This window comes from Myiozetetes cayanensis, unplaced genomic scaffold (assembly GCF_022539395.1).
Source record: "Myiozetetes cayanensis isolate MyiCay16 unplaced genomic scaffold, myiCay2020 scf9, whole genome shotgun sequence".
In the NCBI taxonomy this organism is placed as follows: domain Eukaryota; kingdom Metazoa; phylum Chordata; class Aves; order Passeriformes; family Tyrannidae; genus Myiozetetes; species Myiozetetes cayanensis.
The window spans coordinates 7,100,922-7,222,854 of record NW_026088185.1 but is presented as its reverse complement, the minus strand read 5'-3'; the positions used below and the strand labels follow the sequence as shown (position 1 = coordinate 7,222,854).

General features: G+C 39.8%; 3 protein-coding genes and 1 long non-coding RNA gene across 8 annotated transcripts; 2 read left to right on the top strand and 2 right to left on the bottom strand.

The window, feature by feature from the left end:
- The first annotated feature begins 13,671 nt into the window (after positions 1–13,671).
- On the top strand, positions 13,672–53,317 carry HIBCH (3-hydroxyisobutyryl-CoA hydrolase). 4 transcript variants are annotated; one of them, XM_050340066.1, is made up of 14 exons: positions 13,672–13,886; positions 14,912–14,954; positions 15,658–15,798; positions 16,429–16,513; positions 17,459–17,539; positions 19,565–19,617; positions 33,919–33,997; positions 38,118–38,263; positions 39,065–39,151; positions 41,375–41,433; positions 42,205–42,286; positions 45,105–45,224; positions 46,386–46,419; positions 51,330–53,317. In XM_050340066.1, exons 1-14 carry the CDS (start codon positions 13,687–13,689, stop codon positions 51,443–51,445), a joined length of 1,326 nt encoding a protein of 441 aa, XP_050196023.1. In that variant the 5' UTR covers positions 13,672–13,686; the 3' UTR covers positions 51,446–53,317. The 4 variants fall into 4 exon arrangements, with proteins under 4 accessions (XP_050196023.1, XP_050196024.1, XP_050196025.1 ...); XM_050340067.1 differs by lacking the exon at positions 51,330–53,317 and adding an exon at positions 49,112–51,317; XM_050340068.1 differs by lacking the exon at positions 13,672–13,886 and adding an exon at positions 14,018–14,077.
- Positions 53,316–66,631, bottom strand: CUNH2orf88 (chromosome unknown C2orf88 homolog). The gene is made up of 3 exons (XM_050340087.1): positions 66,469–66,631; positions 61,207–61,280; positions 53,316–57,191 (listed from the first exon to the last, which is right to left on the bottom strand). The coding sequence occupies exon 3, from the start codon at positions 57,031–57,033 to the stop codon at positions 56,770–56,772; it is 264 nt and encodes an 87-aa protein (XP_050196044.1). The 5' UTR covers positions 57,034–57,191; positions 61,207–61,280; positions 66,469–66,631; the 3' UTR covers positions 53,316–56,769.
- A 14,790-nt stretch (positions 66,632–81,421) lies between these two features.
- Positions 81,422–88,787, bottom strand: LOC126652887 (uncharacterized). Its single transcript, XR_007632068.1, has 3 exons — positions 88,626–88,787; positions 86,232–86,418; positions 81,422–81,649 (listed from the first exon to the last, which is right to left on the bottom strand). It is a non-coding gene; the product is annotated as an uncharacterized LOC126652887 (long non-coding RNA).
- A 3,322-nt stretch (positions 88,788–92,109) lies between these two features.
- Positions 92,110–97,251, top strand: MSTN (myostatin). Of its 2 annotated transcripts, none has more exons than XM_050340073.1 (3): positions 92,110–92,504; positions 94,336–94,709; positions 96,827–97,251. In XM_050340073.1, exons 1-3 carry the CDS (start codon positions 92,132–92,134, stop codon positions 97,205–97,207), a joined length of 1,128 nt encoding a protein of 375 aa, XP_050196030.1. In that variant the 5' UTR covers positions 92,110–92,131; the 3' UTR covers positions 97,208–97,251. The 2 variants fall into 2 exon arrangements, with proteins under 2 accessions (XP_050196030.1, XP_050196031.1); XM_050340074.1 differs by having other exon boundaries at positions 92,132–92,504; positions 94,633–94,709; positions 96,827–97,207.
- Positions 97,252–121,933: the final 24,682 nt, after the last annotated feature.

The following is a 121,933-nucleotide window of genomic DNA, read 5'->3' as shown; positions in this document are numbered from 1 at the left end:
AAGTAAATATAATGCCACTGCACAGCAAAATATTCCCTGGCCAAAACAAATTTTAATTGAGGCTCAGGATTCTACAGATTGAAAAATTATTGAAGAACATAACTTTACACAGCACTACATACTCTTCTCATTTAATACAAGGACTAGCTCTCACCATTTATATATCTAAAAAAATAGTGATAACTCAGAGTACTTTTTAGCTGAACTAGTTTTTATGTGGGTTTCTTTTTAAATTTTTTAATTTAAATCAGATTCCAGTGCAGTCATATAATCTTATCTCCCTGACTAAATGCAGGCCTTCTACAATGTAGCTTCGTAAACCTAGACCAAGACTAAGACAGGCATTTTTGTTTAGTACATGTAAATGTGATTTTTGATGAAAACTACTTATGTGACACAAGCAGTGAAAAAATCTTTTGTACTGAGGGACACATTGCCCCAAATTCAGACCAAGACTAGTTGCTGACTTCAGAGGCCTCACATCTAACTCGCTATAGAGCTGAGTTTGCCACATTATAAATAATAGCAGCAAATGCCACTTTTCATACAGAAGGGAGTCAGTGTTAATCAACCATCTGACCTCTTTCCCCCAAAAGCATACTGATCTTTTTATTCTATATTTCATCTCATGACCTCCAGCATAACTGATGGGTTAACCTTTTTTAATGTCTTGGTTAGTGAGAGGACATCCACATGATACTGCTACTTGAATTTAGTTTCAAGGTGAATTTCAAACAGTTTCCCCTCCTCAAAGTGGAAAAACAATGAGCAGCTTATTGATGCCCTTCTCAAGCTCTTGAGATGATATTCCTCTGTGTAAAGAACAAAGGACCTCAGTACTTAAGTGTCAGTAGGAGAATTGCCACAGACGTCAGTTCCACTGAGATTTAAAGCAGTATCTCTGATCAAAAGTGATTGTGAAATAAATAGAAGCTTTTTAGACAAACAGAAGCACTCAACTATTGAAAATGTGTTAAGGACAGGTAAACCATATTGTCAGTCATGCCATGCAACAGTAATAGCAGATTAAATGTTCTCAGATAACGTTAGAAAATAAAGGTTTGCGCTTTTTTCCATTTTTGTATTCAGATTTCTGTCTGGAAAGAAAAATCATTAATAACATACAAAAAATGTTTTAAATGTTTTTGCTTTCTTTTTGGCTATCAATGTAATGTGATATAAAGACTTCATGTAACAGTACAAATTGTTTCAGAAATATTTTATACAACTATTTACTTGTTTTCTACAATATCCAAATAATCTTAAGACAGCATACTGTAGTATTCTCAGTGGAAAGCTTCAGAACATCTGTTTACTTCAGAATCTGAAGTTGAAGATAAAAATAAGACAAACAAAATCTCAGAGGATATTAATAGTTCCATACTTACTGAGCTCATTAATAAATTCATTGGATTCCTCCCCAGCAATGTTTCTTTTCCAAACCTGGAAACAAAATTATTGACAGTGAAAAAAAAACAACATATGTTTAGTTTTCAACAGAATGCTAATTTAGGTTTGAAGAACCTGATTCTGCAGTGTGTATTGGCCTAAACTTCTATTAAAACCAGAGACAGTCAGAGACCAATTTAGGCAAGACCAGGCCCTACATTAGTGGTGTGACATTGTCTTTGGCAGAGATTTAGTATAGCTTATGTCAAGTGTGTTGCCATAATGTAGCTACTGTGAAACCCAGCCTGGTTTTAGGAAGCAGCTTCTCTTCAAAACAGAAAAAAAAAAAAAAATCTTAGAGGAAGTTTGTCCCTTCCATTTAATGTCTTATTTTACCCACACTCACCAAAGGATCTTTCTTAGTCTTTCTAACAGAATTATACAGTTGAAGATAAAAATATGGACTTCAGCTGTATGTATATGGCTGCAGGAATAGTACCACTCCCAGGTATCAGGTTTCAGTGCAGGGCAACTCCTTGATCTTCCAAAGTTTGTTTGGAAGCGTCAGCAGGATCTGAATGACCTTACAAAGGAAGTACTCAGAAAAAAAAGGATATTAAACTGTTTCCCAGTTTTTATTTTTTCACTGTCTTGTTGGACAAGGACAGGGTTTCAACCATATGCTATACACCACCTCACTAAAATTAAGATGTTTTGGAGACAGAGTGGAAAAAGGGAGCAAACTCGATGAATGCTACCAAATCAGAGTACACGAGTATTGCCATAGTGTAAAAAGTTCTGTGTTGTGACTCAGTGGCTCTGCAGTGTCTAAAAGAGTGACTGCCTCTTGTGTTTCAGCTGCGCAATGAGGAACAGCAAGGTGCCTCCCTCCCACGTCACGGAACTGTGAGCTCCCGGGAACGGGGCTGGACGGCGTTCTCTGCTTGGCACCGTGACCACGAGTGCCGCCTGACTCCACCTGGCTGTTCCCCACTGCTGCACACAGAACACGGGCTCCTCTGCCGTGCTTAATAAAGCATTTCAAACCGAGTGCTTCTGCTCCAGGAGACAGCCGAAATCTCAGTCCGCATCTAAATTTTTCAGCGAAGCTTTTACAGTATTTGCATTCTCTTTGTCTCCTGCAGATTGTGATCTATTTATAACAACTCAGCTATTTCTAAACCTCAAGCAGACAGAAAATTGATGCGTCATTCCAAGGATATGCCTTTGAAATGGTGGGGTGGGAAAAGAAAAAACCCCAAACACAGGAAGGTGACAAAAGCAGAAAAAAAATAGTCTTTGTCTATGTAACAGTATTAATGTTTCTTACCTTTTTTCAATGTCATACCTCCTGACTTCCTAAATCAGCACATCAACTATGAATTCTAAGTACCTATGCTTTTAAAAGTCATTTACTAATTCCTTTTCTTCTTTCCCTTCTCTTCCCCCTGTTCTAAAAATAATTGAAAAAATGTCTGTTGCCTGTAGGTTTGGACAATTTTATCTGCTTTTAGGATGTACAACCTAGCTCCCTGAGGATTTCTTGTCTTGCTATAACATGCTGTTAACTGTTTGTTACCAGGACGTTCGAAACTGTCAAAGCACTTCTGAGGGAGGAAAAAATAAATATGTGCAAAACCAATCACAAAGTAAGAAATAATTCTATTTTAGCATAATATGTGTTGGTTGTTTGTGGTTTTTTTCATATGCAGAAAAATTCAGGCATGGATCCCATGAGCATTACAGGGAAAAAAATCAGGAGGTTTTCCTCATTTCAAAAAAATACTATATTAGTGTTGGAAAAGGTACAGAGAAGGATGCTTAAAAGCTTGGACTGACTTCTCTGCCTGGAACAGTTGAGTAGCCTAGTATTCATCAGTCAGAAAAAGAGGCAAATTAGAAGGGATAAAGCAGATTTATACTGTCCTGAAACAGAGAAAGCAAATTCATTTACTCTTTCTTCTCATACATGGAATAGGAAAAATCAAATGAAGCTGGTAGGAGACCTGTCAAAAGCTTGGAAAGATACTATGGATGCTGAAAGCATGTCGGGCTCTGGGGGAGGCTGGACATATGTAGAGAAGAGAAGACCCAGGTTACTAGACTTTTTCTTTACTAAAACCTGTAGTCTTCTGGGGAACAATTAAAAGATTCTAGAATAACAATAAATTATTAGTTCTCAAATATTTTGTACCACAGTTTATTTTCCCTTCAGTTTTTTCAAAATATCATGCATTATAATTAAATGTTTCATGTAAACACTAGCTTTGGTTTTGCAGCTCACCTTCGGGCCACTACTGTGTCATGGGCCCTCCAGTTCTTTGGGCCACCATGTCATAACTGTTATTAATCCTCATACTTTGCCTTAAACGATAGTTTACAGGTGTGCCGAGTTGGGAAGGCATCTTTCCTATTCCTGAATGGCAGAGCCATTCTAATGTATTTAAAACAGTAGCATTTCCTACTAGTGCAGGTCCATTAGTATATGAGTGAGAAGGAGAAGCCAGAGCAAATTAACATCAGCTAGGCCCTTCTTGTCATCAGTTGTATCTAAGTCACAAAAACAGTCGTCAAATGTTCCTTGTGTCTTCCAAAGCCTTGACCACCAATAACAGCAACATCAGGGAATGTTAAGGAAAACCTAAGGTCTCAGTTCATTCTTTCTTTGGAGCATGTGTGCTGAATAATACCATTAAAGAGAGTGCAAATGTCATAAGCTCTGAACCACAGGGGGGTTTTGTTGTTCAGGTTGTAGTGGAATAAAAAAGTTAAACAATTAAACTAAACACCGTGGAGCACGATTGTGAATCAGCCCTCCTGATGGCTAAAAACCCTTCAGACAGCCCTCTGAGAAGTAAGACTTCTGATGTTGAAAATTCTGCAGTGAAGTGTGTTATTTATAATTTCTATTAGCAAAAATGAAAATGTGGATAGATATAAACGTACATAACACATAGGTTGTCTGTCTCCCTTGTACCTCTTACTTACTTTCTAAATTATTAATTTAAGCATAAACTACCATTCCAAATACTAGAGAACAATTCCAAAGACTTCAAACTGCAATATATTTTAAATTTTGACCCAACAGCACCAAATTTTAAGTCAATGCAATATCACCAAAATACAATGAAATAATTTGTTTACAAAACCTGTCTTATCATATTTATAAGCCAAACAGAACTGGTAAACCTTTGGACTTGAGCAGGGTGGGGGTGATCTTGCAACAGCACTGGCTGAACAAATATACGTGGTTTATATGGAAAAGGCAACAAAGGAGATGGGTATTGGAAGGTTGGCTACTAATTAACCCAGGCCTATTTGGGAAACGAGACTGAACTTGAACTACAGTTTCAATTCAGCTGTTTCCTCAGCTGAAACTCTTTAAAACCACATCTGAGCTATAGTTTTTTCTGAGATAAGTAAATATTGCCCACATCCTACCTACTAGACAGGTGTGAAAGATTGTCACGGATCTGCAAACAGTTCCCCTTCCTAAACAAGAAAGGTGAAGGTTAAACAGTGGGGGTCACTGTACTACTCTTTGGCAACAGGTTTCCGGGTATTTAAGATAAAGAGGCACCTTCTAGGGAGGATGTTTTCCTACAACTTCTAGAAATAACGCCACATATTCCTGAGAGATCTGCTTCTGGTTGTAATTATGCCGTGGCAAAATCACAGTCCATTGTTGCAGTCATTCTGTTGTAATTATGTTACCTACAAGCATTATGACTGCTGATTGTGAATAACTAACAAAAGCAAATGGTTCCTGTGTAACAAACAGCTGGCTGCTTCTGCAAATATGCTACGACCTCCTGAAACTGCACACTGGAGGATCTGGCAGAGTTTAGGACTTCTTACTTCTGTAAATACCAGGGGTTTTAAACTGAAAAAGGGAAGAAGGTGAGAAATTCTTAGGTGGGAATTCCTCTGAAAAAAAAGATAACTGAAGTACTCCCAAGGAAAGGAGTGTGGCTGAGTCAGTGCATTTTAATACGTTGTGTATTTGTTTGACCTGTGCTAATTTCCTTCAGCACAACTGATAGATAGCAGTGTTACAGGCTCACCTGTAAAGCCAGGGTCAAATTATCTGCTTAGAAAGGAAAAGCATGTGTCCCTTCTAACATATATAGAAGGCTTTGGTTGGATATCTGTTCATAACAGTTTACAGAGCAGCTTTTCTTTCTTAAAGAAGTGGAAAATATATTCCATGTCTTGATTTGTAACAGAAACTCAAAGCATCTGAATCCTTTTCCTCTGGATCCCATAATCCCAGGTCATTGTGCTATGTGTATTTTGTGTGGTCTATGCACCACAAACATACAGATAAACTATATTTATGCTCTAGCTCAATAATAGGAGCAATTACAAGATACCATTTGTTATCACCAGTGTATTGCATCTTTCTGTTTCAGCTATAAGTTTAATGTTGATATTACAATGAGACAGTCAAATATAGAAGCAAAAACTAAAGCAGAATAGAGAAAAGGCTACAAAGTTATTTCTCAATGTCTGCTTCTTCTGACTATTTGAAATATGTTCAAAATTGTACGTTGGCATTGTAATTGAGATGTCAGACAGCTGTACCTGCAAAACTCAGCTGTCTCTTATTAGGAAGGTAACTTGTCAGTGGTAAACGTTCCAAAGGGCTCACAAAAGCTACAGGGATGTTAGTGCTGTCACAGGAAAGGGAAACCACAGACCAAATATGTTTCATGATTCTCCTGCTCGGTCATGGGGAAAAAAAATTTCCATTAACATTTCAGGTTGAAAAAGGTTGTTTTTAAAAAAAAAAATAAAGTCTTTGTGTTCTTAGAAAATTATTTAAATTTAGAATAAAACAAACAAAAGATGTTTCTTCTTGGTGCTGGCCAGAACTTTCTCTTATTTTTTTTTTAGGCTACAAATGTCAATAAAATCCCTTTTCGAACTGTCTTAAATTTAAGAATAATGTCCCAGACTAATTCTACATGGTGTGACATCTCCTACGCAGAAGCACAGCCTTTAATTACATGCTTTAATTTCTTGGCAGGTCCCAGATTGAAACCCTGCTGTTAACTCCGGCAGTTAACCATACAATAAAGCACCTTCTTGCTCCTAGAGCCTGAAGAAGTGCACTTAGCAACAGTTCTATAAGGGAGTGCCTGCATTTTTCTTGGCAGACAGAGGTGTGTAAAAGTATGACTAAATCACATCGAGTTCCATGTTATTTCTGAAATAATTATATATATTCCCATATAGTGCTCTTAGGAAGATGCACCTCCATTCCAGCCTGTTGGTGCAGAGACACAGTGAGAGCTGGACAGACTGGGTCTCCACAGGAGAACCAGTGCCGTCATGAAATCCATGGGGCAGATCCCGAGATTACAGGGAGGATCTAATGATACTGCAGACCATGTATTTCCTTGTGAACAATTTCAGTGTATATTGTGCCCTGCCACAGCTGCCACTGCTGTTCTTCATTGGGCAATATATCCCTGGGGAACTATGTCCACTCAGTAAGTGCTCAAGGAACCAAGTACTTGTCCCTGTCCTTGCCATTGCAGGTTTTTTATGATCCAGGATAACTATATTTCTTGGGGAAAAAAAAAAAAAAAAAAAAAAAAAAAGACAAACAAACACTTTTCCTTCTGACTTGCTACACATCCTTTCCACCAGGTTAATCATTATACACAGAGCTGGTAAACTGAGTTGCATAAAAGCTCATTATTAGCCCATATTGGACACTTATAATTTATACATCTGCAGCAGTGAATGATATATGCTTATCTTTAATAGCTCAAAGGCCTCTATTTATTCTACTGACCTGTTTTTTTCCTCATTTCTAAGTTCTCCAATTTGTTTTGCTGTCCTTTGCATCATTTGTGGCAATAAATGAGATACCTTTCCCTAGGCAATGTTCTTCAATTCATTATTTTATGAACAGTTTTCATTGTACTCCAGAATGAAATAAAACATAAAGAAATTTTAAAAAATATTCTTAATGCTTACTTTTTAAATCACATGTAGATCTTTTCAAGGGAAAATTAATACCTGTGTGAGGTGTCAGATGGGAAACATGGAAAGGTTTGAATACACCACATCTATTTAATAAGATACTGTCACTCTGTCAGCCAAGCTGCCCTGCTGAAGAGCCTCACTTTAATTTAGAGTAACAAATTCTTGAAATAAACATCTGAGGTGCTCAAATTCCTGGTCTGTCAGAAAGCTACTAATTAGCATCAAATGCTTTTGTGCTTAATTCACTATGATTTTGACTGAAACAAAATAGGTAACTCAGCATTCACTACAACCCCTGAGAGGGAAGCAGATGGTTCAACACTGAATCATGTCACATTCCAGCTGAACAACAGACAAAATGGGGAGGCCAAGAGGAATCTTACATACAAGACTGATTTAGAATAATTTTTAATGATTCTAAATATTTAGGGTTTGGTCGGTTTTTTGTGTGTGTTTTTTTTTTTTTCTCTTCTTTTGGGGTGTTGCGCTTTTTTTTTAATGCTTCTTGAGTAATATAATTCCACCACAATAGATCATAGAAGGAAAATTTCAGGCTAATGGTAGTTGGCAAGATAAGCATATAATCTGCATTTAAAATATGATGTACATTCATTGATATTAAAGGTATGGAAAGCACTACCTTCAAAGTTAACTGAACCAATGCTAAATGCAAGGTAGAATTACAAGTGGGCCAATGGTGCTTCAAAATGCTACTGTCAAAGGAATTACTGCAATGCTTTAAAGTAAATCCGTCAAGTGACATGAACTCACTATTTGGAATATCGTTCCTCCTTAGGCTGGGTATGTAATTCCAGTAGATTATAATTATGAGTTACATAAGATTCAGTGGAAGGCAACAAAGATATATTAAAAATATTAATCACCGTTCATAAATAAGACTTTTCAAACACTAGGATAATTAGTTCCATTAAGGTTACATCTCCATTGATACTGCTGTAGCTCTTGCTAACATAAGTCCATCAGCTGATATGTTTTGTCACATGCAAATGTGTTAATTAGGCTTATTCATAACTTCCTTTGTTTCTGAGCTGATCAGCGGAACAAATTATGCCTACATTTTTCCTTCCAGCTCTAGGGTTAAAAATCCAGAGCTACAGGAGGTAGACTGGTGGGGGGGGACACTGAAGTCAGCCAGCCCCTTTCCCAGGCTTGAGGTTTCTACTCACTAGGAGAAAGTTACATGCCCTTTGTGGGTTTTTTTTGCAATATTGTGGGGTTTTTTTAAAAATCTCCCATATTTTCAGAGTCAAATTTCATTATTTGGCTGTTTTTGCATGTCTGAATCATTGAAGACCACATCCTGATGTAAGATTCTGCATCAGTAACGTATATGGAAAGTCTGATGCTGGTGTGAAATCTAGTCAAAATCAGTGTATGGGTAGAGTTTTGGGTTGAGATGAATGCATGCAACTAACTCAAGCTAGGACAACTATAACTAGGAATACATATTGTGAAACCTGTATTTCAGATAGATAAGTCAAAACAAGTCAGAATGTCAAAGCTGTAGAGGACCCTTAGCTCTTGCAGTCTATCAACAAACAGCACTACCACTTCGCACTCTATACCACGAGTCTTACAAGTTCTGCTTTCCTATACTAGTTCCACTGCTATTTTCATGTAATACCAACAAAGTACCTCAAATAACATCCTGTTAACACAGATAAGCCTGAATTTAATTTCTTTTAGAAGCACATATTTAGAGTAAATCTTGAATTAACTGATATTCTGGGACAGTGCTATTTCAAGAGGTCCAAGAGGGATGGTATTTTGGAATACAGACCCACACCGTGTGAAAACCACGTGCCTTTTTCTCTTCCTACATACAGGCAGCTCTGACTCTCAGAGAATCAAGCACACACATCGAGAGCACAACAGATATGATGACACAATGGGATGCAGTACAGATATCATTTGCTAAGCAGACTGCTGGAGTCTGGTAGGCAAGTCCCTGCCATCACTTGCATTACCAGGGAGAGAGAAACTCAGTTTCATTCTTCACAGACCTGGGAAACTCAACCTTAAGAACTAATTATATAGCCAAAGACACCCTCAGCAGTCAGATATCCTTGGGGGACTTTTTTGGTCCACTAGAAGTTAACTATCCCACCAAGAGAAAATTCACTTTCCTCTGGCCCCGTTCCCACACACACTCCCTACAGCTATTTCCACCCACGCCACAGCTCTTTTTAACCGTGTTTAAAAAGCTGAGAGCGAGAGAAATGTGCTGCTGCTGCTGCTGGTGCTCCTCCTCCTCAGGTGGGCGGGTTGGTAGCTGGTCAGTTTTCTGCAGTATTTCTGATTGCTGAATGCGTGGGAAGCCAAGAGCAGGGAGGGAAGGAAGCGGCCCTCGGAGGGAAGGAGGCATATTGGAGAAAGTGGGAAGCAAATAGCCCCTTCCCACCTGCACATGTCCAATTATGTGCAATTGAAAAACTAATACAATGGATCTGCAAGCAGAGGTTTCCAAGCTGTGGTCCTAAAAGGCATCAAACAGCTTGGGTCTTAAAGCCAAATTCGGGGGTGACCAGATCTCTGGGAAGACAGCATTTTTCACCCATGAAGAACAGGCTTGTGGGGAGGAAAAGGAGGAGGGAAGAGGGCGTTCCTCACAGTTATGGCTTCGTACGTGGGTGGAGGGTGGTTCGAGGAGAGGAATGACAGATTGCTTGTGGCAGCAGGGAAGAAAGATGTAGGAGGGTGTTTGCCCAGGGTCCCGTCTAACCCAGGGAGTACTGGCAGGGTGGATGCAGCACGAGTGGTATGTCTAAGCTGGGATGGTGGGAGGAGAGGAACTCGCTGGTGGATGGACCTCGCTTGGATCCTCCCTCCCTGTCTCATCAACACGGCAGCATCTGCAGCAGCACCCAGCCACCCCCATGCTTTCCCCCGGTGCCCTCTGAGGCCAAAGGAAAATGGAAAGTACTTCGCTCACACAGCTTCATTATGAATTTGCTTTCATCCTTTTCCAAACACTTCTAGTTCCCCACTGATAAGACGCAAATTAACTGTTGAAGAAAAAAGGGGGGAAAAAAAAGTTGATTTTTTTCCCCTCCTCCCTCACACACTTTCTTGTAACAGGAGAAATTCACTGCTGCATGCCATTTGCTGTGATCTCAGCCCAAACCTGTGATTTCAGATGTTGCATGGATGCATTATCTGAAAAATCTCTGACCAAAAGTGCCAGGGAAGGCACTCTGTACAAGGAGATTGCTCACGTTACAGACAAAAGCAAAAATTTCCTTCTCCATATTACATAGGTGTTTGTGGTGTTTCAGTCCTTCCCTGGGCTGGCCTATTGCTGGAGAGTGGAGGAACAGATTAGTTTACTGCTTATTTTAAGGCTACTTCTGCTCTTAATGACATTACTGGAAGACTCTCCACTGCAGACTTGAGCCTTTAGTATTTGGCATCCAAGTTGGCACAAGGAAATTTCCACCTGTGTCACCTGTGGAGGTGCTTTAGAGTGCTGCCAACTGAGACTGGACTGAGAAATAACAATGTGAGGATTGTTTGTCAGCACAGTAATAACGAGTTAGCAGGGATGAGCTGGAAATTTTCCCATTCTGTTCCTCAAGCCTTCACAGACTCGTTTTCCCTTACCTGCACATGCTGTAAGGATGCACTTGCTACCCACGCTCAGAGCAATTAGGTACCAGCTGTTAGACCATCAGAGGAAAAGATTAAATTTACAGCAAGCCTGGACACAGGAGCACGGGACACGATGAAGTACTTGTGCCATTTATTATCTGGTCTTGGTCAACTACACTGGGAGGTCTCAGAGGCAAGTCTGAGCCACAACTTAATGATTAACTAGGGATATGCAGATGGCACACAGAAAGCAGCTGAGCTGCTCTTGGAATCCTTCTAGGGAGCAAGAGTTCCCGCATTCTAAAGTTTGTTTTTTTTTTTTTTTTCTGGAAAAGAAACCAAAAAACCCAAGAAACAAAACCTGAAAACATCTGCTCAATTCCGAAGTCCTCCTACAGTCTGCAAGTTGTTTTCTCTTTCCAAACCTGCTGAATGCACTGCCAGGAAATTTTTCCAGGGGGAGGAATTACAACCTGCTTATCCTTCTGGCTATTGCACTTGTACTCCCTGAGTTCCTGGCTTGGTTACTAGGTGTGCTGCTCACCTCCAGTATATCCAGTCTCCTGCAGCTCTGTTTGCCAATATTAAATCATCCATAAACTCTCAGGTTAAAGGTCATCTCATTCCACTGATTCTCATGCAACTCCATTATTTTCAATCTTTTCCCTATTTCTACTTATAGAAGTCTTTTATTTACTTTTTAGAAAACATTGGCTTTCCACTCTGCAAAAAATGGGGCGTGCAGGAGATCTATGAAAAAGCAGAATGATATGTGAGTTACTTTTTGGACTGGACTGCAGTCAACTAAATGGTTGTCTGCGATAAAATCAAAATTTCCCAACACCTACCACCCCCCCTCCCCAAAAAAATATAGGAAAATTCAAGCCACCACCAGCATGTTTAAAAATGAAGAACACTAGGCTCAAAGAAGATGGCTCTTCTGTCACCACCTCTTCTTCCTGAAAGCAATTTATATTTAAAAAGAAAAAAAAAAAAGTAAGTATTTTTAAGAAAACATTGAGCATAAATTCAGTGTCACCACCATGGAAAGAAATCAGTAGCTGTTGCAAGACAATGCTTGCTGCTACCTCATTGTTTACAAATGAGTAGGCCCCACTCTTGCCCTAAATCAGACACAGCTGGAATACCACAAAGAAAGGGTCTACACCATTATTTACGCTGAACTCAGAGGGAGAGCACTTTAAAGTCAGCATAGGGAAAAGATGAATCAGATCACCAACTTCTATTTTGGACCCTTGAAACATAGACACCCTGTGTAATTGTGTCCTGATCACAGCCTTGCCCATGTACAAATGGAATTTGTTAAAGAGAATTCCAGGGGTTTCAGACAGCTCTTACCCAAGGTTAGCTTCCTCATGCCCATTTCTTCATTCCCACACCACCACTGGCGAAAAGATTATCTGACAGAAAGGTTCTATTTGGTTGTGAAATGTATAGACTTTAAGACATAGGATGTGAAGAACAAAAATATTACCTGCTCATCAAACTCCCTATTATTGGTTATGCCTGGATGAGAATGTAGAGCTATCCTTCAAAAAAAAAAAAAAACAAAAAAAAAAAGTATCTAATTCAGGATTCAGGTTTGGCAATAAGCTACATCAGTGAGCATCATATAATCTTTAGGTGAAAGTTTGAGTAGTCCGGATTGCCTAATGAATTCTGCAGTTCATTAATTTGCAGTAGTCTTCCAGTGACTGAAAAAGCATCTCATGTCCTGTTCTCAGTTATTTTTTGTTCACAGTGTACAAGACTGAAAACTGAGACTGCGTTAATACACAAATGTTCTGTATCTTTTTTTTTTAATGCCTATTTAGTTTGATTAAGACTTTTACAACCAAATTTAATACACCCTGAGAGTCATTGCAATGGAAATACCAACACAGATGATGCTGCTCTAAGCAGGGGCTGAATCATTTCTCGAAACGAAGAGCAAGGTTGCCCTCTGGGGACTTTTCTAGAAGTGCTTCTGAGAGCTGGGATTTTTTTGTTCCAGTAAAATATATTAGCTAAGAGATTTTAAGATTGTTTGGATTTGTAAAATACTAATGTGAATCAAGGCAGCTGGTGCTAAGAACTTGCTATACCGAGAGATGATGAAGTTACATTTCTACCTAGTGCACTTTATTGTCATTTACTCCATGTTTCATCACACTTTTCAGTATGAGTCTCATGCTGGTACATGTCAGCCTGAAAACCAAAATTCATTGAATGGTCTTAGTTATGGAAATCAAAGTGAATTTAGCACTGTGAACTCCTAGGATGATGGCCATAAATTCTCAAGTGCCTTTATATTCTGTTTGTTGTTGTTGTTGTTGTTGTTGTTTTTTAAAAATAATTTTTAAAAAGAGGCAATTTTCCCACTTGTAATTTCTGAGTCAATTTATGCTGAACACACACATACTGTGTTTGAGCTCACAGCTGTCTGCAGCTACTGTTGGGGCAGTAACCGTGCTAGTGCTTAATCCATGTATTCACCTTCACTTATAAGCAGCTCTCATTGCGAGGTCACATCAGAGCAGCTCCTTAATCCCACCTCACTCGCTTTCTGTGTGTCAATAGCTGGGGGTGTGGACAGCACAGGTTTGTCCACAGGGTGCAAAGCATGAAGAGAAACCAGGAGGTCAGAAATCAAGAAACCGGTTTCACTGCTGAAAATAACAAACCATTAGAATGAAGTTTCAGTCCGCGGGGCTGAACTCTGTGAAGGCGGTTTGGCAACGCCAGCTTGCCCCACTTTGGGCAGCAACAAGCACGGTTTGTTGTTGCTACACGCAGCATCGTTGCTTCACTGACAAAACGAAACCGCATCACCTCGCGCACTCACACCTCCCGGCCTCACTCGGGACGGGGAACTGGGAGAGAAATCCCAGGTAAGGAAGGGGATCCGAGGTTGGCGGCCGCTCCCCGGAGCCGGTCCCGGGACGGGAGCAACCGCTCCTCGTCAGGGTTCCGGCGGTGCCCCCTCAGCGCCCCGCGCATGCGCCCGTCCCGCCCCGGGGCCGCCCCGCGCCGGAGCCGGTGGGGCCGCCATGGCGGGGTGGGTGCTGCGCGCGCTGCCCAGGTAACGACGGGGCCGCCCCGGCGGGCGGGAAATGGCGCCGGCAGCGCCGGGGACGGGCGGGGCGGGACGGGCCGGGCCGGCGGCGGAACCCGGCCCCGCGGCTGCTGTACATCGCGGCTTGGGCCTGGAATAGCCAGGCCCCGGCGAAATTTCCCGTCCTAAAGAGATCATGATTTAAAAATAGGGTAGGATGCCGCGGTGTTAACGTGTAACACGTAGGTGACTGGGTTGGTACGCTTAAGTTCCTCGTTCCATCCGTCTGATGTCTGAGCAGCGCCACCGATAGCTGCCTTTCTCTGTGATAATTAAGAAATAACAGCCTCACTGCTTAAAACGGGCGACATGGTCACGGCATGCCCTGGTGTGGATCTCTGCTGTCACCCACAGAAACTCGAGCCCTGTGGGAGCTCTTACACAAACCCCGTGTAAATACATGTGCACATGGGGGCAGCTTTGTGCAATGGAACCTTTGGAAATACACAAGGTTTTGACAAGACCGTTTCTTCTTTTTTTTTAGTGCCATTATTTAAACATCCAGAAAAAGGCACTAAAATCTTTAAAGGACACACATTAACTATGACTTATAATCCCCAAACCCTCTGTCTTTCCAGGTTCTCCTAACTTGAAAACATTAGTAGTTGACATTGGTACCTGCTCTCTATTTACTAGTAAGCAAGGAATTTGCAACTGTTTGGATAACAAAATTGTACCCTAACTTGCTTGGTTTTAAAAAGGAGAATGTAAAATACTTGTGTTCAGAAATTTTTCTGCCACTGCTTTGGTTAACCCAGCTGGTTTATGGTTTTAGCTGTCTTTTTAATATTTCTGTTTTAGGCTGAAGGCAATCAACAGACTGCAAGTAATATTACAACATTTGGTGAGGACAGCATTTTGACTGAGTTGGAAGCTTTCAGGACTCCTCAACTCCCTCAAGATGGACAGCACATGCAGCTTCTCATGTGTCTGCTCACTGGTTCTGAAAGCTGTCATTTATTGCTTAGGCACAGCATTGTCCAAATCTTTGAGCACTTCGTAAATTCCGTGTTACCTTCGTAAATTCCTTAAATATTGTCCCACTGTGAGTTTGAAATCAATTGTGAAAATAGTTCAGTGATTTGTTCTCTACTATTAAAAGTTACTTACAGACAGAGCAATGTGTACATTTGGATTTGCAGTGTCAAACTGCCAATAGGTACACATGGCACTGTCTTTGTTCTAATTGTTGTAGGTATTTTCAGAATGTCAGTTTTAAGGAATTATGGTTTTATGTTGATGTTTGGGTGGTTTTTGTTTGTTTTTTCTTAATTTCATTTAAATGTCATTGCTAAAAATGTGTGGCCAAAAAAGTTACCTGAGATTTATTACTTCGAAGGCCTCAAACATGGAACAGTTTCAAAAGAACTTCAAATAAAACTTGAAGCACAGTGGGAAAGCATGTAATTAGTATACAGTTGCAAAATGCGTGTTTTATCATCTTAAATAATGCATTTTAAGAATATACTTCCATAAACACTCTTGTATGTTACTCAAGTTATCTAACTGATGACACTTGCTATATTTATTTGGTTTTGCATGTACAGAAAATGTCAAACCAAACAGATTCAACAGCTGAAGTGTTGCTGGAAAAGAGAGGAGGTGCAGGAATAATAACTTTGAATAGACCCAAGGCTCTCAATGCACTAAATCTTTCTATGATCAAAAAAATTTACCCACAATTAAAGGTTAGTATCTCAACTTCTCCTCGTCCGCTATACATGTGTTATTTGAAACCAATTTTAAAATGCAATTTGACACTTAGTGTACTGATTTAAAGAATGAAAGTCTGTGTGAGTGCAGTGGCCATTGAGCTCAGATTTATGGGATGAGAAGGGACAGACAGTTTCAAGCAAGTTAGAAAGAGAAAACGTCAAAGAAACAAGCTGTCAGACAAAGTTAAATTTACCATCTCCATAGATAAATGAACATTCGTATTAGTCCCAGAACTGAATTCAGAACAAGCATTTGTATGTTCCTTTTGGCAACACCCAGCTGGTCAGTTGGCATGCACAAATTTCAAGCTAAACAGTGGTGTTACCTCTTGATCAGATGCATGTTTTGTGGGGAGGCTGGCTGAGATAAAAAATACAAACCATTGGAAAGCAAGGTGCTGTCAGCATCATTCCTTAAATGAGGACTTGATGGATAAGGGCTCAGGGGTGGCAGAAATACAGTTGGCTCTCAAACTTCAAACTATTTTAAAGTATGGATTGATTTGCTTTTTGAAAAAGTAAAATAAGAATTATAGACTGTATACAGAGAAAGCCTTTTATTCCACACGTCAGTCTTACATGGAAACATTTACTTTTTTTTAGACGTGGGAGCAAGATCCTGAAACTTTTCTAATAATTATCAAGGGAACTGGGGGAAAAGCTTTTTGTGCTGGAGGTGACATCAGAGGTAAGGACTATAGTCACTTAAACATTTGACATATCTTTGTCGTTTGCTACTCTGCATTTATTTCTTTTGTTTACTGTGACTCGGGTAAACAGAGCCTTCCCAGACAACAGTAAGAGATTAGTTGTGCTGACTCCTTACGCAGACACTACTTAAGTGATTTCTCAGAAGAAAGCTGTTGGGATATTATATAAAAAAGTAAGAATTGTTATTCGTAAACATTTTTATAATAACTGGTAATAGCAGCCAGTCATTCCTGGGGAGAGAGGGTTCTTGTCTCTACCTTTCTCTTCCCAGATTTTCATTACTACTTTGCAAAGAATTTGAAGGGTCCTAGTAGGTAGCTCTGATAGCATTTGATAATTTGTGTCTGATGGTTTAGATGGCTAGATACAGAACGGACAGTGGTGATCAATGTATTTGATCATGTTTTAGCTATAAACTGTGGGAAATCTCCGAAGTGTGAAAATTAGCAGTTGTTCTAAACTTTAGGTAAACAAGCAGCACGGGTTATTGTTAAATTATGTCCTTCTCTAATTGGCTTCCCATTTTTAGTATTTAGAGTCTTAAGCAGTTTGAAGTGACTGTTCTATATATTGATACGGAAAATATCACAAACAAGAGTACTAGACATTAGGAGGAGTTCCATGGCATAGAAAATGGACCACACTCTCACAAATATGTAACAGAGTCTCCAGCAAAACACAGTTGACTCAAACTTGAGACTTAACATTCATATTTAAGTTTGAGCAGATTTTCTGAAATATAATAAAGCAGGATTAAATTCTGTTTAATTGCTGTAGGAAAAAAACCCACTTATGTGGCATTATTTTCTGTTAATGTTACTTATATTTTCTATTAATTATTATTTCTATTAGTCTATTCTATTAATTATGACTCATATTTATATTAAACTTCCTTCTCTTCCGAATTTTTATTTCTCTTAAGCCATCACAGAGGCAGGAAAAGTTGGAGATAAACTGTCACAAGAGTTCTTCCAAGGAGAATACAGGCTGAACAATGCCATTGGTATGTTTGATAGCAGCTTCTGAAGCAGTACAGTTTGCATAACACTGTCCTTGAATGTAAATTTACTCTCTCTCTTTGCTAATCTATTAAAGACTGTGATCATCATAGAAGTAGTAATTAATTTTTCTTTAACTGAGTTCAGTATCAGTAGTGAAACATCACATTTTTATACCTTGCATGCAGAATTTGTTTCTTTTGTCTGAGCTATTGTGACAGCTACTTTATCCCATCCCATTGTTCTGTATTTCCCCTATGGAAGAATTAAGCCTTGGCTGCAGACACTGCAGTTCTGCGCTAAGTATCATTGATCTGCTTCAAAGGAGACCTGAGCTAAAAATAGATACGTGGAAAATCATTAATATTCAGTCAGAAGATCAAATCATGTTAAGGCTTTCCATTTAAACAGACTGCATGAAAGACTAAGACTGCATAACTCAGGCCAGGAGTTACCTGCCTGAGCTTATTGCAAAGAACTGACAGCAGAGACACTGTGTGAAGTTTACTGGGGATGAGGGATAGTAAGAAAGGATATTAATTCTTCAGGGTAAAACTCAAGAGTTGAATGTTTTGGTGAGAAGAAACAATTGCAAACAAACTTTAATGTAATGCGTTTTGAGATTTTAAATATTATATCCAGCGTTAGTCCCTACAGGATGAGAGGTGAAGATGTTGCTTACATTGACAGAAGAGCACAGTTATTAGAGTAAGAGTAATTTTTACTTTGTAAAAAGTATTTTTGCTTTGACTTTGTTTGAGTTTCTAGGTTGAGCATGTTTGTTATGTACCTTACCTTCTCCAACAGGAGGCAAGAAAAATAGCTTAAGGTTTCACATACTTGGGGAAAATACAGTATTACTATGGCAGTTGGACTTGATTCTATTGCAAGGGTACATAATTTAAAAGTCTGGGGTTGTTTTGTTTTGTTGTTGGGTTTTTTTTTAATTATTATTAGAGTGTTCAATATATAGTGCATGTAATTACAAAACCTAGATTTTTGATAACTTTAGTATGATTTTATTCCTTTAAGGCTGAGATTTCTGCCTTATTTGTATCTTATATTTTACAACTTAAAAATGCACAGGGGAGCTGCTTTCACAGCATTACTGTGGAAGAGGAATGCTGCTGTAGTAAATTTAGTTCAAAGGCTAGCATCTACAGCCCATGCATTAGCTTGTATGTTCATGTAAGAACAAAGTTAAAAACACAATTCTGCTACATTTTCTAACTACTAATTTGAAGGACTGAACTGCCTTTTAAAATACCTTTTTTCTTAAACAATGATCTATAGTTGTTACAGAAAAACCAGCAACATGGATGCAGGGGACACCTGTATCAGCAATCTTTTTGAACTTCATCTGACCTGAAAACACTGAATACAAAGGCAGCTGTTTCATTCTCAGTGAATACCTGAATCTTTCCATGAATGGTAATTGAAAGCATCAGGGCTTTAGTTTTATGCCTCCTAAAGGCCCCAACAGATAAAGTTGGTCGCTAATACTGTGGTACTTTAGGACATTATCATCTCGACCTGCCTGCACCACATTCAAGGACTGTAACATCCAGCAGAGTTGGCAAGACAAAACATGATTGCATACTCACATTTTGACTGAAATCTGCCAATTCATCTGGCTTTGTAGTAAAGCACTGAAGGGCTGACACACACTGTGCTGTTAATCCAGGCTGTGAGAGGGGGTGAAAGGGCAGCTGTTGTGTCCCGCTGTCCTACCAAGCTATTTATAATAGCTAAATTGTCAGGTACTCACATAGCAATCAGACTGCTGTCAACTGATAGCCGTATAATTCTCTCTTACAACACTCACAATGCAGTAAGTCAGAAACTGGTGTTTCTTTAAGAGTTTTATGAACCACCTTCACTATCAGTTAATAATTGACTGTTTACATAACCCTTTATTTTCTGTTGCTCTTGCTGAAGTAAGACATGGGGAAACGTGTCATGTGGCAGGTAGTCACAGGTCCACTCTTTTGAAAAAGGTGTGCCATTGTTTTTCTTTACATTTCTTACAGGCACTTGCAAGAAGCCATATGTGGCACTTATTGATGGCATTACCATGGGAGGGGTAAGTTAAGTACCTTGGTGCAATACCTGGCATAATTTATTTAAAGTAACATAATATGCTCTACTTGAGTCGAACGAAGTGCCCACATGGCATTTCAAACACTGCAAGAATAAAGATCATAATCTGAAACTTCGTCTCTTGCTTGTCAGGGTGTGCTGCTGCCCTTCTTTGATAGCTAATACAAGTGCTTTCTCTGAGAATCTGTGCTGAGCAAAAGAGCAGAATCCCCTCACTGCAGGAGCCAACCCTCACAAATGTTTTCAAAGGACTAAAAGGGAGTTTTTAGATCATACAAGATGTATGTAGATCTTGTATGTAGATCATACAAGAGCTGAGAAGAACTTTCCACTCAAAGTGTATTAAAAAATAGAACTATATAAAAATACAGGTAAAGGACAACTCTTTAAAAAATTGGGAAAATATCATCCAAAGCTACACTTTAAAAGACATCCACGAGTTCCGTATTTTTCCAACAAATAATCTGGAAATACATCTACTTTCCCACCTCTGTAAAAAACCCATGAGTTATAGGATCCTGATTTCAACCCCCCCACCCTGTCCAAGGCCACACCTCATTATTAAATCAATATGGAGAAGACTCAATCACATTGTTAGTTATACTCGGTGTTAATAATTTTTTCAGCAATTGTTGGCTTTAAACACCACAAGTGTCTGCCATGCCATTGCTTACATTTGTATTGTTTTCTTGCATGTCAGTATGATAAGATTGTACAGTCTATTTAAATGAAGTCTGTCAAAGGTAGGATGTGAGAAGTGGAACAACTACATGATCCATGACCTGTCATGACTCTTCCCTTTCCATCTTGCCTTACACATTTCATTTGTCTAACTTGGTTGTGGTCTTTTCACCTGGTGATTTAAACACACCATACCTTTCTTCCCTTTGCTACCAAGCCCCAAAGATTTCGGCTAGAGAGCCATTCCTTCCAAACCTAGTGTACATACATCATTTCCAGCATAAGGGAGATTACTTTTGTAGCTCTTCTTGCAGAAAAAGTATTTTATTGACCATAGGAGACCTGAAGGTTTGTGAATAGAGATAGGGAGTCCATTTTTTTTATGGAGTTTTGAATAGTAGCATGGAAGGCTATGAGTGAGCCAAACTGCTCAACAGCCGATGTCTTTTCAGAGGTCCTGTAGATTGCTCATTATGATTGTGCCCTAAGCAAGAACAGAATTTTGTCATTTGAAAGGAAAGTATATTTTTGGACTGAGAAGAGCATGATGGAGTCAGATGAGTCCTGCATTACTGAGATCCTCTATTAGTTCTCTTTCCTTCAAAGAGCTTTTAAAAGACAGCAGTTAGTCTGAAACTTTAGTTGGACAACCAAATTGTAGTACAGGATACCCAGATTTCAGTGGGACTTTGACAGAGTAATTGTCATTAGGGTTTGAATGACAATTTACTTGCTTATCCTCATATAATAATAGCAACTGTCTTTGTTTATGGGTAGGAATCTAAGTTTTAATTGAGCAAGTTCCAGACTACTTTTAAACTTTTTTTTTTCTTTTGTTTATCCTTGAGTGCTGTTTGATTTGCACTTGTTAATACAGCTGCACTTTACTCTGAGATAAGGTACTTCCTGCAGGAGTGCACCATCAACACACTTTCCCCCACCCACTGGCAGTACATGGGAGCATCTACTGATAATTTAACAGAGGAGGTCAGCAATAGTATTTCTCAACACTGGCTAATTTTTATGTATGTGTTTTATGTTAATTTTGAGTTGTCTGCTACACTTTTTCCTTTCAACCACCTCTCCTGTCTGTCAGATCTGTTTTGGTTTCTCTCAATGGACCAATGCTTACATAAGAAAAGTGCATTAGCTCCCACCTTTTCCCCACCCTCTTCTCTCACCATTTTCAGCACTGGGAGCCCCATCACAACTGACATTAACCAAACTTAAAGCTTGCAGCAGCAGTTTTCTAGTGTGCTACAAATAGGTTCTCTGCAGTGGGTTTTTATAGATGAGAACTTCTAGAAAAGCCCTTGAACTTGTCCCTGTCATACTGTCACCTTGTTCTGCTTGCTGTACAGAACTGTCCTACTGTAATTCTTCATTAGAACTGCATTCTTACGAAGGAGTTACTTTGTTCATTACATAAGGAGGTGCTTTGTTTAAAATCACTCAGTCACTGGGTTCTGTATTTTTAACACGAGCAGGTCATATTTCACCTATTCCATATGCTCAAGATCTGGCTATCGTAGTCCCGACAAGTCAGTAGGAGCTCGGAACATTTGTCACTTACAAACTCCAGTAAATGCCTTTAAAAATCTACATTCAAGCCCTTGGCTTGAAAAGCAAGTCATGTTAGCATGGGCTTGTAAGTCAAGGGACACCCCTTAGACACTACAATTTCACTACATTTTCACTATTTCACAATTTCACTACCATTTATCTATGAATGAAAATGCAAGCAAGCCAGTCTCAACCTTGCTCAGAAAAGCAGCACTATGCACAGAGTGCTTTGCTGTTCTAATTAAAAAGAAGTTAAAAATCCCATAAGTGTGTTAGAAACTCAGTTATTATGTGCTCAGGAAGTAAAAGTTGCTGCTGGTGCACGGATACCTCAGATCTGTGATGGAACTATTCATCCAAAAAATTAATTGTTTCCCCTTCAGCATTGTTGGCTAGGGGCTGGTGGATGGTGTGAGCTTTGAGAGCTTTGTTAGCCAACAGATGGGGCTGTGGAGCTTGTTCTCTGCACCTGCTTGTCTGTGCTCCTGTAGTTCATCAAAAATTGATATTCAATATAAATGTATCTTTTCATCTTTTTGTACTTATTCAGAGCACTATGTTCCTTTTTGTACTTATTTAGAGCACTAAGTTCAAGTGACAGATTTGTTTGATGAAGCAAAGATGACTGCATTTTAATGAAAAACAGTGAAATGAGCTATAAATACCACATTTTCTGCAAAAGGGTGTATAGTATTGAAGGGGACATACTGGGCATGTACTCTCATGTTGCTAAAAACTACATAGTAAATATATTGTTAAAAACTACTGTTCAGATTATTTTAGTTGATTTATATCCATAGATTTTTTTATTTCCTTGAAATTGGATACCTGCACGGTAGACAAGAAAGGCAGAGTATTTTTTTTTAAATATATTATCTGCAAATGACATCCTACAAATGACAACTGACCAGAAATTATTGTTTTAGTTCTAGAAAAGTCCCAATCATACTGGGAGTTCTTTGGAGATGAATAGAAGTGTGCTTTATAAGCTCAGTCCAAAACTAGGGTTTTAAATAGGGGTTTGGCACAAAATATATTACAAAATATATTAACTCTCTAACAGACTCCAACAGACTCTGAAACCTGTTTCAGAGCCAAAAAAAAAGCACACCTGAGAGATTTGAGTGGTGGCTTTCCGATGATTTGGCTTAGTATTCAAGGTGAATATATGCTAGCCAAAAAAAGAGAGAAAATCAGGGCATGGGCTTTGGAAGTTGGTCAATGTGGTCAAGGTCACTGGAGTAACTTTTTGTGAAGTTAAAAACTGTGTAAAAACTTTACTAGCTTTGCAAAAGCAGAAGTACATTATTTTCAGGAGAAAAGGCCACTGCTTTTAGTTTAGAGAGGAATTTGCAACAGTGGGTGTGAAGTACCCTCTTCCTTAGTATCATTGTTTAGAAACTTCTTGAGCTAGGCTTTATTTCAGAAACACGGTGCTAAGTAGCCATCAGTAATCACACTCACCTCTATTCATCTAGTATTTTTTGACATGAAGTATGCTTGGTCTTCAGAAAGGCCTGTGGGAATCAGTTTCACAGTTGTATGTAGTGCTTTGTGAAAAGCAGTTTGTTGCTGTTTCAGGCCTATTGTCCAATATTAGTGAATGCTTATGTGTATAATTACTAATGAGGCCATTTTTAATGGATTTATCCTTTAGTGTGATGTCTAATGCAGCCTATTTGCTAAGTTTGTTTTAGCAAGTTACAGATTTCTAAAGGTTTTACCATTGTGTTACATTTGTAGCTTTAAAAATTTATGTTTCAAGTTTTAGGAGGGGAAAATATCTTCTTGTGGGGCAAAGTAGGTTTTAACTTCCATGGTAACATGCAACATTTTCAGCATAGAAATGGAATTTGGTAGAGTTGCTAGCTCCCTTAAATCCTTTGCAAAGCCCAGTGCTTTGAGTTATTCCAAGAATTTTATTTTCCAGTCTTCATGTTTAGGAAGAGTAATAGGAAGTTTCTACTTTAATATAGCTTGCAATTTAAAGAAATAAAGGTCATCTGACCTTATTTCCATCCCTGACTCCTCAAAATTCTAGGGCCCAGTTTGTGAGAGCAATAGCAGTACACAGTACTGACTGCTTTAATCTCTCCTCAGTAGAGAAAGACTGGGAGTATAAGAAGACAACCTGTTAACTGGGTTTTTGGGTTCATGAGTGGCTTTGCATTAGTTTTGTCAACAACTGGCAGTACAGGTGTTTTTAGGCAAGGTCTTTTACTTAAATCAAGAGTCTACATCTCAGTTACTCACACAGAATATCTTTAGGGTGACTGTTGGACCGTAGAATGTTTTTTTAAGAACTGTGTGTTAGTCTGTTGTGTAGTAATGTGAAATATGTTAAGGTTTAGACCACACAGGTGTGGAGAGCTGGGAGGAGCCTCAGGATTAGTCTTTTGCACTTGCACTAGGGTTAAGTACGGCTAGATGACTGCTGAGCTGATTTTCACCTAATGTGCTTAGAACTCTCCAACAGCAGCAATCCTGGTTTTTCTAGATGTCCCACCTGAGTGCTTTGTTATTCTTTCAAGTTAAGATTCTCCAGTGTATAATTTAAGTCTTTATTATGTGCAATCAATATATTCTGTCTTAGTCACAGCTCTCTGTGGACATTTTGAGATACTTACATTCCTTGCTCCTAGCCATCTCCCTTTCTCCCTTTAATAGGGATAAGGATAGTTACTCAGCCTTTACTATAGATAAAGTCTCTTGGTCTTCCTGCAATCCTCTAGAATCTCTCCCATTCATGTACTTTACCAGTTCATTGCCAGAGACCAGACAATATTTCAGCTGGAGGATTCATCAGCACCAAGTAGAGCAGAATAATTATCCTCCCTATATTACAGAGATATTCTGTCACAAATAGTCCACGTAAATAGCAGCTTCTGAAAGCATCCTGTGCTAGGAGGCCACCACTTCTAGTTATTATCAAAACTATTACTTCTTTCCTCTTTGCAGAACATAAACTTCCATCACAGTATGTTTCTCTGTTGCTTACCTTTTACCAGTTTTTAAATCTTCTTCCTTAAACTGAACTCACTTATCAAAGAATCTCTCTTGCAGAGCTACCCTTTTCCTCAGAGACTGCAAAAAGTACTTCTTTTTTCTGGATTTCAAGAAACCTGAGTGCCATATCAGGTGGCATTGGGCTGATTAGGCTGCCCAGGTGTACTGACTCTGGGCTGAGCAGATTCCCACCTCAGCCCTTGGCTGCCTGCTGGTGCAGACTCTGCTGTAGTGTGATACCTTCAGTAGTTTTCACAAGAGCATTGCATTATTTGTATTGATTTCATGGTTGCTGTAAACCCCTGAAAACTGTCTAGGGACATAGAAAACATGCTTGTCACCTCTGCATTTGATTTGGCTTTCTTAAGTGTCGTTCTTTTCGTTTTGTTAGTTTCTCCAAAGCGAGACTGTTTTGGACCTTACCCTTCGAAGGGTTTGCCTTACTCAAAAGTAAATTGTAAATTATAGAAATCTTTGTTATTTCATCATCCAGGCAGATAATGAAAACATCAAATAAAGTGTCATTCATGAGTAGCTTCTGCATGGCCTCAGCTGGGGTGCCCTCTCGGTTTGATGGCAAACTGCTGGTAACACTTAAGATTCTTTCCGAGGAAGGTGCCCTCCATTTCCCAGTGATATCATCCAGGCTATGCTTCCCTACCTTGTTAGTGAAAGGAACCTGTGCTGGGGATAGGGAAGCATCAGAAACACTGCAGTTCAAAGCACAAAGCTTTTTTGGAATGCTGCTCATTGAGTGACATCATTTTAATCAAGGGCTTCTGCAGGTGTTCCAGAGAAACAGGTGCAGCCAAATTCCTGAACCTACTCTATGGTTTGGAAATATTCATTCTGTTGTGCACCTACCTGTGCATCACTTCTGGAATACAGAACCAGAATTACTGCATCTGTCTGTGTTGCAGTAGAAGAGTGACTTAAGTGCCTAATATTTAGGTTTAGTTCTTTTTCACATTAGTGCTACTTGATTTTCAGCAAAACATTTGAGATGCTGAAATCGTTAGATTGTAAATCTGGTCTCAGGACTTGATATGAGGGACTTCGAGGCCTAAATTTGCTTAGCTGAAGTTCGCATTTTTTGTCTGTATTACTATTCTCTCTTGCATCATATAAAATCTTTTGTTTTGGTAATAATGTAAGAAGAATTTGAGTTTTAGGGAAGGATGACATTTTAACACTTCTTAGAAACCCTCTATGTAAAGTTCTGAGTCTTGTGGGGAAAGACTAGGTAGAGATTTACCTCATATATGTCATTTTTCTTGGTAGCAAAGTTTCTCAGTAGGCAAAAGCAAACGCCTGACATACAAAATATTAGATTAACTACAAGTGGTAGTGAAATCAATCAACAGGTATTGAAAGTGGTTAAAAAAAAGTTTATCCCCTGTGCTCTTACATGTATTTAGGAATGCTTACTCCCCCAAAAAGATTGTGTTGGCTTTACAATAGGAATGGGCCTACTTCCCATCACTGCCTTGTATGGAAAAAACCCTTGCTCGTTTCTTTAAATGTTTGATGTTCTTGAATGGAACAAATGGCCAAGAGCTGTGGAGGAGTTTGCTACACAGTATTATATGAAGTTGTCACATTTTTTCAGGAATCAGTATTTCTAACAAATCATTCTCAATCACAGAAATAAGAATTATGTGAAGAGAAGGCCAGTTTCTAAAGTAGAGGAACTTCTTAGAAGAAGAGATAAAGCCAATTTTCAGAAGTGTTTTAGAAGTACTTTTAACTTCAAACTGCTTGCATATAATTTGAGCTGTAACACTTTTTTCTAATACTTATTCTAGTAGAAAAAAAATCTAAAAAGTTTTACAATTCAGTATTTAGAATATCAGCTGCATCTGGCATTTTTCTAAACTACTAAACTGAAATGTTATTGAGGGGAAGATGTTCAGTCAGTATTTCGTTTGCGTAATATATTGGTTATATTTAATGTGTGAATGTTGCCTTACGCAACATATACAAGTGTTCTAAGAGATGTGGACCACATTCATCAACAAAAATGAATGTTACATATGCAGGACAAGTTGAAGACCTTTCTGAGTCTAGAAATGTAATTCACTGTGAACATCTTCCAACAGCTACGTTAATATGATGTTTTATTGAACAGTGTTGCTAGAGACTTGCTGTAGGTACCACAGGGCATCTATCAATAGTCACAAATGTCTGAAATTACACTTTAGGAGGATTTGGTCAACAATTCTTTTTACATTAATATTTCGTATCAAGTAAATTACTAGAGATGTCATAAGAAGATTTTTTGTCATCCATTTCAGTCAGTACATTTTAGTACACAAAGGAGATGGAGCTGACCAATAGCTGTCCTTATCCTGTCCCATTTTTAACCATATTGTGGCTATAGCTCTTTAGGAATGTTCCTTTCACTACCAGCATACATGTAAAATTTCTGACATGCATCTGCAAATAACATTTTTCTTGTTACTTCTAAAATATGTTTTAAGAAGTTGTTAAAAAGACATCAACTTTGTATTTAAATTACGTATTTGTAAAACGGAATGATTTTGTACTTTGACTGCCTGATGATCTGTAGTTAGGACCAAAGCAGCATATGGAAAAACACACCTTACACAAATAAAATTCTGTATGCTCAGGAATCACAAGTTAGACTCTGGGTTACAACTCGCTGGACTGCTGCAGGAAGTGGGAGGAGGAAAGGGAGGGAATGTCTCAAAGATTTCCTTGTTCTCAGCCTAAACCTGCCCAATCCCAGAAGCAGTTCCCAGTGATATAAGAGATGAGGAGGGTCTGCCCTCACCCTCTGTGCCATTTTTGGGTACAGACCTCGACCACACAGAATCTTTCCTTCTGAGCAAATTGCCTGACATGGCTATCTCTTCTTTCTGACTGGTGAAACGAAACCATTGTGAACATACGGTCACCTGCTCTTTTCCATAAAAAGTATTTAAATAAAAATTTTGAGCCTGTGTCTTAAACCAAACTTAAAATCTCGTAAACCACTGAATAATGGCACTTCAGTTTGTTTAGCTGAAGTGATTGAAGGCTGAAAGAAGGTAGGAAGCGTAAAGACAACAGACTGCTTTACTTCATCATGATCTCTCTTGGACTGTGAGCTGTTAATTGACAATCTGTAGAAAAAGAAGCCAGACAAATACAATACATAAATGCTTAAGTTAGGTGTCTTTTGATATTTCTCAGGTGTATACTATACGATGGAGGGGGGGAGCTCCCCATTTTACTTCACATTGTAGTATGTCTTTCCATCTATTGTTTGGTGTGGTTTTTTTTTGTTTGTTTGTTTGTTTGTTTTGGTGTTTTTTTTGGGGGGTGGGTTTTTTTTGTTTTGTTTTGTTTTTAATTTTATTTGCTTTTAGGATGTATCCTTTAAGTTGTATGTATATAGCCTTTACTCAGAACTGTAGAGAGCAGCATTTGAGATTAACATTCAAAAACTAGGAAACATTAGAATTAGCCATAAATAAAATAAATCTCACTTTTTTGCCCACTTGTGGTACAGTTTTTAATTAGAGGAATGTGCATTCACAAGTGGATATTGCCCACAAGAACAAAGCTGTTCATTTGTGGCTTAATTTGGGGTGCAAATTTTATTGCAAACTGTAGAAATTTTGCTTATTAGTTATTAACGTACATATCAATGGCTTGGGGTGACTAGCTGCAGCATATGAAAGTTCATGAAAAGTTCTTATCTTACATAGTACTTCTATACTGTGATAGACATTATTACCCCTTTAACCTTTTTTTTAGAGCTAGGAAACTGGAACCCTGAAATGTCAGTGCTTCTTGGGACTTCTCCCAATTCTTACTCTTTTTCTTCCTTTTTATAAATATGTCATGCCTCTTCTCAGCCATCATGCTCTGAAACTTGAACATCTTTGGATTTGATTTGATTTAATTTATGCTCTAAAATCTGCCCTGAAGTAAAAGTAATTCTCATACTAAACCGAGATAAGCTGCTTTCCAGTTTTCTGGCTCTCCCCTCTCCCCCTTCCTCTGGTAACTCATGCCCGTGTACCACACAGAAGCTGGTGGCCTGCTCTGTGCCAGAGCTTCAGAGCTGAAGGCAACTTTTACTGTGAAACAGAATACAGATTTTGCAAGTGCAAACAAATCATTGGGAGATTGTCTCATGCACCGCTTTAGCTATAGCTTTTGCAATGTAGGGATGTTGAAAACAACTCTGAGGCAACACTGACAGGACTGGCTGTGTGCTGCTGTTACAGTGTATTTACCATCTGGCGCTGGGTCTGGCTGCTGGGCCCTCCCCTCTGATCCCTGGGATAAAGGGTGCTCTTCATTTTGGAGGTAATCTGACTATAACAACAGCAGCTCTTGACATCAATGAAAAGTAACCACTGAAGGCTCAAGGATTTGCGCCTGCTGTTATTCCCCAAAGGGTTTATCAGGCACTGTCTTGAAAACAAGTATTTTATGTTATGGGTCAGTATTGGTACAGTAAGGAAAACCCTTCCCTCTTCCAGCTCTACAATAAGTGAGATTTTTGCTGGCTTCTAAACAGATTTGCTCTTTCCAGAAACAACCAGACTATTTCTTGCTAAAAATTCCACTATTTCTCTCTAATTCTAGACCTTCGTGTACATGCCTAGTCACATATTGAGAGTTATCTCATTATTTCCCTCTCCTTCCCTTTATTATAGATCCAGGAATAAAAGTTCTGAAGAGAATTATCTTTGCCTGCTTCTCCATCCTTTCATATTTCTGTTCATTTTTCTTAATTCCAGAAGAATTTGAATGCTCATTTTCTCCTTGAGTTAGTTTTAATCAGTCTTACACTTTTTCTAAGCACTTTCTCCAGAGAAATAGAGCATCATTACAAAATCCCCTCAGTTCACTCCTGTCATCCCAAATAACTGTGCCGCTGTTTAAACAAAGTTCTATTGCACGTGCCTGTCATTAAGAACAATAAATATTTCTTCATTTTTAAGATAAAACCTAAAAGCTCAGTTATGCACTGATGCAAGTTGCTGAAACAGGTTCCCTCCCACCTGTCTGCCCTTCCTGCAGACATTAGGATGTCATGAGTTGGACACAGAGATTTCTTGGCAATATTTACATTTTTTAGGTGGTACAGAAGAACAAAGGGATAGAGCTGTCTTTCAGAACTTTAGAAACAATAAAATCACCAAACTTACTGTCTTTTTCTGAACACACATGGCTAGTTACGCATAGGGAAACAACATTGAGATAGAAAGAATGTTTTCGAATTTAACAGTATAAAAAGTTGCACTTGCTAATAATGAATTATTTTTGTGATGGGCTTTTCAGATCTAGGTCTTATATCTTATGTTGTCTTTCTGTTGCAGCACAAGTCTTGTGTCCATAAAAGGTTGTGCAGATTATGATAACTACCCTAGTAAAACCAGTTTGAGATCACTGATAAATTCGGGCTGGTAGCAGAAAGTCAAACCAGGACTTTTAAAAATTCAGTATAAATTCTGTTGACAAAAGACATTCACTGTTGACAGCCTTGGTGCACAGAATGGCCTACGTATTTTTCCCCAAAATTTCACTTTAAGAAGAAGCTGACCTAAATGATTACTATTAAAGTAGTTGGATTAAGTTTGTTTAAATAATTAGGGGTCAGAAGAACAAGACTGAAACATCAGGTATTATTACAGATAATCTGTTTCCAGTCAACTCATTGTGCTTCTGTGTGTCTGTAGGAATTTGTACTCAGAATCTCTAATATGTAATCTGTATATGGAAATTAATATTTTATATTTAAATCATATTACACTAATATTTTATGTTTTAAAATACAACACCCAATGATAGAAAAGTTCACAAACCCCACTGGTTTTTAATGATTTTTTTTTAAATACTTGCACAGAATTGATTTACACGTCATCAGCCAAAGAAAATGATACTCTAGGTCCAGATTGATCTGTTACATTGCACTGCTCTGGTTCACTATGTTGTCTTGTCTGTTGGTATCTCCAAATAAAAATGGATTATACTCTTTGGAGTGGTCCATAACATTAATGATGAACGAAGATTAATTTTGATTCAGTTTAAGATTTGTTGTGTCCGGATGCAGAGTGTAATGCTCTTACATCCATAATTTTTGATCTAACATAGCTATAAGCTCCTGCTGCTTCCTAAATCAACTCCACTCAGTTACTGTGCCAACTAATGCTTTGGAAAACATTTCTACTGCACTTTGGCCATTCTGTCACATCTGTATGCAGATATATTTGCCCTTTGTTGTCTTATGCTCAGTTTGTTTGTCGATTGCCACATTTCCTTTGTGGCTCTGGCCCTACTAGGAACTGTATTCTCATGCAGTTAAAAATGAGTGTTGTCACTGGATGGAACTGTTACAACAGTACTTTTATTGCAGACAGTATCAATATTGGTATTATCAGAAAAGTGTTCTAGCTTGAACAGCTAAAAATTCTTTATCAGCCTAGTGAAGGTGATGCAAGCAACATTCCTTTTCTGTTTGTGTTTCTTTTATTCTGACACTTAAGCTTTCCTATGCAGTCTTTCCTTCACCGTCTGAGTTAGGTTATTTAGTAAGTAGACAAGTGTGATGTGTGGTTTTGCTGTGACACAGGTATATTTTTCTGTATGTGAACAGATGTTTACATATATAATTCAGGAAGAGAATATTTATTTTGCTCTGTACAATTCTCTGTTGTGATGGCCCTAAATTTCTTAACTTCCTTAATATGATGAATTCTCTGGTTTACTATTGTGGGGTCATTCTCAATTTAAGGTAATACAACCCTCTGGCCACAACTTAACTTGTAAGATTTATAGTGACTCTATTCCATTTCTCCATCTATCAGTATTTTGAACCTTGTTTTTCATTAGAAAAATACTTAGTATTAAGTTCTCTATTTGTCATGGGAAAAAAAAAGGAAATAAATGATAAATTTTCTACAGGCATAATATGCATAATATGCATAATAACTTTTGAAATGCAGCACTGAGTAGGCAATTGTGGGCATGGTAAGTAAAATTCAGATACTCAAAGTGCTTTTTCATAAGCTTGTTGAGAAATTCAGATTAAACTGCCTATAAAATTATGTGCCTCCTTGAGGTGTGCTGAGTCTAATAGCTGAGTTCCCTGACGTTTTTAAGATTAATATCTTAATATCCACGTAGTAATAAATCTGTAATTTGTAACCAAACCCCTTCATGGCTAATTTGTGTCCTGTAATACACTGTCAGACCACCATTTCTGCTCTTATCTATGTTTTTAATTCATTCATAGATAAACCCTACAGAAAGGTAGTTGTCATGGTTTAACCAGCTGGCAACTCAACCCCACAGAGCCTCTCGCTCACTCCCCCACCAGCAGGATTGGGAGAGAATGGGAAGGGTAAAAGTGAAAAACCTCATGGGTTGAGATAAAGGCAGTTTAACAGGTAAAGCAACAGCCACCCACACAAGCAAAGCAAAACAAGGAATTAATTCACTGCTTCCCAGTGTTCAGCCATCTCCAGCCATCACACATAATGATGACTTGGGAAGACAAACACCATCACTCCAAACATTCCCCCTTCCTCCTCTTTTCCCCCTGCTTTATGTGCTGAGCATGGTGCCATAGGGTGTGGAATATCTCTTGGGTCACTTGGGGTCAGCTGTCCCAGCTGTGTCCCCTCCCAACTTCTTGTACACGCCCAGCCCCCTTGCTGGTGAGGTGGGAATCAGAAAAGGCCTTGACCCTCGGCAAGTGCTGCTCGGTAATAACAAAACCATCTCCATATTATCAACACTGCTTTCAGCAGAATCCAAAACACAGCCCCATACTACGAAGGAGCTACTGTGAAGACAATCATCTCTATCCCAGCCAAAAGCAGCCCAGTACTTTGAATTGGTTGCTTGTCCATTTCTTAATTCACCTTAACCTCTAGTCTCATTCTTTGAGTATCCTTTACAAAGTTCAAACATTCAGCTGTCAGTGAAAAAAAAAAGAAGTTTCCAGCCAGTACAAGCCTGATTTGTATTGGGCCTTGCTGCTGTTCCCTGCCTAAATCAGAAAACATGTGATAGACAACACCAGAAACTCTTCTGCTTTTGAGGGAAGTGTCTCATCAGGACAGGCTGCTAGAGAAGAAGGCTGGATACTTAATAATGTGAATTCCATTTCTGATTTGATGAACACGAGTGCCCAGGTTAACCAGTGAGTTCCTAACCACATACTTTGAATTTTAATCAGTAATGCTAAAGGCTTTTCCTGCTTAATTCTGTATTTATAATACAGGTAATTATCACATTGGGAGCCCCTGGTGGTCTAGTGGTTAAGGGCACGGCGCTGTCACCGCCGAGGCCAGGGTTCGATTCCCGGTCAGGGACACTCCCCGGCAGATGGAGCTCGTTAGCCCTGTAGGCAATCCATCTACGTCCTGAGGACCTCGCTGCCACTGTCCAAGCTCGCTTGGCCCCGGCAGATGAACCTTAGGATTAAAGGGTGGGCTCAGTTCCGCGCACACTGTGTCTCACCTAAAAAATCCAGTGCGCAGGCTGGAAGGTGTAAAGACCTTCCCCGGATCTTCGCTCGCGAAGACTGGCCATTATTCATTATAATTATGACATTAGAAAAATAGTTAATTATTATTTCTTTTAGAAATATTAGAATGACAAATCTGTACAATTCATGTATTGGCTTTTTTTTTTTGTCGATGATTTGAGGTACGTGCAAAAACTACAGATGGAGTGACATCAGCAAAGGGATACCAGCTCCCATAGTAGTCTAATGGAGATAACAGGGTCACCCATTTCTGTTACTGTCACCCGAGGGTTTTTCAAGGTAATCTCTGTGTGAGTCATCAGTCTTTCAAAGCACAGAATGCTATTTCAGCCAAATCATAAAGGTAATACGATGCTTTGTTAGTGCTTCAACCGTGAAAGGCCTTTTAATGTTTTGTTGAGATGCACGTGCTCAATCTACTGTTATTTAAATTGTAGAGCAAAGTAAGAGCTGTGTTACATAGGGTTATGATTACTGGTAACAGTAGTTTTATAACTGTGTCCTTTGCTCCGTGCACAGGGAGTTGGCATCTCAGTTCATGGACATTTTCGAGTTGCTACAGAAAAGACACTTTTTGCAATGCCAGAAACAGCAATAGGTGAGTATTTTAACAGATTGTCACGTGTTAATACCTCTAATCAGGATGAAATGTCTTTGACTCAAAGCTGTGGTGGTCATGGAAGAATTTTAAAAGGGAATTGGAGATGACCATATATGGCAAGTATTTTCTATTAAATTAACAGAAACTTTCCTATGTTCTGGGCTTCGATCATTAAGGTTCCTACCTGTCTAGACTGATGCAAAGGCTGTCAGGATACAATATTTTAGAAGCAGATCCAAGTAACTAAGTCTTTGCTACAGATGTAGGCAGATAAAGTCTGAAGATCCCAGTGCAGCCGTTTCAGCTTTACCTTGGGGACTCTGTGAGTCAAACTGCCTGTACTACACAGCTGCTCTGCAGTGTTGATGAGACAGATTTTGGAATTCCAGCTTTTCTTGTAGATTATTAATGTAGACCCATTACAGTTGTGCAGAGGTTGTGTCTAGGTGAGATCACAGTGTCTTCAGTATTGTCTGGGTTTTTTTAACAGCAACGTGCACCTGTTGTGTTTTCTGATCTTTTGAGCCTACAGTTTTTTTGTCAGCTCTGAGATGTACAAAAGAAAATGTATCTCAGAGCTACATGAAGATGGAGGTATGGCTCAAGAAAAGTCAGTCAGATTAAAGTAAACCCTCCTGATGCAAGTGTCAAGGGAAATAAAGCATAATAAACCACCCAATATAAGGAAGCTCATTATCATTTTAACTCCTGAAAAAAAAGTACCAGAGCAATTCCTGCTGGCTGGTAAATCTAGTGTAATTTTTCTGAACAAGCAAATTTGGGATGAGAAAAGCAAAAGCTATTGTGGGCCTCCCAATGTTTTGTTATGCTGAAGGAAAACTCGGTAAACTAAATACCTTAAGCATTAATACAACATGAATTTGCTAAACTCTGAATTTCATAATCAGTTATTGTACATGAAAGCCATTTGAAGGAAACAGTTTGTATTCCTTTTTTTTAAAAAACTAAACAGAGTTCTTTGACACATAAAAATATGCTAATAATATAAGTACCTTCACTTTCTTCTTCAAAGGTAAAGATATGAGTAGTTTTATATTAACAAAAATTCTGTTCTTTACATACATTTCTTGTGTTGCCAAGGACTAATTTAAACAAAAATAAACTGTGAAGACATGTAAAGGAAAAGCTTAGAACTTGCTTAGGAAAGAAAGTAATTAACCCCCCTTTTAGGATAAATTAGAAGTAAACCCACTGAAATCTGTTTGGATTTAAAGGCTTAGCTCTTTTGATCACTGTGTGTACTCTTAAAATGTCTAGCTCTCTAGACACTGGATTAATTGATTGTTTCATGTGTTCACTTATTTCAGTAGGCATGACACCTTTGGTGTGAAATGAAAACAAAGCATTCATTCAGCTGCTACATTTTCACACAATTATTCTGCATTTATACACCACTGTAAATAAAAGGATAGAGATAAATATGCCACTTTGCAAACAGAAAGAAAAGGCAGTTGTAGATTGTAGGAGTTTGACACAGATAATACAAAGCAGCTTAGGTGTGGGAGGGTGTGGAAAAACTAATGGTGGGAAGAACAAAAGATGGAAGTACATTGTAAGAGGTGGGCTTTGAGATAATGTTATATTAATAATGGATACTTTTGTGTATGTCCCTCCTAAGTTTTTAGCTTTCTAGAAGTCATTTACTAATAAATTTCCAACCCCCTCTGCAGACAAGGTAAGAATGTAGTAGCCCTGCCTTTATTTCATGCTTGGCAAGTGCAGAGTTGCACCTCTGGGATTACAGCAAAGAGCACAGACTGCAGGTCAGCACCACAGGCATAGGCTTATAGCCTGGTCAGTCCAGCACTAGCACAGCTCTTATTTAAGTAGGAATTTGAGAAGTAATTGGTAAATACTATCCAAGGAAATGGAACACATTAAGGGAACCCCAGTAGCAAGGAGAAACATATGGGAAGCCTTGCTGAGAGGATTAAGAGAAATATGTAGAACATGGACAAGAGGAGTAAAATTATAAGAAAAATGGAAGACAGGGACATTGAAAAAGATACAGAAGCTGTAGCAGACTATGTTTATGCAACCAAGTAAGTTTAAAGTGTATTAGTTACATCTTCACTAATCCTGGTTGTAAATTCCTTAATAATTAAACCTTCATTCAATTTAGGTTTATTTGCCTCTAAAGCAACTTAAGTTAATCAACTTCACAGTTTATTTAGAATGGATACAGTCAAGTGGAAGGGCACTATGGATCCCAGTAGGAAGATGTCTTTTCCTCTAAAATTTTACTGGGGCATGGGGAGAACAGTGGTCTAGCATCGATATTATTCTAATTTAATTACAGCAAAACCAAGAAAGATTGTTGCTGTTGCAGTTCTGGTGAATGGAGAGAAGAATGTAATTGCCTTTTTACTCTGGAGGGCATTTTTAAGTCAGGTTTCACTTTGAAATGAGGAATTTTTTTTTCAGTAGTAGGCTACCCAAGGGGAGACAGATGAATAGAAACATAAAACTAAATAAAATCTTGGCATCAGTGTTTGATGGCTCAAAATGAGAATGTAAAATGTAGAGCAGACTATTGAGAATGGGAGTACAGATGAAAAAGAAGGTGAGTGATGAATTGGGGTTAATTGGGCTTTTAAAGTATGTCAGCAAGGCATTCAGCATTTCAGGAGAAGAGCTGTGTGTCTCAGCCTCTGGGATGAGGAATTAACCCATTAATGACAGCACACACATCAGTGGGAGTAGAATACTACAACTCTAACTGATAGGAAGTGACTCCTAAAACCATCTTTTCATTGTATGAGGAGCAGCAGAGCAAAGGGAGGGAATCAGAAGAGAAGCTGAGGGATGGGTTCAATATTAAGATCATTAAGAGGAAAACACTGAAGAGCAGCTGTCTGAAGGAAGCCTCCCCTTGATTCTATCCCAGGGGGAGGACTATTCCAGGATCACTGATTTCTCACATCTTAAAATACCTGTGATAGGGTCTTGTCCATAATACATACATTGATTCTTTTTGTGACTGAAAGCAATTACTTGTGAGGGAAAAATTACCACCTTCTATCAGAACCCCATTCAAACTCCTTAGATACATCTGCATTTTCCCAGTTAATATCTCTGCTTTGGCAAGTGTTCATGAGTTTCCTGTTGCTCATTTGTATTCTTTTTCATTTGTTTTCGTTTTTGTTTTTTCATTTTTCTCTCACAGTGAAAAAACACCACCACACCTTTCATTTCTTCAAAAGACTTTCAGTGTCATGAATGCACCATTGGTGATGATATCAAAGTAGTAACTGGACACTGCTTCTATCCATTCAGATTTCTGAAACTGATACAGTTAAGCTAAAATTTTCTCAAGTATGTTACAAAAAGTGTCTGAATTTGTTTTGGTGATGAATGTATATAAACAGAAGGTAGATATCTTTCAATTACAACTTTTAAAAATATTTAAAATTTTATTCATACTTTAAATTTAAAAAAAAAATCGTCCTAATTTGTTGATTTAAAAAATATATAAATGTAAGACAATCACTAAGTTGGAGAGTTTAATACTATTTTTTTACTTTCAGCTTAGTCATAGGCTTGTCAAAGAGCCAGGTATCACATTGTCTCTTGGGAGCCACCTTCAGGAAGACCCTGGCAATATTTTTGATCTATTATTGAATTCTCAGCCCCAAAAATTGTTCAAGCTAAGCTGTGCAAGAGGAACTTCATCGCTATTTGATATTTTTACCATAATAAATGATTTCAGAGAAAAAGCAGCATCCAGTTTGAGTTTGCACAAATTATTTCACAATTCTTTGTATCGCTTCTGTTTCTTTGCTGAGAACACACTTGATTTTTCAAGCACCTAAAAATATCTCAAGTTGTTGGCAAATAGAATAAATACTATTTTTTGGTAGATATTTGTAAAGTATGTGCTAGTATAAAGGAAAGGATGCAGTTTGGAAGGTGTTCAAGAGCTTGCTTTTAGGAAGGGATTTGATGACAGAGAAATGTCAAACCAAGTCAAGGAGAAACTTGAGCAAGGTTCTGTGCCTGTCAGGGAGATGAAAGTGAGACAAGAAGAGATACCTGCTAAGCAATGATTAGAACAAGTTGTTCTCCCGTCACTTTTGTTTTGTGTTGTCTGTTACAGGCCTGTTTCCTGATGTAGGTGGAGGGTATTTCTTGCCAAGGCTCTCAGGGAAGCTTGGCTATTACCTGGCACTGACAGGATGCAGGCTGAAAGGAAGAGACGTACTAAAAGCTGGCATCGCTACACATTTCTTGGAATCCGAAAAGGTAAGGTGCTGACAGTGCTGGCAGGGGCACAGCCCACAACCACAGTGACAGCTCTGAGGTTTTAGCACCCCAATATACTGTTACCAACTTGAGTGTCTGCAGCAGCACAGTTATATGAGCTGGCTGTGCCCTGTGAACAGGGGTGGGAAGATGCTCTCAAGCTGTCATTCTAACACTTGCCAGATAGTGACAGCTTTGCTTGGAAGAAGGAGCAAATGTTGCTGTCTTCACAGTTCTGCTGTTGGAAGGGCATGATCTACTCAGCATAATGGAAGTTGCCTACAAAATTGTACAGTTCAAGACAATAGAGATTTATACAACTGCTAAGTTTTCAGTCAAGGTAAAAACCCATTAAATGAATGTGTTTTTTATCAGTCTGCTTAACAGGCATTTGTTTCTTACAGTGCCTATAAGGAAGGGTAAAAATCAGTATGTTTCATAAAGTCAGAGTCAAAATGGTCCAGTAACTGGTGTGGACTTAAATGAAGGAGAAACAATGATTTGCTTTCCTTCTCTGCACGAAGACTCGTGACTGTCATTGTGGAGCTGGCAAAATACTGCTTTGAGGAGCATTGTTGCCACACTCCTTAAATCCAGATGGTTCAACACTGAAAAATGAACTCTGGCTCCTTGTATTGTTTGCTTTGTACCTCTTTAAGATCTGTCAGAAAGTTGGGGAGGGTGAGGGGAGTGTTTATGTACATACATACTGCTATTACCAGTAGTGTATTACCATAACAGTAATAATTCAAGTAGAAGATTTTGTTTTACTTACTTGTAATTAAATCTTATTTTTAATAGCTACCTGCCTTAGAAAAAGACCTGGTAGCACTGAAATCACCTTCAAAAGACAATATAGCAGACTTACTGAACTCCTACCACAAGAAGGTAATCTGATCAGTTATTGAAATCAAGCAAAATTGTTATATATATAAGGACATTCTGTTTTTATCTGTGCTACTGATAATTTTTTTTTTTTTTACGGTTGAAAATAATGGCTTTCCAAACTCTTTGACCTTTATAAAACACTAATTCGTAGCACTAGTGCCTACAGTGGTCAAAATCAGAATTGAAAAGTCTTTCTTCACCTTTTATTCATTTGGATACTCCAGAAATTCCTGCTGTGATCAGCTCCCTCTCTCTGTGTGTACTTCAGTTTCCAGCCAGTAGCATGATGAGGCAGAAAATACATTGCTGCTTAATTTTCACCCTGTTATTCTTGGACTTCTAGCACACTTTGCAGAAGGCAAAATAGATAGCCATGAGCAGACTGGAGGTGGTACATGATGACAGATGTGATCTGGGGAGTTACCCTGAAATTCAGGGATTCTGACAAATGGAAACGACAAGGGTAGAACTACTGGCCTAACCCAGAGGTTGCAGGAGTTATTCTGCCCATTAAATGCTGCACCGTTCACTTGGAAATGGATGCTATATTTCCATCCCAGAAAATTTCTCTACATCAACCTGAAAAATGTCTTGCTAGCTTGATGCACGTGGCATAAATTTTAGCATTATTTTGATGCAGACCATCTGCAGTCCAGATTTGAAGCCTTGAATTTAAAGGCTCAAGTTGTTCCTTTGACTTCTCAACTATTTTAGATGTTTGTAACCTTGAGACAACTGAAAGACTGAATAAGCACAGCAGTTATCAATAGGATAAGTATTGGCAGATACACCGTAGGAAAAGCACCTGAAAGCAGTATTTGCAGGGGGAGAAAGATGCTATTTTCCCAATGGACTAACCCATACATGGTGCTCTGTTGTGATTTTGAAGGTGATTATGACTGTATTAATACATAATTAGGAGCCCCTGGTGGTCTAGTGGTTAAGGGTGCGGCGCTTTCACTGCCGAGGCCCGGATTCGATTCCCGGTCAGGGCCACTCCCGGGCAGATGGAGCTCGTCAGCCCTTAAAAAGGCAACCCATCTGCGTCCTAAGGACCTCGCTGCCACCGTCCAAGCTCGCTTGGCCCCGGCAGATGAACCTTAGGATTAAAGGGTGGGCTCAGTTCCGCGCACACTGTGTCTCACCTAAAAAATCCAATGCGCAGGCTGGAAGGTGTAAAGACCTTCCCCGGATCTTCACTCGCGAAGACTGGCCATTATTATTATTATAATACATAATTAGTATTTGTGTTTGCCCTGTGTAAAAAGGAGCATAAAAATAAAAGTTTTTGGCTGTACAATCAGGGCCTATTTTAACTGCTTTGATGTGCATTGTAATTTTATTTCATTAGAAATAAAACTTCCTGTTTTAACTAGTTTTTAACTAGTTTGTTTGGCTTTAAAATGAGGAGTGTCTACTCTTGTTATTTTTATTTGGAATTACTAAGTTAATATATTAAGGTTAATTAGAAAAATAAATGGGATAAGCTAATTAACCTAGCAGTACTGATTATTCTGACAAAATAGAAAGCTATGAAATAGGAGTGATTATATGTTGCAGAATATGGAAAGGGAGGCTGTGTATTTTTAGTTATCAGAGCTGAAATGACAGGGAACCTTTCTCAGCTTCAGCTGCTGGTCCTGAAACATCTGCTTATGTCCTAAACCCCTTAATGTGAAGATGTGAAACATTTGACAGCCTTTCCACATAAGGCCAATGGATCTTTCACACACTGTAGCTGTCTAAATTAAACTTTGTAAAATGACATAGAAAAGATAAGGAAGAGAAATGCCTTTTTTTTTTTTTTTTCATTAAAAAAGCCTAAACATATACCTGAATATTTTTAGAGAAAATGAAGCTTTTTTTTTTAAACAATCTCAGGTTTTTGGGTAGATTTGTCTATACTGACTTTCTTAGTGTATTTTATAGAAATGTTTTGATAGAATAATCAGAATTACTTGTGTAAAAGATAACCACCCAGTCAAATATGCATACATAGTAGCTCAGAGCAAGCACTACTGCATTATGAGGCAACATCTTTAACATTCACAGGATAAAGTGACAATTTCATTTATGCACACTGCAAAACTGTAATTCATTAAAAATGTCACTGTCTTATGAATATTAACTGTTAATTTATGATAATTCTGTAACAGCATTGAAATTTTTCAGTACTGGTAACATTTTCAGTCTAAAATAACCAGGTATTTGCTTTTTAAATAGTGCACAGTTGATCAAGAAAAGAAGTTTGTACTCGATGAACACATGGAGAAGATTAACAGGTATTTAACAATCTTTCTTTCGTTTCTTATTATTGTGGATAGAGATAGTTAAATCAAGTAACAGTATTGTGCAGATAAGGTGAGAGAAACGACATCTAAGTTTAAATAACTGGTTTGTCTTTAGAGAGCTTTATCTGAAGCTCATTAAATATTTCACTTATCAGTGCATTAAGTACTTGAGCATATTTGCCTGAGTCATACACTGTTATATTAAGCAACCACCATATGGCATATTAAAATGAACATTTTCTATAGAAATTGGATGGGGATTTGTGAGAGAAATTGACAAGTTTAATGGGGAACATTACATAGCACATTTATACTCATTGGTTTAAGGCCATTTCTACCACTGCTTGGAACTTTTGAGTATCAGTAAAGGAAGGAGAAATAAGTGAGTGACAAGAAACAGCTGAAACTCTTGAAGAAGGATGGCAGTAACTCAGTTTAGAGACAAAAGATATTGACACCAAACCAGTAGAATGGAGCTAATGGCTAAGGACTTGATGTGCTATAAAAATACAGATAAGACTGATGGTAGTAACTGAAGTTTATAGATAAATAACAGTTTGTCAGTGAGGTTTATTGAAACACTAGAGATTGTAAAGGGAGAGGAGATGCCTGAAAAGCAAGTTACTTGAAAGGGAACAACATAGACCACATTGTTAAAAGCCAAATCAACTGGTTACACTGTTTCTAATGTCAGTGTTACTCACCCTTCATAGGTAAATAGAAGGCTGAGGCAGTTCATGGACTAATTTATTTTTCTTATAGTATTTTTTCAGCGAATAGTATGGAAGAAATTGTCAAAAAATTAAAGCAAGATGGCTCTCCTTTTGCCATTAAGCAGCTAGAGGTAATGTCTTCTATATTATTTTTGTTAAAAATTTTAAGTTTGGGTGTGTATTTTCTTATCGTGGGGCAGGCTTTATTCATCCTATTAAAATAAATACTGCATAACACCAATAGGACACTGGACTGAGATCCTCAGGTTCTCACATATTGTCCTGAGGGATTCTCAGTAGTGCTATTCAGATAAGAGTATTCTTCTGTAAAACCACACAGGACAAAACCACGTCATGTGTAACTGATTTTTTTTTAAATTCCTGAACAAAAAAAATGGCTGTTTTGTTGCTTCTTCAGAGGACTTTATAGCAGCTTTTTTCTTTCATGTGATTCATAAATGAATGTCCTTGGAGTTGACCAAAGCTTCTAAACAATTGTCTGTTGTGTTCAAGAAATAAGACTGTGTTAGTATTAATTGCTTTGCTCCATACAGAAATTTGTGGGAAAAAACCCCACAAAACAAATCCCCCATTTTCTAGCAGATCCAAGACTTATTAGTGTCAACAAATACATGTTTCAGACAAGTTTCAGACAGCATACATTCAGTGCTAAACAGTAGGATTAAGTGAGATTGTAGGATCAGATACTTAATTTCTTCTGTGAAAGATCTATAAAACCAAAAACTGAATTAAGAGATGGGTATCTTCATCTATTGTAAGGGAAGTGACATATTGAAAGAAAGTCACTATACCTGCTATTATTCTTGTAAGGGACTCCACTGAGCCAGTGCCACTTAATTCAGTCACCTTCTGATAGTATCTTATTGGCATTCAAGTCTATTGTAAATTCAGCCTGTAGCTTTTTGGATCATTATGACAAAACCAAGATGGTCTGAAAGAGACTGAATCAGATGTCAAATACTTCTATGAAGACTCTTTTGCATTTTAGTACTCCCCACTTCAGCCTATCCTGTCTCTTTTTCAGGCTTGTTCCTTAGCACCAATCCCCTCCTTTTTGTACAGAGAGTTTATTTATAGATACACTGGTGACTCATGTTTCTGCAATTACACCTACCCATTTTCTTGCCTTATTCCCCTTCCTTCAGCTTGATTTATACCAGCACCTCCTCCACCTTCAGCCTCATTGATATGCCAAGATAACTAGTCTAGTGCATCCAGCAGCTCCCTTAAGTGCTGGTTTCAGATCTTCCCCATTCCAGTGCTTTCTTTGACCAGAAAGAACTTGCCATTGCCATTTCACCCATGGAACCACCTGGCTGTACTGTGCATACCATTTTAGCCTGGTCTGAGCAAGGAGTTTCTAATTTAAGTGACAGAATGTGAAACTCAAAGGTAGAAAGGCCCAGTTGAAAGGTAAAACCAGCAAGAGCATATTACAGGAAATAAGGTGTCCAGTTAAGAGCTGCCACCCATCTGAGACCTACAGAGGGTGGAGCAGATTTCTTTATCTGCAGAAAGATATTGTTAGAGAGCTTGACCAAGACTGAGGAACTGTTGGCACTTGGAGCCAGCACTGGCTCTTTTCTTGATCAGCTTCTCTCCCAAGCACAGTGGTCAACATGCAACGAACAGAACCACAGAACCACTGCTTTTAAGGCAAAATTGCACAGCCTCCTGCTTGTGTAGCAGTTGCACATTTTCCAGCTTAACTAGGCAAAATGGGTCACTGCTGCATCAGCTGGTGTCTGGAGAGGGATGAAGAGTAATTGGGAGCCAGAAAAAAACATTACTGTTGATGACTGGAAACCTGCCATTTCAGTCTGTGGTAAGAAGCCTAGTGTCTGCAATGAAAATAATGTAAAGAGGCAAATCTTACCATCTGCTGCTTTTCAGTAGTGGCAAAAATGTCCTAATTATCAGGAAATGTCTGTTGTACTGTGAATGATAAAGAGCTATCAGTTGGGTTTAAAGGGAAGAAGAGTCTTGTTTAGAGTAAGAACAAAAGATGAGCAACAATAAGAATTACTCCTTTTCCCTACAACTCATAAAGCTTTAAAGGTCAGTTATTTTTTCTTAACTGGGTTTTTGTCTTTCTCCCCACTTCCCCCTACTGTTGACTGGCACGCTAGTAAGCGAAGGATAATCACGAGAACAAGATTTACAGCATTTGTTTGTGTGCCTTAAACACATCCTGTGTGTTGGGTGATATTTATAGCCTGTAGTTCTGTCAAAAGAAGGGAGGCAAGACCTCCAGGCTTCCTATCAGCAAAGCAACGTAGGGCTAAATTACTGCAGTATCTCTTGATGCCAGACAAGAAGCTTGGATAAATATGCATTTATATTTGATTTATTTTATTATTTTTCTTCCAAAATTTTCTTCTTTGAATATTGTCTAGTCTTTGCAGAGGTTCACAAAGCAACTACCTAAAGTTTGTTGCCAATCTCGCTACTATTACCTTACTATGCTATTTTGTACCAAATAAAACTGAAGTGCTGTGCAATACTAATGTCAGCTACACTATCAGTAACGTCTTAAGACCAATTTAGACTATAAATATGATATTCAAAAGTGAACTATAATTGCTTGTAACACCCATGTTCACTTGCCAAAAGACTGTTTGGAAATGGCTTTCAAACTGCATTAGATTCTCTGGTTAGTAGTAATTTGATAAAAAATGATGTGACCTCACTAGTTTTAGGCTTTCCACGAGTGATGGCACACATCCCAGAGATCTTGCTGATCAAAGTTTATGGAAGGTAGTTCATTTAGTGTAACAGCATGGTGGGAGGGAGGAGGAGGAATACGTGTCACACAAGTGAGCTTGGGGAAAAGAGTGCCATCATTTACTTCACAAGGTTTAAAATGTGGCAGACTTTAAGATGCATCTAAATCGAACAGAATAAAAATACCGTTAATGTCTTCCCCAGACTCTTAATAAGATGTCACCCACATCCTTGAAGTTGACTCTCAGACAGCTCAGAGAAGGAGCTTCCATGAGCTTGCAGGAGGTACTCAGGATGGAATACAGACTGAGCCAAGCATGCATGGTGAGCAAGCACCTGTGGCCTTTGTCCCTTGCCAGCCACAGGGTGGGGGGGAGCAGTTTATCAGAGGCTGAGTTTTATGTAGATTACATCAAGGCATCATAATTTATAGGTTTTAATTTTCAGTATCATCTTTGTGTGCTTTATATGCAGTTTGAAGGAGACTACATTAATGATGGTCAGATGGGAATGGTAGAGGGCTTCTGTTAAAAAGCTATGAGAATATAAATATATATGGATAGTTTTGTATTTGGACCATAATTTTAAAACTGGTGTTCTTGAACAGATTTTCTATCTAAATTACTTAGTGCTCAGTGCCTCAATTCCCAGCAGCAGCATGGGAGTAGTTGTTTATCACTGCCTTTCAGGAGCGCTGTGATAAATTTTTTATAAACAACAATAGATTTTAGTAGTATTTGTGCTAAGAACTGAGTACTTGGATAACACAAAATAAAGTGATCCCTTCAGTAAAACAGAGCTGCTAATGAATTACCCAAAAAAACACCTTACAAAGCTTCCCCCTGGCATCCTTCTTTTTAGTCTTGTCACATTTTAAAGTATGTACTACATGTCTGATTAAATGATTTGTGGTGATTAAAGTAAATGCTTAGAAGTAAAAATCTATCTAATTCTGATATGCTGTAATGCTTGACAGTATCCTTGCCATAGCTTTCCTGAAACTAGAATTGTTGCTCCACTGCTAGTGAGGCATCCTTAGGACTTTAAGTGTTACTTGTACCTTTACCAAAAAATAACTGCATGTTTTCAGGATTCCATTTAACTGCAAAGTGTTCCAAGTATGCAGAATACATCACAATTCCTGAAGAGGGGCTTTTCTCAGAGGATTTTCTGATCTGACACACCTTAGCCCCCATCACGCAAAGCTCTTTAGAAAAGAGATGCAACACAGAGAGAGGACTTGCACTGTGGGAACACTGGGTGATCAGCTACAGCTCAACAGGCTGATTTTAAGAGATGTGGCTGCATTTAATCAAGATGTAGAGCTCTTTAAGAAGTAAAGAGAAAACCTAGAAGAGATCAGTACAAGCAGGTTTTAACTGAATCTTGAGAAATTGCATTTCAAGCAGAAGCAGGGTAGGGGAAGATGGGATAAATTGAATCTATCATGTTACAAGTGTTTTGTTTTTTTAAATAATCTTTCAGAAAGGCCAAGACTTCTACGAAGGGGTTCGAGCAGGTAAGAATGCACACCAGAAACATTTCTCAGACTTAATAATATGCAAATTCACTATTGTGGTGCTTCTTTGGAGATTACTAGTTAAGTAGCAATCTCTAAACTAGATTAAGTGCATGCAGCAACACCCCAGAGAACGCTTTCCAGCTTGCCACAGTTTTTGCTTATTGGATTCCTGTATGGCCAAAATTTATTATTTGCTCAAAGGACGAGAGCTGTCTTGTTTCCTTTGTGTAATCTCAGTTTCCTAACATTATTTCTCCACCTGGTTTCACCACTTCATTGTGAAAGCTCAAAATATATTTAACATTGACAGTAGTGAGTAGCTGTATGTATCGTTTGTGCCCACAATAATGTTGCCACATTGCTGGTTCAGCCAGCTATGAGATGGTTTAAGACTCAAAGTCAAGAACAACTCTTTGCATAAAAAACTCTTTGCATTAGAACAGAGACTTACTTTCCCCCCCATGTCCAAAATATCTCAGTATAGCGGCGTCTTACGATTAAAAAAAGTATATTTGTAAACTTAATGCTAAATAATTCAGCATTTTAAGGCATTGGTCAAGGTAAGTAGAGGTAACGGTAGAGCAGTGGCTCAGCAAGTTCATCGGCGGGACAGACTCCGATTCTGTCCTTGATCCTACTGCTGATTCACTGTGCAGTTTGTCACACCCAAAGTCACATCTGTTAGGAACGGTAGCAATTATTTATGTACTATTCAGTACAAGATGAAATAAAGCACAGGATTTTCCAAGGAGCTTACAGTACAAGGCACTTGGACAGGTAACTTTTGGGTCAGACTTCTAATTCACAGAGATATATACTCACTCAAGTACGTATGATCACCTCCTCCTCATTTTTCATATGTATCTTTATAAGGTAGTTTAAAATCCACTTGAGAAATGGGTATTAGTGTTTGAGTGTTTGCTGTTGGTAACACTGTATTAAAGATAGCCTGAGGTGAGAGAAGCAAAGTTGGTTTGTGCAGCATGGAAAAAGTTTCTGATTTTAATTAATTAGTCTTTAGCACTTACTAGCAGAGACTTCTTTGAAGAATTTACCACACACATCAAGAAGTACGTGGTTTTCACAGTGTCGGTAATGGGGACAAGGAAATCTTATTCCTAGGATATTTTCTAAATCGGCATATCAGCTGCTGAAATGTAGTCATTCAGGAAGCGGCAAACTCAAAGTTTGAGAGTCAGAGGAACACCAAACTGAATTCCTTCTTGTAAGGCAGAAGGTCACGAAACCATCTGGGACTGTGGTACAGTACAAAAGCAAAAACCCTTTCAGTATGGCCAGGAAATACCCAAACTGCTTGTAAAGAAAGAAGCTGCAAGAGCAGCAGTTGGGAAACTTGTCTTTTGCATAGGATGATGTAGCAAAAGCGTAGGTGTCTCAGGGGAAGGGAAAAAAACAAAACCACCCACCAGAGATCAAGCTGCACTGAGGGGAATACCACTACTCCTGCTAATTCGTTCTTGAAGCACTTTTGTTCTCTGCTTACTGCATATATTCTCAGGTTTTCTGTCTTAGAATTGTTTCTCTTGTTTAAGAGGGTGTAGAATCTGACTCAAGATAATTTTTGTATTTGGGTCTGATTTCATAAAAATCATTATCCAACAACGTGCTGAGCATCCTTTTTAATAGGAAGTGAGATTATTAAATACTTCACAGGATCAACCATAGTGAACAAAAGTGATAAATTTGTTTTATAGTGGCTTTTTCTTTATTAAAGCATTACATTACAAGCATTTAAGAGCCAGCTGTTGACCCTGCCTACCACAAAAAGATCTACCACAAAATAATGAGTTAAAACAACCAAATTTTAGTTTAATACTGTTTTTCAGCAGCAATGGCCAAAGGTCAGGCTCTAATAATAGCTTTTATCTGCTTCAAACCATAATTTTAATAGGCATGCTAGGAAAGTAGTTTAAAAGCTTTTTAAACCTGCTTTGACCTGAGGTCAGAATTTCATTTTTCTTTCAGCCAGTTTTTGCAACCTAAAAATCTGCTGTGGCAAACAGTCCTTTCCTGTTTATGATGCTTGTGACTGGAGCTATTACAGAAAAGCTTATATGCCTTAAAGCATAAACCACATAAATCATATTTCAGCAGCATTTTTCTATATAATGGTAAATGTGGACTTTGAACATTATAGGTATCAGTTTTTTACCTTGATTTGTAGAATAAGAGGTAAACTAAGAAATGCATAGGTCTGTTTTTTAATTCTTACTGCCTAAGAAGAGGCCATTTCTGGTGTCTGAGCTCTAACACATCCAGGGAAAATACAAGCTTATCAGCAAATCTCAGGGACAGAAATCTGTTCAATTCCCCTCCTAAGTGTGCAGGAACGTGCACTTGAAATGGAGCTGTAAAGGTCTCCTACATATTGCTGATGCTGCAGAGATGTTATTTCTGTACAGCTTCTGCCTCCTCTCCTGCAGAGCTGGCAGATGTGAGCCCTACCCTGGGCACCCCAGGGCCCTGCAGTAGGCAGAAAGAACTTCAGGTGCTTAGAAATATCAGTGCTTTGACTGTGCTGAAGGAAGCTCAGCAACACAACACCAGCTGAAGTCTGACGAAGTCATGGCTACTGAACAGATTTTTATTAAAAAGGTAAAACACGAGAATAAAACCCTTAACACAATGTCTGTGCTCAGTTACTTTTATACTAATGAACTTCCCTTAGCCTACCTCAGAAGTCTTCAGAATTTTTGTTCCATTCCTGTGGTGATCCATCTCAAGCTGGAAAAATACGAACACAGAAGTTAATGCAGAAAGGGGATATTTTCATGATGTTACTAGAAGACAAATTTTTAACTTATAAGAACTAAAGACTTAAATGGAGAGACCATTATGAGCGTTCAATTTATCCACCAGAGTAAAACAAATGCAAAGAAAGATGAACTTGGTGGGACAGCAGTTCCCTGGAGGGCAGAACCAGCAGCAATTACTACAGCGTGGCAGAGGTGAAGCTGCAGTAACATTCACATGGACTTTTTTCCTCTAAGTGTTGGCTTTTGTGGATAACACTTTATTTTGGCCAGATTGTGAACTTCAACTAAAATTGAAGAAACTCAGTAGATAAGTACTACACCAGTGGGACAATTATGGCTTTTGACCCAAACCAATCAATGGTTTCACATCACCATGTTCAGAATTAACTTGGAGGATCACAGCTTTTCAAGTTACCCAGTTGAATAACATAGTAAAATCACTCTTCTGCAGGAAATTTCCTTTAAATATTTGCCCACATGCGTTCTGTTCTCTGGGAACTGCAGCTTCTATCTATATAATGGGTTACTTCTTAAAATTAGTGTTTATTTTTTGCTAGGGAGTCCTTAGTCCCCTATTAGTAAGTAAACAGGTGTAGGGCTCTGATTTGCTTTTCTCTTTGAAAATATAAACTAAAGAGTTATGATGCCTGTATGTCTTCAGCTACAAAAATAATAATCAGTGCAGTTGTCATCTGAATGGTATTTATTTTCTAAGTACTCTCAAGTGTTGGTTACAGATGGAAAAGTTAAAGAGAAGTTCTCAAGTCACATTTTTGACTTAAAACTGGTAAACAGGCCACATGTTTTGATAAGGCACAGTCTTTAGGTAGGCATTCTTTTCACTGAACTTAAAATCCCACCCCCTTACACATTTCTCATCAGGGTTATTTCTAGTTTACTCAGTAAGAACAAAGTTTGTTTAGAAAGACATGACAACTTACCAAAAAAAAAAAAAGCTGTTATTCTTCAAACTTGGGGGTCTCCATGAACATCATCTATTTACATGCCTTTAGAACCATCCTACTCTGAACTCTTTGTCAGAAAACAAACAAACAAAGTCTGTTCTCAGCAGAAGCACTTTAGAGGTGCTTCTTCTTCCAGCCCATCCTCTCTTGTGTGCTGTGGGCTGTGTTGGTCAGGAGGTCTCCCGGGACACAGGAGCATCTCCAAATCAGCTGCTGGTATCACTCACCTGAAGGCAATTTGTGTTGGGAGGGATGTTGAGCAGTTAGTGCATCCTAGAGAGCCACAGCTCCTGTAGCTGTTATTTTTTAAATTATAAAAATTTCACATTCTGAATAACATAGAATCTTTGTGGGTATCTTAAAGCCTGAAAGGTGATTGGAAGGATGTTCTGGAATTCCATTAATATTGATCATTTTTAGACACAAATTAGGGTAACTGTTCTTGCCGACATGTCTTCATTGTTCCTCTGATACAAGGAATGTTTTTTTGGAATTGATATTTTCTTGTTATACTTTTACATGTGATTCATTCACTGATCTATTTCCCAGGATACAGCATAAAGTCTATATAATCAGATTATTCAAATTGTCACAGTTAAATCTACACTGGTCTGCAGTATCTTATGGTATTTACAAATAAACATTCTTGGTTTTCCCACAAAGATACTCTGCTTTGCTCTTTTATCATGAATTATTTTATTACTAGTATATACAATGTGTTTAAATTAGCTTTAGGCATTTAACACCACTTTGAGGCATCTCCTGCACTCTCCAGAGTCAGATTTTGCATAGAGGTGTGAAAGGCCTTGTCCAAAAGGAGCATTGTAAATACAGTTCCCAGGTTCACATGGAAAAGCATCAGGGAAGAGTAGAAGGTCTAACAGACACCATGAATTTCAGCTCTGCTCCCTCAAAGCTTGGGATACGTCTGAAGTGATCCTTGTATCTTCAGGCAACACCCAGATATGCCTCTAGACAGGTCACAACTCAAGATTTTTTATAAGAGTAGAAATATATACGTTACAAAAACTCTGCCTTCTCCAGAGCACATTGATTTTTCTCCCCTCTGTGACCACTGCAGTGATCTGTCTTGATGCAATCTTAACTCATTTTAATTAGAGGAAGTTTACAGGTAACTTTGGTGTTTTTCTGTTCCACCTGACAGTGCTGATTGACAAAGACCAATCCCCAAAATGGAAGCCACCTGCTCTAGAAGAAGTCAGTGATGAATTTGTGGACAACTGTTTTAAGCCGTTGGGAAATGACGACCTCAAGTTGTAAAGATGAAGCCTACTGACATCTTATATATATCTGCTTAATTCTGTAATATAAAAATTAATAGTAGTGTGATAAATTTTGACAAGACTCTTTTTTAACTAGCCTGACATTCACAAGGCTAATTTTTTGCATTCAGGAACATTCTCTGTAATGAGGAAATAATTGTGTCTCTGGTTAGTAATGGGAAAAATCACTTCAAGGCAGATTGTTATTTTTACTGCTTTACACAATGATTAACATTTAATTTTTTTGCATCAACTCTTGGTTTAGGAGGAGCCCTTTGGGAAGAGAGTGCAGTTAAGGGGTGACCTAATAAGCAAGAAGTCAGGAGACCTCTTTTATACTTGGTTCTGTCACTGACCTGTTAAATTTGAGTTGTGCCTTAGGTTCTTCTCCATGCAATGAAAATAAAATATCCTTAAAGCTTTAAAACAGTCAGAGCTACAAAGGAAAGTGGAAGACAGAATTCATGGTGTTAAATAGCCTTTCAAATAAAAGCTCAGGCTGACATATTATTAGTCTGAGAACAAGAAATTGTTCTATTGATTTAACATCTGGTCATTATTCAGCCTTGCTATGTGCTCTAAACATTGTTTCAAATGTCATAATATTGCCAGAGCCTAGAGCACACTTCTGTTTGATTGTACAGCCCATTTTTTAAAATGCTATTAAGTCTGACTGAACTGCATAATTAGTTTTTCATGATTGCAAAAATTTGCAAGGTTCTCTTGGTCTTACAGTGCTGAAGAAACAACTGCCTCAGACCTTCCTGTGAACACCAAGCAGCACATTTCCTGTGCATTAAAGGTTGCTGGGTTCTGATACTAATACATGAGGTTATATGACGTAACCAGAGCCCCTTGCTAAAGTATAATCTTTATTTTTGGGGGGAGGGATTATTTTTTGTATTGTGTGTGCAACACACAGCTTCTAATCTTTCTTCAGCATTACTCCTACATGCCTTTGTAAGGTTCATCAAATCATATATCAGTATTTCTTCCTACTTGTTTCTACAATTACAGGCAGGTCACAAATAACAGATTTTGGCTTCTCTGATAATGAACCACTGAGACTGAAGGAAGAAAACTTCTGTTCAGATAACACAGTCAGTAACCAGCAATGGGGAAACAAAAAGGCAGAGCTACAGCTGAACCATAATGGAGTTTTCAACATTGGGCAGTTTTTATTACCAACAGTTATGGTCTGCAACGGCTTAAGGCTCCTTCCTTTCCAGGAGCTGTTGCCTGGAAACAAAGTCCAGGAAATTCAGGCAGCAAGGTGAACGACCAGAGTGACTTTCAAAAAATCAGAGGTGAGCAAAATCGAGAAAAAATGGCACCTTGCTTTGTTGCTATAATCTTTCAAGATAAAATTGTTAAAATTTCAGCTGTGAGTTAATGTTACCATGGACATATTTGTTATGTCCTTTTTTCCAAATGTACTTGAAAAATTTCATTAATACCCTTAGGGTAATTCCGAAAATATGACTTGAATTTCTACCTCAAGCTGGTTGTAAGAAGTATAAACCTCCCCCCTTATTTTTAAAAGTTTTTATATGTTTTACATTCTTAAACGATGGCTATTTTAAATTTATTTTTTAAAGATTGGTTAATTTCATTACTTTTGTACAAAAGGAGCGGTCTTCAATGACTACATTTAATGAGAAACACTAGTTCCCAGGGAGTAGGGGTCATTGCCTTCTCTGACTGTAAAGGACTTACAAGGTTTTAGCAAGAATATATTTCTCAATTCATAAACTTTGACTTGCATGTTCAGTTGCCTCCAAAATTTATGTGAACAGGACATACCCCAGGCTCATGGTAACAAGATTCTGTCCAATCTGTGCATTTTTATCAAATAAAAGGCATACAAGCAGATGGTAAGTTGAATTTTATTTGGTCCACAAGAAAATATTTTCCACAAAAAATATTGTAAAAATATATTGTAGTGTGTTTTATTTGGGAATACTGATGTGTCTTACTCCAGAAATGTCGATTTTACAAAGTTGTGCTGCAGTTAACGTGTTCTGAACCAGTATTAGAACATCAAGTCCGTCACATCACATCCACTCAGACTAATCTTAGGTTTCCTGGAGAAAATATAAAGCAAAAGTATTTTTTAACTCCTAAACAGAAGTAAATGGTTTTGCAGAGTTTGCCAGTCCTAAACTTGAGTGCCTTCATTTCACACCATCAAGTCAAAGAATCAGTGGCAACTTAGCTGGGAACCCACTGTACATGGGCTTATAAAAACTGTAGCACAGCATAGCACAATTTAATGGTAAGTAAACAGTTGTAGTATTATTTAGGTAAAGAAGTCTTCATTTTTATTATGCATTATTATTGCGCCTATTGAATGTACAGCAGGGCTCTGGAAAGGGATTTCCTTCGATGTCTCACCAGACTGTGGTACCGAACAGTTTTTATTTATTTTTTATTAAGGATAGGTGCATTATTTATAAGGACAGCATCTTGTAAAAGAGATGATTTTCCTGGTGAGAAGCTGCCTCCCTGTTGTTTGCAAGCTTGTTTGCTTTCCATTTGCTGCGTGCTTTCCCTGAAGTGCCAGTGTCATGGAAAGCAGCATAAACCAGCTGGAATTGCACTTCAGGCCACACTGAAGCTGCTGTAATCTTCAGGCGTTAATGAGGGAAGACGAGGTGTGGGGCTGCAGGTAAGTGGCTGGCTGGACCCACCAAACAGCACAGCCACCATCCCACACAGCAGCATCTCCAAATGGAAGCAGTCTATGGTGCATGTTTAATTCCACCTGGCTAACCTTCTCCTTTGGGGAAATTCTGAGTATTTATCAGGATGGATGCTGTGATCTAAGTTCAGGCTGGTTTATCATTCTGCCTGCTCTTGGACCGTGTGGCGGAGAAGCTGCTTTCAGAAGTGCATCTGATATTCCTGAAAAGTGTCAGATGCTAAGGCTACATCCAAAGGAAGGATTTGAGATGTGGCAACAGCGAGCACTGCAACACCCAACTCCCCATGGCAGCCACCAACCCTGTACCAGGGTCGAGGCAGATACACCTCATTGTGCTCTGAAAGGGAGTGCAGTTTTTATCTGCCGTTCACCTGCCTGGCCATGAATGGCTGTGGAGCTTGGGGGTTTATTGTTTTTTAATTACTGTGGGTAGCTGTGTTAACATTCTTGAGTCAAAACTCACATTGGAGTGGTTTGCCTTGTTTTGTAATAAAGCTTTGTTTTAGTTATAATAAGAGTAGGAATCTTTAATACTGTGGTTAAACAATGCACAACTGATATGTACTGACCTGGTCAGTGTTTTGGCTTTGCTTTCTAACTCACCCTAATACACAGAGGTTTTTTAGACAGAGCAAACATAGGGTATGATCTAATGTTTTCTATGCTGTAGAACTTCAAGGAACATCACTATTAGCAGTAGAATTTAAGTGAGCCATAATACCTTAGTCCCACTTTGCATATGGCTTTGAAGACAACAATGTTACTTCAAAGAGGACGTTACAGCATAAGCCGATTTTGTTCCCTTTTTCAGCAAAAGCCTGAGAACAGTCTTAATAGCAAGGTCCAGTCTGGTCATTGGGAATTAGTAGCAGTCCTGTGCTGTGTCACAAGCATTTTCCACCCTTTACTCTTGATAAAACCACTTCCCGATAGAGGTGAATTTGAAATGACTAAATTTGTGTCTCAGCATTTGCAAAACAGCTCAATTCATGGGCTGTCTTATGTCTGAGAATAAGCTAAAAATAACAGTTGACATGGTCCTCTCTCTGCTTGCTTCCCATTGCTTGAAAAATCATGCTTTGTATCATTCACTAGAACTACACGTACCTTTTAAAAATAGTAACAGCTTTTACCAGTATGGAAAGCATTTCTCTATAAAATGAAAACATAAAATGGAAACACTTTGATCTAGGAAAAAGAACTATGTCTTTTAAACTGGCCATCACAGAAAAAAAGGAACAAACAGGTGGTAAAACACCAAGCTGTTACAAGGCCTTCACTTCGGATAAAATGCCAGCAACAACGTCCCTTTAAGATTAATACAATCCATCCCATTCCTGATCTCTCAAATGCCAGTTGTGAGCACAGTGGGTCAGGCTGAGAGTCCTGGGGAAGCTGGGAGCAGTGTGTGGATAAAAGCCAGATAAAATGGGTGAAGAATGTAGCCCTTGAACTTTGGGCCTAAGGCTTCGTCACTAACTCAGTGCATGCAGGGCACTGCTCAGGGTCTGGGCTCCTGGGGCTTTTACTGGCACCACCACACACAGATTTACCAACAGATGAGCAAGAGCCTACAGAAGCTGAAGGAAGGTGTCCTGTCCCATGGGTGCTACTTTAGAGAGGAATCTTAGTGTGACACAGCCAGAGTTCCCATGAAATAAATTGTCCTAAAACACTGTCACACCTTTGAAGGTTCATTTCACTAGTTAGCATCAGTAGTTTTTGCACACCTATCTGGGTTACAGCAAAACAACAAAACCAAATCCCCCCCCAACCAGCACCCAAACAGGAAAATAAACCTAAACAAAACCCCAAACCCCCAAACCCAAAAAAACCGAACAGCTTTGGTCTGAACACAGTGATCAGATGTCATCAACCTATCTTACTGCAGGATTTCAGAGACTAGCTCTCATGCATTTACAGAAGCATCTGTTAATTATAATGCACTGTTTTGTCAATACTGCCATGTTTCTCACTGGCTCACCTCAGAGTGGAAGGTCATACGTCATCCATACGGTTCCCTGAATACTGCTTGGCTTTATGAAACGCTTGTCATTGCCTTCTTTATTTTGTGGTTATTACAGATTTAGCCAGGTCAAAGAATCAGAGTAAAACTTATGGCAGCAGTTACCTTTACTACATGCAGACCTTGGTTTCACTTTAGCAAAACGCAGACAAATGTACCAAGCACAGAGAGCTCTTCTCACCTGCTAACAGGCCACTGATCTTTTATGCAGTACATAGAAATAATCCACACTTTGTCACTCAGTGTCGCTGGGGCCTCTGTGGCACTGACTGTACAGCTGCAGGGCAGCCGCGCTCCTCTCATCTTCTTTTTAACCCTAACTTCTGGTCACATCCAACACATACAAAGACAGACATACTCAACATACAGCTGGTAACAAATGACACTTGATGAACAGATTCTACTGTGATCCAATTAGTTTGTTAGCAATACAGGTTAAAAGGCAAACTTTTTTTCTCAGCCTCTCCTTGCAAACCCATCCATTCAGTGGTAATATCCTCAAACCACAGCTGATTGTGCTTTATTCGCACCAGTACCACGTACAAACTGCTGCACAGACAGGCCAGGCCGCTCCCTGGGGCCAGGCTGGGGCTCAGGGCACGTCGCTCTCGATGAAGGGGATGTCACTGTACTTGCTCTCTGTCACTGCCCACTGCTTCACCGCCTGCTCCAGGATCTCCCGGGACAGGCGGTGCGCGTAGTCCAGCACGATGGTGCTTGAGGGACCCTTCTCGTCCACCTTCACTGCTATCAGAGAGGATTTCTCCCCAGCACATCCTTCGGTGCCTACCCCGATCTTCTCATCCTGGATAGCCTTTGAACCTTGACAGGCAGCCTTGGATTTGATGCATCCCATGGTACATTGGAAAACGCAGCTGCAAATTCAGTTCAACAGCATGTTTTGATAACCTGGAAATGCTTCCCTTGTTTAGTGCAGTGCTGCTGCTGCTTCTTGCCAGTGGCTCCAGTTATTTTCATAGAAGAGAACATCTCCTTTTGTGCTTCTGAAGAAATCTGTCAAAATAGTGTTTCACAGAAAGGCAATAAACAGTTTACCATTTTCAGTGAGCTCCAAGGAAAGCTAAATTCACTATAGACGCTTGTAGAAGCAGCTTAAATAAATCTCTGCACAGTGTGCATAAAATGTTTCTATCAGCAACATCCATCTACTACAAGCAGGGAAAGTTTGACCTGAATTCAAGCTGCCTTTGAATGCAACTCCCAGTACAGGATGGAAGCCATCTAGGAATGTAAAGGTCTTAAGAAATAAATAAAGTCTGTTTCTTCCAAGCTGACAACACATTGCTCTTTTCCTCAAATTGCAAACAAATACGTTTAACTCCGGGGACTGCTGCTGCTGCAGGACATAAACACCAAAACCAGCCCACTGAAGCACCACACAACCAGCATAACCAGAGCCTTGTGTCGTGGCCATCACACGCCCTTTGGGCAGGGTGACACTGATTCCCAGTGTCATTCTGCTGTTGCTCAAGGAGGCTCAAGCACACAGCCACCAGACGCTATTCACAAGGAACAAGAGCTGTTTTTGGTTTTTCCCTGGAGAGGTCAGGGAAAGCAGCAGCAGCCTGCTGAGATCAAGGCAGTTCCAACAGAGCCAGAGCAGCGTTCTCACTGAAGCAGGACAACTCTACATCTAGAGAAGGGAAAGTGACCAACAAAACACCTGACAGGGTTCTTTTGAACTCCTCAAGATCCAGAACTGGTCCACTCCAAATTCTGGTATATGTTTTTGTTTACTAGCCTACAAAGCTGTTTCTCAGGCTATTTTCTCTCCACAGGCAAAGGAGAATCTCACGATATGCCTGACTTTGCTTGGCATGCACTTACCCACTTATCAGAGTTAACAGACTGCCAGCCAAAATAAAGACTGTGCTGCACAGAAACCAACTGTTCCCCCACAGCTTCACCCAATGACGTCGTACTAAGGTCAGCCAAAGTTAAAGATTTTTTTGTAAATAGCCTTTGAAAATATAATCATGGCAAAGATGTTAAGCCTTACTTATTTCCTTTATACACTGGAGGAAACAGAGCCTCCAGTCCAGTAACCTGATCACAGGCAAGTATTTGCAGAGGAAATCAATCCCATTTGCAGGCAAATGGTGCTTCACATGTAGGATGGGACTTCCCTAGTGCAGTAGCTGACTCAGGGGAAGCAGCCTCCTTGGGACAAGCTCCTCTCCTCTTTTTGCTTGTTCATAAAAGCCTTCACTACCTGTCTGTAGGGCTGAAGTGACAGCACAGAGAAGGGGTGGATGGAATTCCTGGCAGAAGGTCAGACCTAAAGGGTTTCTGAAACCACAAAGCCCCTACAAATGCTCTAATACCTTTAGCTTTGTGTCAGAACATTTCAGTGTTGTAGAGGAACGTTTGTAAAACACTTCAGTAAAGTTCAATAAGTTTCTTTTGTGCCAGCTGAGATGCTGCAGCACATGCCAGTGTGTTTTAGAACAGGCTGTACAGTTAACAGGCCTGTAACACAAACCCTGCTGCCAGGACTCACAGTTTTACCCAAGACAGAGGAGAGCTAAGCTGTCAGTGAGATTTTTATTGTAATAACTTGCCATTAAATGAGTAAAAGGCAGGGTTAATAACAAGTAAAAGGCAGGATTCCCTTCACTGCACAAGAAACTCCATTTATCCCTATGGAGGCTTATAAAACCCCATGAGCTTTATACCCATGTCTCTCCACCACATACACTGATCAAACCAGAGGCCAAGGAGACTCTGAAAGCACTTCAGATACCTGAATAATTCAAAACTTGGTAATAGTAATATCTTGTGTATGTCTAATTTCAATATTTACCATTAATAAAACATTAATAAAAATAACTTCTACTTGCTCTTCTGGATAAATAGGTCACTAGAAGTCCACAACATGGCAAAGAATCATTACCAGCAGCTACAACCCAGCACTGCTGATACCTGACAGCTGCAGTCTTGACCCACCCAAGGTGATGCACAGCTTCCCTGGGAGGGACATGGGTGTTGCTGCCCAATTCCTTCTCACTACATTACTGGTAACAACGTATTTTTATCAGAGTTTATCCCTGACAGTTTACTTAAAATAGATTAAAAGATCCAATCTGAAGAAGCCAAGTTTGGAGTCGTAGTCTTTTATACGTTATTCTTTTTTTTTTTTTTTTTTTGGTGCTTTCTCAAGGAGGTCTGATAAACAGAAGCTAGCTGTACCTTATTGTTGCTCTAATGTTTCCCTCCTACAACGGGAGATCTCTGACACCAGCAGATGAGTTAGTGTCCAGAGGAAAGGAGGGAATGTGAAGTAAGGAGAAACTCCCTAGGGTCAGCATCTTCCTCTGCAGGATTTACCTCTGTTCCCACCCTCTTACCTCTGCCTTTTCCTTTGGGCTAAACCAAATGTTTGCGTGACTGTCCTACAGAGAGGAAAGGGTGGGCTATAAAGCTTGCAGTCAGCAAGGCATGCAATACAAATCAATTGTTCCAAATTGACTACTAGTTGAACTTAAAAGCAAAGTTATTGACCCTAGTTAAAATCCTTGCCTGTTGCTGATTCCATTATTTATAGAGCTCAGTTCTTTCCAAGTTGCTGCAGGAAGTTTTGTAGTTTGCCTGCTCTACTGGAGTTAATAATTGTTGGCACAGAAATGATTGCAAATGAAGCTGCCCTCAACCTTCTGACTGCTTCCTTGTTTTTCTGACAACCATTGCTTGCACACACATGGTAAAGAGCTGCTTAAATCCCCACTGCCTCAATCTCATCTCCAGGGTGTTCTGACAGGGATTTTAATGTCTCTACCATTCCTCACAAAGCTCACACCCTCGGAAGGAAAAACAATAAACCAAAGTAAACCAGTTCATTTTACTTCCGGCACGATGTTTCATTCAGTAACTGCACAAGGCAAAATTGTCTGATAGGAGCCTGTTTCTTTCAGCGTCCAAGCTTTAAGCTGTTGCCAGTTATGTCTCAGAAACTACTGGTTTGATGCTCAAGCCAAAATCTCTGCAGACACAGTTCTGCACGTGACAAGCTGAAGGCAGAGGTCAGGGAGCTCAGCCTGCTCTGCCACATTCTCAACTGGCACTTAGAGCAGCACAATCAAAAACCTTAACACATCTTCTCCTTTTAAAGACTGATTTTTCGGTAAGTGAAATGTTGATTTAATTTATCTGAAAAACACAGGCTCCTGATCGTGCTCGATTTCAGTTGGCACGCAGTCAAAATGTTTTCAAGTTCTTCAAACAACAAACATGGTGTATTTACTTTAAGGTCAGGTGTTGTTTCACCTATTATGTTATTTACTACATGAATACCCTGTGGTAATACAAGGAGAGAGAAAATATTGAGTAGCTGAACTCATCTGGCATGTGAGGGCTAAGCACTGTCTCTGCCAGCCTGGCCAAGTGCTTCCTGCCAAGGTAAGTTCATTTCTAACCTACTGAAGGAAACGAAACAATGGTGAAAGAATGCCTGCAATTCACTATTAGGTGATATAAAATACAAGAAAAAAAGCATTGATAGCAACTGCCATTTTATTGAAAAAATAAGACTTTTCAAGGTATTAAACTAATCAATAAAAATAATTACACAAGGTTAAACGTGAGCTATCAAAAAATAAGAGTTTCACCTGCCCTCTTCAATACAACTCCATAGGATGAAGGCAGGCAAAAGAGAAAGAGTTTTGCTGTTATGCAACATCTCTAGCTATCCCAGGCAAGCAAGTTCCTGCTACAATTTAAAGGTTTTCGATCCTTGAGAACCTTGGAAAAAATCTTGAAGTTCAACACTACACTGCAAGGAATTGCTTTCTGTAACACTTTCTGTTATAGCAGTCACCAGATTAAAAATCAGTCATACTTTTCAGAATAGCTTAGTGCAGCTTTGCCCAGCTGAAGACAGCAAGTAATCTCTGCTGGGACAGGGCCAAGCTCCTCGCTTCCCAAACCTTTACATCCTTGTAACCCTCCTCCAGGCAGTTCCCTCTCAGTTCTTCCCTCGGTATCCACAAGAGAAGCTCAGTGTGCTGCTTACCAAAACCACGTCTGCTTCTAAGGGGTTGTCCCCCTTGTCCCCAGTAGAGCACAGACACCTTCACTTCTGGGAATCTGCAAAGGGAACCCACAAACAGAACTCAGCACTCGCCAAGATGTCAGAGGTACATGTTATCATGCAGTTGTGAATCTGTAGTGCTGGACTTGCAGAGGTCTGTTTGCCTTTTCTCATACACAGAACTTGACTTTGACAAAGGTAAAAGGATGATACAGCACTTAATAAATTAGATTGAATGACAGGCTGCAACAATTTATGTACAGCACCTAATCCCGGGTGCAGAGTGGGGCCACTGCTCGGGCAAGTAGCTCCTCACCTTATACAGGATGCCAACCTCCTTCCACAGCAAATCCAGTTAAGGATGACTCCAGCAAGGATATAGGAAGGGTAATGTGCCCCATCTCCTGCCTAAGCCTAAAAGTTCTCTCCTGCATTCCCTCCTCCCTCTCAGGACTTCTGCTGAGACCTGGACCTTGACTGTCCAAGCACACAGGGAGGACATTCAGTTAATCCCAGTGCTGCCATTAGCATGGAGACAACAAACATTACTCTGTAACAGAGATATTCAAACTCTGAGTTTGGGCAGGTGACCCCCCCCAGCAGAGGTGAACCAAGCAGCACTTCAGCATCCACACCTCTGAACTGCACCCAATCTCATTCCTCCATGTGACAGTGCAGAGAAACAGAAGCCCAGAACACCCTATTGCTGCCTCTCCCTAACTCGGGAGCACACACGGTAACTGTGCCTTTGGATACTCTGCAGCTTTGAACAGAGCAGCGGCACACAAATGGCAGAGGGATGAATCACTCCCTCGGTGCACAGCATCGCCTCCATCGCTGCAGGACTCAGAGGCTCTCCATGCAGAGCAGCCCCAGGCAGGGGCTCCCAGGGCAGTCCAACCCACCAGCTTTCATTCCTGCCTCTCCTTAACACCCAGCTTCCTGCAAATCCCTGCACTGTATAACATTGACTGTAAGGACTCCTTCTAATCACAGGAAAATGAAGTTTAAAAAAGCTCCAGTTATTTTAAGACAAGCACAGTACTGAAGATCCAGCTAACTCAGGCAATCACTGAAATACCCAAATACCCCAGAACAACTCAGGCAATGAAAAGCAAAAATAGAGCCCTCATTCCTCACAGGGCTGTCCCCTCCCTCTCATGCTGCTTACTGCCAACAAGAGATAAGAGCTACAGATTGGAAAGGGCTGGATGCAGCAACCACAAACAATTGCTGTACAGGATTAGCATGTAAGTGAAAGTCTCCTGGTTATCTGTCTCAGGGTACATGCTGGAATTTCAAAGGCTTGGGTTTTTTCCCCTCCGTGTCCAGAACTGATAAAGGTTTTCCAGGCTTTCAAGTCACTTTGTAACTGAATGGAGAAATGACACACTTGCTTTTCAAAATCAGGCACTACCTCTAGTTTACTTTAAAAGGCTTTTCAATAAGAGCACAGTTGATCACAGAATCATTTTGGTTGGGAAAGACCTTTCAGTCAAGTCCATCCTTTAACCCAGCACTGCCACATCCACCACTAAAACATATCCTTAAGGGCCACATCTACATGACTTTTAAATACCTCCAGGAATGGTGACTCCACCACCTCCCTGGGCAGCCTGTTCCAATGCCTGACCACCCTTTCAGTGAAGAATCTTTCCTAATACCCAACTTGAACCTCTCCAAGCACAACTTGAGGTCATTTCCTCAGGACCTACTGCTTGTTACCTGGGAGAAGAGACCAACTCCCACCTGTCTACAAACTCCTTTCTCAGTCAGAACACTGAATTACTTAATGGAGGCAATTTCCATGTCACATTTCGTCTCTCAAGCACTTAAATAATGCATTTAAGGAACATGAAAATCTCAAAATTAGAAGGAAAAACAGGAGAGAGGAAAATCTTCTTTCTTCACTTTGTGATTTAAATGCACAGTGGGAATGGGTTTTTTTGCTGTTAAACAGTACAGCTGTGTTGATATGAGTCTTTATGCTGACAAACTCTGGAAGCCTAAAACCAGTACTGACTTTAAAAAAAAAGGCAATCCCCCCTCACAAAATCAAAAAAAAAAACCAAACCAAAACAAAAAAAAACAAAACCACCATCCCACCCAGCCTCCCCCACCAGACACACAATCACAGAAGGAACAAAAACAAGTCCTTTCTGTACTGTTCTGGCAATCTCACCCAAGCTTTGGGAAGTAGCAAGCAAAGATGAAGTACCAAAAGAAACCTTTGGGTGAAAATACCAACAGTTCAGAGAACAGCAATGCCAGCAGGTACAGCCCTCAGCAGCCACAATGTTATTTTTCATCCAGGAAAAAGAAGTCTTGTTAAAAGCAAAGAACACTGTGTGCTTGGTAGCTGTCTAATTTCATGAAAGTAAAACTGTACCCAGTCAGCCTGTCCTGAAATCCTCCCTCCTCCCTCCAGAGCGGCAGTTTATTCACCAGAACTGCACACAGCTCAGAGCAGCCTGAAGGCAAGAGGGGAAGAGGATGCTGAAAACTTCTTACAGGTTCTGCTCATATTTTAACTAAGCTGCTCATCCAAACAACTCTATATGCTACTATTATGTCCGAATTTGGACAGAAATACCTACAAAGTATTAATTCTGCTTGATTTTTCCATGTCGGGTGTTTTTTTTTCCCCAATGTCTCAGAATACCAGAAGGCAAATATTTACCACTACAGACTCTGCCAGACCACAGACAAGAGAGAACATTAACATAACCTACCCCTCTGTGAAGAAGAGCAGGACGCCTACTGTTGACAAAAGCCTGTTTTCTAGATGGGTAAGAGCAAACCAGTGGATTTCCTTTAGCAAGCACTGACCAAGGCTATAGAAGAAAGGGCATGAAGAAGATGCAGAGTTTCTCAGAAACCCCATCTGCAGGAAGTTTAGCCAAGACTTAAGGAACCCAACTACACAAACTATAAAGGAATGCCTATGGAAGGGAAAGCTACTAGTTATAGAGAAGATCCAAAACTCTCCAAGAACCCAAACACAAAATAATGCTCTAAACTGTAAGTGAACTAAGTGAACAAAAAAAAAAAACAGAAATGGACATGAAGTTTTTGATGTAGAGGCACAGCTGTTTCCTTGCCCTACATAACATTGAAGGTTCAACATACCCTTCAGCAAAGCCCACAGTTCTTATAACCCCCCCACCCCCATCTGTAGTAGCTGCAAATCCATAGCCTGAAGACCATCTCCACAAACATTTCCCCACAGCAGGGGAAAATGCAAGGGGTACCACCAAAGGTGTCCGAGACTCTGGCCAAGCCTCACACTGAGGTTAGACTGCTCTAAGGCAGGTCCAAACAAAGTGGCCTCTTGGTTTGTTACAACACTGTAACACTGTTTTGAGTCTGTTTGTTACAACACTGTCTGGAGTGGAAACTGAGATTTTCCTACATATGCACCGTAAAACTTCCATCCCAACAAGTCAGTCGTGGAGTCACAGCCTACCTATTAGCAGTCCCCTTCAGGAATACATTAAAACATCAAGCTACTTACACCCAAGCTAAAGCTTAGGATCTAGTCTTGTTTGTGAAGGTGCATTACTGTCCTCCACAGGTGCCAGGCAGAGACAGAGCGCTGCAGACGGCAAGGAGGGATGCACAAATCCTTACGAGCAAGAAAGCCCCTCCTGCTGCTATCACTGGCTGCTGCGCAGCCTGGGGATCCTGCCAGCAAGAGCTGATGAGCAGCAGCAGCAGCAGCAAAAACAGTGGATCGGTGTCTCAATCTGACAGGGTCGCGCTTTATTGTAGTAGCTGTCACAAGATTCAAATACGACCATATGGAGCTGCAGACCATGAGGTATGAATGAGGTACTCTGGCTTGCTTTGTGATGCCCTTAGGAAGGCAAAGGTTCTGCTGGATTAACACAAATGAAAGTCAGAAGGAAGGAGACAGCCAGGATGTGCCCAAGATCAGCCAGAGAAAAGCACAAGAGAAGCAGCACAGAACGCCATTCTGTTATTTAATCTCCAGAAGCCAGATGTAAAAAAGCAAATCAGACTTAGGAAAGTAACAGGAAAGCCATTTTTCCACATCTCCCATAGGGAGGTGCAGGAAAACACAGCTCCACGTTTTAAAATCCTAACTATTGATTGGCAGAAATCATCTGAGGACTAAGAGAACAAACTGACAAGTTAACAATCAGATGCTCCAGCTGTACAAAAGCTGCCCAGAATTGCAACAAAGAACTATGTCAGCCTTAAAAAAATCACTCTGTCTCACGGCTCTCCCCCGGTATCTGTTTCCTTGAATGTCATCCCTCCAAACGTGCCAGCTCCTACTTGTAGCAGTCGTCGCCTTCGCGCCTGGGATGCAGGGAGGCCGCCAGCCAGGCGAGGCAGTGGTGCCCCGCACAACCTGGCAGCGCGGCCGGCTCTTCCCCAGGGTCCTGCCCACAGAAACACCTTGTCCCCAGGGCCACGAGCATCACCAGGCTCTACCCAACCCCCTGTGCAACTTGTACAAACCAAGGTGATTTCAAAGCAAGAATGTGCTCAGCAGAACATAATGTTCAGAAGAAAACTAATTTGTATGTACCTGAAGGTTAAAAATGCCACTTTGTTAAGGCTACAGTATAAATCCCTGTTTTTTACCTTTTTCCTTTTTTTTTTTTTTTTTTTTTTTTTTTTTTTTAAATTCCTATATTTAGGAGCCTAATTTGGACTCCTACTTCCTGAACTGTGAGAAAGCATAAGACATTTCTAAATGCTTTACAATTTTTTGCCGTGGCAGATCTTACACTACTAAATTTGTATTTTATAACGTGTATTTTATAATTTTGTGTTGAAGCTTTATTAAAGGTACTCGTGGCAGAACCGGCAGGGGCTGACAAACCCTCACACCACCTCGGCCAGCAAACACACAAGTGTCACGTCTTCCCCGCAGCTTGGAGAGGACCTGCCACGCCGTTTACCTTCCCACTCTGCATCATCCCCACTGATGTCCACCTCACCCCAGGAATTCCCACAGGCGCCCCACCGGAGCTGCTCAGTTTCGAGCCACTCCGTGGCCGGCAGCCTCACCACGAGATGATGGGAGGAGTAAAGGCAGGACCGCCGCCTGTCCTGAAAAACCCCACCTCAGAGCCCGGCTCTCCTTCCTCTCCTGCGCAGCTCGGGAGGCTGCAGGCCAGTCGTGCCCACGGCCGCGGCTCGCCCCTCATGTGGGCGCATCCCTCCCCTCCGGCTCCCCCGGCTCCCGTAGGACCGCGGCCCCGCACCTACCGGCGCGTCGGGGCGGTGTCCGTGCGGGCAGCATGCTGCGAGCGGGGCCCCGCCGGCACGACCCCCGCCTGCCCCTTCCCCCGGAGCTGCCCGCGGGGTCCGGCCCTCGTCCCGCCGCCGCCGCCGCCGCCTCCTCCAGGCTCCTGTCCCTGAACGGCAAAGACGCAAACCCCACCGTCAGAGCCCATGCCGGCAGCACCCCCCGACCCCCGCCCGGCCCCGCGGCGTTCGCAGGGGTCGCGCCGGAAGGAGCCCCGCGTCCGCCCCGCTCACGCCGCTCCCGCCGCTCCGCCGGGCGCTCCCCGCCCTCCCCGGGCCGGCTGCGGCTCCGGGCGGGGCGCGCAGGGGCAGGAGCGCCGCCGAGCCCCGGCCCGGCACCTGCCGCGCCGCCCCCGCCCGCCCGCACGGGCCCGCTGTGCCCACCCCGGCCGCATCCCTCCGCCCCGGCACCGCCTCAGCGCCGCAATGGGCCCTGGCGTTTAAAATGAGGGGAAAAGGTTGGGGGACGGGGGGGGGAATCACCCTGGCAGGAAAGCCGCCTCTCATTGGCTTCGCCTTCTTTAAGTCCTCCTCCCCCTCCACTCGGCCCTAGTGAGGCACATCTGGAGCGCTGTGTCCAGCTCTGGGCTCCGCAGTACAAGAAAGACGAGGAGCTACTGGAGAGGGTCCAGTGGAGGCCACAAAGATGATGAAGGGTCTGAAGCATCTCTCTTGTGAGGAGAGACTGCAAGAGCTGAGCCTGTTCAGTCTAGAGAAGACTGAGAGGGGATCTCATTAAGGCATATAAATTTCTCAAAGTTGGTTGCCAAGAGGACGGTGCCAAGCTCTTTTTTGTGGTGCCCAGCAGCAGGATGAGGAGCAATGGCCATAAACTAAAACTGAAGTTTCACCTCAACATGAGGAAGAACTTCTGTAAATTGAGGGTGGTAGAGCAATGGAACAGGCTGCCCAGGGAGGGGCTGGAATCTCCCTTTCTGGAGACATTCAAAACCCACCTGGACATGTTCTGTGTCACCTGCTCCCGGTGACCTTGTCTTGGTAGGGAGGCTGGACTGGATGATCTCCAGAGGTCTCTTCCATTTCTAATGATTCTGTGGTTCTGTGAAATGTGGGGAAGCCTGTTCAAAGGATGGAGTTGCCATATAAGAGCTTAGGGCCATTGCAATCCCATGTTCCTCTCAGCCCTGTGCCAGCACTGAGGTGCCACAGTGTGGTGAGCATGTAAGGACCAGTGAGCATTAAAGTGAAGGAAACAGTGGGAAGGGCTGGGGGGTGAGGCCTGGGTGATGCTTCTCTGGTTTTATCCTGTCAGGTAGCATCAAATTATGTACAACCACAGAAAAATATTAATTACACCAAAGCTTTTTAAGAAACGTCTGTGCCCCAAAAGAAAGCTTCCAGAATGAAGGAGCTGAGCAAGCTAAAACAATATCCTACCTAAACCTCCCCTGGCACAACTTGAGGCCATTTCCTCTTGCCCTATTGCTGTTACTTGCGAGATCAACCCATCTTGCTACAAACATCTTTTCAGGCAGTCTCCCCTGAGCCTCCTTTTCTCCAGAGTAAACAACTCCAGCTCCCTCAGCCATTCCTCAGATGACTTACTTTCTAGACCCTTCAACAGTTCTGTTGTCCTTCTATGGGCATGTTTCAGCACCTCAGTGATTATTGCCAAGCAGGTTTGTAATTGTCAAGTAGGTTTCTAATGTATTTCCAGTTAGTCATTGGCCAGCCAAGGAATTTCTCATGGTGTTTTCCAAGCCAAAAAAATCCCCACTACACTGGTAACATCAGTCAAGAAACTATACAGGCACAGAACAACAGGGACCACATCCCTCCAGTCTCTAGTGCCCTGGCAAACCCCAAGCCCTCCTCCCCAGCCCAGAGAGCTGGGGGCAGGGAGGGGGTAGCCACCTTTGTACACCTCCCCAAAGAAAACCCAGTAGCTCCTTGTACAAAAGGAGCTTGTACACCACACGCTGCTTATAGCTGCTGTGATGACTTCTCAACAGCGCACAATATCACACTCAGTACTTGTAAACAGTCCACTGGTGAATAAAAAACCTGCACATTTTACTAATTGCTGCCTTTGGGGCCCGGAGAAAGCAGTCTGCTGACAAGTGCTGTGCACAGGGTTTGTACACACTGCATCATTTCATCCAGCTCTGATGGGAATCACACTCCCTTAGAGACCGATCTGGTCCTGGGGCGCAATAGGGGGACCAAAGTTGATCCTCCCCACCAGCAGCAGTTCCAAGGGCAGGCAACCTTGGCTGCTCATCAGCTCCAGTTCCTCACACATGGGATTTTTACATTGAGAGTTCCCCAGCCAGGATTAAACCCCTTGGGATCTAAGTACACGCGTGCAAGTGTTTGCAGGAGCAGGTCTGAGGAGCTTGACCCAAAGCCTATTAAAGCTGGTGGCACTATGCCCTTTGATTTCAAGGAGCTTTGACTTGGGACCTGCTGACCTGGGTAGAGTTTGGCCAGATGTTTTATCACTGTTTTAGTTCACCTGGAGGTGGCTGGAGGAGAAAGTCAAATGAACTCCTATTTAGCCCTAAAAATTAAAACAAGACAGAATATTGGAAAGGCACAGTTACCTTGCAGTAACACAGCGGTATGATTACAACAATGATTTTTAAACAAGTTTTTAAACAGTTTTTAAACTAGAATTTTGTAACTAAATTATGAATATCTTTGCAGTGGTTTATGGCTCTTTGTTATTCTAGCCTGGTTTCTAATGCAAGGCTCCACTTTTAACTTCAGCTCTTAAATGAGTGCAGCTCCCCACAAGCTACTTTAAGCTGTGGGGCAGATATTCCACAGGCTGCAAGCACACTGCTGGTGTTCAACTGGATCACTTCATTACATTCCAGCAGGGAATACTCTGGTACAGGTGCACCACTCTCCTGTGTCACAACCTGACAACAAGCCTTGTCTCTGAGCAGCAGCACCTCAGTGTAATGTGGGGATGGGGGACAGGGGGTTAGAGACAGGGAGATATATGTGGTGAGAATTTTGAGCCAGTATTTATTTCTGGGTGCCAAAACAGATTTAATATTTTATTAGTTGTGGAGTTTGTGAGACAGCTGATTATGTTGGGCTCCAGCAAAGCAGTCAGTCTTTTTTTAAATGCAGAGCATCCATTTGAAATGACTACTGCCAGGCACAGGCTAGGCAGGAGATGAAATATTTAGCTCATAAAGCATTTTAGTGTGCAGGGCTGGGGCCAGATGCGGGTGCTGTGATGTTGAAAACTACAGTACCCAAATCTGAGGTGCCTCAGCCCCAACTCAGAAGCCTCAGAGGTGCAGCAGTTGCCCAGAGAGTGGGGCTGTGGGGCCCTCAAGGTCCTCCACCCCCTGCCAGGGTGCAGGAACCTTTGCTGTGCATGGATTGGTTTGGGAGGAGACAACCATCACAGCCTTTCCTGGGACTCAACTTCCCAGATCATGCTGCCTCTTGCACCCTCTTTCCCCAATGTCAGTGGTCAAAAGCATTGTCCTATAGAGGTAAAGAAGGCACTGTCCCTCCATAGAAAATTGTTTTGGATCAAGTTTGACTCTTTGTTGTCATAAGATCTGATATTTATTCTATTAGCTCTTTTTATTATTTACTTTTTAGAGTCTGCTAGATCTTCCTATAATATAGTCCAAACCCTCTAAATACTTGGCATGCCCTGCTCTGTGTGCACATTTTCACCCTGCTGGGGACAACTGCTTGGGTATCCCCAGAGCGATAAAAGCACTTTCTGATAAGACAGATGCTGCATCAATACATTTGCAACGGGGGAAAATGGTGCAAGCTGAACGACAGGAATCACTGTATGGTGTTAGTATTGGCAATGCTGGAATGGTAACCAGACTGGACAATAGCTGTGCTCAAGCTTCAGAGGAGCTTGGGTAAGAAATTGCTAACATACTACTTTCAGGTTAAAATTTGCCACTTAACCTCTGTATCAGAAGACAAAGTTTTAATGAGTTTGTCTAAGGGTAACAGAATAAATGAAATCTGGTTTCTCCCTCCCTCTGATAGAATTTCACAGTTCCTATCCTCTTCCTTCCACCTGCTACCCTTCACAGTTCTTCCATGTCTTCAACCCCCCCTTCAAGCCTTCAGTTCCTCCTCTGTGTCCTATAAACACACAATATCCTACTTTCATTTCTGTACTACTCATATGCTCTTCTGCTTGGCAATGTCTCAGTTTCCTCCCATTTCACCTGTGCCCAGTTTATAGAAACTCCAGCTTCCTTCCGCATCTTCAGACCTGTGATGTGTGGCTGGCCAGGTGGGCAGCAGCAAGTAGCACATGATGTGGTTTAGACAAGGCGCTGCCCAAACAGCCAGTCCATCAGTCCTACGCACCCACAAACACTGGGTCAGATTCTCCCTGCCTTCCTTTCAGAAAGCAGAGAAAATATAATTACTTTTCCCAAGCACTTCTTAAGTTAATTTAAGAACCCATTGACATGGGATGTGGCATTTAAAAAAAAGGGCTCCAAAACTCCATGGATCTGTCCAAATCCAACTGACAACTCAGTCCCCAGTCAGTGGTCACTGGCTGAACCACTTCATCCTCACTCTGTTTCTCACTTAACTTTTTAACTATACATGCAGACACCAGTATTAGGGAGGGCTTTACTGAGTTATGTATTTCTAATTTGGCTGAAGAGGAAAAGGGAAGCCAGGAAAAATATCCTCTGCCCCAGTAGCTCCCGCCCAGCATGCCCATGATCACGTGGTGACTTTACAAAATCTATTTATATGAGCAGTAATCCACTAACTGTGTATGGGTTGGAAAAATGTTACGCAGCCCAAGAAGAATCAATATGGAGATGAAAGACTAGAAAGCCCCAAAGATTGTTGTTGTTGACTAAAATCTCCTGACAATCCAAAACCCTGACATGTCATGACCACCTTGCAATAGGGTATTTTGACAAAGTTTCATAATCAAATCCATGATGCGAAGGAGGTCGCAGTGTCACTGCAACAAACAGCTTTATAGACTAAGCAACAGCTGCTTAAATAAGGGCTCTATTTTCAAAAACTTCATTGATGGAAAAGATGTTCCTTTCCTCAGTTACGGATTTTTCTCCTTTTTACCTAATTCTTGTTTCATCGTGCACTGCTCTCGTATTCTGTGCACAACTGAGATTTACCAGAGCCTTTTCTCAGAGCTCGTATTTTCTTAAAATATTTCCTCAGTGTTTGCAACCAGGTTGATTAAAAGCAAGGACAAGTATGATTACAGTATGCCCAAGCACACGCCATGGAAGTCACTCAGGGCTGCCCTAGTTTTCATCTCTTTTGCTACCAGAAGTACATGACAGTGGGGATTGAATGACTGCTCCAAACCTTAGGGCACAACATTGATTTCTAGATCATGATTATTTTTGGAACATCTCATCTTCCTGCTCTCAAAAAAAGGGTTTGAGGGTTTTTAACTTTAAGTTTAGAATATAAATTTAATGCCTAATACTACTGTCTTGTATGAAGTGATCCTGAATGTTTAAAATATAACATTTAACCCATGGCTATTAGTTTGATTTTGTTGTTGTTGTCACTTGGATTGCATATACTGCTATACCTCAAAGGACAAACACAGAGTTAGTGTATTCACTGAACTCTGTACCCGTTAAAGAATCTCCAGCACTTTGTGATTATCACAGTGAGATATTTGAGGAAACACTTCTTTTTTTTTAAGAAAAAAAAAAGGTAAAATACGCCATTTAGCAGCAGAACTTGAAGAACATGCTCAGTTTCCCTCACGTACTTACGCTTCAGTGTGTCTGGAGTACTTCATTGGGTAGGGGCTGAGTTGCAGTAATTAAATGCATCCAGTCACCAACACTTGTGTAAACACATTGGGAACTACTTAAGCCACCACATTTGCAAAATTTTCCATAAAGAAATAGCATCATTTACTTGAATCTGTCTAGATGCTTAAAAATGTGCTAAAAAGATAATTATGGCAATGTTAGCTCTAAAGGCACTCTGCTCAAATAAATTATATGGAATACGTGGGTATCAATTCTTATCTCCCACAGAGCAACTATATTTACCAGCAAAATAAAAAAGAAGAAACTAGAATCATAGAATCATTTAGGTTGGAAAAGACCTCTAAGATCATAACCAAGAGAGGGAAAATAAATTCCCCATTTCTATACAGCACAAATCCCACTGAATGTAATAGCTGTTAGATGTTTTTGTTTCAATATGTATTAGCCATTAATTCAGAATTAATAGAAAGTTTGTAGTGGAAGTCTATTTGGGCAATTTTAGAAATATTTAAAACAAAATTTGTGCTCTTGGGTCTTTTCAGGTTTTGTGTCCTACAACGGGGGGTGGTGCTGATTCCCTGGAATCCTCTAAACTACCCCTGCTCCCCAAGGGCAGTGAGATCAGTGCCTCTGTGAGTAACCACAGAGCAAAGACACCCAAGGAATTCAGAAGCAGCCAAGAAATCTTTTAAAAGAATTCTGAGCATTAATTATCATTTGAGATGACTATTTTCCAGAAGAGTGGAATTTGACTTCCATCAGGAGGAGGTTGAACATTACAACTAAGGAAGTTTGGCTGAGCCCCAACCTGGGCTCTGTGCTAACAAAGGGGTACACCCTGATTCCCACACATTGGCCTCCGGTCCAGGGCTGATCTTGGTGCCACAGCAATGACTGGGGGTTTTTTGTTCTAAAGAAACCTTTCCAAACAGTGGCTCCCTCCACGGCGTTTACAGAGGTCGAGCACTAAATCGCCAAAGCAGCGCTGCATCTTCATCATGAAGGAAAACTGAAACGGCAGCAGTAAAATCTCCCCAGAGCTCTGGGGAAGAGGCAGCTCCAGCTTTTGCTTCAGTTTATACACGAAACTGACAAATGAGATTGGCAGAAGGGCAGCAGTGAGTCTGAACATGTGTTGGCTCTGAGAGGCCACATGGGCACATTTGGTTTCTGCCACCCCACGGCCCAGCAGCAGCCCTGGTATGGTTTGCACCAGCCTGTGCAGTCAGGCACTTACCTCTTTGTGAGCCAAGACTGTCCTTACCCCCTGTGCAGTTCTGAAACAACCAACCAACCAACCAAATTTTATTTCCTTTTTTTTTTTTCAAATAAGGCATATACCAGCCAGAGAAATATTCCTAATTTATATGCAAGCCCTCTTTTCTTTATTTTTTTATCAGTATCTACCAGCACTAAAGCACGACGCCTGGGCAGACATGAAATCCACAGCCCTGGAAACACCGGGAAGCAGCACAGCGAGGGGATTAACCAAACATGAGGCATTAGAATATTGCAAAGAGGATTGAGAGAGATTTGTGACTGAAAAGCCACCCACCAGAATTACAGTCAGCTGAGAAGCTGGACTGAGAAAAAGGGGATAAATGCTTTGCATTTAGATCTCTGCCAGAATAAACTTTGGGATGTGCACCGCAGACAACATCAGGCTTCCCTGAGACATGAGGCTGCAAACAAAGTAATCTTTCTGCACTGAAAATTATAGCTTTGTGACAGCCAAATATTATCTGGGAAAACAGCAAGAAATCACACTGAAATATGGTCACTGGCATGCCTAAAACAAAGTACCCTGAGGGCAGCACTAAAGCAGTAGCTGTACAAAAAATTCCACACAAAAGGAAATAATACCAAGAAACAAGAAGAACTTCAGGACCTAATCTTCCCATAACATTTCCTTCTCCAAAATAAAAATCACTCTCAGGATTTCCACTCCAAAAAAATATTGAAATTAATTACTGAACATGAAATTGCCTCCCAGCAGAGATAAAGACAGACATCACTGCAGATGAGGTTGTGGATTTGCAGAACAGTGACACACTAAGACCGTGCTCTTCCCAATCTTGTAATGTCTGTGGGACGTTAATGTGCATTATGGGGAGAAGTCACGTTTCAGAGAAATGTTGTAACAACGTTTGTACCTTCAAATTTTCACATTGAGATCAACATCATTATGAGCAAAAACTTCTCCCTTCTTATCCTCCCCTGCCTTGCTTTCACACTCAGCTTTGACTTCATGTGCTTTATTTCTATCTACAAGTCTTCTCTCCTTCCTCCTAGCAGGAGACAGGAGGGCATCTCAGCTTTGTTCAGAGTAAATCATCCTGCCTCTAAGAACTTGTATGTTCCCTGAAACGTGCCCTTCATGTGTCTTATGGACAACGCTAAGAATGGGTGTGAAATGGAGAGTTTTTCCCAATACCTGCAGGAACTCCCCAAACCACCTTTCTCTGTAAGATCAGTTTCTTCACTTGGAGAAGTAAAACAGTACAAAGATGTGACGGGGGAACTCCTGTTGCCACGAGAACAACAGTAATGGCTCTTGCTATTTTAAGAGCCTGGTCCACTTCTTTCAATCTTCCTTGAGGGCAGGCATGCACCCCCTCACTTTAGGGAGATTACAGGTAGCCCACAGAGAGACCACCAAAGCCTCTCCCTGTGCTGCAAGCTGAACTGGTCAGGGCACTAATGAGGTGAGCAATAAAACCGGCTCCCTCTGAGCACAAAGCAAATGGATTTTCAAAAAGGAAATGAGCCAGAAGATGCCTTAGAAGGAAGCTGGGGTAGTGACTCCCTCAGAGGCTACATTAAAGCAAAGACAGGGCACTGAAGGATACAGATGCTGAGGATACACATCCCTTGGGGAGATTTATGGGTGACTGAATCAGAGCCATTGCTGCTGCTGAAGAATTCCATTTCCCTAAATTGCCTTGCTGGCTGAGATCAAGCCCTCTGTACTTTTTCTCACACACCAACATCACTTTTTGCAGCAAAAATGGCAAATAAATTCTTTTATAAAGTCACAAAATTACTTCAGCTGTCACTGAAATGAGAAGATAAATTTGAAATTAATTTTCAGAAGAGCCTAATTTACCAACAATGTCATCATGATTATCTCAAATAATAAATATTTTGATACCCATAGACATTATTCAACACCCAAATGATCTAATTATTTTATCTGAGATACCATTCAACATTAGACATCCTTTCCACTGTATCATGAGATTTTCAGCTGCACCATCTTCAAATCAGAACTCTTGTACACAGTGAAATTTATGACAATATATGGATCAAACAGTAAGATGCAGTAACCTTTTCTGGAGGTCATACATAGAAATATTACCTATGACCGTATTATAGCAAAAAAGAAAATAATGAATTTCATTCATTGTATAGATAGACTCTTATACCCATGACTTCGCAATTTGATTTCAAGAGAAGAAAAATAACTTTTAACATTGAACAAGTACTTTATCCCGAGGGACAAAACTGTCTTGAGAACATCATCAACACTGCAGAACAATTCCACTGAAATAAATGTTAGTTCTGGGTGGTCTGTGTAACAGTGACTGTACACTGAGAGATTCAACAGAGCATGAGAGCACGTTTCAGGAGCCTTTTTGGACTAGAGTTCTGCTTTCAAGTCTCATTTTTCCCTATTTCTAATTAATTTTATTATATCCATTCCTACCTTAAACATAGCATTGGAAAGAATATTTCAGTTGGAAAATGGCATTAGCTTGCTACACATTTATTTCATTAAGGTGGGTCTTTGCAGAAAAACTATTTCTGAGCACACGTAGAAAAATTTTTATGACTAAAAAGACTCAAAGTATGTGATCTCATAATATGCATCGTTCTAAACAACCTATTGAAGCTTACAATCTACTGCTAAAAAAGTTAAAAATTGAGCTGGTACATCACTAGCATACGATTTGAACTAGTAGAGAGTTTGTGGAGTAAGTTTTGGAACAAGATAACACCAGGATTGATACCTTGGGTTTAGTGGTCATGTTAATTGAGAGATAGAGCTCACCTTTGACAGGTGGTGGGTGCACTTGTAGGTTTGGGGCAAGTCAGATGCTAGAGCAAAAATAAACACCCTGAAGTGCACTGCCAATATGCACTGAGAGGGGATGCCTGAGCATTGGGTTAGGCAAAGACAAACGAGATTTAGACTGCAAGAAAAATGGGATCTAAGGCAAAAACATTTTTATAGAAGCCTGCCAAAATAACCCAAAGCTACAAAATTCATCACTGGAAGTTTGATGGTAGTAGCTCCAATCTCCATCCATCTTCCAGTAAACTCTGGCTTACAGAAGAGCACATCTTGGTCGGTATTAACTGATGCTGTCTTTGTTTCAGGCAGAAATGCACATGAGAAAAAAGTCATAAACTAGTATGTAAGAATTAAACCACTCTGGACCAGCACATCCACCATGTAGCATCAGACATCCTGTATCTTTTCAGTTTGGAATACAGCCCCAAGCTTTGACAAGGACAGATACACACAGACATATATATGTATACACACACACAGAGTAGGTTATTAGAGTACAGAATTGTGATCCAATAGCTAATAAACCTGAAAGGTGCCTTGAAGGGAGTTTCAGCATGATGTTACGTGGTTATGTTTTGATAAAGTAGTTAACAGAAGAAAGGTAGTATAACATCTGAGAGACAACTGGAACACAAAAAAAAAAAAAAAAAAAAAAATATCCAGGAAGGTCATCCTATCCCAGGTGATCTGCCAACAACCCTAGAGCTTAATACTGGAACTTCACTCCTACTAATGTGAATAACTTGTCACTCTCTTTCTGGTTGTCCTTTCCTCCCCTTGCCCTCAAGTCAGAAGTCTGCTTTTCAATGTCTGAATCAAATACTGTTCATCTTGCACAGTTTGGAGTTCAAGATTGTCTCAATTTAAATGAGACAAGGGTCTTTTGCTGAGGATGGATTAGGAGGAAAAGACCCAAACTTCTCTTTCCAAGCAATTATAAATCCAAAATTAAGAGGTTTCGATTGAAGGAAAACAAATTATGGAAAAGGGAAAATAACAGCCCTTTATTAAAAGGTATGTGTGTATTAACAGGAACACGAAAAAAAACCAAGTAAAATAACTAAGTAATACTCCTATATCCACCAATAATCCCCTTAAAGAACAAAACCGATAAACCGGCAAAAGGAAAATAGTTCAATTTCTTGCACCCTTTCATGCAGTTCCAACCACAGTCAGCAGGGGGCGCCGTTGGGTCACTGGAGATGCAAAATTTGTAATGTCCTGTACCATTCACCAGGTGGCGCTGTTGGGTCACTGAAGGTGCAAAAACTTGTAGTGTCCTATTGTAGTCACCAGGTGGCGCTGTTGGATCACTGAAGGAGCAGAATTTGTAATGTCCAGTGCCTGTCACCAGGCGGCGCTGTGAGATCCTTGGCTGCCGCCAGGTGGGGGGGGGGGAAAGAAGGGGAAGGAAAAAAACAACAGCAATAAAACAGAAAGTTCTCCCAGTGGAAGAAAACTCACAAACTTCAGCTGACTAGGGTCCGTTGTAAGCAGGGCCTGCAGCCAGCCACAGCTGAGCCAAGAGCAGCAGCCAGAACTCCCCTCCGACAGGAAAGAGACAAAGGAACCCGGCAGTGTCTGCAGCCCACAGCAGGCTCCTCTCCAGGTAGAGAGACTGCGCTCTCCCCCCAGCCTCCACCCCCTTCCAGTCACACACCAGCCAATTCCCCCCCCTGTGTTGTCAAGGAAACTAATCTTGGCCATTAGTGGACTGGGGCCAATTCTTTTGTTCAACTAATGGCCCATATACAGAGCACACACACACACACACACACACACACACACGGCAGGGGGAAAGGAAAGAAAAATTCCTTGCTAAAAATCGGAACTATGACAAAGATCCTACTCGTATGTGGCATGACCTCTGACTAGCTGGAAAGATTTACTCAAATACAGGCTCTGTGATGAGAGGCCAACAACGGGATGCAGTTTTCACAGTAAAACTTGTGTCACTTAGCTTCAAAACAAGCCTGCATTTATTGAACTAAAGGAGTTCAGTGGTACAGCCAAGAGCTCAAAAACACACTGAGTCTGACAAATTCTTTTCAGCCAGCGTCAACAGTACCCACAGACAGACAGGCATTTCAAGCCTCAGCTCTTCTGAATCAGAGAGGATGAATCAAGATGAATCGTTTCAGCCAAACAAGAATATTCAGTGTTTTTGTCTATCTCATCTATGAACAGCATTGCATACTACCAGTAAATAAATAACTGCTTAATGCCTGCCACCTGTATCGCTTGCCACCTCCTTACCCATCTGCCTGCATGTGTACAGGGGAGTCTCTCAGAACCCCATACATTCTGTTCTCACAACTGTACCCCAAGTGGACAACTAGATTTACTTTTTAACCGTGGGGAACTGAGGGACAATGAGGAGGAATGGGTGTGGAAGTTTGGAAAACGTGTAGGCTCAATGTGTGTGTGCAATAAAAGGCGATGCAGAGCAAAGGGAGCTGGCTCTGCACAAGCAGGGGTTGCACTGGGCACATGTAATTATTCTGTGCCATATGGCTCTGCGTTGCAGGGATGTGTCACCTCCCTTGGAGTTGGCTCTGGTGCCTTAGCAGAGTGTGGCTTTGTGGGTGCAGGCATGGCCAACAACCAGGCAGGCAGAGCTGCTGGGATTGGGAGAAGGAATAAGGTCTCTGTTGTACAATAATTCCTCTCACTGCTATTGGTGTCAGGTGGGAAACATTGATTTGTCCAAGATCACCCAAGCAACTTAGAGAACAGAACCAGAAAACTTCCCCTTCAGTTTGTCCTAGTCATTTCACAGAGCACGATTTCATATAAAGAAGAGATGAATTTGCATTTGCATGACAGAATTATCAATTATTTCACTAGACCCATGACCCAAGTTTTAAGATTCTGAAACCAAATAACCTTTCTTCAGCGCCTGAACTTACCCTTTGAGCTTCATCAGTCACATTTTTCTATGCCAAAAGAAAGACCCTAGGGCACTACCTCTTGTTTATGGCTGTGAACAACCTGCTGCCCAATTTACTACTGGTTTGATTTTAATTAATAAAGAAGTTAATAAGGTTGTTTTTTAAAGTCTTTGGACAGAATTGATTTAAAGTATACTATATAGAGACCTACTGTAAGTAAAAATAACTTTGAATGAAGATGTATCTGTTGAATTTACTTCTGAGATTCCCTGCAAGCTCACAAAACAAGCTCTCTATTTCAAACATGACAATAAATTAAGGACTTGCATTTGTGGATATAACATATTATTTCATAGATAGCACACAAGGTTATCTTATCATACTGTCATGATATTTGTTTGATGTTCATATAAGGGCACAGTTAAGAAGAGAGCGTTCATCACCTTTTTATTAAGGTGACAAAAAAATGAGAACCATCTCTCCCTTGCAAGAAGTTTGTTTGGAAATAATTTGAAACACTAGCCCCCTTCTCAGGAGAGGCAGCAAAAATATCTCTTCTATCATCTTACAAGAGTAGCCTGCGAGCCACGTTAATCATCTTGGAGAGAAATTTATAACAACATATGGGAGACTTGCCTCACTATTATTAGAAGTTGCAAGTTTCATACGTGTTCGTCAACTAATTTAAGGGTTTGAACATTATACCCCAAGTAATAAGTGCTATAACAGGTCATTTGCATCCAGGAAATTATTTTTGGAAGAAGCTCCTGCTTAATGCAAAAGGGCAAAGGCCACTGGAACTTACAGTGAAGAGTTGACTTCTCTTGGGGCCTGAGCCACACAGCCTTTGTAAGTCCATTTGATCTTTTAATTCAGCTTCAAAGGATTTCCATAACACTGCCTTTGGAATATTATGTCTTTAGTGATATTTTGCCAGGTTTAAATGGTATTTGCTCATGGCTTTGTGTATGTGCTTGTTAAAGCTCAGAATTGCCCAAAAGATTTGATCTCTACAACCAGCACTGTGACTTTTCTGAACCTTCACTATACTTCAAATTTAGTACTGTTATTTCATCCCTTGAAAGAAGAAAGCCACTTTATGCTATAAAATCTCTGTGCTTGGCTCTGTCAGTATTATAGGTATGAATAAAGAATTTAGTGAAAAAACATTTGCATCTCTTTGGATATCCATACAGCTTCTCAGTCCTCCCTAGCAGAAAACTAGAAGCAAGATTTTGTGCTCCACCCCCACCCCTCCCCAGTGGATTTGATGGTGTTAGAAATGTTTACACAGGCACATTGATGATCATGCCATCACACTGCAATAGTATCCATACCCCACCCTCACCCCAAAATCAAGATCCCACAGACTCAGTGCTACAGCCAGGAAAGGACATTTTGGGAGGTTCTCAGCCACTTCTGAAAGTTGTCACTGAGTGCAAGCCAAGTGAAAAAATTCTATTTATTTAAGTTGCGAAACACTTTTTTTTTTTTCCCCTCTTTAGCTTTAAATATATTTATGCTGCTCCTACGTTCATGCACATAGGAGATGGAAAGTAAATTTATTCTAGTTTAGTTCCTGAAAGCTGAGCATGCAGCAGGCAATATCTCAGGTGGTGGTGTATGCACTGGGTGTATGCTACACCTCTGGGGAACAGTAAAGATAATGGCAGACTTTTCTTTCAACCTGTAAGGAAGGTAGATTTAAGACCTCATATAGAAAATCAAAGTTTCTGTGCCACAATCTCACCATTGAGAAACTTTGGGGATCTTATCTGCTGTTAAATTACACTTGAGGGATGTCACTGATGAAAGGTTTTAGTGTTCTAATTATCAGCCCAGTAAACTCAAATGCAGTATTTAAAACTATGACACGATTTAAAAACAGCTTAATAATGCATTGCTCAGGCAAATTTAACCTGTGCAAATGTCTTTTGAGATGCAAAAAACTGCCATGTCACAGAAGCAGCCAGAACCCCCCAAAGTGAAATAATTTAGTGTTGATTTTAAGAGCCACAGTTCTCCTGAGGTTTGGCCATAGCTAGACTGGAAATGCTTTGGGAAAAATGCTTTTATTCTGCCTTCCAGTCAGACAGATGTGTAGAGCAAACTGTTCAGCTGGGAGTACTGAACACACAGTCAGCCAGGAGGAACAACTGAATTACCTGAAAAGCTTACAGGGTTTTATGTTTCTTATTCTTTAAAAAAACTGTTACTGTTTAAAGAGAATGCCACTGTGAATAGCTGAACCAAAAGCTTCTCTTCAACGTGCAGGTGTTTTTGTAACTTCTGAACATGAGTAAATATATTACAACTATAGTTTCTCAACAGGTGTAAAATCAATATGTTGCCTTGCCTGAAATGTTGTAGACATTTGCAGAGTATTGTTGTTTATTCCATCTTCAGAGAAAGGAACTCCTCACAAAGCAACCCTAGAGAAGGGAAACAAAAATGGTACAGGGCTGAAGAACTGAAAAAGCAGAGAAAGAATATGATAAATTATCTAAAGTTATGCATGGAACAGAAGAAGCAAATGAGAAATCGCTGATTACTCATAAAAATAAAAAAAGTATAATAGACCATATAATGAAATGCAAAGGAAAGACATTCCATAGTGGTTAAAATTTTTGATCTCATGCTTTGACACTGAAGTTAGTCCTTAGTAGAGCTCAAGGTGGAGAGCTGAGGTGGCAGATTGTTTTGCAGGCTTGCTGAGATTTCTTATGGATTATGCAATTTCCTAGTACCCATGATTTTGGTAAAGAAAGGGAATTTTAGAGCAGACTTAAAGGACCTAGTTCTCTGATTCCACAGCCTCAACAAAAATGGGTTGATTACTAATGAAACAGAAAAGCACCTATTTGATAGAACACACAGCTTAAAGACAGTTCCACTGGAAAACAAAAGACACTGGTGAAAAACAGAGGCAAGAATGGACAGTTAAAAGAGGGAACAGCAGCTCAAGGAGCAGTTTGCACTCCCTGCAGGGGAGTATGTTCCTCTTCACACCTCTGGGTAAAACCATGTGAATCTGATGAAAAAGACGCCCATAAATAGTATGGCACCACCTATTAGTAAGCACAGAAATATAAATAAACTGAATGTTATTGCTTAAGACACTAAATGGCTAAACTAGATCCAAGAATTCAGCCCTGAGGGCCAGCAGTGAGATATTGAAAAGATATTTGCACGACATCTTTAAAAAAAGCAGAGAAAGCTCACCATGCTTGTTTGAATCGTAATGAAAGCCACCTGAACTCCTGGCTCATGATGGGTTTTGTCCTATGGATGCCAAGCCTGCTCTGGAGCCATGTGACTCCTCAGTCACTCCCCAGAACCGCCCCGAGCCCCACTAGCTCTCTTGTTGATTACTAATTCTTAGCCAGACTTGTGTTTTATTGTGGTTCTCTACTAAAACACCCACTCTGATCATTTGTAGAATGTCAAAAGAGGTTTTTCAGAAAAAAATCAAACCAAACCCACAATATTTTATAACGGCTGCTGCGGCTGCCATGGAAATTTGTGAACAGAGTATCTGGATGCGAACTGTGATGGATATTTCCCCTTTGCTGTGTTACCAGTTGTAAGTAACAATGAGCAAGCTTTTGAGCAGAAAACCTCTATTTTGGTTGAATATCTAACTAAAACACACACACACATATATATGTATGTGTACATCCCTCCTGCCCATTATTGGGAAATTAAAATTTACCACACTGCTTTATCAGAGTTATTACTAGAAATCATTAGATCCATCAATTAAAGTTTAGAATTAGCAAAGCAGCCAACTGCACAATTCAATAGTTAACAATTACTTTTCCTTTGTTCTAGAGGCTTTGGACAAAATGACAAAATGCTTCAATTTCTTAATGTTGAGCTACTTTGGTAAATTGTAGGAAGTATAACAAGGTAATTTGAAGTAGTCAATTTTATTTCCATTTTGCACTGCATTCTTCATAGTATTATCCATCTCTTTTAATCGATATGAACTACAAAGTTTGGTCACATTATTATATTTTTAATTGGTTGTAAGTTCAGTTTTTGTATGCAGCACGACTTTTTTCTTTATTTCTTAAAATTTCAGAAGCAGTTGTGAACTACTCCTTGAAGTACCTCAGATTTGTGTACTGAAAATATCCTGGTACAAAGTTCACTTGACATAAAAAAAGCTGTGTAGTTATCACAAAATCAGTAGTAAGCAAATAATTCTGTTTCTATTAATCTGGGTACCCATGGGATACTTTTTTTCTATTAACTCTTCCAGATCTACTCATTAAAAGCCATTCCCCAGCCTTCAATAATAAGATTATACCTATTCCAGCTGGTTCTGTGCTAGGACATCTTAAAACTAAACTCTGAAGCGACATCTCCTGTAATATTTCAGATTTTTTGTGTGAATTCTGTTTTTTAAGCATCCTTTCACTTATTTGCACTGTCAGTAGAGAGTAGGAAATCTTGACATCGTTTCCATGAGTGTAGGGCATATACCCATGGATACAGCAGTGACAGTCAGGCTCTTTGCTACAACCCAATGAAGAGTTAATTCCTAAATAGCTTTCTATCTCTGCAGAATGAGAGAGGGGGTTTGAAAGTCTGTTACTGAAGGAAAAAAAAAAAACACCAAATAGTCAATTCCTTTATGATTTATCCTTGTTTCTCATCAACCAGTTGGCTCATGCTGGGAATTAGCAGACTGATGGGAGAAGAAAACTTGCAAGTCCCAAGCAAACTTGTAAATTTTTAAAGTATCAGCCTTTAATCTCTAAGGAACTGTAAGAGTCTGCTATAGGAGCCAGAGACAATTCCCAAGAGGAAAGGGCACTAAAGCTAATCTTTTAGTCAGTATAGGCAGCTTTTCTTCAGCTGATGCTCTTATGTGATGCTTCATAATGGAACTCATAAACAGGAAACATCTTTACTACATCAACAGGGAGCAAACAACACATAAGGAAAGATATAAATAAAGGAAATGGAGTAAAATCTGGGTTTCTTCTTCCCTTGGATGCCTCAACACCTTTAAACAGTTGCACTAATTATGTGAAAACCCTCCAAAAGTACCTATTTTATTACAAAACTTAGCATTTATGTTCTTTTCCTCCAAATGAGAATCAAATACATAAAGAAGTTTTACTCAGTCTCAGATCTGTGCTTTTTTCTTCTAAAACCCTAAAGCAGATAACACGATTTCCTGCCTCTGCATTATTTTACAGGGTTATTTCACAGATACCACCTGATTTTTGGGGTCTTACTTTAAAAGAAGCAGTTTCCTCAGAAGCAGCTTCCTCCTTTTGTGCCTACTTTTTGTCATTACACATTTATGACATTAAATGACTTAGAAAGGTTTGATACCTTACGTTTCATCATAAGAAATTAGCTGATTAATTTTTTTCTCTATGGGGTTAATGAAAATTTACATTACCAGTATTTTTAACACCAGGATTAAAGCAGGTAGCCTAGCTCTCAGCTGTAAATGAAACAATTCTGCTGATGGATATGCCAGATTCAAAGGTTTTCTCGTGTGACTGCAGATCTGAATGTTGTTCTTTGATTTCTTTGCCACCACTTCTCACTCAATCATAGAGTCACTTGCTTTAAATTAACCTGTCCAAAGCTGACCGTAGATCAGCAGAGGGCAGAAAGGAAAGGAGAAGCTGCCCCATAATTTCATCTTATTGTTGGCATCAGATGGAATTCACCTTTCTCGAAGGAGGAAAATGGTCCTTATTGATGAGCCCCAGCAGGGCTGATTGACAGAGCTTTAAACTAGAGTTGAAGGGAGAGGGCATAATATCAGGATTGCCTGTGACAAGCTGTGGGACAACCCACAAAGGTTAGAGGGACAGGATGCAAGTGAGGGCCCCCAGTCGGTGGCTCCAAGACACACTGGCTATGCCAGAGCACACCTGAAATCTTACAGAGATGAGCCAGGGGCTCCTGAGGAACTGGAGCCAAGAGGGAAACACCAGTGAAATTCTTCAGATAGCCCAGGTGAGGTGCCTCTGCACCAGAGGAGCTGGAAGCTGCTGTGACCCGGTTGACATGACTAAACTTGGTGGGAGGAATGACATGACTGGGGTACAGTTATTGACAGCTGCAGGGGGGAGATAGGGAAGAAAGGAGAGGCCAAGGGGTTGCCCTCTACATGAGAAGATGGGTAGAGTGTGAAGAGCTGTCTCTAAAGAATGGCCATGAGCTGGTTGAAAGCTTAAAGGTAAGAATGAGAGACCAAGCCAAGGGACCTTGTGGTTGGTGCCTGCTATGGGCCCGATGAAGGGGAGCCCATTGACAAAGCCTGTTGCTCCAGCTACAGGAGGCATTGCACTCACAGGCTCTTGTCCTGCTGAGAGGCTTCTGCCTTGACATCAGCTGGGACAGCAGCAGGCAATCCAGGAGACTCCTGGAGTGCATGGAGGAAGGATAACTTCCTACACCAGGTAATAACAGCCCTACCAGAGGGGAGGTGATGGACCTGATGGTCACCTGTGTGGGTGGAAGAGGGAAAAAAAGGTTATTCTTACCTCTGTATACCACTGTACTGCTGTGATTCTGCTTATCCTTATAGACAATCAGGTACCAGGAGTTACAGGCTGTTCCCATTCAGCCTGGGTATTCAGGAGAGGAAAAACCACAGTGTGGGACCAAAGCAAAGGAAGCACACAGGCCATAGGAAAGGCATCAAAGGAATAGTTTGACAGCAGGAGCCAAATTTATCCCACATATAGATATCTCCTGATCAAAAAAGTTGATTAATTCAGTCCATGGCACTGGGGAATATTAAATGAGTCAAATTCACTGCAGTTTGCAAAGCTGTGTTTCCCTGTTCTTTCAAGAACATCTGCTAGCTTTTAACCTGTTATGTGTTGGAGGGAAAAAAAAAAAAAAAAAAAAAAAAAGGAAGGAAAAAGAAGCAGGAAGAGTAAAAAGAAAGAAAAAGAGCAGTGGCACTCCCTTCCCAGCAGATGCCATTCCAGAACACCCCAGCAGAGGACAGGGCACTCATATAAAATCACTGACCTCCTGGGATGAAAATTCCCTTCGAAGAGCTGTGCCTTGGTGAAAATACAAGCATTTTCATAGCTGGAGATGAAGTATTTTGGTATTTCAAGCACTTTCTGCAAATGCACGAGTGAAACCTCCTCAAGGACGGTAACGACTCCTTAGAGCAATTCAAGTTTTCCCATCAGAGATGGAGCTGACACAGCTATTTTAAAAGACATTGAAGATAAAAGTCAGGATGAATGTCAGGAATTTTTGGTAAAAGCATAAAAGCTAAAACTGTAAAGAAAAAATAGCATCCTTTAACAAGGGCAGAACCCTTAGAATTAAGTAGGTATTTAACAGGGCTCTTTTGTAAGATATAGAGACACCACAGCAAAGGCTGCAGAACAAAATCCTGAATACAAAAAAACTCAAAAAAACTGGAGGCTTTCACTATAACTGCATCCTTCCTTAAATGTTTTTAATGAGCCTAATAGGTTTTCCTATCTGTTTACAGAGTTCAATTGCACTGGTGTATCTGGTTGGTTCTGGAGCTACACGTATCGGAACATGCAAAAGAGGAAGAAGCAACAGGGCATTTTTGGCCCATTCCACAAGTACAGTTATGCACACAGAAGCTGCTGGAGGGAAGGAGATGGCCAGAAGCTGAAGGCAACCCCATATGACCTCCCCAAAGCTCACATTCAGCAGCATCTCTTGGGCAAGCTGGGAGATGCCTCACAGGCTGAAATGGCCATGGCAGCCTTCAGCCACCAGTTTTCCCTGCTTCCTTCATTTTATCCATTACACTCTTACATACCATGGCTTGTGAGACTCCTCTTAGCAGGCAGAACTCTCTGGTGTCTCCCAAAGCTCCCGAGTGGAGGAAATCATCTGCCAGACAGAGTGACACCTTGTCTTGGTACTCAAACTGCAGAGGCAGATTCAAGTATGCCTTGGGGGAGACTACTTAAAATCCCAAATTGCTGAACATCAGGGTTTTTCTGGGAAAACAACCTGACAGCAGGAGTTGAGAAGAAGCTGCAGCACACCCCACCCAGATGCAAAGGCATCCATACCCTGCACCATGTGTGCTCTTCTCCTGTGTGAAATAAGATACCTAAAACTCAGAACAGGGAAAACCAAGACGAACGTATTTATTTTTTGGTAAGTTTAAGGAATTAATTACTCATACCATTAACATGGATGAAGCTGACTTCCAGTAGCTGATTCAGCACAATGTTTAGAAGGTTGTATTTGACTACATTTTTAGAAATAACAAAAAAAAAAAAAAAAAGGGCATAGCAGAGGAAAAACTCAGGGCATTTGTTACAGAGCAAGAATTCACACTAGTTATAGGTTTCATATTTTACCTGATGGTAATAAGTTTAACTTTAGAAGTTCTTACTTTTGCCTTACAGTAGCTGCATTTATATAATGTGATTGGGCTGATGTTTTCATTGGCTTTCTGTCATTTTAAGAGTTCTTTCTAGGTGTTTTACATGCATGACCTTGTATCTGCTTTGAGGTTCAAAGTAAAGCATTTATCTTGTGATTCAGGTGGTATCTGGTGAGTTAACAAGGCTGGGATCATAATTATGCACCTAAAACACCTTAACTCAATTATATTTAATTATATATCTGCTGGGTTTTATTCAAATTTAACTGTTCCAATCAAAATAACTTCAGAAACATTATTTACAGCTTACAGAAGTTAAGAGAGAGATGAATCCAAAAAGAATTAAAAAGGAGTTTTCTATCCATTTTAACATGCTATTCTAGAAATTAGTCTTTGTGCTGACAAAAGTGAGAGAAAAGGTGACTCAAACAGTATCTTCCTCAGCAGCTCAGGAGGAATGTTCTTTCTTCCTTATAAGCAAACCAGGGAGAGAAGCCAACTGGTTCAGAGGTAGGACTTGACATCAAAGGAGAACAGCAATCACAGACTTACAGTGCATTTCAGAGCACCTTTTTTCCTAAAGTTCGACCTTCAGAGATGAATAAATTATGAAAACTCTTTAACTTAAACAACAGAATAAAGAAAAGTGAATTTCTGTTCCTGCAGACTATAAGAAAGTGTTTGAAAATCTAGCCTAGAGCAGGATGAAGCTGTCTGATTTCTGGCAAGCTTATAACCCATGTCCCTTTCCTCCCTCCCCGTCAGGAGAGCAGCTCCCTCATACTCCTGCAACTCTCCCTTTTCTCAGAAATGTCCTGGTTCCCTTCCATATCCTCTTGGTCCACCCCCAAAACAAGCTCAACTCCCAGCCTGCTCCCTCTCTGTGTTCTCTGGGTCGCTGGCCCGGCACAGGATGACAGGCTGTGAATGGTCCAGAGTGCTCAGTGTGCTGAGTGATGCCAGAGGAGCACAAGTTGATTGGCTGATGAGAGGTTGCCAAAAAGGATGGGTAATGGTTGGGCTCTGTTTACCTTCTCCTGAGGGAGGTCATTAGTAATCTCCTTTTGCTCTGCACAGTCACTGTTTTTCCATAAAACTCACAGTAACAGTGTCTTTTGAAACCTCTGTATCAGTCAAATCTTAGGGGGTGGGTTTGGTTTTTTTTTCTTTTTTTTTTTTCTTCTTTTTTTTTTGATTTTCCTGGGAGCATAAAAGCTCCTGGTAGAGAGTGGAGGGAGGAGAAAAGAGAGGAGAAGTTACCAGGTAGACAGACATGTGCCGTTTTCCTTTAGAAAGCAACATTCTTGCATTGCTTGATCTTGGGGGCCTGAGCCATGATCTTCGCACAGTCAGAATTGGGAATACTATTCACTATTGGCAGGTACAATGGGTAGAATGACACAAATCTCAAAGATAACATTAAAATGCCATAAAGTTCAGTAAAATGTGCATTTCATTTTTAACTCTTCTTTAGTTTTGCTGGAGCTAAGGTGTTGGAGTTTTCTGTTGTTGTTTTTATTATTTTTTTGCCAAATAAATTTTGGAACAACTTTTACCTGGTCGCTTTACCACTTGTTTTTCTCACCTCTGTCATCTACTTCTGCAGTCATCACTTTGCAGAAACACTACAATGAAAGTCAGATACAAAATCAAATTACATATTGTATTTTTATGATCCAAAAAATTTGATCCTTCAATCGCTCCTGATCAAGTGCAACTGTTAGTGCTCTTTTCCACACACTTGAAATTTCATAGAAAAAGCCAGCAACCACAAAAGATGAAGAGAAAGGTATTCTACTAATGGCCTAGAGTTATTCAGGGTACATGGATATGAAGTGAATTTTATGAGGGAAATGGGGGGAAAAAAAAAAAAATCGCTCTTTACAGAGACATTTTGAAGGGGAAAAGTAACACAGCTGCTTGGTGGCTGAGAGCAAGCTCAGCTCTTGCTCGGAGCTCATGGGGGTTCCCGACTTACAGGAGAGGGCTTTGGTTCCACAGTCATGGGCAAATGCTGCAGGGAGCAAAGGGGTCCTTGTTGCAGATTAAAGGAATCAATGCAGAATATTAATGGAATCATTACAGGGAAAAGAAGAGTGAAGCTCTGCATCCTCATGGTGAGCCAGTCAGAGTGGGAAGATCCTGGAGGAGAAGGAGCAGGTGAGGCACCAGCGTGGCTGTCGAGCATGTGCCAAGAGGAGTCTCTGTGCTGGAGACATCGCTTTGCTGAGCACGTCTCTTGTCCCTGTTTATTGATGGCTCATTGCTTTAAACTGTGTCTGGTGTGAAACCTGGTACCTATCAGGGTTTCTGCTTGATGGTAGATTGCCTTTTATAGCCACATGGTGAAGTCATTCTAGTTTAAATTAAAAAAAATAAAAATACTTTTATTATGACATTCACTGTCATGATAGTAAATAAACACCAACTTAAATCCCCCCCAAATTCCCCAATAGGTCAGTGCTTTTCAAAAAGATTCTTACTGTGAATCATCCTGTGCTTCTCCCATAAAAATACATTTCTAGCACTTGACACACACTAAGAGTCTGTTTAAAATATGTTACAGGCATGGCAGGCAGTGTCTCTCTTCTAATTCCAGTGAACCAAAAGCCCATTTATGTTACCTCGTGTTGAGAGTAGCTGCATTGGTATCCTGTGTAAAAAGCAAATCCTCAAGAGCTAGGGCAGCACACTGCTGGCTTTGAAGGTAGATTTTGGCTAAAATCAGAATATCAGGATGATGAATATGACCCCAAAACCATATGCCTGGAATGTGTGATTGTGATACATCTATTATTTGCATCAAATCTACACCAGGGCAGGGCAATCAATTTCAATTGAATACTTGTGATTTATGTCACTGCTCATGAGCTGAATATTAGGCTCAGTTTTGTGCTATATCATGAATTTACATGCCCTGGAGAGATGATACAAAAAGAATATGAATGACCAGGCAGAAAAAAAGTCTTTGAGAGTTCTGTCCCGCACCTTTCCCTGTACCAACATTTTTCCTATATGAACAAAAGCAAAACACCGTTTCACAAATTTTTAGTTGTACTCAGAATGGGAAAAGAAGAGAAGTTCAGTGAGAAACTGACAATTCAGTCCTAGCTTAGAGAAGCAAACTGTGGCATATTGCACAAAATCCCAGGATTTCCCTTTGCTCTAATACACAGATTCCAAATATACAAATACATATAATACATACCACTTCCAGGGTTTGTTTCCTGTGACATACAGCCTATGCTGACCAGTAACCCCCCCCACCTCCCCCCTAAGTGTGAATTCCATAATTCTTGCTAACAGCACATCAAATGTGAACTGCATTGTTCTAAGATTTTGTAAGCCAGAACCTACATGTATAAAATCACATCTGGAGGTATCTCTGTTATGCAGAAAGCATATTAAAACCGTATTTTTTAACATATAAGCAGGACTTAGAGAATTTCTAAGTATTTGAGTAGAAAGCAAAAGAAAGCACAGAAAGGTATCACTTAAGTTGGCACAATACAGAAACATTTTGAAGAGAAAGAAAAGCTTACCTGAAAAAAGAAGATAAATACACAGTAGAGATTTAAATGTGTTATGTCTTTTGGTGCTGTCACTAATAATGAAAAAAGTGAGATGGACTATTTCTGTATAATATTAGAATGAGTAGCTAAAGTTATTCCTCAAAAATACCTTTGCTACTAAAGATATCTTGATACCTAATTTACTGCCCAGGACTCTGGTGACAGTATGAAGATGAGACAGACTCATTTTTCATAACTGACGGTGAATTCAGTGGAGGATTTTTTCTGTGGATTTTGATATATGCTAAAGGGACAAACAGATAGGAATTTACATAGTGTCATATATGCACAAAATCTCCAATACTGCTTTAACTAGTACCTAGGAAAACCCACTAAGGTTTTCTGAAATAGAAACTGCTGGATATGTGTTAGCTGTTGAACAACATAAATTAGTATTCTTTGCAATGCATTTCAAAAACATTACTTTCCTGCCTGCTAACAGCAACCACTTGGGATTTTCTTTTACACAGAACAAGCTTTCAAGTCAAAAAGAGCAGTAGAAACCTAAAGCAACTTTGGAGCAAGTTCTGTTTTAATTCATAGCACAAGTACATGGTTGGTATAATATTTAAGAATGACAGTGCTGTCTTTCAGTACCGCTGCCCAAAATACTTGGAGATATATCCTTTGAGAATGCAGAGAACATATCCTCTACGACGTACCCAGATAAATCAGCTCACCCTTGGCTGTAACTAAACGCTGTCTAGTGACTTGTGATAGACAGGGTTTTACCCTCTGACAGCCAGATTCATTGTTGGGACAGCAACCAATCGTCGGGTTTGACGACACGAGCCTAATCAAAGTTGGAGTATAAAAAGCCCCCTTGGAATATATAAGGTACACCAGTGTGGTAAACTGTCTCTCAGATTGCATTTGCTTTCACGGATCTGTTTAGTACTGGAAGGGAAAGGGGGAGGGGGGGGGGGGAAAAAAGAAGGGAAAAGTGCAGCACTGAATGTGAGACCATGCAAAAGCTAGTGCTCTATGCTTATATTTACCTGCTCATGCTGATTTCAGTTGATCCGGTGGCTCTTGATGACAGTAGTCAGCCCACAGAGAATGCTGAAAAAGACGGACTGTGTAATGCTTGTACGTGGAGACAGAATACAAAATCTTCCAGAATAGAAGCCATAAAAATTCAAATCCTCAGCAAACTGCGCCTGGAACAAGCTCCTAACATTAGCAGGGATGTTATTAAGCAACTTTTACCCAAGGCTCCTCCACTCCAGGAACTGATTGATCAGTATGACGTCCAGAGAGATGACAGTAGCGATGGCTCTTTGGAAGACGATGACTATCATGCCACCACCGAAACGATTATCACAATGCCTACGGAGTGTAAGTAACCCTGCTGTTTTCACCTCCCACCGCTCCTCCGAGAGAGTTGCCTCCCTGCTGTAGAGCCACACAACTCCTCCTCGGGCTCTCCCAACAGGCTGCTGGCTGAAGTCTGCTGGAGGGAGGGAGGAGAGCATTATTTCTAAAGAATTTGAGCCAGGTTCAGATGACGGCGTTACGAGCTTTTGTTTTACTGTTCCTTCTCGGCTCCTTATAATGTGTGTGCCCTGTAGCACTTTGGATTTGCTCACTGCCTTAGAAAGCAAAGGGAGATCTGCAGTTTAGTTGACTTCGTTATCTGCAGCACCCGGGGCATTTCCTATCATAAATACAAAGAGCAAGTGCAGAAAACGAGAGAACTATAATTTTGCGAGGGAGGTTTCACTGGTCAGTAACTTTAGAAGCAGCAGAAAACAGCAGAAATATAGCTTAGAGCACAAGATCTACCTAACTGCAACATGTTATAGCAAGTGCAAGTTGAGAGTTAAATTCTTGCTTCTCTGCTGATCCCATAAACTAGCACCACCCACCTCAGAGTTAAAACTATATATTTAAAGCAAATATGTGTGTAAGAGCCTTAAATGTAAACATGTCTGTGCTCTAGCAATCAGCTCACGTAGTCGTGCCAAGGAAGAATGAAGGCATTTACTGAATGAGCAGATTCTGAGTTATCTTCTGAGTGCTAAACATCTGCCATGGCTCCTACCAAGTATCTTTTGCACAGCTAATACTATAGTATCTTACGTTCTTCATCAGCTAAAGTATTTGGCTATGGCAGCTGTTTTTTTAAATAACACTTATGAATATGATGACAAAAAGGAAAAAGATGACAGGACATATAAGGCATGTTAGCAGTTACAGATATCGTTACATTATGCATACTGGAATAATATCAGTTGCTCTCACCAGCTGAAAATGTACTTATCAATGAAAAAGTAATTTTAAGTGAAACTTTTCAAGTTAATAATTATTAAGATGGGCACTTAACAGCATTATACTACTGCAGCCTTATCACAAAGTTGAGGTCTGCCAGCAATTTTATTCCAGTCTATTATGTCCAAGCCTTTATAACTATTTTTAATCAAACTGCTACATAATTACAGTGACTGACGAAAAGCCATTGTATTTCGTTGCTCTGAGTTCATTTCCTACTTCTTATAAAAAGCCCTTGAGCTATTTTAAATGCACTAAAGAGACAGGTATCTTAAGTGATGAGATTTATGAATGTCAAAGCCCTGCACCATTTAGGATTAGTACTACCCATTTTATCCTGGCATGGGAAGAGATTGCCATGACTAGGTATGACAGCTGCATCACAGGCTACAGGAAGGAGGAACGCAGCACTGCATGTGACTTTCCTATAATATTCTGCAAATGAAAACTAAATGATCCTTATATTAATCCTCTCCGTTATTTTTTTCCCATTGAGAAACGAAATTTAAGTGTCTGTGTAGTTTGCCCGGTGCTGTATGCTGTGCAGCACACTGAGGCTTGGTAGTAAATTAGAAATAGCTGGATCACCACACACGTGTTGAGTCAGCTTATGCAAAGTTGCTCTTCTGCATGCTTTATGAAGGTCCTCAGGAGGTGACCAGCAGAAGTGAATTGGTGGGAGGGAACAGCATAATAATTTTGTTGACATTCATTAAAGTTGCTGTAGAGTGTAAACCATAGGAAATGAATTTAATTAAATCCACTTTGTTACTGGTACTCCTTATAACATATTGTAATATTTCCTATACAGTTTGAAAGAAATTAGTCAGGTTTATTTTATTTATGCACTTCTTTCTTGTTCCCTGTTCAGTAATCTGTTCTTTCCATTCATTTATAGCTGATTTTCTTGTACAAATGGAGGGAAAACCAAAATGTTGCTTCTTTAAGTTTAGCTCTAAAATACAATATAACAAAGTAGTAAAGGCACAATTGTGGATATACTTGAGGCAAGTCCAAAAACCTACAACGGTGTTTGTGCAGATCCTGAGACTTATTAAACCCATGAAAGATGGTACAAGATATACTGGAATTCGATCTTTGAAACTCGACATGAACCCAGGCACCGGTATTTGGCAGAGTATTGATGTGAAGACAGTGTTGCAAAATTGGCTCAAACAGCCTGAATCCAATTTAGGCATTGAAATAAAAGCTTTTGATGAGAATGGACGAAATCTTGCTGTAACTTTCCCAGGACCGGGTGAAGATGGATTGGTAAGTTTATTTAGAAAAATCCCATTTTATTGAAAAGCATTTAAGCCATGTTTTAAGGATTAAATGGATGCATTGTTTAGGGAATGGAAGATAGAAGTTCTGTATATCCAATTCTTTCATTCTTTACTCTCTGATCATGCCAAAATCAATAATAGTGTCCCTCTGCCTCCGTTTCCCTATTTAAAAAAATTGAGAGAAATTGCAGTGTTTCAGAGGGATGTTGAGAGGCATTAACTAGAAAAGGTTTTGGTAATGACTGGTGGATGGTACTACCAAAGTAACATTGTTTTCAAATTTGAGAGCAAGTACTGCGTAATAGGCAGTTATTCTATATAAAGCTAAGAGAACAGTTATTGGATTCTTTCACTGATAAGAAAGATGCCTCCAATATGGCTGAGAAAGCAAGGCAATTTCTCCCTACTCTCTATGCATATATTTTATATTAATAACAGCAAGAACTATATGTTTTTGAAGGTGAGAGTATATCTTCTTCATAATGTTCAGTTCTGTACTTTTCAGGATGTGACAGAATGCATCATTCCACCTATTAGAAATACTGAATGGATAAATTCTCCTTGATACAACAAATAGTGATGAGAAAGCCTAAAATAACTAAATGGGTTTCTTTTTCCAAGTATAGATGAAAAAACTAAACCTGAAGTGTGCCTGTTAAACTACAGCATTTTCCTTGCTATTTGTTTCTGCAAATCACTAATCATCTACAACCTATAAAAATTCCTAAACTTACCACAACCATAAAGAATAAAACATAAAGAATAAAACATAAAGAATATTATTTTGAATAAAACATAAAGAATATTATTTTACTTCTGTGCAGTGGATGAAACTGTTGATCACAGAAATACAGAACTATTTAGATTGGAAAAGTCCTTTAAGATCATTGCATCCAATCACATTTATGTAGCTATGTCATGTTTAACTTCACAGCAGTACAATGCAATTAAAGAGAACTTAAAAACTGTGATATCTTAATTACACATCTACACGGGATGTACATCTCCTATACTTGAGAGAGGTCAGGTGGATAATAATGATGAGGAATGTCCTCATCACCTCCATCCATTCAAATGATAATATATGGGGGTAACTTGTGGCTATCATCATCTATAAACAAACATTTCAGTGGCAGAGCAGGGTTAGGAGCACAGCTGATAAAAGGAGAGGAAATTTGTCTTCTCCTTTCTCCATCTCCTGCTACAGGGATGCTCCTCTCACCAACTACCTCCCCATACCATTTACCTTTGGGAGGAGTGTCTCCAGCCACTCCACAGTTTGCAGCTGTAAGGGCAGGTATTTCGGAAGAGAGAAACCTGTGTAATAACAAAGTTAGTTGAGCCATTACGTACTCCTAAGGAATGGCCTTCGTGGGATGGCCTGGTTAGTACCAAACCAACACAAAGGACTGGAATCAGTGTGTGCAAGGGAGGAACTTCGGGAAAATTTTCAAACTCGTGATGGTGAGGGTTGCAATTTCCATGTAGTCTCAGTTGGTGCCTGTGGAAACGTACCTCCAGTAGGAAGCATGTGGCTTAGAGATCTGCCAAAAGTACATTCCTGGCCACAGGACTCTTCCAGGAGTCAAAATATTAGCTGCCCCTCCAAATTCATTCAGTCATGCAGTCATTCAAGCATGGCAGCAATTAAGGAGCAAATTTTGTCCTCTGTGGTCTCAACAAGAAACCTTCCTTGATATCCAGAAAGACTGAATTCAATATGATTTTAATGGAGAGAATTTCAGAAGGACTTACTAAAACTCTTATTATGAATTTTAAAACAAACAAAGCCAGCATTAAAAGTAAAAAATCCAGCATTCTCCAAATTTCTGAAATGTTCCTATGGCAGGTAACAGAAATGATGTGACACTGAGGTAATAGCGATTTCAGGAACAAACACATCTTAAAGTTCTTTATAAAGAAACAGCAGGAAAATGCAGGGATAAATGTAACACATTTGCAGGAGGTCAAGTTTTGTTTGCAAACTTGATTTCAGAATATTGATTCAATACATCTGCACCTGAAATACTATTTATTTGTGTGTTTTTACCAAACTTCGGTTTACTTCAGTAAAGACTCCAATTCTTTCTCCTCTCCTCACAGAACCCGTTTTTAGAGGTCAGAGTCACAGACACACCGAAACGGTCACGCAGAGATTTCGGTCTCGACTGTGACGAGCACTCCACAGAATCCCGATGTTGTCGCTACCCGCTGACCGTGGATTTCGAAGCTTTCGGGTGGGATTGGATTATCGCGCCTAAGAGATACAAAGCAAATTACTGCTCTGGGGAATGTGAATTCGTGTTTTTACAAAAGTACCCACACACCCACCTCGTGCACCAAGCCAACCCCAGAGGGTCGGCAGGCCCTTGCTGCACGCCCACCAAGATGTCCCCCATAAACATGCTGTACTTCAATGGGAAAGAACAAATAATATACGGCAAGATCCCGGCCATGGTTGTAGATCGCTGCGGGTGCTCGTGAGATCCTCGTCAGATCCACAGCCTCAGAAATTGTGGAAGCTACCAGAAAAAAAAAAAAAAAAAAGAAAAAAAAAAAAAAGGAAAAAAAAAAGAAAAAGAAAAAGTTATACCCCCTCAGCAATCTTTCAAACTGTGAAGTTACGTACACCAGGCACTGCCGACCTCCTGTGTGCTGTATGATAGGCTATCGTACAGAGTTAGTGCAGCACCAGTTACAGAACGTGAACTAAAGGACTATAGGGTTACCTGATGGCTGGTTTTGAGCCAGCAAAAGAGAAAAGCTACAATCAAAATCACCGGATTTAATGCAGGAAGTTCTCGCGTTATGAGGGAATCAATATTCAATTATTTGGATGCAAGTTTATATGCAGGTTTCAGTACACGTTGGTAATCAAAAGCAAGCTCCTTCTCATCTCAGGACAGAAGGAGTGGGCTTTTAAGTTCATTTCTTCACAGCTTCACTTAATATCATATTTACTGGAAAATATATACTGGTAACATATACACCACTACACAGTACCACCAGAATCATCCTTAAACACTTGAATATATAGTGCAGACTTGTGAAATGTATCAGATGAAATTCCACATAAATGGACAAATCCTGAAATTAGGGATGGCATAGTGTATTTAGTGTGTTTCCATTCCTTTTTCTCATTAGTATGTTAGTAATCAATGGCAATGGTGCTACATAAGCAGGCTGAGTAAATAGAAAGATAGTTATACAAGTGAAAGGATTTAGGCTTAATAATGAATTTGCCCTATCCTCAGGTACACTACTCAACATTCACAAGAAACAGACATTTTTTAAATGAAAAGGAATAGTTTTCTAGATGTAGTAAAACAGAAGGCAGCAGAGAAGTCCAACATTCAAATTGCAATCCCACATTTTAATCTGCCTTTGCAACATTACCATTTGCACTATGGTAAACCAATGCAAATATTTGGTTGCTACAGATATTGTTTAAAAAACCACTTTGATATAACTGACTTGTTTAATATGTATGCATCAATATTTTGTAAATAAATTTTTATTTTTTAATCACTGTTGGTATATGTTCATCACAAGAAAAGAATGATTTTAACCTGTACTTTAGTTTAATAAAAACCCCCAGTATTCTTTTCATAATATAATTTTCTGGATTTTAACACAAATAATTTGTAGGAACAACGCAACAAAGTAAACCATATGCTGAGAGTTACTACATTTTATAAATTTTTTACTTTGGTATGAGCCATCTGTGATAAATGATGGGTGTTGACATGTTTATAAGGTTCTTTGGGTTACTGTTTTTATGGTCATTTTGATCCACAACTGAATTTCCATACTTTGAATGTTATGTTCATAAATAATGATGATACCACAAAAGATTGCTATTAAATGCATTTTATTATATTTAAAAGTTTGCAGCTAAGTATTTTCTGTATTTGACTAAGAATAGTACATGGATTTCCACACAAATTCTGTATATTTTCCTTATAGTAAAAAATAGTTAATTGAAATAATAATAATAATAATAATCTATTTCCTAAAAATTCCATTGCATTTTACATGTCAAATAGAACTGACAAACCAGGTGTTTGTTTAGAAAACACAACCACTGTTTAAACATCTTCATGTTAGTGTGATGCACGTTTTTGTTATATTCCAAAATTCAGTTTTGAATTTTCCTTTGTGTAAAACCACCCTAAAATTGCAAAAACTCTTGATTTTCTTTCCCTTCCTCTTTTACATATTTTCTGCCTAGGTGGTAAATATTTTGTATTGAGTTTTTTACTTTTTTAAAATTTGTATGTAAGGACATTAAAACGAAGCTTCAGCGATGAGGTTTGGAACTTAAAAGCAAACAGATTTTCTGCAATTTCTTTTGAATGATTAGGAGTTCTGGTAAAGCTGAACATCAAGCAGATGTTCAGCTTCTCCTGATGCAGTTCATCAGAGTAGGTCTCTGGGGCCCTTAAATACACTTTCAATTTAGTTTCCCACAAAACACCATCAGATTAAATGAAAATCCAAAAACTTGTGGAATACACACTTTTGATGAAGCCACAAGAAGTAAAAGTACAATGCAATTCCCCTCTCCATAAGAAAAAGTTACAGAATTAAAGGAGATGTTTGCTGAAGTTAATGGCAAAACTTCCACTGGCTTTAAGGGAGACCAACACTTTACCCTTTGACTTTTAACTCGTGACATTCAGGCACCGAGTAGTCCCATCCTGCCCATATGAACTATCAATAGCATCTCCTTGCATGAGGTTCTTAAACCATTCAGAGACTTCAAATCAACCTCCATGGTATACCCTGTAGCAGGACATTCATTAGCTTTAATTGGGGCAGTTCATATAGCAACAGCTGCAGAGATGCAGCAGCATGAATTTGGGAGCTGATGGTGAACAAAATGTATTCCCAGTCTGCACCACAGTCCTCTTACAACACCTGCAGGATTATTTATACTCATGATACCTAAAGTGAAGCTAATGCAAGTTCAGTTACCCCCATATAAGTGACATCATTGGCTGCTTAGTAATAACTGTGCCCCACAAAAAAGCACTGCATAAAAAAATGGAATTTTTTTTTTGTTGGAATCGGCAAAAAAAAAATTAGTCCAAACCCAAGAAAATAAGTAATATGAATTCCAAAAAACATCTACTCCAACCAACATTCCATCTTTGTGTTCAGACAAATTTTATTCCATGGAAATTTTACGCAGTACGTTTCCTTTATATTTTGCCAAATTTGAAATCACCATATAGCAGTCCTGGCTCCCATGTCTTTAATATGGACCTCACATACAAGTGGCCACTCACAGAACATGTACTGGGTTTTGATCTTTTTGATTTTAGGTGCTGAATGATTCATAGGTAATGTGCTTATTGACAGTCAATTTGAGATGTCAATGATTCATCCTACTCTCATTGTTACATCCTAATACTTCCAAGGCTCTGATCTGAGAGACTTTAGCAGCATTTATGAGTGCTTTGTGTGGCTCTCAAATCTAACTATTTAAGCTCTGTATTCAGAATAATGAAAGTAGGCAATAAGGACATTTTCTGAGAAATAAACAGCATCATTTCCTTGCCTGGCGTCCTAAGAATCCCACAGGAATGAACCAGGTAGAATCCAGCTTCACAAGAGAGTGTTCAAGTGTCCCAAGATGTACTTGCACACCTGCAACAGGTCAGTCCCTCATCTCAGTTTTGCCTGTGCTCTTCCTCTTGGCTCTGCTGCCCAGTTCTTTCCCTCCCAACATGAGCCAGTTCTTTTCCAGTGCTCTTCTACTCCTACCTCTTACCCAGTCCCAGTTACGCTGTGGTTCAAGTAGCATTTCCCTCCCATTTTTCACAGTATTTCCCACCCCATCCCAACCAATGTTCACCCCATGCTCTGCCCCACAGCCCCTTTAGCAGCGGGAGCAGCCCCCCTGCAGCACTGCTCTCCTGCCTCTTAACTAGATCCAAAGCATCCTGCTGCTGCTGGAGGCTGTGGTTAAGGGGGAAACCTTCCAATATGCTCAACAGAGCCTTTGGGGAATTCAACAGCTGAACACAGAAGTCATCACCACTAAGCTTAAGTGCACTGCAATTTTTCCACAGATGTACTGCTTTGCTAAACATGAACAGATTTCAAAGGAAGAACTAAAGGCCAAATCCATTCAGAGCTTTAGGTAGCTTTTCCTCAATTCTGTAGGGTCTAGGTTTGGGTTTTGTGGTTGTTCTTTAGGGGTTTGGGGGTTTTTGAAGGGTTTTTTTGGTGGTTTCTTTTTTAATCAGAAGGGTTATTGAATTGACTCATTCTTGGATCTGAATGATCTCTTTTGGTTAAATGTCTCAAAAAATAAATCTCCCTGAGACTTGGTTTGGACAGTTCAGTCCAGGCAGAGATACTTTGTTAAAGCTACAGCAAAACAGAGCAGAGTATTATAATCTAAAGTAGTGGATGGACAAACTTAATAACCAAATTATTCCACCTCAACTTATAAATTCAGTGAATACTAATTAAAAAAAATAGGAATTACTACATTACTAATTAGAAGCTTTAGAATAGCAGGTGTCTTTCACAACAAAAATTCAACTGTGTAATTGTAATGAAAAATGTAATGAAAAACCTTAGTTATCTGCTTTAATTGACCTAAGTTAGCTCTGTGCTTGCACTTTAGCTTCCTCCCAACTATGTTATCTACAGAAAGTAGATACCTATACATTGATCTTGGCAAAGAGCCACTCAGTAAATTATAATGCAACCACATTTGCTTTTCTGTGCAGCCTTCCCCTGCAAGAACCAAGATCATAACTCTCCCTTGAAATGCAAGTGTAACATGTTTAGACCCATAAAAATAAGATGTTAACAAGCTCTGGAAACACTAAAGCACAAATTCTCTCTCCTATCTAGTTCATAAAAGCCATGATGAGATCCAAAAGAAAAAAACTTAAGGCTGCAGGCCAACTTCTGAATTTGAATAGGCAAGAAGTACAGCTCTGTTCACTCTTGGCTCCTTCTAAATAATCAAAACAAGTGATAGTGCTAACATCTGTTGTAGCAATCTTGCAGAAAAAAAGAAATGGAGAAGTGCAAACATGCAGTTCATTCAACAGGGAGGTACTCCAATTAATCACTAGGTGTATTGATAAATTAAACAGAATCATTCTTTTCAGTGGTTGGACAGGGCGAACTTGAGTGATGAAGAACTACTACAGGGGGTATTCTGTCGGTTTTCAGGGCTCTAGAAGGATAGGCGAGAACAAACCTTGAAGCTCTCTGTAGATGAGGTGTCAAGAGCAGCAACAAGTTTTACAGTTGGTGTAAATCTGGGTGATTTTCACCAGCCTTTGCCACAAAGGCTTTCTGAAGCCAGAGGAAAGACCATTCCTTTTCTTCAGAAGTCAACATAATTCACACTACACATGCTTTCAAAACAATACTTTCCAGAGAAAGTAAAACAGCTTCGTGTCCATGAGTCAACCTGTGATGCATCAGTTCCTAATCTAGAGGCTCTCTATTCTCTATAACTATGCACCAAAAGTAACCAGTGGCCCTTAAAGTTGTTACCTTTTCTCCCTCTAGAAATTTCTTTCACTTACAAGTCAATAACCAAGTTTAATTTCGAACCTGTTGCTCTTCCATCATATTTATCATACTACCATGAGCCTATAAAAGTAAAGTCAAACCCTCTTCAAGAGCTAAAAGGATTCTGATGAATCATATATATGATGGGAATATGAATTCATATAGGAATCACAGGTATGTGATAGTGAAATCATAGGTATAACATTCATTTTAAAGCAGTTATGCAAAGGACGTTCTGCTTCTATGTGTTCCAAGGAGATGAGTATAATATAAAAATTAAAATTTAAAGGAGCTAAATAACTGATAGGATGAAACCAAGGCAGCAAGAAAAATATTGTCTTCCCAAATCCAGGATGTCACTTGAGGCATTTGGTAAACTTTTGCTTCCTCTACATTAAGAATGCTTAAACCGAAAAGTTCTGCTCTTTGCCAAAATTAAAAGATGTTTTAAAGTAAACCTAATTCAAGCATATGATGTTGTATCATAATCTGAATATGTAGCAATCCAAAATATAATTGCTCATGACTTAGCTAATAGCTTGCACTTAAGGTTCATGACTCATGAACCCCTTCCGCAGAAATTCTTATCAATTTTTCATCCAGGAGAGGAGCAATTATCTTCCCAACCAAGCAATAGTACTAGGGAGACAGCACTGCCAATTCAATGCCATAAAGCACCCTGAAATAATGCTCTTCCTTAAGGATCATGCACAAGAGCATGAAGAGCAAAGACTTTCATTGGGCTTTGGCATCAGCGTGTGCAAATAAGAGGTTTATTCTGATCTCAGTCAAACAGCAATCTGCTCTCCTGCTAGCATTTTCATCATCATCACTTTTCATGTTGCTATTCATCAAATTTGGCAACACTGACATATGAAACAGCAAAACTGAACACCTGGTTGTCATGCATTATGGCATCAGGTTGCAGTTTCGCCTCGCACACAGCGCCAGGTGGTCAGGGGAGCGGGAGGCACGTCACACACATGCCTTCGGGCTGAGCTCAGCTGCCTACTGTCTGCTGTTGTCATATGCAGGGCACAGCCTAGGTACTAGCCCAGGGAAAAATGCCCATTGCTTCACTGCTATAGGTGACACCCACCACAGTTTGCTGCTGGTTGGCCAGAGGTTTCTGGTTTGTTGTGCTGTTCCCCCATCACAATGGGACAACAATCTCATATCACCGTGCGGCCAGAGGTACCAAGAGCACGGGCTGTTCCCACTGACAGGAACATAAATTGATCCTAATCAGGTCTCTTCCTTCTAGAGAGGGATTATTCTGAGAGAACCTTAAAATGGGGCTTTTCCCCAGTGCAGAAGCCTCCCTCTCACCATATCACAACAAATGTTTTATACAGTGACCTGCAGTCAGATCTTACGGATCTGAGTCCTCACAGCACTATATATCAACAGTTGCCAACAAACTTGATACATCAAACTAATAATATTTATTTAACCTGGTTTTTGCTACCTGGTACCCATTCAGACAGCACATCCCATTTATAGTTACACCATTTTCCCAGGGAGACAGAAAAGGCACCTACCCAAAATACTCTCTTCTGAGGTCACTGTGTTGTCTTTGACATAATTTCAGGATACTTGCCTCACCTTTTATCTGTTAGCTTTTATGCATAGCTTATGGCTTATTCATTTATTAATCCACTCCTTTGTACTGATGTATTTTCAGTTCTCCAACACCTTATCAAAACTGGAAATACTATTATTAAAGCATCCTCACAGAGCTCTCCTGGTTTCTGAGAGCACCTCACTCTTCTTGTTCCCAAACAACTGTCTCAACTTTGCTTATCAATTAACTCAGACTCAAGCTCTAGTTGCCATCAAATACTAAGCCCAAAGGTGACTATCACCTTAGGTTTCTGTGCTTGTCAAAAATTAATTCTGTTATAAAGAAAGAAAAAAAAAAAAAAGGGAAAAACTTTTTTTCATGAAAATTTTCACAAGAAAGTTAAAATAGTGCACAGAGATTTTTGGATTCCAGGGAAAAGAGTATTCATGAAAAAACTATAGTTTTTTAGTACTTTATCCTCATAAAAAAATAGCTTCTGAAGGGATTTACTGATTCATATTTTAAAATAGCAGTCTTAGGAACATCTACCAAAAAATCTGAAAAGGTATTTTTCAGTAAAAGAACTTCTCCATCTTAACCACAATTTTGAACAAGGTGTTGGTCTGTGAACAGATCCTGCACCAACTGGTGCCTTTTAACACAACTTTCTTCTCGCCACAGTGAGACTCCTCGTACCTTACTTCTATCAGTGGGACTGCGTGAAGACCACTGGCCTTTACAAAGCGCTTCAGAAATCTGTAGCTGTCCTTGACTGCCCCCTTCCTTACACATCCCACTGCACTTGTACAACATCTCATCTGACTAGAGCTGCAGTAATTGTTACTACCACATGAACACAGACGACAATCCTCTTTCCCCCTCCCCCCACCTTGTTTTGGGTGAATCTCAAAACAAATTACGCGTATAGAAGGTACAACACAATCCTCAGCATCCTTTGCCTGTATTAGATATGGCTAAACTTTGGATCTTTAGCTGAAAAACAACCAATAATTGGTTCCACAGATTTCTCTTGACTGTGATTAAGAAGGAGCTTAGTTACAATAAAATGCAATTACCCAGTTTTGGCTATGCAGCCTTCATGAGGCTTTTCCGCTCCCACGGCCCCTAATTCTGGTTTGGAAGGCAATTGTTCCTTGGCAGATTTAGCAACACATTCTCCACCAGCTTACAGCAAACACCAGTGTCTCTGGCTCACCCACAGCTTGCTTATACCACAATTTGCAAGTTATTCATTTTAGATCACAGTTATTATAGTGACAGGGAGGGTGGAATGCTGTGCCACTTGAGACCGATTCTTGCAACTGTACCTGGTACTGCATTTTCACAACAAAACGTGCCTCAACACAAAGTCATAACTAGCACAAAACTTGCAAGAGGAATTAGGATTCTCCAGGAATTTGCAGAGCCATTGGGATGAAATTGATGTCTCCCAGTAAGGGAGACATCATGGTGGGTGTCAGAACCAAGAAACGAGGAAGCCTTGTTAAAGAACTAGATGAAACTTCATGATCCCAGGTTGACATGGTGACTTTAACCATCCCCAACACGTGCTGGAAGGGCACTAATGCAGGGTACCAGTAACCCTAGAGATTTCTGGATGAGGGTGGAGGCAGGGTGGGATGTGCTCCTCAAGAGACTTTTCCCTGGCTCTGCTACTCACACCTGGATAGGAGTGTGATGACCCAGGGTAACTGTTTTGTTCTAACCCAAACATTCTATGATTCTATGACTATGAGACAGTAAGGCAAGGGGAATAAGGGAAGCAAAATAACAGAGAATCCTTGGGCTTTGGGCTTGTTTCATCAATTGGCTGGTGGGATCATGGTGGAAAGGTGGCCTCAAAGGGGAAGGGACCCAAGAGAACTCACTGATCCCTGAGGAAAACCCCTGCACAACTTGGAAATGATCCCACCTAGTCTGCAGAAAGGGAACTTTCTATTAGGTAAGAGTTAATACTGTCAGTGTTGGACAGCAAACCAGAAATTAACCACATAATAAACAAGGCAACTCAATATTTTGACAGTTGTTCCTTTGGTTGCAAAATTTCTGGGTTCTTTCTTGCAAACTCAAGGAGGAAAAACTGACGTTTGAAGTCAGTGAAATGACTTAAAAGCTTTACTGTTAGAGTATTGTTTTGTATGTGCTTCACCTGTTCAAGAGTGCTATACAAACCGAAACAAGAATGACACTGGAAAATTCAGCTAGAAACAGATAAACCCAAAGGGAATAATTTCAAGGACAAACTTCTGTCCCTTCCTTGAGCCAAAGCATGATCTTTTCATGTTCCCATCCACCCATGCAAATATGACAGGATATCAGAACACCAAATCCAACAGTTCTCATTCTATGAAAGCATCCCTTCAACTTCACAGTACTGCCTTTTACTACCATCAGACCTTTTATTTCACAAATCACAAGGTATGTAGACACTTACAGCCAGTTTATGGAAAAATATAGGTGAATTTTTCTTCTGTAATTGAAAAACACCATAACAAAAAGGGGAAAGAAAACCCCCAACCGACCACATCAACACTCAAATCAAAGCACAGAGTAATCAACCTTTGCTTTCCTAAAAGGTTGCGAAGCAAAAATCAAGGTTATGTAGCATTAACATGGAAATTAGAATAAGGGACCTTGAAATGCCAATGTTTTTGATTATTACTGCAATGATGACAGAAAAGTAAGTGTTTACTGGATCTGAAAAGCCCCTGTTCCACTGGTCCTCCTGTTGTGCTGAAGCATCTGGCTTTAAACTTGTATTCAGTAGAGAAATACATTTTACATTCTACAGAAGATATAAGTTTACAAGCATCCTGCAGATAATATCCAGAAGGCCATAAAAAAAAAAAGTGTAATCAATCAATGAGAGAACCAATCTCCATCTTGCACCTAAAATTATTATTCCTCTAAAATCATTCTTTCTCTAAAATCGGGCACATACTATCTCCAACAGGATGTTTTAAAGACTAACACCAATAACTTGATAACTTTTCCCCTGAAACTTGAAAAGGGGACATATGGATGGAATAGCATCTTTTAAACTCTCCTGGCATTAATACTCTCTTTCTGCTGTAAGCTACAGGAAAGAGGTAAATTGCATTAATATTTTCAAAAAGATACCCCTGAAAACAACCTTTTCAGCCCAAATGTCAAATAAATTGAAAACAGACATTTTAGATAGTTAAGTCTAAGACACAGATTCCACTCAGAAGCAACTACATCTCTGTGTCAGAAACCACAACTGCCTAAGTCTTGTTATCCCTAACACCAAACCTGCTCTACAAAGGAATAACCACACAACACAAAATCTTCCTTCCTTTTACTTAACTGTGTTGTACTGCTGGTTTTCTGTTTTGGTTTGGGCTCTTTGTTTGTTTGACTGATTTTTCTTTTGTGTGTGTTTGCATTTTGTTATTAAAAAAATAAATGGGGAAGACTTCTAAATTTTGTATTTCTTTTCTCCTGGATGAATGCACTCTCAAGCTATGGGATAACTCTCCTGAAAAAGAACTACTACCTAATGTGGATAAAGAATTATGTATTACTTGGGGTAAGGAGAGAATGGTATAACCTCATTCACCAGGTAGGAGGAGGAATCTTATTTTCATCTTTTGTTCAAGTTAATTTTTAAGTCTTCTCACTATTCAACAGCGGTGCAAGTCATGAGATTCCCAACAAGTCCCCCAGCTCTGCGAGCTGCATGAACTTCAGACAATAAAGAAAGTTACATAATTTTTTTTGTAAAAAAAATCCCACTGAAATGCTTCCAGTGAATTTTTTGAATTCTTAACCATGTTCTTCAATGATTTTTTGTTTGGTTGTTGTTGGTTTGTTTTTTTAAAAAATTAACCTTTTTACAATACTTTTCCCCTCTGCCCAGATGGTCATATTTAAGCAAAGAATAGAACAATGAATAAAATCCCCTTGGACTCAATAACAAAATCCTGGACTGGAATCTGAATTTCATGACCATTATTATGTAAGTGAGACAAAAGTCTTCAATTCCAGATTTCAGTTGTGCTAAAATACTCAAAGCATTCTTTATCCTATACATGTGGAAAGAATGTAAGAGAATATTGCCATCATGATGGTTTGCTTTAACACACTACAGTGATTACTACAAATCGACTTATTTCATCCCAGAAATTTAGTCAGGAATACCAGAAAACCTCCATGAGCAAATGGATAGAAGCACAAACATTTTTGATTTATTTGATTTCTGGTTGGAGTTCTTTGTATCCGTGTTCTTACCCATTTTTCCTTTGACTTTGGCTATAGCTGTTAACAACAAAAGTTTCACTCTCACTGTTAGGAAGGTGGCGGAATTTGGCTGCTCAAAGTCAAATTTTTAGTTAGAATTTTTTAATCCTTTTTTAATATTTCACATATCTGTGATTAGAGGACAATCTGACTGTGCATAAACCTTTAGTTGAGGAAGTGGTTTTAACATACAGCTTTGACTTCAGTATTATTCTATGGCCTCATTCCTGCTTAAGAGTTCAACAGAGCAGGCTATAATTTATAGTAAATTACACGTAAGGTTACAGAATTCTGACAGTTTTACTCCTGTGTTGTTCAATGCACTAAGTGACCTTATCATGAGGTTGCTGACCTGACACCCTTGAGAAGTACAGCAGATTTTTCTCAGCTAATGCCTGGCCTCACTCAGCAGTGCAGGGCAGGCTCGCTCTCAAAAGGGCAGCACAACAAACCCATGTTCCTGTTACCCTAACTAGTGCTACACAAACAAAGAAATGAGAAAGACACATCTTACCAGTTCAAATAAACATGGTAAGAAAATTAGGAGAATATGTATTTGTCACTCACAACTCACATTTGCACTGAAACTGTCAATCATATGGCAGAAAGATTACGCCTTAATCAAAACCATAATTCATTGTGTATTTCAAGGATATATTTTTCAGATCATTGTGAGCATGAACTCTGACTGGCATGGACTGGGATGCACATGCACTCTGACAAAGGGATAGCCTGTTATCTTCCGTGCCACTGCTCAAAAACTCCAGACTGTTGCCAGATGCTAAAAGCATGGTTTGTACTAATGACAGTAGAGTCACGTGAAATACTGCACAAAGAAATATAAACATAAATTTAAAAGAGTTGATTTGACAATAATAATATTTCCCCACTGAAAACAAAAAATATTAGATACATAGATTTTGAGTCATATAGAGAATACTTGCAAATTCCTTAATTATAAAGTCCACCCTCACTTAATGCGTACTGTAGATACAAATATGCATCACCATCACAAGATGGTATTGACAAAAATAACCTTAATGAAAATTTGAAGTGTAAAAGAACTTCTGTATCCAGCTGAAGACTTCCCAATGAAATTAGGACAATCCTATACTAATGGTACAGTCAGCGAAAGATTTTTCTACTCCTTTTTTTCAGGAAACCCTGCATGAAATGCTGAGATCTGGAAATGTACCTCTGGCTGTGGTAGCTGTTCTTAACCCCACCAGTGGAGTTATGAAATTTGAAGCAGCAGCCTTTGTGTTACCCTAATTCCCACTTTGATTCCTAGTTAACTTTTAAAACAAAACTATGCAGAAGTCTACTTTCAGGACTAAATCAGAAAACCATTTGAAACTACTGTGACCACAGGGTGGTGAAAGGTAGGTTAGAAGATAATACATGCTCCAGACTTTCTCTTTTTGGGTGACTGTGACTCTAGGGGGACACAAGAAGCCTCTCATCTTCCTGCATTTTCTGGTAATACACTCAATGTTTCCTTGAGACAGTGGGTGATGAACCGATTATAACCCCCATTGCCCTGCACTGCTGGGGAGACAAGGTAGAGAAAATCATGAGGGAAGTTAAGTCTGGGAAGAGGTGAGGGCTGGGGGAAGGTGTTTTTAGGATTTGATTTTAATTTCTCATTATCCTACTTTGATTAGACTGGTAATAAATTAAACTCATTTCCTCAAGTCCAGTCTGGTTTGCATAGTGGGTGAGTGATCTCTCCCTGTCCTTCTCTTGACCCATGAGCCTTTTGTTATATTTTTTCTCCCCTGTCCAGCTGAGGAGGGCAGTGATAAAGCAGCTTTGATGGGCACCTGGTGTCCAGCCAGGATCAACCCACCACACTCACACACTATAACTTCATAATACCACAAAATTTTCACAACTCTAGAGAAATAAAAATTCAACAATTTCTCCAACTCCTAATGTGTACTTAGAGAATATTTAAGAATTATGAGCTTTGACTAGCTCTATACTTCACTAAATTAGGTTCATTCTACTGGATGCACATACTGCTATAGCAGAAGGATCCTACATCACTGAATGCCTTTAAGAAAAAAAACACAAACCTACTGAATGACAAACTTAGAATATCTTAAGTGTTTCAGTGAGGATACATCAATAATGGGAATACAGTGCTTGCTTTTGAAAGTACTATTCCAGAAGGTGAGCTGACTCTAAAAGCAGTAGGAAACTGCAATACTCTAAGACATTTCTTTTTTTTCTTTTTGTTTTTCCCCCTCCTTCCTCCACCATCAATATGGTTTACAACAGCCTATTCTGTAGGGTCAATGTACTGGTGTGCTATAGAAACCTCAGCTGTGGAAGTCCAACTTCCAAACAAGTAACTAAATCACAGCAGGGGCAAGCCCAATACCATACCTTGAAGTGATACATCTACTCTGAGCACACCATGGCAAAGATTCCTCCAGGATTTTCATTCCTTTGTGATTTGGATAAAACGCTGCCAGGGTGTTTTCACCGAGACTCCACATCACCTCAAAAGAATGCTGTCGACACCTAATCTCATAGCACAGAGTGCCAAACACTTTACAATCTGTCCATTTTTCTGAAGCTCTTTGTCATCAGGTGATCACCATCCTATATTCAACTGGAAATTCAATTTCCACCTCTAGAGCTAAAAACTATCAGGTGATAAAAAGCAACTCACTGTTTAAAGGACATTGTCACAAGTGGCCCACTAACAGCAGAGACTTAGCGGTGCTCATCAAGAACAGAAACTGCAAACACTTCAGAACAAAACATTACTAAAGAGCAGGTGAACACTTGCATTTAGGACAAAATGCACTTTAATTCTGAAACGTAAAAAAGAGGAAGAAAGGGGAAAATATTTAGAAAATATGAATCATTCCTTGATGGGACAAGGATGGATAACATGCCATCACCCCCACGACCTTCACCAAGAGCAGCCGTGCAACACAAGGTATGATCTGGACAGCTGCCAGCTCCTTAGCCTTCCTCCAGGACCTTCAGTTCTTGGTGATTTTTGCCTTTCCATAAAGACACCTGCAATTTGTTTTATGTTGAGCACTAATGGGATCACAACAGTGATCTGCTGCTTTTAGCCTTTTTTCGTATAATACCTACAGTGGTGGCATAAATTATTTGAATATGGTTAACTTGGAAGAATTTGCATGGTTTTATCATTACACCCTCTGCATTAACAAAGTGATAGTAAAGAAAAAAAAAATCATTAGTTTTTAAGTTATCAGCAGAAAGGAGCAGTCTCCCAAAATAAAATTTGCTCAACAGAGAACGCAATTTTGCTATGCAAGTACAAAACTCAAGTAAACACAAATTTGCCTCATCTTGCCAAAAGGTTATTGAAAAGAGATTCAAGAGGAGCAGGAAGCAGAAATTTTTAGGATTCTGCAGGCATCCATGTGTCCTTCTGAATCCTATTCCTGTAATAGGAAGCCTTCCTAGTGAAAGGAGACACCTGCTTTTCCACAGTGCACAGCTCTCTTATGGGCCATGAATGATGTGATACATTTCAGCAGTGGTTTTCATCCTTCTGAATCCAGCGGTAATCCCATTTAAAATACAGAATGGATTTTCCAAGGTAATAAATTATAGCTGTTATTGACATAAGTTTTTTGGATAAATTTTTTGTTACAAAATTTAGAGCTTTCTAAATACTTGGATAACTGGTCAGTTGTATCTTGGCATCCTGCTTTCTCTGTACTGACATTACACTACTCAAGCTGAAAGATAACACATTTAAGGCAAGATAATAGACTGCATTTTAAAGATGCTGTTTACACTTGATACGTTCACATTGTAACATGCTGAGTCAAACATTTACAAACACCTAGGAAACTAAAAAAATCAGTGGAAAGCTAAACTACATTATATATTTAGCAGTTGCATATTCATCTGTTTCCCAAGTCCAGAAGTCCAAGGCTAGAAGAAATGTTGATTATTAAGAACCTTTCTTTACTTAGAGTTTTAAACCAAGTGGTCCTGTTTGAGTTTGCTTAGGCAAGCCATACTGAATTTAAAGTACCAACTCTCAGTTAGCCAGTGATCCCTTCCTTTCTTGCTCTCCTTCTAGCCTGAGGAATATTACAATCTTCGCTGTGCAGGTTTTCATAAGACATATAGATCCTAGAAGCATAAAAACAGATGCTCTGAATATAAGGCAGTACATCAAACAAATGAAGTCAACTTTACGATTGCACCAAAATCGAACACCTATAGCACAAACTTAGTGAAGCCAAGAAATGCAGGTTGAAAACAAATTACTGTTAGTTTTCTAATTAGTGTTAGTCTAGCAACTGTCACTACCTGTCCTGGATTAGGGATAGCAGCTCTGCTGCAAGTTTATGCAGCATCTCCACCAAAGTCCTAGTGCTGTAGGACTAATACTAGCATACAATCAGAAGCTGCCACCAGACTGTCCCAGTGAGACCCACTTTCAAACATCATTCAACACATGAAACAGCAGCAGCAGTGAGAAATTCAGGGGTAAGGCCTTTTATAGCTGTAGCTCAGTCTTAAGTAACACAGGTTTAAAACAATTACCTGAAAATTCAATCAGTAGCCCGGAGCTCTTTTGAAGGGTTTCCACAAACACTCAATTACTTACAGAAAAACAAACATCCAGTTTTGTAAAGCTTTTTGCAAAGTCTATTTGATGAGTTTATTTTAGTATTATTTCACATGGCTATGCTCATTTCAGCAGCACAGAATGGATAATGAAAATCATTCACTATCATTGCCTTTCCAGTTTCAGCTCTAGCTGAAATATTAAGCTATCACATAACAGTGGCAGCTCTCCAGGCAGGGGGAAAAAAGTGCTTTGCACCTGTTTACAAATGTATTTAGTCATTATCCATCATTACCTTGATTCTACATCTGATTAAATACATTAATGCAAGACTTTCCTTTATGCCTGCTTCAGTGCCCTCTTACACTCTAAGTCTTCACTTTGTAAATGAGAGGGAACCCCAAAGGCACTTGCCATTTTGCCTTCCTGCATCAGCATGGAAGGCTGACCCTGGTTGGATGCCAGATGCCCACCAAAGCCACTCTATCACTCCCCTCTCTCAACTGGGCAGGGGAGAGAAAATGTAATGAAAGGTTCGTGGGTTGGGATAAGGACAGGGAGCTACCACTCACCCATTACTGTAACGGGCAGAACAGACGGGACCTGGGGAAATGAGTTTAATTTATTCCCAATCACATCAGAGTAGGATAATGAGAAATAAAGTCAGATCCTAAACCCATCTTCTCTCAGCCCTCCCTTCTTTGCAGGGCTCAACTTCAACATCCTGCCTCACCATGGGCTGCAGGGGAATCTCTGCTCAGGCACCTGGAACATCTCCTCCTCCTTCCTCACTGACCTGTGTCTGCAGGGTTGTGTCGCTCGCACATTCTCACTCTGCTCTTCTCCAGCTGCAACAGCACAGTTTTTTTTCTCCCTTTCTTAAATACTTTATCCCAGGAGTGCCACCACCTCTACTGATGGGCTCAGCCTTGGCCAGCGGTGGGTCCATCTTGGCTTTCTCAGACACAGGGGGAAGGTCCCAGTAGCTTCTCACAGAAGCCACCCCTGTAGCACCCCCTCCACCAAAACCTTGCCAGGCAAACCCAACCTTCTGTGATTTAAAGAAATCCTTCATTCAGCATTTCCTTGAAGATCTTTGAAGCCACTCACCTGCTGACATACACCCAACAGACATAAGCAAACTTCTCTTAGATGCCCCTTTCCAACAGACACCTCATCACTGAAGACGGACTTTTGCTGCTGATCTTACTCCTCAGCTTCAGTAATTTACACAAGCATCCTTCCAAGTACAGCAGTGGAAGCAAAGGGTATTTTTATTTATGAAAACACTCACCAAATCCCTCTTCTCATTTTTAGTATTACAGTTGCTCCAGCAGTTTGAATCAGGTTTGAACCATTTTGAGAGTCAGGAAACATGGGAATTGAAATTGAAATCAAAAACGCAAACCAAACATGATGACAATATTTAGTTATTTTAGAGCCATAATATGATGTAAGGAACTACTGGGAAAATTTAAAATGAAAACAGTTCCTTTTCTAAACTTTATCCAAGCTTCTGACATTGCTGCTAAAATAAAAAAATACAGGAGATTATTTGAGAAGCAAATAGGACCATAAGCAAAATGTATGAATTTCACCAGCCCAAGACTGATTAATTCCAGTCACCACTTATCAGCTACGGTCAATCTATTTTCCCTTCATTTATCAGACTGTCTCCTGTTCTTAGGCAATGTGATAAAAAAAATACTTACAGAGGAATGTATCTTGAAAATGTTTTGCCCACACCAATCTGTGTAAGTTGCGTATTTGCTATATATAATTGGATTTTCTTGGCATGACTGTTCCTTTAAGTGTGACTGTACACTGTTTGCTCTCCTTATTACTTTATAAGGGTAACAGAGCCTTAACTGTATATCAGCAGGATTGGTTGATCAGTTGTTTTGTTTTCAACAAGACTTAGATTTTTTTAGACTTCAGAGTTTTTAATCTGTATTCCTTCAGCTGACTGGGATGACAGGGAATAGGGTAGGTGACAGAACAAGGATCATTGCAACTATACACAAATTTACTTCAAAGGTACATGCATGTTTCAGCATAAATAAAATTTATTCCCCAAACAATTGCCCACAAACTCTCATCTGTGGGATTCAAAAGTAATCCATGCTGAGTTTCAGACAGAGAAGTGCTATTTGAAGACTGAGGAAAGCAGACTATCAATCCCTTCTACAATTCTGCATCAAGACATAAAGAACTGATGCATGAACCTAACTCTAAACAGTAACACCCCAAAAACCCCAAGGAACTGCTAAAAGTTCCTAGGGAAGCAGCATAGACTGTCTGAGCCTCAGAGGAACAGGACTTCAACATGTTCCTTGTTATTTGATAGCTAGTCTTAATATAGTTAGAAGGGTCTGAAATAGATGAAGGCTGAATTTATCAAGGCAGGATTGGTAAAACCTAAAACTTTTATGGAGCAGGCACAAAGAAATTGAGGGTATTAAAAAGTTCTAGGAAACAATGAAAACAATTCATTTTTCTCTACATTGAACCACAAATATCCTTCCATAGAGTGTAAAATTTAGCATGGTTCAGAATAAAACATGGGCTTTGAGGAGAAAAATAAGACAAATCATTTGGTTACACTGAAAGTCTAAAACCACATTTTACAGAAAGGCGAGAACACACCTAAATCTTATCGCAACATAGGGTACGAGGTACTTTCCACAAGATCCTCTCCATGTGATCTCTTCCAGTTGAAGCAAGAGCCATACAGAACGCTTTACTGATTTAAAATTCCCAGTACTGAGAAAGGGTTTTCTCATTGTGGGTCCAATGATACAACAGACAAGTGAGGCTCCACTCAGGTGGAGCTGTGGCTTCCCAGAGGGTAGCCCTGGGAAGCACAGGATGGAGCTGCCACAGCATCCAGAAAGGACATGGACAGCAGGGACTCTGCCCTACACCTACACTGAACAGAACAGGAAAAAACCCACCAAACCAGGTTGAATGGAAGACAAGAAGCTGTTCAGGGAACGTTTCCTTTAGATGCTCTGTGGGACAGAGCCAAGAGAGTTAGAAATGCTAAAAAGGGACTTGGTGCCAGAACAGCCGCTGAAAGCAAGAATGGGATCATTAAGGAGATGATCAGACCTGAGGGCAAGGCAGCCATAATATCCTTTCCAGCCTGGAACATGGAATACTCAAAAGTGGTTTGGAGGAGGGAAAGGTGATGTCATTGATTCTACTCATCTTTAGTTCTTCAGCAACAAAAACAAAGAGGGTAAAGCCACAGGGTAGGTGGTAGCAGCATTGTTTGGAACAGTCACACCCTACATCTGTACGACTCACACACCCAAAACTACATTAGCACGTACACTAACACAAGAAATTTCATATTTCCAGGATGAAGTGTGTGCTATTATATATATTTATTAAGTTATCTGCATATTTTTTACTTATTTCATATTGTCCAAGAGCATCACAACACACTCTTCAGTCACAGACTTTCCACATCACCTTGAAGCCACACATAAGTTGGTATCCCAAAAAGATGCAAGGAATAGAGTGGAATTATCTTTCAAATATACACCTTGGCAACAAACCACTCTTGAGTTTCAGAAACAAAATAGAGAGTAAACAGAACACTTCAGCAACTGAGCGATTTACCACATATTTATAACCTACAGCAAAATGGACAACTGGGACATCTGAGAGGAGCACTCCACTTCATTGATGCCTTAAAAAAAAAAAAAAAAGTCAGGGCTATATTTAGATCACTTTAGATAGTTAAGGAAAAAAGATACTTTGAAGGAGATAGAGTGCTAGAATAACTTTTGAACCAGATGATGAAACTGTAGGCAAAGTTTTACTTGGCATCACTAAATTTATGGCAAGTTCTGAGGAGTGTGACTTCTTTCCAAGACAAGGCAACGGATCAGGTTTCTAAGAGAACCAACATAAGTAATTTAAAGATCATTTAGAACATTTTGAGGAAGTCGCACATACAGCTCATCATCTTTATACGTAATCAAAAGGCAGGAAAAAACCCCAAATCTGACAGCATTTAATAGTGTGAAAAGTTAGTAGGAAAAGAGTAGGATAATCCTGAATAATAACATCTCCACATCAGCAATTCTCTTCAGGGAATTTCATTAGTCCAATAGCTCTGCCAAGGTAAACAGGGATGATGGTACAACCTAACACAGTTACAGGTGTTTAGTTTTGCTCCTGGGCACACACGAGCCCTGTGGGTGTGGCTTACACCCCTTCCCAGGTCATATGCTCCAGCTGATGTCACAGACTGACCCCAGGTTGGTCATGAGGTGGTAAAACCTCCCAAATCTGGGTTCTGTTGTGCATCAGTCAGCACAGGAACCAGAAGAGCCCCAGGGAAGAGAGGGAGGCTGCTGCTCCCACTTCTGCCGCTGAGGGCTCGGCCTGTGGCCGCTGCTTGCCCTCAGTGGAAAGTTAAAACAGAGTGGGAAGAAACAGGAAGGTTTTGCATTATGCTGTTATTTGCTGTGCCAGCAACAGCCAAAACAGATTAGTCAGTGTCCAAATTCACGAGCATGTCCTTCAGAGCCAGCTTCCCAGTTGTTCACCATTTATCTACTCCTCATCTACCCCTAAGGGAGTGTTAACTGTTTCAAACCTTAAGTAAGTCACTCTCAAGTTATTTATCTCAATGTCAGTTCAAGTGAGTATTCCTGGTATGGCTGGTTTTGCAAAGGGCACAACAAAGTTTTTGTGTAAATATCCACCTGTCTCCACAACCAAGTCAACAAAATACTTGCAAAGAAATGGAATTTAGAGCAGTCATTAAAGACAATATCCCATAAAGACAAAGTTTTGGAGAAGGTACAGATACTACTACAGTTTCACTGCAATGAATTGCAATCATAATTTATTCTCCTGGGTAGACTACACAATCTCCTATATATGAGGAAATGGGGCACTGAGAAAAGTTGCTTTAATGCTTTTTTTGAAATTTCTGAAGCATATTTCCCACAATGAACAGGACACTGGTACTGAAAATTATTTTTAAAAAAATCTTAATGCAAATTCACCAAAGTACACATTTTAGAATATTATCAGACTCTGTCTTTAATTACATACAATGACAGAAGGATATTTTTGAGTTTGGAGTACTAAAGAGACAAGTTAAGAAAGAAGGAAATGGTATCAATGAGGAAAAAAAAAAAGAAAGAAGAAATAGGAAAAAACTTTTTTCAACCTTAGATACAAAAGCTTCTACTGAGTTCTATAAAATTGAATTTATAGTGGAAAAGAAAAAGGCATTTCTAATTAAAGTTCATTAGAGCAGAAAGTGCTACAAGGGAAACAAGTTGTAAATGGAGAGATTAAAAAGAACATCCAGACAGTTGTGAGTTACAAAAAGAAAGAAAGAGTTAGAGACAGTGAGAAAGTTACAAACGAGTACAAGAAAAGAGCACATTCCTCCTTTCCAGAGGGAGAGGATGCAAGAAGTAGGATGCTAGAAAGGAAAGGAGAGAATTTACTGGAGAAGAATAAAGTGTGATAGCTTTGAGGGGGGAAAGCACAAACAGCATAGACTATCTGCTGAAAGAAAAGAAAATCAGGAATAAAAATAATTCAAAACACAGACAAATTTAATACATTGGATTTTGACGTTAATTTCTGAAAAGTTAAATTTGATACTTAAACTAACGGAAAACAGATGCATAAAAAATTACATCATTGTGTCAGGCAAGGAGAAAATATGAAAATAAGAAGAGCTAAAAAGATCACAGATGCACAAAATTATGGGGTATGCATCTCCACAATATCTAGCTATTAACCACCATCCATTTAAATAAAGTCTTTACTGCCTTATTCTATCAGATTACCTATTTACACAGAAACTAATTAAAAATAACAAGTTTCCTTCTGCAATAGATTTACAAATTAAATGTACTTTTAAACTGCATTGGTATTGGTAACTGCAAATGATCATAAGAGAAACGTTTCAGAGCCCAGTTGCATTTTATGAAAATATTTACTATCAAGCATTGCAATTAAAAATGAACATTCTGAAAGGTTACAGTGCGAAAACTATACAAATGGTTTATTTATATTCTAAATGGTAAACTGCTTTTGGGCAGGAATATGTCTGAATTGACCACAGGTGAGAGAACTAAATTTCTCATTCCAAGTTAAAATCCACTAAAGCCACACTAAGCAGGATTATATAGGTATAACTCATGAACATCTGGCTATGTAGCTGGTGTAGGTTCCTTTATAAGCAAAAAACAGTAGAGCACATCAAGTTAAATTTGGTGTAAAATATTTAAATTTATTCCAGCTTCCATCACAGATCAGAGAGAAAGATAGTTTATGTTTGTAAAAGTGTAGTTTTTCACTGAAACACAACAAAAGACCCTGCAAGGACATTTTAAGTTTCAGGCTTTCAAACTTACTGTATTAGACATATATATTAGGTATTAGATATATATTTTTTTCCTTTAATGTAAAAAAGTTTTTTCAGTTTGTTTATTGATTATTTTTACGTTTTAGAATTTGCTCAGAAGCACCAGAAAATGACTGGCTGATATAGGGCTCAGGATGCTTAGAGATCTGCGCTGACTCAGAAGGTAACACAAACAATCCCCTCCAGGAGCTCAGTGCATCACATTCACCTGCATAGGGTCACACACTGATTTTTCCCATCTGGGACTAGAAATACATTTCTTGTGCTAGGGACAAGTCACCTTCAAAATCTTCAACTTCCCCTGCAGCAAAATGAGCAGCTCACCTTAATGAGTGAGGACACTATGGCACAGATCAACAGTGAGCTTTTGTTTCTACCTGTAGCTTCTTTGCTAATGTTCTAGGAGAGGAATATCTGACATAAGCAAATGTTTAGGCTTGACATTAATACCACATGAAATGCTATGGCCTGTCATACACAACAAACCAGACTAAGTGACTTCATGAAATAAGAGGTTAGCTTGTTCAGACTGGTGCCTGTACAAAGATTTCCCATGTAGTACAGTCAGCCTTGATATGAAACACCCCAAGAGTGAAGACATTTAACCTCAAACTAAACTGTAAAGATGTTCCCCAGCATGGCTTTATCCTGCTTACACTGAAGATACATGACAAGCAAATTCCATATTTAGAGAAGACTGTATTTGAAGTCTCCACATATTTGGCACGTTCAGATATTTCCGACTACTTTATTAAATATTGACTACTAACTACATGCCTGTCTGCTTACAGGCAACATTTCAATTTATACACAGACTCTACTTAAAAACTAGGATGTAATACCTTAGTAAAAATTATAGAGTCTTTATAATAAAAAGCTTCTCCAGTACAAAAAGTGGTAGAAAAACAGTAACTTTTAGAACATGAGTTTTTAGATGCTGCTCTTAAGGTTATAACAGAATCCCTAAGCAGAAGGAATGTTATATATTCACTTCAATTTGTACTTCAACTGAGACAAAAATCACATTAGGCTTATTATATAGCTCATATTCTTCCTATTTTGTATTGAACCCTTTAGAAAAGCATCCTATATTTTAAGCTTGATCTGTTAACTACTTCTCTCTAAAAAAAGCCCTGGGAAGAAGTTCAACGAGGAATGAGAACAGTTGTTGATACTGTCTCATTCCAGGTCTGCCGCACACAGTTCACACACATTCAGGGCTCAGATTAACACAGTTCATTTTAAACAGCAGATAATTAAAAAAAAAAAATAAATTAAGCATCATAAATCACATTTCATCCAAAAGGCTCTTAAAATGTTTTATGGACTCTATCCACAGATCACTCCATCAGTCACCAATAGCAAGTACCTCTGGGATGAAATGCAACAACTGTTCCACGGGGCATGGCCTAGGAGAGGAAGTGAGGAATACCAGCACATCAAATTGCAATTGCAGGGGGAATTTAGGTAGGAAGAATGTAATTACCCCATTTGGAGCCTGGCCAGACCACGGGGGTTAACATCTTATAAAGAGCCCTCTGAGAATTTTAACAACCCCTAGTGCTCAGGATCTTTAATTTATATTAGCCCTGAGGAGCAGGGCTAACTGCTCCACTCAAGTGGCCTGTATGCTGCGGTGGGAAGCGGGGAAAAATCAGCTTCCAGTTGTTCCCTGCTCCCACCCAACTACTAAGCACATTAATAATACTTAGTCTGCAACTTCTGATGAAAATGCAGCACAAGGCAACATGATTGAAAGCTGCACAGAATCAGAGCAATTCTTACTGATCTTTCAAAAGCCACCGAGGAAGAAAATGTTTCCTACCCCAGCAAGTAGGAAAGTCCTCATACAAAAGCATTCAAGATCATCTCAGACAGTATAAAAATAAATACTGTAAGGATACAGAGACAAGAAGACATCAGAAATACCTACTGCTTCTCCAACATCAGGCTCTGAGAAAGAGCAGGAAACTAAAGCACGTGTTTCATACATGAAACGAGCAGTTGTGACCAATTATTCTTACTAATATATCTTATGTTAGTAGATATATACATGTGTGTGTGCATTTTAATTCTTTTGGTTTAAGTAAAACCAAATTGAAGGCAACAATGAATATAAGAAAGATGAGCAGAAAGAAGAAATATAAGCATGCAGCTCATCTTACTTTTTTTTTTCCACTGTTAGCTTTAAGTAGCTTAAAAAAAAAAGTAGACTTGTTTCCACATCTCCTTCCTCCAAAATAAAATACCAAGTGAGGCCATAATGGAGCATAGCTTTTCACTCCCATTGAAGCAAAAATATTTGGAGCAAATTCCAGGAGACTGCCAAATACTCTTTGAAACTGTTTACATTACATATCCATACCCCACAGAATTGTCTTATTTCTTCAACTAGGTTACACACAAGTTAGAGTCATTTAGGCTCTTTATTATAGACTAATGTAATGCACCAGAGATATTGTTACTTCATCATTTTTAAACTTCTGAATGTCCAAAGGGGTGCATTTAATTTGCCTTTGGCAGGCACAATAGTAAAAGTGTCATGGTATTGTACACTGTTTTCTCTTAAAGCCCCTTATTTCTTTCATCTTATAATGGGAAGCTGAAAGAAGAAACAACGAAAAAAGGCTTCACCAATTGTAGCAAAGCAGCGCCTTTTGGCTGTAAACACCCCTTGGCCCCAGCAGAGATGCTGTGTATCACGTGGGCAACACCACTGCTGCAGGAGCTCTGTGATTTATGCTAATGAGAAAAGCCACCTTGACGAACAGAAAACAAAGGACAGAATAGTTCAGTGCTGATGCAGATTTTGAACATTAGGTTTAAGTT

Bases quoted from the DNA above. Each gene is read 5' to 3' on its own strand.
- CUNH2orf88 (XM_050340087.1), bottom strand. From the start codon at position 57,033: ATGGGATGCATCAAATCCAAGGCTGCCTGTCAAGGTTCAAAGGCTATC.
- MSTN (XM_050340073.1), top strand. From the start codon at position 92,132: ATGCAAAAGCTAGTGCTCTATGCTTATATTTACCTGCTCATGCTGATT. The intron at 92,505-94,335 runs GTAAGTAACCCT...ATTCATTTATAG, and splicing joins TATCACAATGCCTACGGAGT to CTGATTTTCTTGTACAAATG. The intron at 94,710-96,826 runs GTAAGTTTATTT...CTCTCCTCACAG, and splicing joins GACCGGGTGAAGATGGATTG to AACCCGTTTTTAGAGGTCAG.
- HIBCH (XM_050340066.1), top strand. From the start codon at position 13,687: ATGAAGTTTCAGTCCGCGGGGCTGAACTCTGTGAAGGCGGTTTGGCAA. The intron at 13,887-14,911 runs GTAAGGAAGGGG...TTTCTGTTTTAG, and splicing joins AACTGGGAGAGAAATCCCAG to GCTGAAGGCAATCAACAGAC. The intron at 19,618-33,918 runs GTAAGTTAAGTA...CTCCGTGCACAG, and splicing joins ATGGCATTACCATGGGAGGG to GGAGTTGGCATCTCAGTTCA.